The sequence below is a fragment of the Eumetopias jubatus genome, unplaced genomic scaffold (assembly GCF_037043125.1).
Source record: "Eumetopias jubatus isolate StellerSeaLion01/CBP00866 unplaced genomic scaffold, mEumJub1_p1.0 scaffold_1, whole genome shotgun sequence".
Classification (NCBI taxonomy): Eukaryota; Metazoa; Chordata; class Mammalia; order Carnivora; family Otariidae; genus Eumetopias; species Eumetopias jubatus.
In genome coordinates, this window is record NW_028274807.1 from 28044748 (window position 1) to 28188926 (window position 144179).

A 144179-nucleotide genomic window follows, 5' to 3' on the forward strand; every position below is an offset into this window, starting at 1 on the left:
CAAAGCTAACAGCCAGAGTCCCTTAAGACGAGGGATTAGATGTAAAATCTTGATAAATCCCATTCAGTTTGAGCTGTGTACCAATAACAGAAGGACATTTGTTGTCCATCTGTCTTTGGATGAAATGGGGGAGTTTTGGTGCTGGCACTGCAATGAAATAGAGGGTTGTGAATCTATCTTGCAGTGTATTTTGATTCCGGCTGCAATCAGATGACACAGATAGTTACCACTCTGTACTCCGAAATCACAAAAATAAAATTGCTTAAAGCCTCTGTATAATTCTGGGCTAACTAAACAATAACACCCACATCTAAATGATCTGTGTGATTATGCAGACAAACTGCAGGTTTTCTGTTAGGTTTACCACTCCCCTAGGAACTTTAAATCTCGCCGTAGCCAGTCTCTAATTTCTTCTACTTCTTGTTCCGTTTATAAGTGCAACTTGGGATTCAAAGCAGAAAAGCATTTGCAAGGCTTTGGGGTTTAGAGCTCTACCTTAGAGGACAAAACAAATTAACATGCAAATCCTTTGTATAGATCATTGCATCATCATCAAGATGGGAACAGAAAACATTTATTACATTTAACTATAGAAGGTGTGCATACAAGATAGGTAGACAAAGAGCTATTTAGACATGAAGCCTAAGTCAAGGATAACCGCACCAAAGGCAAATAGAACAGCAAGAATATGGCAGGTTCTGCCCAGTGTTTAAAGCCACTAGGATCTCCTAGGGCACAAAGTGTGCACGCACCATATGCTGTGGCCTTTGGCAGTGTATTCATTTTCTACTGCTGCATAACAAATTGCCACAAACATAACATCCTGCAACATTAATTTATTATCTCCCTGTTCCCGAGGGTCGGAATCTGGCATGTTTTAGTTGGGTTCCCTGCTCAGCGTCTCACATGGGTGAAATTAAGGTCTTGGCTGGCTGCACCCTTAACCGGGAGCTCACCTAGGGATATTGACTTCCAAGCTTCCTCTGGTTGTTGGCAGGATTCATCTTCTTGCAGCTGTATAACTCAGGTCCCCATTTTCTGGCAAGCTGTTGGCCGGGGATTACTCTCAGCTCCTAGAAGATGCTTTCCACAGGCCAGAGGGCTCCTTTCATAGGCCTTCCCACAACATGGCAACTTCCTGCTTGAAGGCCAGGCTTAAGGGTTCACTCGATTAGGTCAGGCCCACCCAGGATAATTTCCCTTTTAATCAACCCAAAGCCAACTGATTAAGAACCTTAATTATATCTGTAAAATCCTTTCACCTTTGTCATATAATGTAACCTCATCATAAGATTGATATCTCCTCATAATCACAGATTCGGTCTGTACTTCAGGAAGAGGAAATACACAAAACATATAAACCGGGGACTGGGATTTGGGGGAACCATCTGAGAGCGACACCACCCACAGGCACCCTAGGATTTAGAGCCTCTGTCTTAGTCCATATACCCTGACCTACTTTCCATTTCACCTCACAATCTATTTTTGATTTTTACAAACTCAAGGCCATTATTTTATTTATGATTTCACTGTACTACGAATCCTTGGCCTTGAGTTCTTGGATCACCACTTTGTGATCTCTCAAGGCCAGTTAGCCATTGTTGCTTTAGTTGAAGACATTACTTTCCCTTTTATTTTGATTTCCACCCTAGAACAGCCTCAAGTTAAGAGATTTACCTGGAATCAGGATGCTCCCTGATTACTGAACACTTACCTGATGACTATCTCTAATATATGCAGAGTCTGTGATCCCATGCAAGAAGAAGAGGAAAGAAGTGGAAATCATCCAGGATTAGATGTATGTCTATAAATTTCCACAGATATGTTTGGTGGGTAGCCAGAGCCTGTTAGATTGAGAAGAAAAGGAAGAAAGAAGGATCCCATCCACCTAATCAGGCTTACAACTCCAGATTGCTAGAGTCCCTTGAAGCTGCCTGGTGAGACAGGGAAGGTGAGCCTTATTGGTTGAGTGGCCCCAGGTGCTATGTGAGACCAGAAAAATGCATTTTTCTAGAACTCTGATTTTAACTTAGATTGCATTTCTCCATGGAAACAAGGTTTTAGGCAATATTTTGCTGATGAGGTCAGTCTACAAACCCTTTAATAAAGAAAACAGATAAGAAAATGTCCTAAGTGCAGAATCTTTCCAAATGACTGCTTGTCTGTATTACACACCTACCGTTTCTTCTCTTCGGAGACTCGACTTAGGTACTCAACCAAACTGAGCAGGGGTGTACTGTTTTGGAGTGTGGAATAGCATTATCCTACTTTCTAAAATTGTTTTCTTTTTTTTAAAATTTGTTTAAAGATTTTATTTATTTGAGAGAGAGAGAATGAGAGAGACAGAGTACATGAGAGGGGGGAGGGTCAGAGGGCAAAGCAGACTCCTTGCTGAGCAGGGAGCCAGATGTGGGACTCGATCCAGGGACTCCAGGATCATGACCTGAGCCGAAGGCAGTCGCTTAACCAACTGAGCCACCCAGGCACCCCTAAAATTGTTTTCTTGAGTAAGGGTTAATGCCTGTGCTACTGTAAAAATCAGTTTGGCTGTTCCTCAGATGACTCAGCAGTTCTACTCTTAGGCACATACCACTGAAAACAGGTGCTCACACAAAAACTTGTACACAAATGTTTATAGCAGCATTATTCACAATAGCCGAAAGGTAGAAACAACCCAAATGTCCATCAACTGATGAACTGGACACACAAAATATGTTATATTCATACATATTATTATAGGTTATATTTATACATATTATTCTGTCTTAAAAGGGAATGAATGAAATTCTGATATAAGCTGCAACATAGATCAGCCTTGAGAATATTGTATTTTTTGTAATTTCATAAGTGAAAGAAGCCAGAAACAGGACTGCTACAAGATTCCATTTATATGAAATATCCAGCATAGGCAAATCTATAAAAACAGAAAATAGATTAGTGAAATCAAAACCAGAAAATAGTTGCTTAGGATTAAGGGAATGGGGGTTTGGGGGGGTGATGGCTAAGTGGTATGGAATTTCTCTTTGTGGTGATAAAAATGTTCTAAAATTGCTACAGTGATGGTTTCACACATCTGTGAATAGGCTAAAACCCGTTGCATTGCCCACTTGAAATGGTTGAATTATACAATGTGTGAATTATACCCCAGTAAAGTTGTTCGTAAAGAGTTAACAACTCTTAATAAATAAAAAGGAAATCACGTTGGGTAAACAGAGGTAAAGCATTAAACTTCAGACACTTTTCTCAAAGCCTAAGTAAGAAATGCAGCCTCCTTTCTGGCAGAATGACGTTCTCCTGGCCAAATCTTTTTCATTCACCCCCAGCATGCATTTTTCTTTAGCTTTTGATCCAAAGAGCTTCGGGGAATCTGTGTTGTCTCTTCAATTAAGAGAACTCTTTGGGAAGTGCCCATGTGGGCTCTGATTTTGGACTCTAGAAAGAACAGTATCTCATGTTTGTTGTTTGAGGTTATTTACTTGCCTCTCTTATTTGAAAGTAGCTTTGTGCGGTGGGTTCAGGAGAGGGTGAAGGTGGACATTCACATTCCACTTCTGGGGGAGCATGAGTGGCTTTACAGATGCAGTGTTGGTTCAACACAATGCTACAAGGTCACACATCAGGGGTTTTTTGGCCATAAGAGAAAGAGCAGTGGTGTTCTGGAGTTTTCATGGAGCTAAACTGGACCAGATGCTGTGGGGGAGAAAGGGAAGTAAAGGAAGCCAATAGTAATGGGCATTTAAGAAGGGAGGCACGTCAAGTGTGTTCTCATGAATGAAGGGTCTTCCATAGTACATACTCCCTGCACACCTGCTTAGTGAATTAGAGGATATCGTTTCCATTTTACAGATGAACAAGTAAGGCCTGGTGGGGTTGTAATTTAATCACAGATCTTTTTGATACCCTGCGGTCTTGTTCTCCTCCCTCTTCTCTGTTCACTCTACGTTAGTGATGCTAACAAGGGCAATTTGGGGTAATGTCTGGAGACACTTCCGGTTGTGACAACTGGGTGGGAGAATTCTAGGGGTGTCTAGTTGGGTAGAGCCCATGCAGGAAGCTAAAGTTCCTGCAGTGGACAGCACAGCCTTCCACAATGAATTCACTGTCCCCAAATCTCAATAGTGCAGAGGGTGAGGAACTCTATACATCACTTAGTATTTCACCAGCTCCCATCCATGAAGCGAGAATCTCTAGATGATTCCAATTCCCACATTTATATCCCTAGTCCAGATGTGTCTCAAGAGCTTTGGACTTATGTATGCAACCGCTCCCTAGAAGTATCTCCTCATAAATTCCCCGCACTCAAAATATTTAGTGATCACATAGTCTGTCAGTGTTTGGATTTGCAGTGAGGGCATATCTATCACAATTGTGACTTACCCTTTACTTCCTTAAATCAGGATATAAATAAAGTCTACTCATTGCAATTGATAGATATGTCCCAGAATACTTTTCCAATCTACAGTCTTTTGTCCATTTCTTTCTAAATGTAGGTCAATTTGGTTGTTTGTAACTTGTGTTGTTTTAAATTTCCTATACATTAGTAATTGTTCTGGAGCTTTGATTAGATTCAAGTTCAACTTTTTTTTTTTTTTTTTTTTTAGCAGAATGAATTCACAGGTGGTTTTCTGTTCTATCAGGAAGCATTTAAAATCTAGTTGCTTTTCTTTTGTGGCTTTAGCAGCTATTGCTGATCAATGCCTACCTCCATTACCTCAAATGGTGATGCACTAATTAAATCATTCATTCCTCATTTGTCAGCTGGACTATTTCTATAAAGAGAAACTTTCCCTCATCTAGTATTTGTTATTCCTTGGTACAGTTCATATAGGAAAGGCAAAGGAAAAGTTTGATTCTTTATTAGCAGTTTTAAAAATAACTCACTGATACTCTTGACTGGTAACCAGTTAGTTTTATTACAATATCATTATAGGCTTACAGGCTGAAACTTATTTACAATAAGTTTCTATTATAGTTACTATTGTTATTGACACTTAAGTTGCCCCCTTTTTGGGAAGTGAGAGCCTTTGGAACTTGGCTCCTTATTTGCTCCAGGTGCTGGGGATTCGTGCACTTGACTGTAATTCCTTTGTCTATCTGATCCTGTTTGATTTGTTTTTTGCAGATCCTTCATATCTCTGTTTTATAGATGGAATTTCTTATTGTTTCCCAAGGCTGTTACTTATTTGGTCTTTAAAGCAGTATTCTTTTGCCCATGGGGGAAAAGAGGTATCTAAGGTAAAAAGTCAGAAACTGAAGGAGTCTGCTGTCTTGATCTAATTTCTCTCTTTTTTAAAAATTTCAGCTTGGGGCGCCTGTGTGGCTTAGTTGGTTAAGCAACTGCCTTCGGCTCAGGTCATGATCCTGGAGTCCCGGGATCGAGTCCCGCGTCAGGCTCCCTGCTCAGTGGGGAGTCTGCTTCTCCCTCTGACCCTCCCCCCTCTCATGTGCTCTCTCTCTCTCATTCTTTCTCTCAAATAAATAAATAAAAAAATATTTAAAAAAAATTTCAGCTTGATTAAGGTATCATTGACAAATAAAACAGTAAGATATTTACAGTGTACATCATGGTAATTTGATATACATGAACGTTATGAAAGGATTTCTCTCACTCAGTTACTTAACACATCCAACATGTACCATATTTATCTTTTTTGTGTGTGTGTGAGAACTCTTAAGTTCTACTTTCTTAGCAGATTTCAGTTGTATAAGACTGTGTTATCAGTTACAGCTACCATGTCTTGATCTAATTTCTGAGAGATCTTTCTAAAATATAAATCAGATTATGCCATGATTGAAACTTGTAATGGCCCACGCCTGCCTTCAAACCACGTGAAGACTCTTAAAGTGTCCCTTTACCCTGTGAATACTGCTTACTTTGCTTCTCATCTGGCTCCCTGCCCTTGCTAAACTTCGGCCCTGTGGAATCTCTGGTAGTTCCCCTAAAATACCACTGTGTGTCCAGCTTTTTGTTTTTTGCTTATTATGTTCTTTCTGCCTGAGCACTTAGAGTACACACCCTACCTGCTCGTCTTTGTCTCCTTGACTTCTACTCCTCTGTGGGTCCTGCCTTAGATGTTATTTCTACCACGAGGTCTTCTCTGAACAGAATGTCTATGGCTCCTGGTTTCCCAGGACAGTTCTGGAGTAATCCTGATGAAGATCAATCAGTGTCTGTTTATCTTTAGGGCACACTTCCATGTTCACAAGTGTCCCATTTTGGGTGATACATTATATAATCATCCTATCTCTGAACCCACAATCCCAGAACTGTGTTATATACCCATCATGTGGCTTTCCTTGGCATTCTAGAATTCCACCTAGCATTTTTCACATGGAATAACAATTTCCGGTGTAATTATTTCTTTGTTATGGACTGAATTGTGTTCCCCACAAATTCATCTGTTGAAGCCCTAGCCCCCAGTGTGACTGTATTTGGAACTAGGGCCTTTCAAGAGGTAATTAAGGTTAATGAGGTCATAACAGTGAGGGCCTAATCCAATAGGACTGGTGTCCTGTAAGAGGAGGAAGATACACCAGAGATGCACATGCACGAGGGAAAGGCCAGATGAAGACAGAGCAAGAAGACAACCATCTACAAGCCAAGAAGAAAGACCTCAGGAGAAACTAAGCCTGCTGACACCTTGATCTTGGACTTCTAGCCTCCAGAACTGTAATAAAATAAATTTCTGCTGTTTAAGCTGCTTAGCCTGTGGTATTTTGTTATGGAAACCCTAGAAAACTAATAGTCTTCTTTACTAGATAAACTTATTCATTTTTAAAATCCCCCCTATTACCAGTTGTAGTGGTATGTTCACAGTAAGCACTGTACCATCAGGGTTCAGAGAGGAACAGAACTATAGGAGTGATATAGAATAAGGACTTTATTATAGAGAGTTGACCTACGGAATTGTGGGAGCTAGTTAAATAGGCTATCAAGGTCTGTTGTCTTTGTGTTGGAATTAGAAAGGCAGGCACCTGGGAAGAAAAGATGGAGGTGAAGCGGTAAAGAGCAAGGACACACTGGAACCTAAGAGTTTGAGGCTGGCACTTGTAAGAATGGACTCGAACCCGTGTCAGACTCCAATTTTGATGTTGTGGGTGACCTATAATGGAAACTTGAGCCCTTTGTCACACAACTATACGTTCACCCGTCCCAGGAGTAGGGAAAGTGGAAAGGGATAGCTGATGGGAGCAGGAGGAGGGGCAGACTGGGATCTGCCCCATACCTTCAAGGTAAGCCAGTACCTGGACCGTGGGTGTGAGTTTCAGTAGTGCCTAGTAGAGAGAGAACCTGCACAGATCTTCCAAGTATTAAAAAAAAAAAAAAAAGCTGCTGTTTTACTTCCATCTCCCAGGTATTGTCCAAATGTCACCTGTGGCTCACACTAACTTGAAATTTATATACAGTGAGGAGAATTCTCGGAAATGCTGTTCCACCTCCACTAAGTTGACACAGTATGAATCGCTATGAGTGCTCAATATTGTTTGTTAAATAAATAAATGATACTGAAGCTTGTGACCTCCTCATAGTATCACCATCCTTCTCCTAGAATGGAGAAGACTCATAGAACCCATCTAGCATCTTGTTTGGGAACCTCATGTGTCAGTTTTCCCCTGTGGACTTTGAGGGTATTGAACATTTTATTATGAGGTGGATATTTTATGACTAAAATAATGGGGACAAAGCAAATGTATCAGATAAAAATGCTTCAAAAAGAAGGTTGAATCATCAGGGTGGGCTATAGGATTGATTTGGGTTTTATTTGCCTTTTTTTTTAAAGATTTTATTTATTTAATTTGTCAGAGAGAGTGAGGAAGCAGGAACAGTGGGGAGGGGCAGAAGGAGAGGGAGAAGCAGACTCCCTGCTGAGCAGGGAGCCCGATGCAGGGCTCGATCCCAGGACCCTGAGATCATGACCTGAGCTGAAGGCAGATGCCTAACCGACTGAGCCACCCAGGCGTCCCTGGGATTAATTTGTAATGTAGCTAAAATATAAAATTTGGACAAAGAATATCATGTAGTGGCCTTTGTAACTTCATAGCCACCCTCTTACTAATGTAATCATAGGTTACCTGGTTTGGAACTAAGCCAGTTTGCTTCTTTGTTTCTGCCTGCCTTTTATTCATTCAACATGAACTGAAGAGGGAGAAATGGGAACTTCTGAAACACATACTGTGACATTGACATATTTTGCTTTCTAAATTTCCCAGGGACCAGGAGTTTGCTGTGGAACAAAAAAAAACCAAAAACCAAAAACCAAAAAAACCCAGCATTGCTGTTGATTGCTTATATGGAAGGACAATATATGTTTCAACACATTAACTCACAAAGATGATTTATTGCCACAGCATCCAAACAATGCTCTGTAACCGATGACTGTAGTTTTTAGATAAGTGATAATTTGCATGAACAATGCTTAGTCTCTTTATCTGGGACTCTTGAGGCAGCTCCGCTGTTACACAAAGGTCCCACAGACGTGGGAGGTTTTTCTTTTCTGTTTGCCAGGGTCACTTCAGGAACCAGCAGATCAGAACTGTGGATCTGTCACTCATTCCTAAAATCTTCCCCTTGGCCACTGTGAAGGGGAGGTGTAGTTGCAGGAGACAGAAGTGCTTGCTCGGGCTAAACCAAGTGACTGTTTGAAGACTGAATGCCAAACATGGCAGCAACTTTGCCAAAATGTCTGCAGTGGAATAATTGGTTCAAATATTATTCAAAGATGAGCTGATTTTATTTATCCAATTAAATCTTAGGCATCATTTTTTTTTAATGTGCATCATTGCAGGTTGCTGGCGTTCCTCTTTTAATTGGTTTTGACTCTGCAGAATGATTTTTTTAATCTCTCCAGCTGTTTCATCAGAATTGAAGGGAGAGAAAATGACCCCATCACCCTCTTCTCTCATTCTAATGAACTAAAAACCACAAAACTGGAAATGAACATGGGTTTTCTTGACTATTTCTTTTAACACAAACATAGCAATGATAAACAATTCTTAGTCCTCAATGACTTCCAGGATGTGGCCTTGGCAATTATATGAGGATGCTGTATGCGGACTTGGCAATTATATGAGAGGAATTCCCATATTCCCCCAAACAGTGCAGATAGGAGAGAGGTGAGCTGAAATGGGATTGAGGAAGCAATAACAAATCATAAATGATATCAGAAAGATCCTGATAGATCAGTGGCAAGGATCTAACAGGGCTCTATAGGTCTATAAAATTCCTTGATTACTGCCTGCATAACAAAGAAAGGGATCCCATTAGGGCATGCTTCTTTGTGTCTGTTCTCCTTTGCTCACTGAAAAATCGAGACTCACTCGAACCACTAGAGGGATCTCTCTTCTTGGGAAAGGAAAAAAAATTAAAAAAAAAAAAAATCCAAATTGTATATTAGACTGTTCACTTGAAATGACACAGGGAAAAGCCAAGCAGGACCACAAATTAACTATTGCGACTTTCAAAGATGTTTCCATGCCTGCAGAGGGGCCCTGCCTCTGGAGAGTCTGACCTTTCCAAGGTCCTGAGAGAATGTGGCCAATGTGGACTTGCTGCACAAACACACTTTGAACTACTTGAGTGGGCTTCATGGTAGCTTGAAGGGAGAAGGCTACAGGTCTCAAAAAGTTCAGTGACAGGCTGGATCATTAAGTCCAGGTGAATTTGTAACTCCTATTTTTTTTTTTAAGAACTTTATATTTTGACTTCAAACCCTAACATGTTTGAAAAAAATGAGAATGAGGTAGTAAACACACACACATACACCCCCCATCATTTAATTTCACAGTTTATGAAGCAGATATTTGTATCATCATTTTATATACATGAAATCAGACTTGGGGGAAGTTAAGTCATTTCTTTAACCACTAAAGTGGAAAAGCCATGATTTTAACTCAGTTCAGGTACTTTCTTTTTTACTCAAGCTTCCTGTGGAAATAACCAGAATTTTGGAAGAATGTGACTGTTCTATTGCATGTATCTGATAGCTAAGAAATATAGAAGATAGTCATATAATATAAGCTTTTGAAAAACACTCCTAAGGAAGTTCAGAGAAAACATTTAATAATTTTATATAGAGACCTTTAAAAGAGGAAATGGCTGGAGGAAGAAGAACCACAAAAGTGAAAATTTGAGAGAACACTCTCAAAATTGTAAGGGAAAAAGATGTCCCTAAAGGCATCGGGGTAGTGATATAGAAGGGTTTCCGGTAAGCTCAGATGTTACAGGATGTGTGAGAAAGATGGCAGGAGCTGTAATCACTAAGGGCCATATAGGCAAAGGAGTGAAGCAGATCTAAGGAGAGCATGTGAGGTAGTTGAACCTTTAATATAAGAAGCCCATGCATGTGAAACATGCAAAGGACAGTACCGTGTTCAGGCTATGTGGAGAGGAAGGATAATGAAGGGTGATTTGGTATGTGGGGCAGATTGTTTAAGGATGACAGATGAAAGTTTATAGCAAGATGGCAGAGGAGTAAGAGACCTAAATTTCTTCTGGTCCCAGGAATTCAGCTAGATAGGGATCAAACCATTCTGAACACCTATGGACTCAACAGGAGATTGAAAAAAGCAAAGCAGCAACTCTCTGAACAAAAAAGCGAACACTTTCTGGAAGGTAGGACGTGCAGAGAAGTGAATCCGAGGTGATATTCAGGAAGATAGACGGGGGCGGGGGGTAGTAGTGAGGGAGTCTCCATTGGCTGCTACTGGTAAGTGATAGAGCCACAGAGCACAAAATCGGAAATTTTAGAAATCTGCTCTGCTGAGGGATGTTGCTCCAGTGGCTAAGCGGGGGATTGAACCCTCGCTGGGACAGTGTGGTCTCAGGACCCTCGGGGTCACAGAAAGATCGGGGGTGCCTGAGTGCGGTAGAGCTCCCAGGTATCGGAGCGGGGATGCTGGCTGCAGAGATGGAGCCGAGGAGCAGGCTCTCAGCTTGGGGTTTCCATAAACCATGATCCGTGGCACAGTCAGGCCCCTGCTCCTCCATCAGGGACCGAACAAGCAGCAGATCCGGGGAGATTCCCCTTCCTCCCTGGGGAGGAGCAGCATGGGAGCGCACCACAGGGATCTGCTGGGTTTGGAGACTCCACAACGGTCGTGAGCCAGAGAAAGAAGCACTCGGTCACAGGCCAGGTGAACACAGAGTGTGGCCAGAGACCGGGGAGAAGGGAGTGATTGACTGCTTTTCTCTGGGGATGTATTGAGGAGTGGGGCCCTGAGTTCTCGCCTCCTCCAGGCTGGAGACTGGGAGACCACCATTTTCACTCTCGTCTTCTAAAGCTGTACGGAAAGCTTGCAGGGAACAAAAGCTCCCGAGAGCAAACCTGAGCAGATTACTTAGCCCGGTCCCCAGCAAGGACGGGGCAATTCCGCCTCCAGGAAAGACATTTGGGAACAGCTGCGACAGGCCCCTCCGCCAGATGATCAGCAAGGACAGCCGGCCAAGACCAAGTTTACTGATAAATGAGAACGGCAGAACTCTAGCCCTAGAGGAATACTGCACATAGAATTCATGGCTTTTTTCCCATGATTCTTTAGTCTTTCGAAGTTAATTTTTTTTCATTTTCTTTTTCTTTCTTTTTTTTTTTTTGAATTTTTCTTTTTCCTTTTTTCAACCAACATCTTATCGATCCTTTTAAAAAAAATCTTTTTTATTTTTCATTTTTAGAATCATATTCTATCCCTTCATAGCAGTTAACCTTATTTTTGGTGTGTGTGTATATATATATATATTTCTCTCTTTAAAATTTTGGGATACAATTTCTTCTAAATATACCCTAAATCTCTAGTGTATGGCTTTGTTCTAGTCTCCTGCCTGATCACATTCTCTCCCTTTTTTTTTTTAAGTCCTCTTCTTTCTTTCTTCAACCAACTTCTTATCAATTCCTTTTATAAAATCTTTTATAATTTTCATCTTTACAGTCATATTCCATCCCTTCATCGTATTTACCCTTATTTTTATATATATATAAGCTTTTCTTTCTTTAAAATTTTGGGAGGCACTTTCTTCTAACAGACCAAAGTATTTTGGTCCAAAATACTAGTGTGTGGCACTGATCTATGCACCAGCCTGATCTAGTGTGTGGCACTGATCTATGCACCAGCCTGATCATATTTGATCATATTCTGTTTTTTTTGTTTGTTTGTTTGTTTTTATCTTTTTTAATCTTTTTTCTTTTTTCTTCCTTTCCCTTTCTTTTCTCCCGGTTTCAGGTCTCTTCTGATTTGTTTAGTGTATATTTTTCTGGGGTCATTGTTACCCTGTTAGCATTTTGTTCTCTCATTCATCTATTCTCCTCTGGACAAAATGACAAGACAGAAAAAATCACGTCAAAAAAAAAGAACAAGAGGCAGTACCAACTGCCAGGGACCTAATCAATACGGACATTAGTAAGATGTAGGAACTAGAGTTCAGAATGACGATTTTAAACATACTAGCTGGGCTTGAAAAAAGCATAGAAGATATTAGAGAAACTCTTTCTGGAGAAATAAAAGAACTAAAATCTAACAAGTCAAAATCAAAAAGGCTATTAAAGAGGTGCAATAAAAAATGGAGGCTCTAGCTGCTAGGATAAATGAGACAGAACAGAGAATTAGTGATATAGAAGACCAAATGATGGAAAATAAAGAAGCTGAGAAAAAGAGAGATAAACAACTACTGAATCATGAGGGCAGAATTTGAGAGATAAGTGATACCATAAGATGAAACAATATTAGAATAATTGGGATCCCAGAAGAAGAAGAAAGAGAGAGAGGGGCAGAAGGTATATTGGAGCAAATTACAGCAGAGAACTTCCCTAATTTGGGGAAGGAAGCAGGCATCAAAATCCAAGAGGCACAGAGAAGCCCCCTCAAAATCAATAAAAATAGGTCAACATCCCAATATCTAATAGTAAAACTTACGAGGCTCAGAGACAAAGAGAAAATCCTGAAAGCAGCTTGGGATAAGAGGTCTATAACCTACAATGGTAGAAATATTAGACTGGCAACAGACCTATCCACAGAGACCTGGCAGGCCAGAAAGGACTGGCATGATATATTCAGAGCACTAAATGAGAAAAATATGTAGCCAAGAATACTATATCCAGCTAGGCTGTCATTGAAAATGCAAGGAGAGATAAAAAGCTTCCAGGACAAACAAAAACTAAAGGAATTTGCAAACACGAAACCAGCTCTATAAGAAATACTGAAAGGGGTCCTCTAAGCAATGAGAGAGCCTAAAAGTAACATAGACCAGAAAGGAACACAGACAATATACAGTAAGAGTCACCTTATAGGCAATACAATGGCACTAAATTCATATCTTTCAATAGTTATCCTGAATGTAAATGGACTAAATGCCCCAATCAAAAGACACAGGGTATCAGATTGGATAAAAAAACAAGACCCATCAGGGTGTCTGGGTGGCTCAGTCGTTAAGCGTCTGCCTTCAGCTCAGGTCATGCTCCCAGGGTCCTGGGATCGAGCCCTGCATTGGGATCCCTGCTCAGTGGGAAGCCTGCTTCTCTCTCTCCCACTCCCCCTGCTTGTGTTCCCTCTCTCACTGTGTCTCTCTCTGTCAAATAAATAAATAAAATCTTTAAAAAACAAACAAAAAAAGAACAACAAAAAAAAACACCAAGACCCATCGATATGTTGTCTGCAAGAGACTCATTTTAGACCCAAACACATCCCCAGATTGAAAGTGAGGGGTTGGAAAAGCATTTACCATGCTAATGGACACCAAAAGAAAGCTGGGGTGGCAATCCTTATATCAGACAAATTAGATTTTAAGCCAAGGACTATAATAAGAGATGAGGAAGGACAGTAAATCCTACTTAAAGGGTCTATCCAACAAGAAGATCTAACAATTGTAAATATCTATGCCCCTAACATGGGAGCAGCCAATTATATAAGCCAATTAATAACAAAAGCAAAGAAACACATCGACAACAATGCAATAATAGTAGGGGACTTTAACACCCTCACTGAAATGGACAGATCGTCTAAGCAAAAGATCAACAAGGAAATAAAGACTTTAAATGACACACTGGACCAAATGGACTTCACAATATATATTCAGAATATTCCATCCCAAAGCAACAGAATACACATCATTCTCTATTGCCCATGGAACATTCTCCAGAATAGATCATATCCTAGGTCACAAATCAGGTCTCAACCGGTAGCAAAAGATTGGGATCATTCCCTGCATATTTTCAGACCACAATGCTTTGAAACTAGAAACTAGAAATTCAATCACAAGAGGAAAGTCAGAAAGAACTCAAATACATGGAGGATAAAGAGCATCCTACTAAAGAATGAATGGGTCAAACAGGAAATTGAAGAGGAATTAAACAAATTCAGGGAAACAAATGAAAATGAAAACACAACTGTTCAAAATCTTTGGGATGCAGCAAAGGCAGTCCTAAGAGGAAAGTATATAGCAATACAAGCCTTTCTGAAGAAACAAGAAAGGTCTCAAATACACAACCTAACCCTACACCTAAAGGAGCTGGAGAAAGAACAGCAAATAAAGCCTAAACCCAGCAGAAGAAGAGAAATAATAAAGATCAGAGCAGAAATCAATGAAATAGTAATCAAAAGAACAGTAGAACAGATCAACAAAACTAGGAGCTGGTTCTATGAAAGAATTAATAAGATTGATAAACCTCTAGCCAGACTTATCAAAAAGAAAAGAGAAATGACCCAAATAAATAAAATCATAAATGAAAGAGGAGAAATCACAACCAGCACCAAAGAAATAGTTATAAGAACATACTATGAGCAACTATATGCCAGCAAATTAGATAACCTGGAAGAAATGCATGCATTCCTAGAGATGTATCAACTACCAAAACTGAACCAGGATGAAATAGAAAACCTGAACAGACCTATAACCACTAAGGAAATTGAAGCAGTCATCAAAAATCTCCCAAAAAACAAAAGTCCAGGGCCAGATGGCTTCCCAGGGGAATTCTACCAAACATTTCAAGAAGAATTAATACCTATTCTTCTAAAACTGTTCCAAAAAACAGAAATGGAAGGAAAACTTCCAAAGTCATTTTATGAGGCCACCATTACTCTGATCCCAAAACCAAAGACCCCATCAAAAAGGAGAATTACACACCAATATCCTTGATGAACATGGATGCAAAAGTTCTCACCAAAATACTAGCCAATGGAATCCAACAGTACATTAAAAGGATTATTCACCACGACCAAGTGGGATTTATCCCTGGGCTGCAAGATTGGTTCAATATCTGCAAATCAATCAATGTGATACAATACATTAAAAAAAGAAAACAAGAACCATATGATCCTCTCAATAGATGCAGAAAAAAACATTTGACAAAGTACAGCATCCTTTCTTGATCAAAACTCATCAGAGTATAGGGATAGAGGGTACATACCTCAATATCATAAAAGCCATCTATGAAAAACTCACAGCAAATATCATTCTCAATGGGGAGAAACTGAGAGCTTTCCCCCTAAGTTCAGGAATGCAGCAGGAATGTCCACTATCACCACTGCTATTCAACATAGTATTAGAAGTCCTAACCACAGCAATCAGACAGCAAAAAGAAATAAAAGGCATCCGAATCGGCAAAGAAGTTAAACTCTTACTCTTTGCAGAGGATATAATACTTTATGTGGAAAACCCAAAAGACTCCACCCCAAAACTGCTAGAACTCATACAGGAATTCAGTAAAGTGGCAGGATATAAAATCAATGCACAGAAATCAGTGGCATTCCTATACCCCAACAACAAGACAGAAGAAAGAGAAATTAAGGAGTCAATCCCATTTACAATTGCACCCAAAATCATAAGATATCTAGGAATAAATCTAACCAAAGAGGCAAAGGATCTGTACTCAGAAAACTATAAAATACTCATGAAAGAAATTGAGGAAGACACAAAGAAATGGAAAAACGTCCCATGCTCATTGATTGGAAGAATAAATATTGTGAAGATGTCAATGCTACCTAGAGCAATCTACACATTTAATGCAATCCATATCAAAGTTCCATCCACTTTTTTCAAAGAAATGGAACAAATAATCCTAAAATTTGCATGGAACCAGAAAAGACCCTGAATAGCCAGAGAAATGTTGAAAAAGAAAAGCAAAGCTGGCAGCATCAGAATTCTGGACTTCCAGTTCTATTACAAAGCTGTCATCATCAAGACAGTATGGTACTGGCACAAAAACAGATACATAGGTCAATGGAACAGAATAGAGAGCCCAGAAATGGACCCTCAACTCTATGGTCAACTAATCTTTAAAAAAGCAGGAAAGAATGTCCAATGGAAAAAAGACAGTCTCTTCAACAAATTGTGTTGGGAAAATTGGAGAGCCACATGCAGAAGAATGCAACTGGACCATTTCCTTACACCACACACAAAAATAGACTCAAAATGGCTGAAAGACCTAAATGTGAGACAGGAGTCCATCAAAAACCTAAAGGAGAACACAGGCAGCAGCCTCTTCGACCTCAGCTGCAGCAACTTCTTCCTAGAAACATCGCCAAAGGCAAGGGAAGCAAGGGCAAAAATGAACTATTGGGACTTCATCAAGATAAAAAGCTTTTGCACGGCCAAAGAAACAGTCAATAAAACCAAAAGACAACCGACAGAATGGGAGAAGATACTTGCAAAGGACATATCAGATAAAGGGCTAGTATCCAAAATCTATAAAGAACTTCTTAAACTCAACACCCAAAGAACAAATGATCCAATCAAGAAATGGGCAGAAGACATGAACAGACATTTTTTTTAATTTTTTTATTGTTATGTTAATCACCATATATTACATCATTAGTTTTTGATGTAGTGTTCCATGAATGAACAGACATTTTTCCAAAGAAGACATTCAAATGGCCAACAGACACATCACTTGGCATCAGGGAAATCCAAATCAAAACCTCAATGAGATACTACCTCACACCAGTCAGAATGGCTAAAATTAACAAGACAGGAAAGGACAGATGGTGGCAAGGATGCAGAGGAATGCAAGCTGGCGCAGCCACTCTGGAAAACACTATGGAGGTTCCTCAAAAAGTTGAAAATAGAGCTACCATATGACCCAGCAATTGCACTACTGGGTATTTACCCCATAGATACAAATGTAGGGATCTGAAAGGGTATGTGCACCCCGATGTTTATAGCAGCAATGTCCACAATAGCCAAACTATGGAAAGAGCCAAGATGTCCATCGACAGATGAATGGATAAAGAAGATGTGGTATATATATATATATATATATGTATATATATATATATATATATATATATATATATATATATACACAATGGAATATTATGCAGCCATCAAAAGGAATGAAATCTTGCCATTTGCAACGACGTGGGTGGACCTGGAGGGTATTATGCTGAGCGAAACAAGTCAATCAGAGAAAGACATGTATCATATGGTCTCACTGATATGAGGAATTCTTAATCTCAGGAAACAAACTGAGGGTTGCTGGAGTGGTGGCGGGTAGGAGGGCTGGGGTGGCTGGGTGACAGACATTAGGGAAGGTATGTGCTATCATGAGCACTATGAATTGTGTAAGACTGTTGAATCACAGACCTGTATCTCTATGACAAATAATAGGATATATGTTAAAAAAAAAAAAAAAGAAGATAGCAGGAAGGGGAAAATGAAGGGGGGAAATCAGTGGGGGAGACAAATCATGAGAGACTATGGACTCTGAGAAACAAACTGAGGGTTCTAGAGGGGAGGGGGGTGGGGGGAGGGGTTAGCCTGGTGATGGGTATTAAAGAGGGCACGTACTGAATGGAGCACTGGGTGTTATACACAAACAATGAATCACGGAACACTACATCAAAAACTAATGATGTAATGTATGGTGATTAACATAGCATAATAATAAAAAAAAAGGATGGCAGATGAGAGCAAATCAACACTCATTTTTATGTATATAATCAAACTTTTAAAAAAATACATTGACTATGGGGCACCCACGTGGTTCAGTCAGTTAAGGGTCTGCCTGGGATGGAGCCTTGAGTGGGGCTGCCTGCTCAGAGGGGAGTCTGCTTCTCTCTCACTCTCTCTCTGCCCTTCCCCTCACTCATGCTCTCTCTCTCAATAAATAATAAATAAAATAAATAAATAAATAAATAAAATCTTAAAAAAATATATTGAATGTTCTATCAGGAAAATAAAGTCCAATTTGGAAAGTTAAAAAAAGAAAGCTTGAAAGTGGTAAAACAACTATAATTAAGGAGGGAAGATGGAGTGAGGACTATTATTGCCTGCTCAACAGCAATCCTCCAGCCCTCCTCAACCCCTGCTTTGCGGTGACAGAACCCTGATGTTTTTCAAGTATTGGGTGGTTTTTGGTTTCAAGAGTGAGTGGAACTTTCCTGTACCCCAAGAGTTGATTCCTGATTACTTTAAACTTATCCCAGCTATTCTATTCACTTTTAAAGGATTTGTTTAAGGATGGGCACATGACATCATTTTGGTCCCAGAGACACGAGGGGAAAGCCTTGTCTGGGGAATGGCTGAAAATGTTTCTCTGTTTTAAAAAGAGACACGTGGAAGGGAGGTGCCCTCTCCTCTCTTCTGGACTTTAGATATTGTTGTTAAGCGTGGGATGCCCGGAGCTGCAGCCATCATTCAGAGTCGTTACTAGAGGAGCCCATCCCGTCTTGGTGACATAGTTCAGAACCAGAAAGAACTAAGCATGGAGATGCCTCCTTGGGTCTTGTTATGCAGAGTGTGTCTTCCTAATTTGTACCAGCTGTTCTTTACGTCCTTTTACGTCTTTCACGTCTTCTCTTCCTTGCTGACAAAAGTATCTTGACTGAGACCCAGGTGATCAATTTATTTTAAAAAAGAAAAATCCTGTACAAAATGAGAAAAGATATGACTTAAGCAAAGTTGACATATAAGTACTTAGTGTTTTAATAAAGTGCAAAGCAAACTGGAGTAAATAAAATTCAACAAAATTGAACGCTGGGAAACTAATGCTATCAGTGTGTGTTCTCAGAGGCAGGAAGAGTGTTCAAAACAATGGCTAGATGCTTTGAAATGGCAATTACGCTTCTATTTACTGGTATTTCTGGAGTAATGTGGACGTGGGTCTTCAGCAGCTCATTTGTATCCATCTACAAATCAGCTGCCATCCTAACAAGGACCTTCTGCTACTTCCCAGATGCATCCTGAGGTATGATTAGTCTTATCTCCTTGCGTCCAAAAATAGTCATTCTGATCATTTTTGCCTCTCACTCTTCCTTATGTTGTCCTTCAATCTGGAGTGACTTCTTCCCTTGTTTTTTCCTCTCCCTTTTGTCTAAGCAATTTGTATTATTCCTCAATGTTTATCTCTTATCTGGCTTTGATACCTCTAGTCTCATTGCTTCCTCTTGTTTCTGATTGCCAAAATATTCACTGGAAGTATTATACCATGACGTGTATAATTTAAAAGTATATATATATATGTAGTATATAAAGTATATGTTAGCATTATCTCTCCAACATAATTATTTCTGTGACTACCATGTTGTTTTACATAGTATTCGCTCAACAAAGACTGTCAAGATTGGAAGAAGTAAGACCGATTGGGTAATTTGTAGCCAACCAAATATAAAGGGACTGGGAATGAGTGACGGCAGTAGGGATGGAGATAAAGACATTTGGAAGATAGTAGGTTCGGAAGATATGGTTGTGGACGAGTATTATATGATAAAGAGGAAGAAATTGGTGGATTATAAGATTTTTGGTTTTAGTGTCTGGAGATCCTCTTTGTGCTGTCAATAGAAATGTTTAATTGTAAAAGGAAGCTTGTTGGTGGAAAAGTAAGAGTTACCACTGGGACTTGGACCAGCCTTATGTGGTGGCCACATGGTCAAGTTATATATGTTACAATTTAAAGGTACTAAAGGAACTGCTTCCTCAAGACATTTCCTTCATCGGTCTTCCAGAATGCCTGCCCTGTCTGATTTCAATTCCACCTTTATATATTGCCTACCTTCCTGGGGCTAAGACCCAGCGAACTGTATTTTCTGGACTCATTTGCCAACTCACTTCCTATTAGGTCCTGCCAAAGAGCACCAGAGTGACATGAACACAAGAAGGAGGGAGGGGCTTCGTTATTCCTGTTTGCTATTCCTACTGGCATCACCTTGGCAATGGCATTTCACCCCTGTGGGAACAGTTTGTCTTAACAGTGACAGTTGATTTCAGCTGCCAGCTTCATTGAACAAAACTAGTTAATTGCTCCTCTGCATAAGGACCAACAGCAGCCAGGCACTGGGACTCCTTAGAGGTCTGAGTCCCAATTCTGCAAGGCCCGTACTCTGAGATCCTAAATCCTAGTAATCTAAACTCTTCCTTTTTATTCTTCCAGCTCTATGGGTGGTAGCCGCTTGTTATCTCTGGTTAATCTTTAATGTTTTCTATTGCCCTTTCAACCCTCAAATACCTGTATAGCCAGCCTCTACACTAATTCTATACTAAATTATTTTTGTGGAAATACTGTGGTTTCTGTTTTCTGATGCTATCTGACTGATACACTGGTAGGAGACTATAGCAGTTGAAGGGCTAAAGAAATAGAATGGGGTTTTCCAATAATTCAGTTGGGAAGATCTGAGAAGGATTTATGATTGAAATTAGCATTTGCAGATGACCTTGAATATGAGTAGGATTTAGAGGTGCAAAGATAGGGTAGAAAAAGACTTTCAAGGGAGTAAAGCACTATAAAAAATACTCATAATAGGAAAAATATTGTAAGTAGGCTGGAAATCATCAGTATGTAAAAGTTAATATCTGGTATGAATTTGCAAAGGTAGGATTGGATCAGATCTTTGTGGTAGTGGTGGTGGTCGGGAATCTTAATGCCAGTCTCAGAATTGCTGGAACATCGAAGGCTTTTGAGTAGCAGCGTTGTAATATTAGGAGATCAGAGGAGGACAGAAAGAAAACATACTTGTTGAGCACTTATACTTTGAAAAATTATATAGTGAGTAAGAATAAGTTCTGTGTTACCCCAGGGATAATGGGATTGTCATATTCTTTTGTTTTTATCTAAATCATATTTAACCTGTCTCTGAGTTCCCAATGATCTTACTGACAGGACATCTAGTATCAGTCATTATTGGGACTCAATCTTTACTTTCATCTAAGAAGCTAGGGTGTGAATAATTGCATGAAAATGGGGGAGGTCCCTAGTCCTTAGTTCATGACACCCACCATTGTTTTCTTGTTCATTTTCTTGCTGGGCAGGTCTGTTGAGAGCTGCAAAGCTTGTCTTGTTGAGGTCCAGAGACATGTTTCGCATGGATCGCTTTGCCACAAGAAACGCATAGCCGTTCTCAATGTCAGGATGTTTTGTTTTCAGGGTGTTCGGATCCCTATCTTCATCACCCTTTGGAAGTTCCACCGCCTCCTGAGCTTTGCTTGGAGCAGACTACAGGTCCTATATGTTCCTTGTAGTAGGCAGAATAATGGTCTCCCCAAGATGTTACATCCTAGTTCCAGAACTTGTGAATATGTTATGTTATATGGAAAAGGGGACCTAAAGTTGGGGGAACAATTAAGGTTGCTAATCAACTGACCTAACATAAGGATATTTTCCTGGATTATCTGGGTGGGACCAATGTAGTAATAATGGTCCTTGAATGTCTAAGAGTTTAGCAGAAGAAAAGGTCAAAGTGTAGCAATGTGAGAAGGACTCAACCTGCTGCTGCTGGTCTTGAAGATGGAGGAAGAGGACCAGGAACCCAGGAATGTGGGCAGCCTCTAGAAGCTAGTGAAGACCGGGAAAAAGACTTTCCTCTAGAGCCTCTAGAAAGAGCCCTGCTGACATCTTGATTTTTGGACTTTGGGTTTCTGGCCCCACTGAGACCTCTGTTGCACTACTAACCTACGAAACTAAAAGATAATACATTTGTGTTGTTTTAAACCATAAGTTTGTGGTAATTTGTTACAGTAGCAGTAGGAAACTGATCTACTCCTGGAGCTGCCACAGCTCTTTCCCTTAGACATGGATGCCTCACTCCATATCCGTGTTTCTGACACAGTTTGCCTTCCATCTATCTCAACTCTAGAATATCCAACCTTCCCTTCTCTGCAGTAACTACAGAAATATAGGGATGTTTCTGTAGTACAAACCCTGAAATACACAAATATTTTCATTTTCCCCAAGAAAAGCCTAAACCTTATCATAAGAGTCAGCAAACCTCAGTCTACAAGCCAAATCTGGCCCATTTCCTGCTTTTGAAAATAAAGTTTTATTGGAACACCATTCATTTATGTATTGCTTGTGGCTGCTTTCTCACTATAATGGCAGAGTTAAATAGTTCTGACAGAGACCATATTAAATATTTACCATCTGGCCCTTTGCAGAAAAAGCACGCTGACCTTAGAAACAAAGTTATGGCTAATCTTAGGGTGGGTATATGGATAAGTATGAGAGCAACTTAATTTCCTTTTCCAACTGTTCTTCTATAGCATCAATAAGTCAGACAGAAATTGGAATCTCAGTAGATTAACTCATGGTTGGTGTATCATGAGCTGAATGATAGCCTCAGACATAGGTTCTAATCCCTGGAATCTGGAAGAGTTACTTATTGGAAAACAAAGAGTCTTTGCAGATGTGAATAAGTTAAGGCTCTTGAGATGAAGCGACAACCCTGGGTTACCCTGGTGGGCCCTAAATGGCCTCACAGGCATCCTCATAAGAGAGAAGTAGAGGGAGATTCGAAGGCGGTGTGAAGACAAAGGTAGACATTGGAGCGATACAACCCACAGGCCAAGGAACACCAAAGGATTTCAGCAGCCACCAGAAGCTAGAAGAGGCAAGGAGTAGATTCTCCTCAAGAGCCTCAGGAAGAAGCACAGCGCTGCTGCCAGCTCGATTTTGAACTTCTGGCTTCCAGAACAGTGAGAACACAAATTTCTGTTGTTTGAAGCCATGAAGGTTGTAGTCATGTGTTACAACAGCAGTTGGAAGCTAATACAGATGGAAAGGCCATTTTGAGAAGATGGCAACCTTTTCGCCAGCCCACATGATTGAAGCCCGTAAAAATGTTAACTGCTTCTGAAATCCAGACTCATTACTTCACATAATATCTGACTTTGGTGGAGGAAAGGCAGGGAAATGCAAAGGAACATGTTTTTTGGGGACTTACAGATTTTTTGTGGGTATTCAAATCATTTAACAGTGTGTAAATGATTTCACAGTAATACAGTCAAAATTCTTAGAGTAAATCATTTTGATTCCCACTTCTGTCTGGCACACAGAAATAATCAGCATTTCAGAATGAGCACTTGGCTGTTCTATCACCGCCTCAGTAACTGCTTATGGAGCAAACGATATGCCAGCTTACTTTCCCTCTCTTTTTATTATCGAGCTTTCAAACCCAATATATATATACATGTTATATTTATTATATTGTATATTATATTATATATATTATATATAGTATATATTTAAGATACTTCTCCCACACCATTAGCATATTTCTTATGCTAAATATGCTAAATATTTCGGCCCGCTTCACTAAGAACCATTTACAACTGGCTTACAGTATACTTTTCTAGCTTTAATATGTACCGTGTTCTTCTTTCCTGAGGAGGCTGCGAATCTTGGTAAAGTGGGTAATAATAAAATGATCCCTTTGGTGTTTGTGCCGATTATTACTAAATTTCCTAAAAGTCATCGTATTATTCAATTCACTCAAAGGAAATCAAAGGAAAGTTCTAAAATTCACCCAGAAGGGTGAATAATCCCTTTTCAGGGTCGCAGACACCTCTGCTACACTGCCTTGAATTCTCTTTGTCGAACTGCACATTCGGGAACAAGTTCTGTGTAGGCTCGACTTCTCACAGGGGTCACCTCACAGGATGTGGACTCAGGTCCTACAGGGGTACTACTGCTCACCTCCTGCCTTGAGGTCTCACTGAGGCTGAGAATGTCTGCTTCTGAAGTTCATTAGGCTTCTCAGAAAATCCCTCCATTTGAGCAACCTCTTACAGTGGCCAAGTCAACAACGCAACTTTGTACTGACTCTCCCTTCTTCCTTCTCCATCATTCCTAAATCGTTCACTCATGCAATAGCTTTTATCTTAGGCTCTGTTTTGGGGGAAACCCAAGCTGAGGCATTAGAATACTACAGTCAAAAGAAAATATCAGTAGATACTAATTGTTAAAACCTTTTCATTATGGATATTTACAAATAATTACAAAAGTAGAGAGGAATAAAATGGAACCCCATGAACTCTTCACTCATATACCCTTCCCCCAGAGCATCTTTGAAGTAGATTTCTGGACAACATTTTTATTGGTAGGTGATCAAAAGATTAATACATATATAATGTTGCTGGTCATTCACAGTTCCCCTTCATAAGGACTGTATCCTTGTAGATTCCTCTCACCAAAAAAAGATCAGAGTCTGTTTCCCAATTGTCACCCCAACAGAGTATGTTGTCAAGCTTTTGGATTTCTGCCAATCTCATCCATGCAGTTTTAGTTGCATTCTCTTATTGTGAGCAAGACTGAACATGTTTTTGTGTTTATTTGTGAATTCTTTCTTCATCTTTTGTCTGTTTATCTATAGAAGTTAGATAAAAGGGAAGTTTTTTTTTCTTGTTTTTTCAAAAGGTCTTTTCTTTTTTTAAGTAGGCTCCACACCCAGTGTGGAGCCTAATGCAGGGCTTGAACTCACGACCCTGAGATCAGGGCCTGAGCGGAGATCAAGAGCTGGATGCTTAACTGGCCGAGTCACCCAGGTGCCCCAAAAGGTCTTCTATATTAGGGAAATTAATATTTTATCTGTGATATAATTTGAAAATACATTTTTTCAGGGTTTGTTAATTTACTTGGTTTTGGTGTTTTCTTGCATTTTTTGGGACCATATCTTAGAAGATGAGGAACTTCCAAAATAATTGTTGGAGAATTGTTATGAGACATCATACTAAACAAATATTAAGAGTGAATTAACCCTTCCTAAATACTTTGTGGAAAATTTACAGTAAAATTTCAAGTTTCAAATGATCTTATACCATGCTAACATCTGAGAGTTAACATTGTGTTTAATTGTCTAGGCTTTTTTTTTAATGCTTTCTTACACTTTTCTTTGTTCCTCTATCCCCGAGTTTTCCAATTCTATTCTCTCTCCCTTTCTTCTTTCTTTCTTTTTCTTTCTTTCTTTCTTTCTTTCTTTCTTTCTTTCTTTCTTTCTTTCTTTCTTTCTTTCTTTCTTTCTTTCTTTCTTTCTTTCTTTCTTTTCTTTCTTTTTGATTTTATTTATTTATTTGACAGAGAGAGAGATAGTGAGAGCAGGAACACAAGCAGGGGAAGTGGGAGAGGGAGAAGCAGGCTTCCCGCCAAGCAGGGAGCCTGACGCAGGGCTCGATCCCAGGACCCTGGGATCATGACCTGAGCCGAAGGCAGATGCTTAACGACTGAGCCACCCAGGCCCCCGTCTCCCTCTCTTTCATGTGTAAGGCACAGTGCCAGCCAGGCCCTAGACATATTATGATGAGCAAACAGCAGATTCTAACAGAACAAACATTAATTAATAAGTATCCAACACCAGTAGAACTGCAACTCGGACAGAGCTGGAAGGAGGGATACAAGACACCGTTTGAGGTTATAATTGTGTTTTCATCCAGCCACAGGGGACCAGGAGAAGCCTCTTCAAAGGAAGAGGTAACATTGAATAAAACTCTGAAGGATGAGTAAGAAGGCACTAGAAAAAAAGCAGGGGAGCTAGCCTTTTTAGCAAAGTGAACAACCACTGAAGAGGGAGAGGGAATGTGGAAGTAGAACAGACTTAGAGCTGAGCTGATGTGACTGGAGGAGAAAGAGAGCCCTGGGAGCCTGGGTGGAGACAGGGAAGGGTGGGGCTGCTGGGGGCCATGCCAATGAGATGCGTCTTTCCTCTAAGAACATTTCAAAGCCACAGATGGATTTAAAGAGAAGGGAGTGGGTATGATCAGATCTGTATTTTGAAAAGGTCACGCTGACTCCTATATGGGAGACAGATGATAAGGGTGCCTTCATGGAAGAGGAGCCCAAGCAGCAGGCAGGTGTTGTGGGAGAGGACAGGGAGGGAGCATTCCTAGTGCATTTAACACTGCAGTAACTCCGTGTTTTGAGTCCTCCTCTTGTGACAAAGCTATTTTCAGAAATAATCAAATGAAACCAACAGCTTATAATGATAATTCTGGAAAAGAAATACAGACAAGAAAAAAATGTCTTTCACTGAAAATTTGTCTCATGCCAATTAAAAAAAAAAATCTAAAGATAAAATGCACATGCAGCCCAAAATGGATAAACATACTGCTATTCATTCCATTGTTTTTACATCTCTTTAACAGTTTGAACTTCAATCATCAGTTATAGTTCTATTATAATATCTTATATAAATAATCTTCTGATAACTAGTAAGTGAATTTTATTAAAACCAACATTTAAGCAATAATTCAGTCATCATTCTAATGGAATGGTTTTTTTCTTGATTCAATTTTTAGTTTTAAAACTTTTACTGGGGTGCCTGTGTGGCTCAGTTGGTTAAGAGTCTAACTTTGACTCAGGTCATGATCTCTGGGCAGAGTCTGCTTCTGCTCCTCTCTCTGCCCCTGCCCATCTCCTGCTTATGTGTGCTCTCTCCATCTCCTGTTTTTCTCTCTCTCTGTCAGTCTTAAATAAATTAATAAATTCTTAAGAAAAATAAAACTATTATTAATTAAAGAATAATACATTTCAATTTTAAAGATACTATTCAATACATATGAATTAAAATTTGTACTTAGCAAATGAAATATTGTACCTCATGGTTCACACTCTGTTTCCTTTTGTAATGTTTTTAACACAAATAACTTGAATTACTTGAAGTAACTCAAGCTCTCCCTCTTCGTCTTTACAATCACTGTGCTGTCATTGTATATTTTGAATCTGCTGCTTAAATGAAAAAAATGAAAGCTACATGCAGCACCCAAAGGGAGTTCAAATGGTTTCTGAACCATTACAAAGTTATTTTAAAAGGAAAGCCTGTGCTGAGTCCACAAGTGTTAAAAGCTGACTATACAACTGGAAATTCTCCAAATTAACTTCCCTTTAAAAATATATTTATTGAAGAATAAGTGATAAAACTCTGCTAATTTGAAGCCTACATATATATTAGCAAAACTTAACATTAGCCAGAGCAATTATTTAGAATTTAGACCAACAAAAATTTCAACGAGTAGGAGTATTTTTATCACCGACATTGTTGAGAATTGCCAGCACATGGCAATAATAAAAAAGCATGTGTTTTCAAAGTCTCTAAGATAAGATACACCCCTTTATTGCCTCCACCCGAGGAAGACCTCACCCATCACTTGGTCCACCCCTGGGTGACAATGAATGTGGAGAAAAATGGATCCATTCACAGGAGGAATAGTTCAACAGGGAACCACACTTCATCCCTGCTCCTAGACAGTTGTAGGTAAGGAAAAGGGACCTAAGTCTCTGACTTAATGGCCTTCTCATGATTGTCTGATGGAGAGGATATCTGGTAAGAGTGAATCACTGAGAATGTACATTGGCTTGAGACTGATTCTCTCCCTGACCAATTCTAGCCGGGCTCCTCTGAGCCCTCCTCTAGATAAGGCCCAACCTTGGTCTATAAAGACCCACCCAAAACATTAACATAGAATCTAATAGCTAAAGACTACCTCCCTCCTCTCAAAGTGCCTGCCCAAGGAAACTCAAGGCTGCCAAAAGACTTTACTGTTTGTTCCAACCAACACCTGAAAATAGAGCCCCTGTCTCCCAGCCTTTGTGGGAAGGTAGGAACCTAACTTGTATATGCACCAGCTGACAAACCCAGACGAGTTTCACATGCACCAACCCCCATCTTCCTGCTTTTTTGTAAATTTTCACTTCCCTGATTCTACTGAGCCCCTGCTCACTGTCCTACCCCTCCCCCTTTCCTATTCCTTCATTCTCCCTTTAAAATAGTCACCTCAGTACAAATAGAAGTGGAGTTCAGTTCATACTGGGCTCTTTACCCTTTTGAATATAGTGATATAATACATCCCCAATATGGTATGTTACTGGTTAAATCTATCCTTTCCATTTTAACTAGTGTTCAGTTTTGTTTATCTTTCACAAGACTTACAAATCTTTCTAAATACATATTTGATGAAAGGCAGCCACATGAAGCAGAAGCACTACTGGGGTAAGATCCACAGGAAAATTCTACTACAGATAGTCGTCCAGTTGAAATATATTTGACTCTCTTGAAGGTGAATAGTCATAGAAGTTGGACCAGGCAGAGGACTGGTGGAAACAGAAGCAGTTTGCCCATTGGCTGGAACTAGCAATAAGAGATGAAGAATTTAACTAAAGGTTTTGGGGTTGCTGGAGGATGAGCCTATGCTAGATGGAGTGGGAAACTTGCAGGATGTACTAGGTTAATGATAATTGTGGAAACCCAGCTTTGTAAGTAATTTGGAGATTTTTAAACGACAACAGTCATGACATCAAACAAAAGCTTTCAGTTTTCCAGCAGGTTGTATGAGATGGACTCAAAGGACTGAGGCCCTAATGAGAATTTTAGGAAGTCAAGTAGTACAATAACTTTCTATGCTATTTTGCCAAGTTCTAGTGCCACCATGTCAATAAATGTGGTGATTTGACAGCAAGTCACATATATACACAAAGACACAGATATTCTGCTTATTAAATGCAGATATCACATTTACTAATAAATCATTCATTTATTCTGTAAAATAGGTGATGCTTATTGAACTCCAGACTCTGAGCTGTGAAGGGGTCCCTGTCCTCATAGACCAGTTATAAAGGAGATAGAAGTGCTCCAGGACTTTCTTACTCAAATGTTCTTGGATCCATTCTTTGTCCTTCTCACCTATGCTCTGTATCTGAGAAGATCTGAAGTTCTGGGCTGCATTTCCCAGGCTCAGCTGGATTTTGGCTGGGTTTGGCCAAAGAAGGGCACTGAAGAGAGAATGGAAGGTGGCAGAATTAGAGAAGCCAAGGTATTTGTCCCCTTACCCTACTCAGGCAGCATCTTTGGAAATAGCTGCTTCTCCTCCATTGCTTGAAATTCTGGGGGTGCTGGAGTGGCTCAGTGGGTTAGCATCTGACTCTTGATTTTGGCTCAGGTCATGATCTCAGGGTTAGGAGATGGAGCCCCCGCAGCTGGCTCCATGCTCAGTGGGGACTCTGCTTGAGATTCTCTCTCTCCCTCTCCCTCTGCCCCTCCCCCACCCTTGCTCTCACACTCTCAAATAAATAAATAAATCTTAAAAAAAAAAAAAAAGAAATTCTGTTTGACAGTCCCAGCTTCTGGTTTCTGGTATGTCAGTTCACAAGGGCTGAATATGTGTGTCTTTTCCCAACTCTGTATTTGGCAATGAGTCAGAATGGCTTGAAGTCAGCCATGGTGAGATATCTACACCACAGAAATTGGCAAACACTTTTCGTTATTCCCCAACAGAGCTGGATATTAAGCATTAACCAGTACACCACTGGTTCTAGTAACACCATCTCTTGAAGTTGTTCTTTCAATTCTAAGGGTGGTAGTTGGCTTTCCGTGGCTGTTATTGGTTCAGTTGCCTGAACTTCTCAACTCTTTCCTCCCCTGTGGAATGAATTCCTTGAATTAAATCACCTCTGCTGGACTATCTAGAATAGTTTCTGTTTTTCTGATGGGATCTTGACTGATAAGCAGGACACCTAACTTGGGCTTGGGTATTCAGGGAAAGATCCTCAGGAGTTAGGTCATTACTATTTTTTTTTTTTAAGATTTTATTTATTTATTTGACACAGAGAGAGAGAGAGAGAGATCACAAGCCAGGGGGCGGGGGGAGGCAGAGGGAGAGGGAGACAAGCAGAGTCTTCACTGAGTGGGGAGTCCAGTGCGGTACTTGATCCCAGGACCCTGAGATCATGATCTGAGTCGAAATCAACAGTTGGATGCTTAACCGACTGAGCCACCCAGATGCCCCATCATATACCTAGTTTTTAAATGGTTAAAATGGATAGAACTTGGCAATGGGTTGAGAGGATAAGGAAAAGGCATGATCCAGCATTGTGTCCAGATTTTTGGTTTGGGAAGGTAGGTGGATAATGGTGCCATTTGTTAAGAGAGGCAGCAAAAGCAGAAGAACAAGTTTGGGGATGGGGGTGGAAATGCTGAGGCGGAGCTGCTCCTGGGATACCCAAGGCCAGATGTCCAGTAGGGTTTGACAAGATCAGAACACAGAAGGGATGCCTTCTCCTGAATTCTTCCTCCTCTCTCTGATCCCTCAGTTGCCTTGCTCAGTAGATTATTTCATCTGTCTTCTGTACCTTCAAAGTGCTGTTCCAGGTTTCACTTAAATAAGCTCAGTTCTCCCCTGTCTTAAAAAACAAACTTCCTTTCTTACAGCCCACTTTCCAACCAGCTTCTGCGGTATCTCTCCTTTCCCCTTCATGAGAAATTTTGTGTTCATGGTAGTTGCTTCCACATCCTTCTCTCCCACTCCTGCTCAATCCACTGAAACCCGGCTTCCACTCCCACCGAAACTGATTCTGAAACTCAGTTTGGCAAACACAACCATGACTTGCTTACTGCTAATCCAATGGGCTCTGGGCTCTGAGCTGGCCAGAGGTGATAAATTCTGATGAGTGGCCAGAACGTAGCAAATATCCAGTAAATGGGAGTCGTTATTATTGTGGTTAGACTGAATTAATTTTTTAAAATGTTACTGCTATATTTGCTTTTTTCCCCAGAAGAGTTATCTTTACAAAGGATCGCTTGAATGACCATTTCATTTCTTAATGAATTTGTGTTTCTAATGACCTGCCATCAAAACAACAGGCAAATTCAGTGGGAAAAAAATTGTTCACATCCATTATTTAGCATCCTATGGAAGGAATAAAAATATAAACCCCATAAAAACTGTTTGACTAAAATTTTCACCTTTTTAAAAAAATTTTTTTTACATGTTTTATTTATTTATTCATGAGAGTCAGAGAGAGAGAGAGAGAGAGAGGCAGAGGCAGAGGGAGAGGGAGAAGCAGGCTCCCCGCAGAGCAGGGAGCCTGATGTGGGACTCAATCCCAGGACTCTGGGATCATGACCTGAGCTGAAGGCAGACGCTTAACCATCCGAGCCACCCAGGCACCCTAAAATTTTCACCTTTCAACCAGCTGTTTGTTTCATTACATTGAGAGCTTCAAATGATGCAAGTTGCCTGAGGGGAATGGTAGGTTAAAGCATTTTCCTCAAAACCTTCTATGTTTTCTTGTAGTACCCACAAACAGCTAGGGATCTTCAGTAAGAAACAGAAATGAAGAATAAGGGTCATTTACTAAGTGGCATGTTTGATTTACAGTCTAGTAGTTGCAAAGAATTAGTGAAGTATTCATGTTCCAATAGCTCACAGCATAAAAGGCATAGCTGTGGTGATGAGCACACTTAAATCATATCCTTGCCTCAGTGTAAGAGGGAATATGCTTTCATAGGACAGTGTGACCTAATCTTTCAGTCTCTTTCAGAGGAAGGAAAAAAATCTACAAATGAGATATGATACCTTGTTTTTTGTTGTTTTCAGTTTGCTCTAAAAAGAGCAGTTCTTTATATGTAGACGCTTTGAGTTGTGGAAGCCAACCTTTGCCGTGTGTGTGTTTGTAATCATTTATGCTCAGATTTAATCATGACTCACAAGCGATAAACCTCATGCTCTGAAGCAGAAAAACCACAAGGTAGTCTCAAAATTGTCAGTAAAGTGGAGTTCTCTGTAACATAACACCAGTGGTGGACTGAGTGAACGTGGTTAGGGTTCATTTATGGGTAAATGCGACACAAGGCTTTTAATTAAAAGATTATGATTGACTACAATTGTCAGTCTCACTCAGATCCCAAATGAAACCTTAAAGATGATAAAATCTTATGATAGGAGGATTACAAGAATGACTCAATATCAGTTTAATAGAAATAAGTGAACTATCATTTTAATAGATAAAGAGATAGGAGACAATACCAGAGCTCTCTGAAATGCTTACCCATGATTTCTCCTTCATCACATGGAGAAGCTCAAAAGAAAATAAAATGCAGTGCATAATGTAAGCTCTCATGATGCACTGAAGTGTTGAGTAAGAAAATTAGGAAGAAGCATTTTAACTTAACGTGAGGCATATCTATTTTTATAACATTTTCTCTCATATTGTTCTTTTTCTTTTGTGTTTTTCATATAATTTACCTTAAATGTACCCAGTTAAATTATACCACACTGCAGGATTAAAAACAAAAAATGGCCTACCAAATAAGCATAAGACAGACAGACAGAAAGATCAGCACCTAAGAATACACACACTCACACACACACAGATTATTTTGAAGGTCTCTTGGAAAATCTCTAAAATGTCCATGCTTTGCTGCCCAATATTGAGCTTCATTTGATTATTTCTCTTTCTTAAAAGACTAGGGGGTCATTTTCTGCCACATGGTCCTCTTTCTGTAGGTCAAGAACATATACATTCCTATGTGGAATGTATGTGACTTAGGCTAAGGACAGAGCTCTATTCGAGTCGTTGTGTACTGCAGAGCTTTTGTAAAAACACATGTGTAGAAATTCAGAAAAAGCTGAATAATCTGACTCAAGGAATCTTGGGAACTCAGGAATTGCTGAGCATCACAGGACAGGAGCTAAACATCTTCATTCTCTTTCCTTCTCTTCTGAATAACCTGCAGTTTTGCATAGCAGGTCTTGACAACCTCAACCATTTCTCTTTTGCCAGATTTCATCTTCCATCCATCAACTGATGAAGGAGTCCTTCCTTACACCCTTTCTCCCACTCTCCCTCTCTTCTTTCCTTCCTTCCCTCCTCATTTCCTTCCCCAGTTCTACCGCTTCAAGGCTGTAAAATCTTGAGTAAGTTACTTAATTCTTCTGTGCCTGAACTTTTTTCCTAATGGAAATAATAATAATAATGTAATAGATCCTCCAGGGTTGTTGTGATGATTAAATGAGCTGCTATATCTGTAGTGTCAGAATATTGTGTTATGAGACAAGAGCTGAAAAATGTTATTTCTTTTTATTGTTACTAATTATTTTTCCTTCCTTTTCTTTTTTGCTTCCTTTTATGAAAAGTCTGTGAATCTATTCTCATACAGATATTTAATTACTGTAGATACACAAAGAGTAAAATGTGAAAATTCTTTTTCCTTGCCTCCTATAGACCCTCTCTTTGTCAGATAAGGATTTGATGTGTATAATTTTAGCTCTTTGTCTAGACATCTATATGCATTTGTGTATCACATACACTCACAAACACATATATACAAATACATGTTCTTTACATAAATAGGGCCACAATCATTTGTATTTTTTCAGCAACATCAATATATCTTAGATATTTCTCTGTGTTAAAACATACAGTTCTACACATACCTTTTAAATAATTAATTAATCTAATATTGTTATTCATTGCAAGATATAATTCTAGGCATTGGGGATTCGGTAATAACCAATAGATAGGACAAATTCCTTGTCCACGATGATTTGGTTCTCATGAAGGAGATGGATAATTAAAAATATGTGATTCAAAATTTAATGTTGAGAGCTGGTCAATCCCATGAAGAAAAATGAGGAGGGATAAGATATAGAGGGGTTAAGGTGAAGATGGTGAGGAAAAAATTCTGAGATGATGTTTAAGCAGAGATCCTAGAGAGAATGAACCAGCCAAGAGAATGTCTGGAGAAGGAATAATACAAGTAAAGAAATAAGCAAGTGCAAATTCCCATGACCTTTGAAGCAGGTTAGGTGGTGGGGGGAGAGGGAAGAGATGAGGCAGAGGTCAGATTAGATAGGACTGTGGGTCATGCTAAAGATGTTGGATTCGATTTTATTAACTTTATTGAATCACTGCCTCTCTTTCTACAGTATGGATATAACATAATTTACTTAACCCCTCTTTCTTAATGATAGAAATATTTTAAATGTTTCTCTAATGAACGTCACAAAGACCATCCCTGCCTCGTGTCTGTGCACATGGGGATATTTCTGCAAGTTGTATTCCTGCAGCAGAATCATCATATCAAAAGACAAGCACAATGTAAATGGGGTTAATAGATGCTGGCAAATTGCTGTCCGAAAAAAGTTGTCATTTATATCCCCACCTGTGGTATATAGAAGTGACCATTTTTCTTTATTCCTTTCAATATGGGACATTATCACTTTCTTTTTTAAAAGAACCCAATGGGCAAAAAAGCATGTTTCTGTTTTTTTTTTAGCTTGCATTTTCATAATTATTAATGAAGCTGACAACCATTTCGTAGGTTTATAACCATTTTGATTTTTTTTCTCCTGCGAATAGCCTATTGATCAAATTTTCATTCCAGCTCATGTCTGTGGCCACACTTTGGACTGGTTGCCTTTAGGTCAAGTGTCCACCCTTAGTACAATCAGCTGTGTCTGGAGGATTAAAGTTATGTATTACAAAATATAGCTCTCTGAGACTCCTCCTTAGCATGGGCTATAAGTAGCGCATGATTACCTATAAACTATATGGGCAAAGCAGTTACTCTGATTAATGCCCAGTGCAATTTGATGGTGAGTGAAATTAGGAAGGCAACACAGTATTTACTGAGCATACACTAAAATCAAACCTCTATTTTAAATGTTCTAAGGGAGAGTTACATGAGATTGTGTCACTGTCCTCAAGATACTTGTAATCTTAGAAGGGGAGATGACAAGTCCAAAACTAATTATCACTTAGAACAAAATGTAAAGTTTCCAAGAATGACGCAAACCAAATGATAAAGTAATTCTGAGCAAAGGAGGAATCACATTCAACTGGGAACTCAACTAAAATGTAGTACCCTAGATTTTGAGTAAGTGTAGCATATTTTAAAGTGGCTATATTGTTTTTGTAAAAATAATTTCATACTAATGCCCTATGTACAAAAGTACAAATGCAGAAGTAGAAATCAGCTACAGCCTCATCCCTGAGAGACAAATCCATTTTTTTAGCCAACGACTTGTAATATTTTTGAAGAAATCCCACCAGACATTTGTATAGATGTATGTATATATATGTATATTCATATAAGTTTACATAAATAGTTTTGCATAAATGGGGGCTGTTTATGGGCAAGGACCTTGTCAGTGTTTGGTTCATTGGCCAATGCAGGTACTCGGGTTTGAATGAATGAATGAATGAATGAATGTTCTGTAACTTATTCTTTCTATGCTAATAAAGATCTGTCTAGCTAGTCATGTTTATAGATTGCATAGTATTTCATTACTTGTTTAATTTCCTTAACCAGGCTTCTATGGATAAACCTTCAGGTTTATTTTCAGCTCTCCTTTATTTTAAACAACACTGATAAGAATGATCTTGGGCCAGATCTATTTCATGGCCATGTGATTATCTCCTGAGAGTAAATTTTTAGAAGTGAGTTTTCTGTCTAAAGAACAAAGCATATTTTAGAGGCTTGTGATGCATATAGCCAAACTTCCATCCTGCACAGAAATGTAAAGGCAGAAGTAAAAAGTTCTAGCTGTTTAGTGCATGTTGGGCTGGGGGGAGAGAACTGAGAGTGAGTGCATTTTTAACAAACATCATTTGAGATTAGCTTTAGTTGGTCTGGTTTAGAGAACCAAAACTCCTTCATTTCTCTATGTCTGTGAAATAAATGTCAAATTTATTTTACTACTTTTTGCTCTTGCCTGGTTCAATATTCTTCAAACAAGACTCAGAAGTAGACATTGAGTTAAATGGCGTATCCTCTTGTGTTTTATAATGAGCAGAGATTAGAATTTGAATTATCATCTTTCTCTTCTGTTAAAACCATGAGGCTATGCTGAGTCATAAAGCTTCTTAGTAAGTTGAGCCATTTACCACAGTGTAACTGTAATCAGGAGTCCATTTTCAGTTCTTTCAGAAGAATCTTCTGTGGATGGTTGTGCCAGTGAGTAAGCGATCGTCTCTCGGCTCCAAATCACCCTTGCATAATTACCTTGGGATGCTGAAGCAGGGATTTTTCAAACCTTATTTGTATTGGCCAGCTGCCTCCTGGTTAGATTCTGCCAGCAGGGGGCAAAAAGGGAGACAGGAAAGCTGTAGAGAAGGGAACTTTCCCCTGTCTGCTCACTCCCTGCTGACTTCCTGTCTGTCTGGAGTTCCTGTGAGCATCACCTTGGCAATGCTCCTTCAACGTAGGCAGCGATGGTTCTTCCCTGTATAGCAGCGGCCAAGTTCAGTTAGCTGTTCTTCAATACTTATGGAACATGCCGCATTATGTCACCCGATAGTCACCAGCATCAGCCAACAGCGTCCCGTCCTCTGAGGTGTTGGTCCCAGCCCCTTGGGGTCTCCCCTCTAAGCTCAGAGATGCTAGTATTGGACCGCTACCCTCTCCTCAAAGGCCTGAGTTTGTGCTGCACAGGACCCTTCTTCTAAGTTACTAAATTTCAATATTTCCAACCTTTTCCCTTTGTTCTTTCAACCACAGGGATAGTAACTTCTCCCTGCAATTGCTGCCTCTGTGGTACATTAGTGTCCTCTTTTTGTTTCTCGATTACCTAGTTCACAACTTTATACTTAGTGGACAGTGCTTGTGAAATTTTCTCTGTTCTATAACTGGTATGTTTCCTACCTCTTTACAGACTCTGATGGAAACAGTGGTCACCGGAGAACAGTGAAGTTTTGTACTAAGTATTTGATGAAACCAAGTTTTATATTTTAAGAACAAATATTATTCATTTACAGTCACACGACATATATGTAACTCCCTAGAAGAGTTTCATGAGACAGAAGAGGATGAAACAAAGCAAGAGGTGAAGCCAATTCTTAATAACTGTGGCTCATAAGATGTGCCCATACAACATTGTTTTCACCACAGAGAAACACCGGATACCTCTTTGCATTTTCTCCTCCAATGTCATAAGGTCACATCGCCACAGCAGTAGCAAGATGGATTTTCATGATGGAAGCTGGCTAATAATAGGTTGTTTGCTGAACTGGGGTTATTCTGGAAGGTGGTTTCAGTGACCTGAGGTTATTCTGGAAGCTGCAATTACCTACAGAGAATAACTGTAGAGATGTCTATTTGGGGGAATTAAGGGAAATGTCATACAGATATAACTTAATATGAATATAAATATTTTAAAGCTAAATATCAAATTGTTAACAATGTAACTCAAAAAGAAAAAGAAACACTAAAAACATAAAATAGAGAAATAGTAATTGCAGGAAGCAGTGATCACTCCTAGGTCTAAGATGAACAAAGAAGAGGTTGGAATCACTAACATTTAAAAGCTTTAAGGAAGAGATTTGTGGAAGTGAAACTCAGACATCTGAAGAGATGGACCTAGTTGGCTGGTGCCTGGTTTCTCTGCAGAGGATGTAATGAGGCTATTTCTGCAAGTTTTGGGAAAAAAATCCAAACCAGATTCAACTGTACCTGAGGAAAGTAAATAGCTCAGCTGGGTGTAGAAATGGTGCCAGGCTGCCTGTGTAGGAAGGAGTTAATATAGCAGGTCTGGTGTTGCTCTTTGAAGAGCTTGTTTGTGAGGCTGGCACATGGAAACTTGACTTTGGAATTTTCCCTGTTACTAAATAATAAGACTGTTTTGCATGCCTTAGGCACTAAGCCCTTCTGTACCAGCTTACCTAAATTGTTTGTGCAAACAATGTGATTCATAGTAAATACCTGCTTTTCTTCTGGGAGTCTGGAACTTTGGAAATCATGGCTGGTTTTGTAGGAAGAAAGTGCCAGTGTGACCAGCCCTCAGTGAAATCCCTGGACTCAGAGTGACATCACCATCATGGTGGCAGAAGACATACCTTGTTTTTGTTCCCCACCTCAACAACAAAAATTCAGCATCCATCCATAATCAAAGCGCCTTGGTGGGAGCTATGGAATTCAGCACCATATGCCAAGGGACAAGGGCAGGAGTCATGCCCAACTGTGCATTGGGCAATAGGCAGACAGATATTGGTCCTAGCTGTGGACTGTGTAGTGATTTATGAACTAGTTCTTGCCCTTCAGCTGTGGTCCAGGAACCCCTGGAGAACACTGTCTTAGACAATCACCCATGGACAAGAGGGCCTTTGTGGAAGTCCAGGTTTCCAGAGAAGTTCCAGCACATTGTTGGAGCAAAAATTATATCTATATATCTATATATCTATATATTGATATAGCTATATATAGATTCATAGGAGTGGCTTAAGAGGAATAGTTCTGCTTTACCCACATCTCCCCTCCTCCAGGGTGACATGTCTCAGGGCCAAGAGAGATTTTCTTGGCCAATGATTTGTCCCACAGGGAAAAGGGAGAACATGTGAGAGAGCTTGCAGCTTCCCCAGCTGTGCTAGATTTTGCCAAAGGGGATGATTTCTCTCTTACCCCATCTAGATTCTGAATCATGAGCTACATGATGGGGGTTTGTTGTGGAAAAAGCCTGGAAGAGCAGTGGATAGGACTCTTGGAGGGCATAAGAAGGTATGGATCCTACTAATTGCATCATGGACTCCATCAAGAAGCCTGCTCATGAGCCACTGGGAACACCTCACCCACAGATCCCCTGAAATTAGTAACATGAAAAAATATGAAGATATACAACACACTGGTAATGGTAAGTAGAGAGTCAAATTCAGAATATTCTAATACTATAATATGGTGGAATGTTAAACACTTAACTCTAGTATAAAGGTTAAAGAACAAGAGTATTAAAAAGAACTATAGTTACAACAACTTGTTAATGAATACACAATATGATAAAAGGTAAATTGTGACATCAAAAACATAAAAGGGGAGAGTAAAAGTGTAAAGTTTTTGTGTGCAATACAAGTTGTTACCAGCATAAAACAGACTGCTATATTTATAAGGTGTTTTATGTAAACCTCATGGAAACCACAAAGTGCAAAAGCAATGATAGATTTACAAAAGATAAAGGGAAGGGAATCAAAGCATACACCTGCAGAAAATCCACAAAGGAAGGCAGCAAGAGAGGAAGAAAGGAACAGGGAACTATAAAACATCCAGAAAACAATAAGATGTCATTAGTAAGTCCTTACCTATCAATAATTTGCTAAATGTAAATGGATTGAATTAGTCAATCAAAAGACATAGAGTGGCTGGATGCACTTAAAAAAAGATCTGACCATATGTTACCTACAAGAAACTCACTTAAACTTTAAGGACACACATAAGCTCAAAGTGAAGAATGGCCAAGGATATTCCACGCAAATGGAAACTCAAGGAGAGCAGGGGCAGCTATACTCCTAGCAGACAAAATAGACTTTAAGCCAAAAATGATAACAAGTGACAAAGAGGGTCATCATAAAGGGATCAATTTATTAAGAGGATAATAATCATAAATCTGTATGAACACTGGAGTACCTACATATATTCAACAAATACCAGTAGCTATGAAGGGAGAAATATACAATGATAAAATAATAGTGAGGACTTCAATACCCTACTTTCAACAATGGGTAGATCATTCAGACAAGAAAAACAAGTAGATATTGCCCTTGAACTACATGTTAGACTAAATGGACCTAACAAACATATACAAAACATTCCAATAAGCAGCAGCAGAATACGTGTTCTTCTCAGGTGCACACAGAACATCCTTCAAGACAGATCATATCCTGAGGTACTGTTCATTTTTCTTTAATCTTTTTTCTTTCTACTCTTCAAAATGGGTAGTTTATACTGATTTATTTTCAGGTTCACTTATTCTTTCTTCTGCCATGTCCAATTTTGCTATCAAGCTCATCCAGGGAAGTTTTTATTTTAATAACTATAATTTTCTAGAATTTCTGTTTAGATTGTCTGTTTATTCATCGATATTTTCCTTCAATGCTTTAACCATATTCATTTATCCTGAACATACCTATAATAGCTACCTTTAAAACTTTGCCTGTTAATTCAATATCTGAGACCATTCAGAGTCTGTTTTATTGACTGACTCCTTTTCCTGAGTATAAATTCATATATTCCTGGGTTTTTTTTTGTATATAGATTAATTTGGGGTTAAAATGTGCATATTATAGATAACACATTGTAGCAACTCTAGTTTCATCATATGCTTCTAAAGATTGGAGTTTTCTTTTATTTATGGTGCTTAGTTGCCTGGAATCAATCTACAGATTTGTCCCACTCCCCCACCCCCAAGACATACAGCTGCTTATCTGTCTACTCTGTTCTTACATCTTCCCATTGCTGCTTTTTCAGCCTATCCCCTTGTTGCTCAGAGATTTGAATCACCTCTCTGTTGTCTTCTTATTTCTAGGGATTTTCCTAACTTTCACCTGTTTTGACAGGTGTGTCTTCACTTAATTTTGACACTCGAGGCTTTTTGCCACCCAGGCTGCCCATGGTTGGACGATGTATTCAGTAAAGGAAAGCATCAGACTCACAAATCCAGATCCACACCATCCTATCTTCAGAGATCTTCTTTTCTTTCTGTTTCTGCTGGCTTTGCCACAAACAGCCCTCTGGTTTTCAAACACATCGATAGTGTTGCCAAAGATTTGGCAGTTTGTGCTCTGAATTGGGTACTCCTCCTTCCTACATGTTCACATTACTCCCTTCCTCTACTTGCTTCCTTAATCATTAAGGTGAAGTACCATGGGATTTTATGCCTGGAAGGTATCTTAGAAAGAGTATAATTACCTCATTTTATGTGAGAAGCACCAGAAGCCTCAAAAGGTGAGATGAGTGACCCAGGGTTGCAGAGCCAGTTAATGGCTTGTTTTCCTGATTTAGTCATGATGACCACTGTGCTGCCTGCACCAGGAGCACTCACTGTATGGTTCTAATGCAGTTGGCTAGTGCCAAAGAAATGAACGATACCATTTCAGCTGAGGGACACCCATATATATATATTTTTTTTTTGAGAGATAAAGTGTACATAGTAAAGTGAATTGTGAACAATTACAAAAGAACTTAGCTTTTAGTTTAAAAAAATATAATACTAACTAAATGTAGACAGGAGATTTTTAGGGTGACAAGCTCAGGCAAACCTAATGTGCATTAATTGGCCTCAAAACTCTAGCAAAGGCGAAGATTTTAATATATCAGAAATCCATGTAGTATTACTATATTTCTTCAGACTACGAATGCACAGTTCCAGTAAATGCATCACTCCTATGGCACTGGTAAGTGTCAGAAGGGCTTTTGAAATTTTGGCAAGTTAATTTTTTTTTTTAAGTGCTTTGCTTTCTATGGTTTTCTCTATCATGAATCCTCTACAAATCTCTTGTGGTAGAACGTTGGATCACATTTCTCGGTATATAAGATATAAGAGCTAATTTTTAGGAAACTTTAATTTCCTCTTCATCCTTGCATCTTTGGACTTATTAATAGGAAAGGCATAATTTGTTTCTAGAAGATTCTAATGTATTATGATTATGTATTATGTATTATGTACATAGTATTATGATTACTTGTTTATGAAGAACAGAAATTTGTTCTACTTATTTGTTCCATGTAGCCTACTTTTCATCCTGAAATGACATAGGCACAGAGTTAAACTGTTGTACTAAAAAAAATCTGAATTGATAAATTAAATAAGGAAGAGAATAAGTAAAACAATATACTATGTAATTTTATGTAAATGTTTAATATTTGTTAAATTGAAGCATATAATTTATTTAAGACTAAATTTACATTCAAGGCCAGTTGCTACTTTTACAGATATAATCCATTTCGTTTTTGCTTAAAGCCTTTGAATGGCTTATAATATGAACCAGTTTGAAGTAATTACCGTATTATAAAAACAATGCTTTTCAAACTCTAGGAGCAATTAAATTTGCGTTATTGAATCAAGTAGTTATTTGAATAAGAATTTTTATAGATTAAGAATTTAATTTTCCAATACTTTTGTAAAATTCCTCAGATAGATGGTAAGCAGGCAGCATTGTTCCCTTTGTCAAGTGGTCCCCAAAAATCTTTTGACTAAGATAAATGAAACTACCCTACCATCTTCTCCATCCAAAAAGAAGGGAAGCATTTTAAAGCTAGAAGAACTAATGTTTGGGGTCTGAGAGGCTAACTGAACCAAAAGCCTCCTTTGAAGTGTCATTTTTAGACAGGCAGAGAATTTCTGGAGATCTTTACGTAGTGGGTCTTCAAATGGCCACAAAACTTATTTAGGCCACAAACTTACTGAGATTACTATTTATTGTCTGGGAAATAAAGTGACTACAAGATAGTCACATGGTTCTGAAGTAGAAAAGCTTTCCTGTAATCTGGTCCAGAGATAGAAAAGAGGAGTTTGTTGATAATGGTTATACTCAGGTGTTACTTGTTAAGAGCAAAAAACGAGTATTATGCTCAAAAGTAATGTAGGTGAAAATTTATTTTGGTTTTGACAGCTAATAGTTATAATGAAAACAAGATCAGGGAAAAGGAAATATTTTTGTCGGATCCAAGAACCTACATTTGATACAGTCTTCCCCCAAAGAGCCACAATTGATATGCCCATTGGCTTGGCTGTGGCTACCATGGGTTTGGGAATATGTTTCTTGAATATCTGCAATTCAAAGGAGATCTTACTTCCTGAAAATGCTGAAAGCTAATTATATTAGGGAATTCAAGAAGCCAAAAAATGGCTCATCAAGGTACTAAATACCAATATCTTATATGCTAGTCTGCCTGACTTTCTTACTATGACAGTGGATTTGTAGTTTTAACGATCTTCCCTGTATAACTTACATGGAATAATATGTAGATATATGCAAATATGAATGTAGGAAGTAGATTAGTTTATAATACTGACTGAGAACCTGAAGATCTGAGACACAAAATAGGTACATTTTGATGAAGCATGAAATGAGCCAAGGAAAGCTAAGTCTACAAGACATATGTGGCCTGGGAGGGAAGTATTCCTGGAAGAGAGAGGAGAAAGGGAAGATACTAAAGATGAATGGTCTTGAGTTTGTAGAAGTGGCTATTTGGATACAGGTAGGTCATTTTAAAAAGGCACGTTGATATCACTCAGTGAAAGTTAAGAAGCTGACTGAGATATCTATCTATCTATCTATCTATCTATCTATCTATCTATCTATCTATATCTGTGTGTGGGCATATATTATTTATTACATATATGTATACTTGCATAAGTAAAAATAATATATGTGCCTATATCATCTAAATAATAATAAATCATACATATGTACTTATATACGATATATTACATATATATGATATATTTTTATTTTTTCTCATTTCTTTAAAGTTGTATTTATTTATTTTGGGGGGACAGAGGGAAAGGGAGAGAGAATCCTCAGGCAGACTCCCCGCTGAGCATGGAGCCCGACATGGGGCTCCATCCCAGGACCCTGAGATTGTGACCTGAGCCAAAATCAAGAGTCAGATGCTTAACCGACTGAGCCACACAGGTACCCCTGTTTTCTATTTTGAATGGCTAAAAATGTCACTTGGAAATAAAGGGCATGTACAGAAATGGGTTGAGAACACAATGGTTGGAAAGGGAGGGGCTATAAATACGGCAAACTACACATCACATATCTCAGAGGCGTAGACTCCAGCACACACAGGCTTTGTAATACCAGCTAATCTATTTGTTCACAATATTAAAATACACCTAAAATTTGCTACAGGGATGTACATATATAATATACATATCAGATATACAGATTGGTAAATATAAAAAAGATATATATTATCTTTTAAAAAATTCTTACCCACTCTGTGCTACAGATACATTGATTTCATTCTTTTTGTAGAAATTTACATTTTATTTTGGTAGTATTATGTATTTCATTATACATATATTTGTTATTATATAGATAAGCTATATCTGTAGGAGTAAATACTTGTTATTTGAATATTTAACAACTCTTCTCTTTGCAAGTCAAACTGACAAAAATCCCTATTTCTGTATTTCTAAACCTGCAGACTTTTGTGGTAGATCTTTTTTCTTACATTAATTACACAGGTAATTTTTTAGTTGGAGTTCAAGTAACATACATCAACTTAGAGATCAATAGTTTGAAATTCTGATATGCAAGAGCTATAGAAATAATGAGTGCAACCTCAAGTTTCTAAAATGGCTTCTGTGCATCATACAGCTAGTCCCAAAGAAAGAGACAAAGAAAGCAAGGTCACTTTTAATCTCTACATACATCAACTTAGAGATCAATAGTTTGAAATTCTGATATGCAAGAGCTATAGAAATAATGAGTGCAACCTCAAGTTTCTAAAATGGCTTCTGTGCATCGCACAGCTAGTCCCAAAGAAAGAGACAAAGAAAGCAAGGTCATTTTTAATCTCTACATACATCTTGCTTTCCTGGTTTAACACTAATCATTCACTGTGTCCTGCATATTGGAAGGGAGAAGATGAAGGATATAGAAGAATTCACTTTGAAAACATGTACTCAATGTTGCATATCCAAAAGCTCCCAGGGGATTAAACAATCAGAAAGCCCTACATCATTTGCATTTTAATGGATAAAAATAAGAGTTGAAATATTTCTTTACACTTAAACACCATGAAAAATCTTGTGTAGTTAATAGGACTGAAGTGGTGGTAGGAGGAGAGGAAGAAACAGGGACTCTATGAAATTTAAGGAAAATTCATTTCTTTTACAGAATTGGAGCTGGGCTGATTAAGTCAAAGTGCCTGACTCTGAGAAAGACACATTTTCCTAATGAAAAGTACTGTAACTTCAGACCTTTCACATTTTCCATGAATAGATGTCATTACTCATTATCACATTTATCATCACTTGTAAAACAATGAGGTGGCAGCAGGGGGAAAGGACGAAAATAGAGTTGAAAAAAAGTCGGTACTGGCTTAGGGAATTTAAATGAAGGCCTTTTTGCAAAAGCAAAAACAACCTCCCTGATTACTGCATCATACCTTTGGAAGAGTGACATAAAGTAGTGGGCCACCTTTATGAAAAGAAGAGTGACCACAGTTTCTCTTCACTCTCTTCTAAATCTGAATTCAAAATGATAAAGAGCTTGATTTGTAATTCTGAAATAGATAATGAGTTGTTTAAGTGATAATTACTGAATCTCCTTATTTTTAGAAACCCATTAACAGGTATCTCTTCAGTCATAGAGAAAAACCTTTATAAATATTGAATTGTGCTATCACATGTACAAATTTCTTTCAAATTATGGAATCTGACTAATTTCACAAGGACTCTTTGGTATTAATTGGCTTTAAGATTTAATCAACTAAAGACATCATTTATTAATTCCAATTTGAAAAGCCAGGAAAAAAAAAGTATCACCTTATTATCTTTAGTCAAACCTCTTCAAATGTTCATATGGGTTAGATGCTGATAAGGAAAGGTGCCCCTGAGCCTTGTGGGTTTCTCCAATTTAAAGAACAGGATTTATCAATGGGAAGCTGCAGCAGGTCTTACAGTAAAATCTTATTGCCTAACTAGGGAATAATAAAGGTTTTACTAGTTTTGAAACAAAGACAGAATGCCATTTGCTGAATTCTTAGTCTGGTAGGTAGGAAGAGGGGAGTAAACACTAGATTAATGTCTAGTTCAAGCAGTTCCACATTATCAATAAATAAATCTTGATTGCGTTCTTCAAATACCAAGCTGTAGTGAAATGATGCAGAGGCCCTTAAGTATACCATCTTGAATGATGAAGAAGAGTAGGAGGCCTTATATGTTGTAAAACCCCATCGTTGGCTGGGTGCTAGAAATTCTATCAAGACCCCATTCAGAGGACAATAGAGATTTTCAGATGTAATTCTTTTTTTTTTTTTTAAGATTTTTTATTTATTTATTTGACAGAGAGAGACACAGTGAGAGAGGGAACACAAGCAGGGGGGTTGGGAGAGGGAGAAGTAGGCTTCCCGCTGAGCAGGGAGCCTGATGCGGGGCTCGATCCCAGGACCCCGGGATTATGACCTGAGCCAAAGGCAGACGCTAAACCAACTGAGCCACCCAGGCGTCCCTTCAGATGTGATTCTTATACTTTCCTTGCCACTAGCTGCTCAAGATTATGAATTATACTTGAAATATTACAGGAGTGGAGGTTGAATTGTACTCATAAACAGAAAACATATTATAAATCAGTAGATCAATTTTCCGCTTAGGAAATCGGATACCCTTACCTCAAGGAGTTCATATGTATAAAATAGGCAAATAAACATTGTGCAAATATTGTGGAAATGGTATTTCTGACTGCCATTGACAGATTTATTATAGAAGGAACCGTATTTGCCATGTAGGATATTTCCTATATCATGAAATCTGATTTCAGAAAGGAGTTCTTTCTGAATTTTTGAGGTCTTTGATGTCTGCAGTTCTCTTTCCTATCTACTCTAATTTATCTGTTGCTAACTAATTTTCAATAAAAAAACATGATAAATGAAATTTTCAGCTTGTATTTTCCAATTATTCAGAAGTATGAACGGAGATAGGAAATTAAAGTTTTTAGCAATCTTAATTATCAGGAAAAGGCTATGATTACATTCTTTTGTGGTGATCTTGAGCATTATTTCAGTTAAAGCTATATAAGTTAGGGGCAGTTGTTTTTCTTTGTACTCATGCTATCCACACAATCAAATTAGAAGACCTTGTGTCACACTTTTGGGGTTACTGGAAGGTAGGGTAAAAATGAAAGTCACCTTTCTCTTCCCAGTTCCCTACCACAAAGGCAGGTGACCATCAAAAAATGGCAAGACTGTTTATTGCTAATCACAACGCCAGCTCTTAGGAAACTTTAACCACTGAGACTAGGGATTCCATAAATTATGAAAAAGTAATATTCACTATAGTGGCATTGTCTTTCACGTCCCTTTCAAAAGATGGAAGTGTTGGCCCAGGAGCAAAAATTGCCTTACTCGATCTAAAGCCATTTCTGCATGTCAGTAAAAAGAAACCAGTCTTGCTTATGCACTAATTTTTTAGGGAAAGGTACTATAAAAATAAACTTCAATAACTTCCATGCTCATCAAAATTAACCCAAAACTACTAAAGGAGGGTGTCAAAAAGTAGTGGGACCTGCTTCTGTTTAGATGGCTTATTATTTTCTCTCAAACACCTGCCACAGTTCCTGGCAGAGTAGAGGGATTTACTTTATCATCCATTCACTTAACAAGTATTTTCTGAGTGTCTTCTAAGCCCCAGGACCTCTGTAGTTAGTGAAATACACTTTTATGTAAGAATAGTCGTGCTTTGTTCCTTCAGGGAGCTTATAGTTTAGTGGAGGAAACAGATGAGTAAAACAGACTAAGAAATTGATATAAAATTATATTTCTGTGTAAAATTATAATGTGTTAAAAGTACTATAGATGGGCTGGTTAATAATGCTTATAATGTTTATAGATAGCATAAAATAGAGAAGTTTCACCTAGTCAGAGGACATTGGAGAGGCTTTTTTTGAGGAAGCAGATGAAAATGGAACAACGGGGCCCCTTAATTATGGTTACATCCTAATGAAACTGGCGCAGGTTGAAGGACAAGTTTAAATATATGAGAAAAGAAAGGACAATTGTATTAAGATAAGATGTAAAAAAGACAGACTGGTAACTATTTGGATACTTTGAGGTGTCTGGAATACTCACATGGAGGAACTGGAGAGGCTGGTCTATTGCTTAGCTACCTTGCGTAGCTCTATACTGCTCAATAGCAGAAACTAATTTAGAGAATCTTTAGTATAGGAGTTAGAGTTAAAAGACTTTGGAATTAAACTCTCAGGAACAATGGATCGTATGATAGTCTGAATAATGTCCCCTCTCCAAATATATCTACCTCCTAATCCCTGAGATCTGTGACTATTAGCTTAAATGCAAAAGGGACGTTGCAGACGTGATTAAATTAGGATTTAAGGTTAAGATAAAACTAAGATTATCCTGGGATATCTGGCGGGCTTGACATAATGCTCCTTATAAAAGAGACTCAGGAGGAATCAAAGTCAGAGAAGGCAGTGTGATGATGGAAACAGAGATTGAAGTTTTGCTCTTTGAAGACGGAGGAAGGAGCCACAAGCTGAGAAACACAGGTAGCCATTAGGAACTGGAGAAGGAAAAGATACGGATTCTTCCCTCAGAAAATACAGAAGAAACCAGCCTTGCTAACACCTTGACTTTAGCCCAATGAAACTGGTTTTGGACTTCTGACCTCCATAGCTATAAAACAATAAATTTGTGTTTTAAGTTTGTAATCATTTTATTACAGCAACAAAAGCAAACTGATACATATGGAGAGGGAAGAAGCGGGCAGAGTGGAAATCCCAGGGAAGACTCACCTCTAGGAATAATGGTGGAAATATGTTCTAGTAGAGAAGACACCAGAGAGCAAAACCAAGAAAAGGTGGACTCACAGAAACCAAGAGAGACAATATTTCTAGGAGAATAGAGTTGGTGATTAGGGTCATAGTTCCCACAGGACCTGTACTGGATAGGGAAGGAAGTTAGAGCGAAGGGATGAATGGTTAGAGTAAGGCAGAGGCCGGAAATGGAAACCTACGAATAATGGGAACCCAGATGGGTAGGGTTGTTGCGATGTGACTAGAATATTGGGATTTAAGATTGTGGAGGTGGGTGCTGATTCAGCATAGAAATGTGGAGAGGACTGGAGATGAGCTGATCCGCAGGTGCACTGACCTCCTTCAGAATAATGGTGGGTCTTGGAGCTGAAAGAAACCCTTGTCTTTAAGTGCCCGATTTACTGAATTTGTGTTCTTAATGAGTCATTTTACAGAGCACAGCAACTGTGAGGAATTTTCTTCCACTTTTAAGCGATGTATTCATATTTTATTTTAAGATGGAATCTTATCTGTTCATCTTGCTTGCATGTGAATGGCTGGGTTCGGATAGCTAATTTCCCTTAAAAATTAAAGTGCTGAACACTACCCTGCATTTTCTGGACCCATCTTTTTGTTCCTCCAAGCCAGAGTCCAAAAGCTGAATATTTCATGTTCTGGTCAATATTCTGCAGCCAGATGGTTGGGAGGAGGGGAGGTGGTCATGCACAGGGGACAGCTCCGATGAAGTGGCATGTAATCTTTATTAGAACTCAGGGCTCTAACTCTCTCCTCTGCCCTCTGCCCCCAGCTCTATTCTAGTCATGCTACCTAGTGGAAGCTGCTATAGGGTAGGATCCATTCACCATGTAACCCTGGAGCCTTTACTTCTACCACAGGTCCCCTGTAGTTCATTTTTCCCAACTTCATCCACTTTTCCCCTGGAGCCCTTTCCACCAGTGTTCAATCAAAGGAAAAAATTGAATTTTCTTTACACTATTTATATGGTGTTAGGGAGTATTTACAAGCTCTTTCTGAGGATGAGGGCATGGTTGGGAGCTGATCTGTTTTTGTACATTTTTCCTTCCCCTCCGGAAACATTTCTTTATTTGTACTAGTTTATTAGATTGCATGATGTTATTCTCTTGTTCTTGTTTTGTGGCTGTGGGTGAACATTTTTGATTGGCTTTTGTTTTGTTTTGCTTTTCTCATTTTGTTAAATTCTATGGGAGGGAAATTAAATGATGCAGTTGTAATCTACCACCTTACCCTGGATGTTTCTAAACAATATTTCACCGGTTACTTATATTTATTATTTAGAAAAGCAAGTCAACCTACCAAAATTACATTTCAGATGCAGGATTAATTATTTTTATGAAGTTGAATTTATTACAGATACAGCTAGAACTAACTTGTGTTTTTAATTTCCTTAAAGTGCCTTGATTGTGTGCTGATAGAGGCAGTAAAAATCAAATATAAATAAGTACTTGCATCTGACAAGTAATTTATAAATATTTTACATGTACTGTGACCATATTTATTTATGTACAGATAATACATAGTCAGACTATCTCTACAAATAAAAATGCTGACCACACCAAGTTGTAATTCATAGGTATTACATGTCTCTTCTCTCTTGGTTTATATTCCCCTGCATCCTTCCCCATAATTATTTCCTTAACTCATCGCTGTCAGTTCTACTTTAAGACAAAAGCCGAGGAAATGTAGTTTTTTTAGTTTACACCAGTAAGTTTTTCTGCCTTGGAGAAAATAATATCTCTAACTGTATATTACAGCTTTTATCATTCTGATGTTCTAAGTTAGAAATAATTGTCTGTTCTTGCTAAACTTTACACAAGCATATGTGAAGTGAAAAACTAAGCAGAGAGGCCACAATCCCAATATTGCATAAAAAAAAAAAAATGCCCAAGGGAGTTAATTCAGATGCCAGCATTATATACAAGCCTTATCTTATTCAACTAAAGATTGCCATTTAATCCTCGTTTAGTTGATATACCCTTGAAATGTATGGATGTTTCAACATGTCAACATTTTGAGGAAGACTCAAAAGAAGATGCCTGATAGGGTCAGCATGAGACAAAAATCATGTTGTGTGTACATGCACACACAACACACACACACACACACACACACACACATACACACACACATAGTAAACTGAAATAAAATTGGTCAAGTGGCTGTGATTCTGTCAGTGACTGTGGCTCTGTGCCATCCTGCCCTGCTTGCTCTCTCTACACAAAACTGCTTCTGTGTACACTAACATCTCATCAGTTACAGAGAGGAATAATTAATACAAGTGTCTTTCATTTTTTTGTTGTTGTTATGAGAAGCAAAAGAACTGCAGGAAGGCCTGATTCATTTCACTAAAATTATTTCAAATCACACCAACACACCAAAATGACAGTATGTGTGAATCATAAAATAAGTTCATAATTTTACTCTGTCCTTTGATTGTTGGGATCTGTAATTATTAATAAAAAATTAAGGAAGCTCAATAAATTCTAGACATTACACTTCCATCTAGGAGAAATTCCTTATGAAATATCAATGAAGACGCAATAGATAATTCCAGATGCATGCTATCTTGAGATGAATTTTTTACTATCTACTCAAGAGGGCTAGAAGTCGTCTGAATTAAGTTGGTCTTTAGAATCCCAAGGTGGGCTCCTTCTTCCTTTATTCTCTTTGAGATAACCCATATTGTGCCTGAATATAGCACTAATACTCTTTATGTAATGCTATGCATAAAGAGAGGCAATTTATAAAGAGTTGTACTTTTTTGGAGTGGAAGATTGCTAACCCTGGTCAAAATATGTTAGTTCCAGTGCTAAAGTCCTACCAGATCTGTATGAGTGGCATTAGTAATGTATGAGGCATGTTTTTATGTGACTCTTCTGTATCTTAGGTGTGGTTGGAATATACTTGGACATGATAACCTATGTCAGCTGTAGCCAGTATCTCTGTAATCTCTCTGAAGTATGTCTGTGTGCTCAAGTTACTTATGTAATGTTTTGCAAAATAGAGCTGTAGCAAATATGTTAACGTGGGCATTAGAAAATGGATTTGAGTTTTCAATAACCTCTGCTTTACAAAGCCACAGAGAAGTAAATGTTGAAGTGTCTGTCAACCCTCTTCTCTCTACCCCCACTATCATAAATCTGCAGATGTCTCATTATACTGAGGCTAACATATTCTCCAAATTTCTCCAGGTTAATTCTAAAGAACTGAGTGGTAAATTCATGTAATTTAAGTAGGCAAAACAATTAAGTGTTGCTTCATGACCAACTTTGTGGTCCACTGGGGCAAGAATTAGAAAGGCCAAATCACAAGGAAAGAAAAGGAAAGACTAACTTGGTTCTATTTATTAATTGAGCAGCTACTTATATAATCAGGTATTTCATTAAAAAGTCAATGAAATCACTTTGTGCATCATCTTATTCCTAAAAAGGATGTGGACATTGACTATTAGAGTAGGAAATTATTTTGCATTTTGTTTAGTAAGAAAAATTTCTTACCACTTCAGAGAAAGTTTATTTATTTATCTAACTGAATAGCCATACTATTTCAGCAAGAAGCTTCTACTGACCATCTCCTTAATAGGACTTAAACGTCATTACATGGTATTTGAAAACCTCTCTAGTTCACCCAACTTGTCACTTTGAGCATATTGCTTTCTAATATTGTTTTTAATGTATAATTTGCATAAACTGTAAGTATATATAGCTTGATGGAACTTTACATATGTATACATTCCTATAACTGCAATTCTGATTAAGGTGTATAACATTTCCAGCAACCCAGAAAAATCACCTATTTTGTAATTCCTCTGAACATTGGAGAATAATGGGCAATAATGTTTTTTTTTTCTAACTCATAGGTAATTGTGAAATCAAACGAAGAAAGTTAAAATGTCATTAGAAAACTATAAAATCCTATGAAGAGAGAAAACCTTGAGTAGTAGTAATAGTTATGAAAGGTTTCCCTTAACCCAGAGATCGTTCCCTTACACTTTATCTTTCTTATTATATATAAACCTGCAAAGCCTGATGGCTTAGCCCTCAGCAGATTAAATCTTTCAAAGCTTTTTTAAAAAAACTGAAAATGATGTAAAAGCAGTCAAAATTATTACCATAGGCATAGTTTATTAATGTTTCATTTATACTTGAGTGTAAGCAGTTCAAAATATTTAATTACTGCCTCTCCTCTTCTCAAGCCAACTTGCATGTACATTTGTATGTGTAGATAAAACATCATTGCTAAAGTATGTAAAATGACTAGCATCCACTGGTCACAAACCAAGCAGTAGATTTCTGTGTTTAATGATACTGACATACTCAATGAAGGTAAAAACAAAACAAAGCAAGACAAACTAATTGTTGCTATTTTCTTTAGGGGCAACTTAAGCATTATAACAATGCTTATTTTTTAGCTTCTGTTTTTTTTAACCAGGGCTCATTATCAGCATTAACATTTTTAAAAAAGATTCTCCAAAGAGAATCTGAGTAACCAGAACAAATCAGTGGGTTTGAAGCATTAGGAAAAAGTACAAGTTTTTTGATGATTAAATATTTACTTGGATTATTGGCATCCATTTTCTTCTTACATGTACTCAGTCTTTCGTATATATCAATATACAAACTTGCTATTTTTTTAATAAATGAGTTTATTTCCTTTACTGCGATCTATTATTATATCTCTCTGTAAGAAAAATGGTCCTTCAGCCTCAACAGAGCTTTCACACCTATTTGGTGGCTTCAGCTGATATTCCTCGGGTAGTCATAAATATTCCTCCAGGGAGTTGCTGCTAACTCCAAAAGTGAAACTGCTGTGTCTATAGCTCATCCTGGGAAGCAGGTTGTCCACAATTAGATTTATTGACTTCAACTTTCCTTTTTTTTTTTTTTAAAGTTCCTGATCCTTCTCAAACTCTTTCAAAAATTTGAAGAAATACGAATACTTCCAAACTCATTTTATGAGGCCAGCACGATCCTAATATTAAAACCAGACAAGAACAATACAAAAAAATTATAGGCCAATGTCCCTGATGACCAGAGATGGGTAAATCCTCAAAAATATTAGAAAACCGAATTCAGTAATACATGAAAAGAATTATACACCATGATGAAACCCACCAAAAACATCACATTCAACGGTGAAAAATTGAAACCTTTTCCTTTAAGATCAGGAGAAATATAAGGATGCCGAGTCTCACCACTTTTACTCAATATAGTACTGGCAGTCCTAGCCATGGTAAATAGGCAAGAAAAAGAAATAAAAGGCATCCAGATAGGAAAGAAAGAAGTAAAACTGTCACTATTTGCAAATGGCATGATAATCTAGAAAACCCTAAAGACCCTACCAAAAAACTCTTAGAATTAATAAATGAATTCAGTAAAGTTGTAGGATACAAAATTAATAAACAGAAATTGATTGCATTTCTATATACTAATAATGAACCATCAGAAAGAGAAATTAAGAAAACAATCCCATTTACAATGGTAGGAACAAGAGTAAAATACCTAGGAATAAACTTAACCAAGGAGGTAAAATATCTGTACACTGAAAACTGTAAGACATTGGTGAAAGTAATTGAAGAAGACACAGATAAATGGAAAGATATTTTCTGCCCATGGATTCTAAGAATTAATTTTCTTAAAATGTCCATACTACCCAAAGCAATCTACAAATTCAGTGCAATCACCATCAAAATTCCAATGACATTTTACATAGAACTAGAGCAAATAATTCTAAAATTTGCATAGAACCACAAAAGACACCGAATAGCCAAAGCAATTTTGGGAGAGAAGAACAAAGTTGGAAGTATCACCCTCCCTGATTTCAAACTATACTACAAAGTTATAGTAACCAAACAGTATGGTATTGGCACACAACAGACATAGAGATCAATGGAACAAAATAGAGAGCCCAGAAATAAACCAATGCACGTATGGACAATAATTTACTACAAAGGAGTCAAGAATACACAATGGGGGAAAGGACAGTTTCTTCAGTAAAAGGTGCTGGGAAAACTGACAGCCACATGCAAAAGAATGAAACTGGACCACTATCTTACAGCATATATATACACAAATCAACCCCAAATGGATTAAAGACTTGACAGTAAAACCTGAAACCATAAAACTCCTAGAAGAAAACATAGGCAGTTAGCTCCTTGACATAGCTCTTGGCAAGATTTTTTTGGCTCTGACTCCAAAAGCAATGGCAACAAAAGCAAAAATAAACAAATGAGACTACATCAAACTAAAAACCTTCTGCACAGTGGATGGGGGTGGGAGGGATGGGGTGGCTGGGTGATAGACATTGGGGAGGGTATGTGCTACGGTGAGCGCTGTGAATTGTGCAAGACTGTTGAATCACAGAGCTGTACTTCTGAAACAAATAACGCAACATTTTTTAAGAAAAAAGAAAAAGAAGAAGATAGCAGGAGAGGAAGAATGAAGGGGAGTAAGTCAGAGGGGGAGACGAACCAGGAGAGATGATGACTCTGAAAAACAAACTGAGGGTTCTAGAGGGGAGGAGGGTAGGGGGATGGGTTAGCCTGGTGATGGGTATTAAGGAGGGCACATTCTGCATGGAGCACTGGGTGTTATGAACAAACAATGAATCATGGAACAGTACACCAAAACAAATGATGTAATATATGGTGATTAACATAACAATAAAAAATTAAAAAAAAAGGCAATCTTCAAAATGTGAGAAGATTTTTTTCAAATCATATATTCAATAAGGGGCTAATATTCAAAATATATGAAGAACTGATGTATATCAATAGCAAATGGGCAAACAATCCAATTTAGAAATGGGCAGAGGATCTGAAGACATATTTTTCTAAAGAAGATATACAAATGGCCAACAGGCACATGAAAAGATGCTCAGCATCACTAATTATCAGGGAAATGCAAATCAAAACCCCAATGAGATACCACCTCACACCTGTCATAATGGCTAAAATCAACAACACAAGAAACAATAGGTGTTCACGGTGAGGATGTGGAGAAAGGGGAACCCTCTTGCACGGTTGGTGGGAATGCAAACTGGTGCAGCCACTGTGCAAAACAGTATGGAGGTTCCTCAAAAAAATTAAAAATAGAACTACCCTACAATCCAGCAATCCCACCTCTGGATCTTTATCTGAAGAAAATGAAAACACTGTTTATGCACGCCTATGTTTACTGCAGGATTACTTACGAAAGCCAAGACGTGGAAACCACCTGAGTGCTCATCGATAGATGAATAGATAAAGGAGATGTGGCATAGATACACAATGGAACAATAAACCATAAAAAAGAAGAAAATCTTGCCATTTGTGACAACATAGGTAAACCTTGAGGGTATTACGCTAAGTGAAATAAGCCAGACCAAGAAAGACAAATACTGTATGATTTCACATATGTGTGGAAACTAAAAAACAAAACAGAACAAAATTCCCAAGTACAAAGAACAGAATGGTGGATATGAGAGAGGAAGGCAGTTGACGGGAGGCCAAAAAAAGATGAAAGGTGTCAATTGTATGGTAAGGGATGGTAACTAGACTTACTGTGGCCAGCACTTTGCAGGGTATGCAAATATCGAGTTATTATATTGTACACCTGAAACTGATACAATGTTATATACCGATTTTACCTAAATTTTTTAAAAAAGTTCCTGAATTGAACTAAATTGGCTCTGAGTGTCCTAAGCCATTTAAAATGACTTACATATTTAGAAAAGATCATTGTTGTGGCAATCACAGTAAGCATGATAGTTTTGAAACAGAACAGTTTTTATTGCTCTGGGGTTATCTTTGATAATTCAAGTAAAAAGACTATTAGTTCCCTCCCCCCCAAAAAAATGTATATAGGAATTTAGTGGATATGAGATTGGGGGAATTAGAAGCATTAGTTTGAGTGGCGTAGCTAGGATGTTTGAAAGTTTGTCCTTTGAGTTGTTTCAATACCCTTCAGGCCCGACCTGAACACCCAGTCCTTGGTTCTCTGCAAGAATGTAGACTAACTTTCACCACATCCTGGCCAGTTACTATCAAGAGAAATGTCCACAAAGCAGAATGGTGTCCCAGTTATTTAAACATATCCAAAATGATTTTTGAATGTAGATTTTCTCACATAATTATTAAAAATGCTGATAGATTATAATGCCACGAGTAAATGCCAATCATTGTGATGGATGTTATGTTAAAAAGTCTGAATGTGTTGGAGAAGCATGTTAAAGTGTTTATAGGGAAAACATTACAGTAATTGAAATTTGCCTTCAACATGTGTGATAGGGAGGAGAGATGAAATAAAATTGTTAAGGTATTGACGCCTGGGATTCAGTGAATTATTCTCCCTACTTTGGATTATGTTTTAAAGTTTCCATAATAAAAATGTGAGGCAACCGACGATTATGGTATTATGGTATGGAACCTGTACGTTTTAGGTACAATATAAACATTCCCTAATGGAAAATCTCAGGAGAGATAAATTCTTTAGGTATATTATGCTCTTACATTGAATAAGTAGAGAGGTAGCAGGTAAAAATGCCTTTCTTAGGATCATAGAGTTAGGTTGAGGGTGCTTTTCTTTTTTTTTTTTTAAGATTTTATTTATTTGAGAGAGAGAAAGAGAGCATAAGAAGGGTGAGGGGCAGAGGGAGAAGCAGACTCCCCGCTGAGCAGGGAGCCCGATACGGGGCTCGAGCCTAGGACTCTGGGATCATGACCTGAGCCAAAGGCAGACGCTTAACTGACTGAGCCACCCAGGTGCCCCTCCCAACACACCTTTTTTTTTTTTTTTTTTTTTTAAGATGAGGGTGCTCTCCTTCTCAGTGTTAGTCAGTATGTAGTGAACATCTTCAACACACCAGGTCAAAGAATGGGCCCTGATCACACTAGTATGAATAAGGCATAGTGCAGCCCAGGGAGGAAACCAGTCACATAAACAGATAATCATAAAACAATGTCATAAGTAGGAGGGAAGGCCATAGCATTTTCTTTTATGTGCTGTGAACAACATGAGAAATAGCATGATGAATAAAAATAGCATATACTGCTGAAGGAAAAACAAATGGCTGAGTGTTGCCAGAGTTGTGAATTCAAGGTAGGAAATGAGAGAGAGTCAGAGGCAGGCAGTGAACTTCATCTGGGAGGTGGTAGAGAGCCCCTGAAGAGTTTTGAGGTGAGACAAGCTGGGTGGAGGGTAGGTTTGAGCAGACAACATTGGAATCAGGGAAGACAGAAGGCATCTGTGGTCGTCCACCAGGTGAGAGACCAGGAAAACCTGAATTGGATCCAGACTTTGCGGGGGAAGGAGAGGAAGAAGGGGAGTTTCAGCCCAGTATTGTAGCAATAGGACAGCATGAATGCTTTGCTTTCCCTACGTCCCTTCTCTCATCTTCCTTCTCAACTCTTCCACCCCCTTCTTTTCTTGTCCTTCTTTCACCTTCTTTCTGTCTTTCCATTGTCATGGCTTGCACAAAGTTTTAATCTTTAAAAATTTGTTTTGTATAGGGTTAATGCATGCTCCTGGAACAGAACTCAAAATACAAAATGTATGTAACTAAAAAAAAAAAAAGTCTTCTTTCTGCATCCCTTGTTCTCTAGCTGCTTTTCAACTTCTCTTTCCTCCAAGGAGCCAGCCATTGTTCCTTCCAAGGCTCTTGTGTAATTGCTTCGGCGATAATGTCATGCGCTTATGACCATACACACATACTTGCAAAGACTTTTAAAAATAACTTGTGTGAAGACTCTGTGTACATACCTGACAAGTTAATTAGCATGCTCTCTGCACTGTATTAAAATCTTATTAATTAACTCGATGGGCCATTTGATTACATAGCTCCAAAAGAAAATGTTGATGTCCTTTTGCAGACAACAATGGGCTCACCAAAGATATTTGCATGAATCATCTTCTTTTGGGGGATGAAAAGGGTTAAATTAAACTATCGGAAACTTTCCCTTTCTAGTGGATAGGACTGCTACTGTAATGTCTATCTGGAGTCTTGATTAACCTTCAGAAAACCTCAGCAAACAGTCTCCAACCTACTAAGAAATTTGTTATGGAACAACATATTACTCTGCTAAAAGGCCTCTATCTTAACTGTCAGAGTAGTGAGATCATAATTAATTGGCTTTCATTTTTCCTTTTTAAATCAAAGAAAAAACCTTTAGGCTTTCTTCAGGGCAGGTTGTGGCATTTCCATGTAGTAAACATTCCAGCTTCTACTTTCACCGTGGGTACACTGCAGTGAATCCCTGACTGCAGTAATTCCTGGAGGAGCAGAATATATGATGCTTTCATAAATACATATTAATACATTTGTCTTCTTCCAGTCCAAGCCAGATTTTCCTGGCTGCTTATTTCCCCAGGTGGCCAGAAGAATACAATCCCTGATAGAAAAGTTTGGCGGCTTCACACGCATAACTGATCAGCAGGAACACTCTCCCTCCGATAATGTTCTTGTGCTTCTGTGGGTGAAAGATGGTACAGTGGTCATCTGATAGGCATAATATAATAACTTCATACACAATTAAGACCATTATATTTGAATCTGTGGTAGCATTTTCCTTACAAGGAAGTCATTGTGGTGTCTCTCCTGATTGGATGGCGGCCCCCAAATGTGGGGGTGTTGATAGGGTGGAAGACAGTAGCAGGAGAGGTGAAAGAATTCAGCAGAGGCAGAACAAAGGAGATAGAAGTTTCCTGAAGACACCACAAGGGAATGGCGGGCAGATCAATAGAAGAGAGGCTGTCTGCCACGAGGCAGCACGTGGGGGCTGTTTTTAAAGAGGGAAGGCGAGGAGGTGTGGCCACATATGGAATTTTCCCTTTTTTCTGGTAACTGTGCCTGGATGTAAGTAGCCCATTGGTCAGTTAGGGTCTATGGATACTTTGAGGTGGGTCCCCAGATGGGGGTCCCTGTGGGCCCTCTCTATATTCCATTCCTCAAGCCTGTTTGTCTAAAAGTGGTCCCTACAGTCTTTAATAAATCCTTACTCAAGGAATAAGTCCTGTAAATACATAAACATTTAGACTAGAAATAATTATTATGATCATGCCGTGTTCAAATTCTGGCTTTTTTAAAAATATAATTTGCAGTCCTAAATGCTCTGAAGCACATTGAGAGAATTAAAGAGAATATAAATTCCTAAAAATGTTAAGCACAAAATTGTCAGATTATACTTTCTCTCTAATAAGAAGCTAGCTAGCATACTCCAGAATGTCATAATTTTCTTATATTTCAAGCAAAAGCACTCCAATTAACTGGTATCCAACTAAGGTTAATGTTATTTTACAAAATCAATTTGCTTTTAGATGTTGTGACTGAAATTATATTATTACCCAATGCATATTTTGCTGAATTATTTAATAATACCTTCTGCACCAGTTTTCTAGAATATGTTTATCTGTTTTATTCCCTGCTGTATTCCCAGCTTAGAACATAGTAAGTGTTCAATGAATATTTTTAAACCAACAAATACATTTATCTATGACCCATGTTTCTATTAGAATATTTTCTTCATCGCACATTGTGCATCTTTTTTTTTCTTTGTTGTTGGAGAATAAAAGCTATGCAGCATAGGATAAAAAGCATAAGACTGAAAAAAATTTTTGCTTGATTAACTCATTTTGTCCCAGTTGCATGAAGCCTAGTATAGAAAAATACTAACAATTTAATGGCTTCATTATTTTCTGTACCTCATTTCCCTAGTTCAGGTTGACTACAAATATGGAAAAGCCAAGAACTGCAGCCAATCCCCAGCCACTCCCCAGCCCCATGTAAGAATGGACCCTGAATAGAAGAAAGGGAGAAAGAATAGAACAGAGAGAGAGAGGAACAGAAGATACAGGCTGAGAGTGGGGAGAGAGTCTTGCTTATGTTAATAGGATTACCATTAATGTGCCTTTTAATACAAAGCGCTCTACATTATGCTACATAGTTCATCATAAGCTAATGAAAGAGCTGCTTTAATTAGGAAGATAATAAGTGATTCCGAGACAAAAGGGAAGGATTCTAAACCATCACATCTATACACATGGAGGGACAGCTGCCCAAGAGAGAGGCTTTGGGGACCGGAAAGAGAGCGAGTAAGCTGCATGACTGCGGTAACTAGGAGTGAAGGAGGTGACAGTGTCCTCAGCAAAGAGGCACTCCATCCTAAGGTATTAAAATCTCATGGGTTTCTGCTGTGAGACAAAACATTAAGCCAATTCAGCCTCTATTAATTGCCAGAAGAAAATTAGATTATCTCAAATTTTGGAATAAGTCACTAAAATATTCTTACATTTGTTGTCCACATTATTGGTTTAGTCTTAAAATCTGTAATAGTTTTTGATGTTCCTTAGAGAATCAATGGTCTGTCATTTGAAATAGTAGAAAAAGAACACTCCTGCTCCACAGAAAATCATGCCGACCATTTGACTACCAGCACGCTGATTACTAGTAAGAATTGTGCTCGCTTAGATTACATGGGTAGAAAATGAGATATAAATATTACACATGACTATAAATCAATGACACGGCGTAACTCTAGGATACCTTTCTTTTTCATTCTGTCATTACTCGTGCTTTCTTTTCCTAGACACCCAGAAAAATTATTGCCTTATAAAAGATAATACAATACAAAGGTAAGATTAACATATAAACAGATTTCTACTTTAAAAGGGAGGCATTGATTTTCATCAGCATCTTAGTTTTATTTTCCTTCTGCCAAACAAAAGTCTCTATAGGAGTTAGGAGCAAACTTCAAAAATATGTCAGATGAAGACCATGAAGCCAGTGCTGCTCCAAGTTTTCTTTACAACCCGTGCCTGTCCCTGACCTATTACTGAATCACAATAACATAAGTACAGGCATTGAGAGTAAACATTTAGATTTTTTTTGCAGCAATCTGACAGAGTAAATATTTTGTCTTTTGAATTTAATAGTAAAGAATTGAGCATTTTTTCAAGTGATTTTTTTTTTTTTTGCATAATACTGGTCTCTTATGGGTAAGAAATTAGAAGTAAATCTTTCGTTATGGATAATTTCGTAGTTACCCAACTGAACTACTTTGAAAACAGGTGCTTATGTCATCCTTCCAAACTTCTTTGGAATACTCCTGCATATCTAGGACTTTGAGTGTCATAAATTGCTGGTTCTTCAGAAAGTAGAATGGTGGTTACCAGGGCCTGAGCGGTGGGGAAAATGGGGCAATGTTGGTCAAATTGTGCAAACTTTCAGTTATGGGATGAAGGAGTTTCGAGGAAACTAATGTATAGCATGGTGATTATAGTAAATACTGTATTATATACATTTTATTCATTTATACTGTATTTTATACATTTTATTTGTATTATATACATATCTCACCACAAAGAAGAAATGGTAAACGTGTGGTGATGGATGTGGTAATTAACTCTAGGGTGGTAATCATTTCATAATATAGAAGTGTATCAAATGAACACATTGTATACCTTGAGCCTATATAATTTTGTATGAAATTATATCTCAATAAACCTGGAAAGAAAATAAAATCAGCATCTCTGAAAAAATCTGTTTATGTTTTCTCTGCTATTTAAAATTGTATTCTTTTTTTATTAACATATAATGTATTATTTGTTTCGGGGTACAACAAAAAATAAATATATCTTATGTCTGGAATGCCTTCATATATTTTGGAAGAATTTTTAAAAATTCAGCCTTACAAAGTTCAGAATTGAAACCAAGCCTGTGGGGAACATTTTACTTCTGTAACATCAAACATTTACAAGCTATTGTTGATGGAGATGGTAATAAAAAAAACAGAGGCCTTTTGTACTTACTCTTCATGAAGTAGTTAGTTATACATTAGGTTACTGACAAACTTATCACCTGAGTATGGCAGGAACACGCTCAGTATGCTAAGTCATGAGAGTAAATATCATGTCAAAAGAAGAGAACACAACTGCAAATAATTGGGAACTAAGGCCATTTTATCAAGTTGAATTTGGACATATGGGCATTTGAACTGAAAGAACATTTCAATAGTCTGTAGTCATGTGATAGGAGTTGGGGGAATGGATACATTTTATCATCAAATCTGAGATACCTTCACTATCCACAGATCCACTCCCAAGCCCCGCACTTCTGTCCCAGCCACAACCTCAGTCTCCAGAGACCAGGCAGCAGACCACCAGGAACTGCTGGGATATGTTTTTGGGAACCTTGCATCCTTCCTGCCATCTTGGTTAGTTAGCCTTTGTCATTTCCCTTCCAGTCTAATTTCCCCTCTTGGTATTGTTGGCTCTTTTTTCCCCCTAACCCAAACTACTCAGGCATATGCTCATTTTTATAGTGCCTGTCTAAGGCAAACAAACAAAAAAAATCCCTCTTTTTACCCTCAAACTTTTCATTAAACCTCTTTCCCTTTCTTTGGCAGAAACCCAACTTTTTCATAAGAAAGGACATGACCTTGCATTCAGGGGCAGTTTTTCCTACATTCCACATATATGGAATGTCAATCATCCTCTATCCTCAGTGCTGCTTCCAGAGCATTATCACATTAGCCTTTGGTAAAGATCTCTACCACTTTGAGATTATTCCATCAGGTTGTATCATCCCCTGGCCTTGATTGCTATTGTCACGTGCTTATTTTCTGGGATTTGGAAATCCCTCTTCCTTCAAGATGTCTCTTGGAGATACAATGGGCCCATCAAGAGGCCACAGTTACAAAACTGAGCTCATCTTTTCTACCAACCTGCTCCATCTTGCCTTCCACCCACTATTAAGTTTCATGCTTATGCCTTCAACGGTTTAGCATCTAAATTTTTTATACTCTACTTCACATGATGCTTCACTATTAGCTGCTCTATTCCTTGATGATTTCATCTCCAGCCGTGTTCATCTACACCTCTCTTTCATAATTCAAGACTGTGGCCACACCCAGATCTTATCATCACTTGGAACTGTCCCACTTCCAACACATTAAATCTGAATGCCCCATTCTTACCACAGCTCCCCTCCCACAAGTCTCCCCACTCAGTACTCTTACCAACCCTGTCCCTGACTACATATGGCCTGGTAGCCTGGGATCCCTCTACCTTCCTCTGTTTGTTCTATTTTGTCTTCTTTACCTTCTCTGTCTTGCTTTGATGTCATGGGCCCTCCCTTCAAGCATTCTTTTGCCAGTTTTTTAAAACTCTAGTCGTATTGCCTTTCTACCCATCCTCATGGCAAATACTCAGTCTAGGTGCCCTATTTCTGTAGATCTAACCCAGACAGCTGAGTTATTGAAGATGATCACATAACTGTACATGTTCATGACACTATAAATTCCTGGTGCCCAAACTCAACTAGGTTTTCAATACTTTGTGTATTTCCCTACTGAATTTTCTCCACTCTGTTTAAATCTTTCATTTGTTTTCTTCACTATCGACCAATAAATTTGCCTCCTTGTTCAGAGGAAAAATATAGCTCCAACTTCCTGCCACCAAACCTACAAACAGAAGTTCCAAGAAAGAAAAGTTATTTCCCTGGTTGAAGATTAATCCCTGCATCTGGATTCATGATCCTATCTCCTGCCTTTCTAGGATACCTGTGATGGGCTGAGTATTTGTGTCTCCTCAGATTCATACGTTGAAATCCTGACCCCCAACGTGATGGAATTAGGAGGTGGGGGGTCTTCAGAAGGCAATTAAGTTTAGATGATGTCAGGAGAAGAGAGCCCCCCTGGTGGGATTAGTGCCCTTAGCAGAAGAGGATGAGACACTAGAGCTTCTTCATCACCACCATGTGAGGAGACAGAGAGAAGGTAGCTGTCTGTGAGCTAGGAAGTAGGTCCACACCCAGAACCAAATATGCTGGCACCTAGATCTTGACTTCCCAGCCTCCAAAACTGTAAGAATTAAATGTCTGTTGTTTAAGCCATCCAATCAATGGCATTTTCTTACAGCCTGAGCTGACTATGTTGATAACCCTCTTCTTTATCTTTAAGTCTTACTTTTCTTCTTTTATTCATCAGTCCATAAACATATCCCATGTTCTCACATACTAAAAATTTGTCCCTCAGCCTCCCACCTCCCACCAGGCACTGTCCTTTATCACCTCTGCTTCACATCTAAATCTTTTGAAAGAGTTGTCTACATTCATTGCCTCTAGTTTTCAGCTCCACACATTCTTCACACCTTTTCAATCTGGCTTCCGCTCTTGTGACCTGTAGAAACTGTTCTTGGCAAAGCCAGCAGTGACTGACTTTCTTGCTGCTAAATCACTGAAATCTTTCCTTGTTTGACCTCTCTACTCCTCTTCCCACTACTGACCATCCCTTTTGATCGTTAAATCACGCTCTTTCCGTTCCATCTCACTGACATTGACATCTCAGATTCCTTTGTGGTATCCTGAAATGCTTGTATTTCTCAGGGTTCTGTCTTAGGTTGTCTTCTCTTTTCAATTTGCACACTTTCAATTTTTCAGTATCTCCCTCATTTCCTGTTGTGGCTTTAACAACCCTCTTTCTATATGCAGGTGCCTCCGAAGTTCATCTTTCCAGGGGCAATCTCTCTCCTAACTTTTAGATGTGGAAATCCCTCTTCCTACAAGATGTCTCTTGGAGATACAGTGGGCCCATCAGAGCCCACGGTTGCAAAACTGAGCTCATCTTTTCTATTAACCTGCTCTACATCACCTTCCACCCCCTACTTAAAACTAGAAATCTGAGTATCATCCTTGACTGTTCCCTTTCCTTTACTTTAGAATTCCTAGCTTTGGATCAATTCATCGCTTTTTTCTTTATTTCCTCTATTACTTACCTAATTCAGTCCATCATCTTATTTTCATTCACCTTAACAGGAGTCTCCATTTCTCTAGTCAGATCTCCCTTCAACTTATGCTCCACACCACAGACCAGGATTTTTCTAAAATGCAAATCTTACGCACATGCTACTACCGTGTTTAAAAGTGTTCAATGGTTCTTCATTACATGGAAAGTCCAAATTTATTAACATGCCTCATATGATCCTTCTTCTGAGCTCTTACCATTCTTCTGTTTGCCTTTTAATGCTTCAATCATTTGGATTTTTAACTGTCTCGTCTCTCTCCCTCCCCACACCCCACTCCTCACACCTTTCTCTCTCTTGCTCTCCTGACTCCAGGTCTTTGCACAGCCTCTTCTGTCTTGAGTTTTCCACCCCCTACCACCCCCCACCCTGCCCCACCTCACTGCCTGCTTCCTCTGGCTAAATTATACATACAATTCAAGTCTCACTTAGACATAACTTCCTTTGGGAAGCTTTTTTTTCCTCCCAGAACTGGTGTGGGGATTCTCCTTTTTGCTTCCACTGCAATTCATTTTACTTTTCATAATACTTGTCACATTCTATTGTAGTTTTTTAAATTGTACTTTTCTATTTTTGACTTTTTATTCCCCATTAGCCTGTCAGCTCCATTAGGGCAAGAATTGTTTGTTTTGACTCTAATGCTCTGGTACATTGGAAGCTCTAATAATTATTCAATGTATGAATGCAGGAAGAAAAGAATAGGAAGATGCAGGCAGAATAAAGCCAATGGAGGCAAGGAACTTAGGAGATCAAAACTAAATATATAAATCAAGTTCAGGAACTTAAGAAATTAGAGTAAAAAAAGTTAGAAGAGCTGCCTCTTCAGGCCCTCAGATTTAACAAGTTCAAGACAAAAAGGCAGATTCCTTGGTATCTTTATATGTCTTGTTGGTTGTCTTGGCAACCCAATCAATGGCATTTTCTTACAGCAGCCTGTAAGAACAGGCCTTGTCTTGGCCATGTTGTTTCCACTTGGTTTAGCCCCTCTATGGTCTGTCTGCCTGCTTTTCCAAGGAGTTTCCTCTCAGTGTCCAGGTGCATAGTTCTTTGAAATTTTACCTTTGTCGTTATCACTAAGCATTCCTTATGAACCACTGGTTTGCTTTGGCTGGTTACTTAGGCATGGCCCCTATCCTCTAGAAGTCCATACTCAATCAAATGCAAAGCACAAATATTTCATTGAGAAAATATAAAATGAAGACTAAATAACATTTATTTAATAAATGTATACAGGGCAATTGGATTGTGTCAAGTGGCAAGAGTGAAGGGGTGACAGATGTTGCATGATTTAACCCACCACCCCTCAGAGTGATACATACATGGCTATCCTCAAAAGTGTCACATGACTATATGAATCCACTAGATGTCTCATAAATGTTTCCCATATGCTACCTTCCTCCCCCCCACCACCACTTATAATACCCTACACAGGATAAAGCAAGTCAAAATCTCTGATATAAACCAACTTGTGGGAACCCTGTCACCCAGGTCATCAAAATTTACACAGGGATTTTTAAAAACCATTTAGATTCAAACTTATATGCTACTACACCACTAAGTTCTAAGTTGTAGCTTTGTAATTGTAGAATAAAAATATTTCCAAAACATCAAAATTAAGAATTTCTGTTCATCAAAGGACACATGCAACAAGGGTGAAAAGACAATCTATGGGATGGGAAAAAATATTTGCAAACCATATATCCAATATAGGATTATCTAGAACATATAAATAACTGCTATAATTCAACACTATCAATACAACCTGATTTCTAAATGGGAAAAGACTTGAATAGACATTTCTCTAAATAAGACATACAAATGGCCAACAAGTATTTGAAAGGATGCACAACATTATTAATCATTAGGGAAATGTGAGTTAAAACCACAAAAATTAAAACTTCTATGTACCTATTAAAAGTGATAGAAAATATTGTGATACTATTCTATTAGAATATTCAGAAAATAAATGTATATTATTTGAGATGCATTGTGTATAATATTTCTCAGAATTATAACCATATTTACTTCAACTTTTTGTTCTAGGAATTATGTAATTTTGTTATAATCAAACTTTAGCAATGAATGGATGAGTGCACTCAGAACAATGAATGGGAACTGATTAGTCAGCCATACAAGTAAAGTGAAATTTAAGATTCACTTAGTTGTCACAGAACACCAATTATCTAAGATTTGCATTAGTCTACTGTAACTACTTAGGAGCCTGTCGTCTTACTTCTTGCGCAATAGAATGCCCTGTGGTCAGCAACCTCCAAGATGGCCACAGTGTTCTTGGCCTCCTGATACTCATGTCCATGTATAAGTGTGAGCTTCTAATGAGCAGAATACAGCAGATGTAATGGGATATCGCTTGTTAGATTTGGTTACAAGAAGACTGTTGTTTCCATTTTGGGTGCTTTCTTTTTCTGTCTCTTTGTCTGTTTCTCTTTCCTTCTCTCTGACTCTCTCTGCCCTTTCTCAGGGGAAACAAGCTATAGTGTTTTGAGTAGCCCTATGGTAAATACCACACAAAAAGGAAGAGATATCTGAAGATAAGAACAAATGAAGATCGAGGCTGCCAAAAGCCACATGAATGAGTTCAAAAGTAGATCTTCCCAGAGCTGAGATGACTATAGCTTTAGCCAATACCTTGACTGCAACCTTGTGAGACACCAGACTCAGAGACACCCAGCTAAGCTGTGCTTGGATTCCTGATTCACATAAGCTATAATAAATGTCTCTTGTTTAAAGCTGGTAAGTTTTGCTATAATTTGTTACACAGTGATAGATAATATATAACCAAATGTACCAAATATAATAAACTTTTAAAGGTAATATTTTACATATAATTTTCATTCATTTGTACATAAAGCTACATACTAGGATTTTCTTTGCCCTGGTTTCTGTTCTCTCTTGTCCCAATTCCTATACTATTAGGTTGATCTAACTTCTAATGTTTGGATCACACATGTCCAGCCTGATCTGACTGACACATTATTCTAGCATTACCTACTGTCTTTTCAATGTTCTTTTTTTCTTCTCAATCTGAATTAGAACATACTTTTTTTTCCCAATCTTCCTCCAAATTTTTAGGAATATCAGAAGAAAATGTACATATTTATGAGCTATGAGTGTGCTTGAGTACATGGTGTTGTTAATAGGAACAGTTCCATTTGGTGGCTGGGTTTTCAAATGCATCAATCAGGGCAAGATTAAACCTTTGGTTCCTGTTCAGAATCTGACTATTTCTCATCACCAACCAGAATCACTATCATTGCTCACTAGGATTAGACCAATAGCCTCCAAATTGGTCTTCGTCCTTCTACCCTTACTTTGCTTCAGTCTGTTCTCAACACAGAAGGCAGAATGATCTTGTTAAACCACAGGTCAGCTCATGTCTCTCTTCTGTTCAAAATGCTTAAATCGTTCCTTATTTCACTCAGAGTAGAAGACATTAGAATGTCCCAAAGTGTGCCCGAGCTCCAACCTTTAACCTGGTAATCCATGAACTCCTCATCTATACCACTAGCCTCTCCACCTCACTCTAGCCGCACCATGTTTGCTTTGTTCCCATTTTCTAGGAACACTCCTACCTTGGGGCTATTGCTCTAGTTCTTTCCTCTGCTTTAAATCTTCTTTGCCCGGATATGCTCTTGGCTAACATATTACATCCTTGAAGTCTTTGCTCACAATTTCGCCTTCTGAAAGAGACCTACTTTGACCTCTACCATATATTGTAACTGTCTACCCCTGCCCCAGTCTTCAGAATTCACCATTGTTTATCATCTTCTAATCTATTCAATAACTGACTTGTTATTTGTTTCATTTATGGTTAATCTGTCTCCACTAGACAATAAACTCCATGAGGAAAGAGGTCTCTGCTTTGTTCACTTTTGAAAACTCAATCACCTAGATTTTATCAGGCACATAGTAGGCGCTCAATATTTATTGAATCAAATCATGAACTCACTGGAATTGAGTTGCCCTTCTAGCTCTTGAAATATGAAAAGTGGTAACAAAGCGTTAATGATAAATAAGGAGAAATGCTAAAAATTTATAGCTATTGAATAAATGAAAACACTTATCTAGCAGAGAGTCCTTATGTTCCCTCAGAACAAGTAACCTGATGGCGCATAATAACAAATAGGGACATGATTTATTCATTACCATTTACAGCATCTTGACTGAGAAAATTAAATTGTTTTGTGGATGCTTGATACACTCTGAGCCCTTTTCAATTTCTTTACTGTTCTTCCCTTGTTAATTTTTCTCGTTTTCTTTAAAGGATTGTAGGCAAGTAAGCAATATTCTGCTTCTTTGGCAAATGATCATCTGGCCTCTTGAACTCCTTCATGGAGTGTGTCTCTACAGGTTTACTTAGCATCCTGAGTGGGATGATGGAATTAGAGAATGATTTCTTACTGGAAACCATAAAAAATAAATAAAATAAGAGTAAATGCTTCTTATTTTTGCTACAGTGCAAGATGAAACAGATGACCAGCAAAAGGCATTTTCCAACATCAATTTTTAAAAATATATTTCACTGATCTTCATTGTCTTAGGGGAAAAATGCTTTTCAACTCATCCTTTCTGTTGCTGTTCACATCGTCACTAATATCAAATCTCAGATTTGAAATAGAAAAGGCACACTAGGTATCTCATTTTTAATTGAGGGCCTGGATTAGGAAAATCAAAATTAAATTTCTTTTCCCTTAGTATTAGGTAAAACATTATGAAAACATAGATCAGGTCCTTTGTAAAATATCTTTATGATGAAAATTTGCATGTAATAAAAATATTTCCCAAACCTAGCTTAGGATTTAATAACTATGAGCAACAACATCTACTACAACCAAATTCTAGACTAGGAGCTAGTCAATTACTTGCCTCTTCTTATAAATAAAAATTTTTTGGAACCTACCCATGTCCATTCTTTTGTGAACTGTCCATAGCTGCCTTTGTGCTACAACAGCAGAGTTGAATAACTGTGATAGAAACTGCATGGCCTGCAAACTTAAAATATGTGCTCTTGGACCCTTTACCAAAAAAAAATTTGCTGACCCCCAGTTCTAGACAAATAAGAAATTGGGGCAGCTCCTTATATTTCATGACACTGAAGTTAACTTCCACGTTCACTTCTATTATTTAAGAGGGAGAGAGAACATGGAGAAATTTCAGAGTTTTGTGGGTGGGAGTAATTAGTGTGAATTGACCCACATGAGTTGGAAAAAAACAGAAGGAAATGTTGGCCCCCATGAACTGCCCAGGTTGACCATACTCCCGTTCCTCGGTCCCCCTCCCCCACCCCCATCCTCTTGGACATCCTCTTCACTAAGTGCCTGAGACACCTAAGTTTTTCTAGAGGTGTTACCATTAACAGAAATGTCTACCTGTCCATCATGACCTCTGACTTTACTTTCTTTCCTAAATTAATCTTTCTTTAGATTATGGTTGGGTATCCTAGTTCACTGCTTTGGCCTAGATGCATTCTATGATGCTCTTAGCTACTTTGCCCTCTGTTTCTGGGTGCCAAGATTCTGGCCATTGGACTTGATTCTCAGTCCTTAAACTTCAGGAGGGTTTCCAACTTCTCATTCTTAGATTCTCGTCTCAGGCTGCCCTTCCTGTTCTGTGGCCTGATCAAACAAGAGACAGTGAGTAAGAAAGGACTTAGCTAGCATTCTGATATATTTAACAGGACATTGGAGGACATTACTGGAGCTGGAATGACTTAGTCTGAAGGGGAGAGGGGGCATAGAAAATTAAGGCTGCTAAATTTTGAAATCCCGTTAGTTTTCTCCATCTGGAGAAGGGCAATCAGTTTTGCATATCCACAAAGAGATAGATGTGGAAAAAAAACTTGGTAAATATGAGGATTGGGATAAAACAGTAAGCAAAAAATTACTAAGAATCACAAAATTTCAAGGTGGAAAAATTCTATAAACAAGATAGATCTCAATATCTTGGGGGTACCTGGGGAGATATTGGAGCTTAAAATCCAGGGATGATATTGATGACCTATAGAGATTTCCTTGAATTGTATGATTGAAACAATAGGTCTAGTATCATTTTTACTGAGAAAAGCTCTCTAGAGGCAAAGCAGAAAAACCGTATTTCACAAAATTTAAAAGAAACAACTACCATGGAAAAATAGTTTTACAAACAAATTAGTCTTTTCCTTTAAGGAATGTAATCTTCAGGTTATACTAAGATGGGATATTTTTTTTTTTTACTCTATAATAATAAGTATAATTTCCTATATTTTTTCAAGTACTTTTATGGACTTGTTTTTGCTTTCTAGTGTTTAATCCATATGAGATTTATTTTGTTTCAGTTGAGGTAGGAACCTCTTCTTTTTCAAGTATTTAGCTAGTTTTTTTTATCCCTTTATTAAATACCTCATTCTTTTTTTAAACATTTTTAAAGATTCTATTTATTTTTGTGAGAGAGAGAGAGAGCGAGAGAGAGAGTGAGTGTGTACAAGCAGGGGGAGGGGCAGAGGGAGAAGCAGACTTCCCGCTGAGCAGGGAGCCCAATGTGGGGCTCAATCCCAGGACCCTGGGATCATGACCTGAGCTGAAGGCAGATGCTTAATTGACTGAGCCACCCAGACTCCCTGAATACCTCATTCTTATCCATTGATTTTAAGTACTGAGCTCAGAGTATGTCTAACTCCCTGTATCCTTCATGGACTCTACACAGCTTTGCTGGCCCGCATGAAACTTCATATATGTCCACAAGATTCAGTTTACATTTTGAGATAGTGTATTTCACTATTTGTTATAGCAGGTCTTCATATTTTTGCTCAAAAGAATCCCAATTGTCCTATTTATATTCTTGATTAATTTTATAACACATACAATCCAATTTTATAAAATATACATATGTATTTCAGGTACACATTGCATGTGGTGCTTATAAATGCTCTGAAAAAAAGATCTTGGAGGCAAACATCAATCTGGTAATGTTGGCTGTCTCAAGGAGAAGGAAGGGATGATGGGTTATATAGAATGCATGGGTCATGATTACAGAGATGATGGGGCAATTATCTGACTCAGATTCAGATGCCAGGAAAGGCATTTTAGGAGCAGCCATTTGTACCAAATTCGGAGACATAGATGAACTAGTGATGTGAAGAAGGAAAGGAGATCATCTTAAGTAGAAGAAACAAATCACATGCAAGGTGATACCTTCAGGGGACTGCTAGCTATTCAGGAAGGTTTTAGCACTGGGGAATGTCTGAAGCTTTGGTTGAATGTTTGGGCCAAAGTCACAGTGTAAGGGACAATCATGCCTAAATTAGTAGCTTGGACTTTTGTGACCATTTGGATAAATCATTGAATATTTTCCCTTTTTTTTTAGTAGGGGGGAAGGGGAGAGGGAGAAGGATGGAGAGAATCTTAAGCAGGCTCCAAGACTAGCACAGACCCCAACACGGGGCTCGATCTCACAGCCCTGAGATCATGACCTGAGCTGAAATCAAGAGTAGGAAGCTTGGCCAGGTGCCCCCAAATCACTGAAAATTTTTAAACAAGGCATTGTCATAATCAAGTTTTCATCTTTAAAATGTCACTCCTGCATCCAGATGGAGGTTTGAAGGGAACATCCAGGACATTATATAGAGCTACTACAATAATCTACGTGTAGATCATTTAAACCTTGGTATTCATGTGGCCCAGTCCCTTTGTGATGTCACAAATAAACACACATTTTAGAGCCAAGAATATTTAAATGCAATATAAGACTTTATTAGAATTTCAGGAATAGTGTTATAAAAATCTCCCCTCCCCCCATCCATCTTTCTATCTCCTTCAAACCCTAGAGCTCTACCTAAAAATTTCATCCATTCTCATTTCAGATGTGGGCTCCAGGATTTTTTTCCCACTCCTCTCCCTGCTTTCCTGAATGTGTTCTTTCTCCCCACTAGCTGTCTTTCCCTTTGTCCTATTTCTGGTTATTTTCAATTTTCACTTCTTTTGACCCATTATCACTATGGACATAGCAAATGATTCTTAAGTGTTTCTTGCAAAGGGGAGGAAGATACACTGCAAATACTCATATATAAATCATGTTTATCTTTGTTAAACAAGAGAACTGTATTTAGAGACACTATGTGTTTATTTTCACACGGTGCTCACAGGGATAGAGAAGAAAGAATGGATGTGAAAATAATACTGGAAATAGAACGAAAGCAATTGGCTGCTGAAAGGGAGAGAGTGGAGGTTGTCTAGAAATACTCTACATGTTTCTGGCTGGGAAGGCTGGATAATCGGGGGGTACTTTTGACTAAGTAAGAGGATGCCACAGGAGGAGAAGAGTTGAAGGATACCTAATAAATCCAGCTTTCTGAAGGTTGATTTTGAAGTGTTTTAGGCTACCCAAGAGGAGCTCTCCAGAGACAGATGGATAAATGAGACTGTGCCTTTAGAAGAAGAATGCATTTGAGAGTCATCACTGCAAAGGTGATAGTTTAACCAGAGAATAAGACTGAGAGGCCAGAGTGCAAAATGCTAGATAAAGAATAAGACAGAAGACAAAGAACCTTTAAAACACTGAAAAAGTTAGAACAGAGAGGTAGGAGGAAAAGCAGCAGGTGTAACAAGTGTCATATATTATACAGAGGTTGAAAAACATATGAACTGAGAATTGAAGTAGCCAGAAATAGGCTTAAGAATTGTCCATGACAAAATACGACTTTATTAAGAGCCATTTCAGTGAAGATGGGGACTGGAGGGGGTATTGACTACTCTTTCAATAATTTTGTTTATGAGGATAGTTAGTGAGTTGGAATGGGAATTTCGGAGTAGGCCGACCTTAGGGCCTAGGTAAAAGAGCCTGTGTGGATGAGTAGCCTCTTTTCAAGAGGACAAAGAGAGAAATCGCACTTTAAAGGAGAACCAGGTTTAAGGTAGAGTAAGTAAATTGAGGGAGAGCTGAGTAAAGAGCTTGAGTGAAAGGGGAATTTATTTACAGTAGAAGAAGGCTTCCAGATGGCACTGTGGAAAGAATTTAACATGATTATCTAGCCATATGTGCTAGGAACTGTGAGGCGGTAGAAAAAGAAGACATTGTTTCTGCCTCCGAGAAGCTAATGGTCCAGCAGAGATACTCATTTAGTTAGATATTTAGTCAGAGCCTACTATGTGCTGGGAGACACTGTTCTGGGCATTAAGGTACACTAGGAGGTACAAAACAAGGTCAAGGCCCTCAGAAAGATTATATCCAGTGCAGGCGGACATGCAAACAAAGAAATTCTTTAACCACTTAAAGGGTTATGGTAACTGCCTTGCCCCATAGGACTGACAATTTCTTCCATTTTTGCTTCTGTTAAGCCCTATAAGGGAAGAAAAACAGGAAGTTGTTATTCTAGGGGCCAAAGCAGCTAAGAGCAGGCAGGTGGTGATTCTCCTTTGCAGCGAAGGGGATGATGATTGAGATTAGCCTGGAAAGGAGAGGGGGTGTTCCCTAGGTAGAATATGTAGGGGAAGGCAGGACAGGCATAGGGAACGGTGCGAGCAGAGGCCAGGAAATTGACAGGAAAATGAAGTGAGAATGGCAGATGACTCAGAGGGGAGGAAACAGAGAGAAGGGTGAGGATTAGGGTGTGCAGGACAGGCCACTGCTGGAGCCTGCGTTTTGGGTGGAGGCCAAGGTTGGCAAGAATGCAAAGCACTGTGGGATGAAGTGGTCCCGACATTCTGAAAGATTCTGGCTTACATGCTATCCACCCTGGCACAAAGAAAGGCACTGACGGGTGCTACGGTCTGTGGCCTGGCCCAGTCAGCAGGTTTGGTCAGGGTTCCAAAGCCAATGCCTGGGGAGAGTACGTTGTACCTCTGTTGAGGTTGGCTCAGCTCGGCTGGAAGGACAGTGTGGAAGTGAGATCTCAGGCACGACGAATGCGTATGGGAAGTGAAAGATTCCACTGGGTCTCATAGATGCACAGTTGCGTGGAGGCATCTGGGTAGACACATCCACAGGTCCTCAACCAGGCCACATACACCGCATCTACACGTTCCCTTCATCCAGTCTGAGGTCCCTGTGAGGCCCAGTTCTTGCTCCAAATGAAGGGAATCAGAACCAATGAACATTTAGGTTCTTTTCAGCACTGAAATTCTAAGGCTCTACTTAGGAGTAAAACTTCTTCAGATAAAGAAATGAGCTCTCCTTGTTTTTCTAATTTTACTTTGGAATAACTCTTTTCTTATAAAAACAAAAACCTTTTAGTAAAGGACTGAAAGCATAATAGAAGTTCAATCAATGGGTAATCAATTAATTTATTTCTTATTGGCAGGAAATTGTATTCTTCACATTAAAAGGTAAACCAATTGTTACAAGCTCCAGGCGCAAATAATACAAGCTGCATTTGCATTATCATTTTTTTTCTTTCTGTTTCATTTTGGTTGTCTGACTACAAATGCTTTCAAGTTTTTACTCTTTCTGACTTTTCAGAGGATCAGTCAGCATGCAAATGAACCTACACCCAAAGATCCAGGTTCTGAAAGCAGTAGGGCTGGAGATAAGTGTTTTATAAAGCTTTCTAAATTGGAGAATATTTGTTGCCCTGAAATCTATCATTACTTTGCTCAAATAAGTACTAAGGCATCCACAGCAAGCTTGAGAGGTGATAAAATACCAGGTAAACTAGATCGTTTGAATTTATCTACATGTATGCTCCAAATTTTGGGGTTTGGAAAGAATGTCTCCCTGTCATTTTTTCATATCTGTGGTGATTTTTTTCGTTGATCTTTCTCTTCTATGGTTCCAGCATTCCTTTGACCCAGGGTGATTCTCCTTTTATTAATGTTTACCCTCCTTCCTGTTGAGAGTCAGCCACGATTTCCTTCAGACGCTCTTCCTTTCTTTGCAGATAATATCTGCCAGGACCAAAAATAAACCCTCCTCCTGACTCCCAGAGGCCCCCTGGACACCCTCCTCTTCTGGAAAACTCGCCTCCTGCTCCTTGATTGCAATGCCATTTGTCATTATCCTTTGTTTACAGTCTTTGAGCCAGTTTTCAATCCATTCGACAACACTTATGTCCAAATCAATTAGTATTCATTTTTCAAGTCAGATTTTGCAAGGCACCGCATCAAATGGATTACAATGGTCCAGGCATATTACATCTACACGTTCCCTTCATCCAGTCATTTTGTAATTAGATTTTTTAAAAGTGGGGGAGGGGTGGAGGAGTAGGGGTGGGGGTGAGGGGAGGAGATCAAGTTTCTCCCCAGGCTTGGAGAGGTCCCTGAGCTGCCTGCCAGCGCAGGGTTGGGGAGGGGGCGAGGAATTCATGCCGGCGAGTACTGACGCGGGAGCAAGTTTAATACCCACAGTAAGCTGGAGGATTTTTTAATGGACCTGAAATACCAGCGGCTGCTCACATGCCTCACACCATGTTGTCTAATGAAGCGGCCCCTCTTTCAGCAGCTCCAGCCAGGAGTCTTTGAGTCATTTCTGATCCTCTTTTATCCTTTGATCAACATTTGATCGAGGGAACGAAGCCAAATTGCGATCGTCCACCCGACTCTCTCCCCTTCCTGGCCTCCGTGGTTAAGGCCCCCGCAGCCCCGAACTCCTTCCTCACCAGCTGCACCTCCTTTATTCTTTGGGATGAGGGAGTCGCTGGGCTGTTCCAGATTGTTTTAACCTCCACTGGTCAGGCCGCCCCTGGGGCGGTGGACACGGGCCTCATTACTCAGGCATGTCACGTCCTTAAATGAAGTTGTTTGAAGGGTTGGCTCTTGTTGTCCCCTCATCTGCTCCAGCGCGCGGAGAGCAAACAAGAGCCCTCTGGAAGTCACTGCTCTATTTTAAGCCTTAAGACTCGTAATCGCAATAAAGATGCAGCAGATTGTGTGTGTGTGTGTGTGTGTGTGTGTGTGTGTGTGTGTGTGTGTGTGGTCGAGGGAGAGGGGTGGGCAGCAGGAGAAACCGCGCAGCTCTGGCCGGGGCTAGGAGCCTTTCCTTTCAACAGTTCTTCAGCCTTGTGCTATTTTAAAACAAAGACGGTTCTAGCCTCACTCTCTAAATCTGCCTTTATTTATTTTTTATTTTAGTCTTTTTTTTTTTTTTTTTGCCAATCACCCTAATGCAAAACTCATCAAAAGCTAAAAATTAGTACTGACGGAAAAGGAGTGTGACTATTATGTGCAACCCTTTGTATATATTTGAATGTGTCTCCTTGAATGAAAATAGCCTTTGAGTGGCTTTCACTTTGCCTCATCTCCTCAGTGCCTTGCTCTCTCCTCTGACTATAAGGAACTTTGCACTGGGCAGGCCTCTCAAATCTCCATCCCCCAAAATGAATTTTACAATACTAGACCTTTTAATCTAGCAAATCGGCCCCTTTTATAATTAAATTAAACTTTTCATGGGATGAACCCAACTATCAAATGTCATCTTATCTTTAGCAGCAGAAGTTGAAACAGAAACATCAGACTGTAGACAAGAAAGAGTCAAAACAGATCATTAACACCAGACTAAATGCCTTTAGACTGTTTTACAATGACTTCATGCTTAACTGTTGAAAATAAGCTGTCAAAAACTATGTTGCTGTCTGTTCAAGGAATACAAAGTAATAAACCAAATACATTTGCTTTGAAAAATGTCTGGAGCAGCTCTGAAAAAGAGTTAACAATTTCCCATGGACATGTGAGTGCTGGAGTGAATGGAATTGCTGTTTGGGAGACAGGAAGCACTAAATGTAGACATGCTACATTATGTTGTCCTCTGCTAATAAGAGCTAATGGGAAATGAGAAAGGACCAATTAGAATACAGAGAATGAAAATAAACATTAGAAGATACGGCCCAAACTGCCATTGCATTGTAAGATATATTTTAACTTCCTATTAAACACTTTAAAATGCATTTCACTTTGTAATTAAAAATTCTTTCAAAGGGTATAATAAACAAAGTTCAATGCTAATTTTCAAACTTTGAAAATAAGTGCTGTCTTATTGTAGTCTCCAAAAGAAATGCAAACAGATCTGAGAAAACCAGAAAGAAATCTGAATGAAACTTTGCTACATTGAATCACCTTTAATGTTTTGTGAGGATCTAGTTCCTGATTAATAAAGCTACTGGGACTCTGTGGCAGGAAGATACCTGATACGTGAGATCAGGAAAGAGACAGCAATGCCTTGTTACAATGGACACTAAAGGAAAGAGATGGATACAAAGCACCCAACACGGTGCCTGGTGCTTAGGAGGTGCTCAGTACATGCCTTCCTATTAAATAAACCTATCCAGTCAAAGTGTGATTAGGTACCACTTTTCACATAGGATGATTGGTCTGACCTCTACAACTTCAAATGTCTGCCTAACTGGGTTAGTGTCTTCCTCTTCAAAGTTCAAGGGAGCATAGATGTGTTCTAGGTGCAGCTAATACAGATTGTTGTCACTAGTTCTCCACAATGAAAGGAGTATGATGGATTGGAGAGGTCTTTACAGTTGAGACCTGTTTTCTCATTCTGTCCAGAGTAAATATTCAACTTCGCATCTCTTTGAGCTTTAATTTTTTTCAACTGAAAAAATAGGAAGACTACCACCTACTTTGCAAGGCTGTCATCAGAATTAAAGGAAGTCAAGTCTCTGAAATATCTATCAAAGTTCATAGCAATTGTTCATTAAATGTAATTTTCCTTTCCTTTGAAGGAGAGAGTTGACAAGAGCTAGACAGAGTGTCAAGATATTTGCTGAAGAGGCAGGAGCAACAATTACATGGACTGAACAACACAACTGGGGGTAGGGGGTTGTGGGGGAGCCTGGAGCATACTCCATACCTGGCATGAGTTCAGGTTCATAGTAGCAAAATTAACTTCAAATTCCTAGTCAGGCTGCCTTTCCCCTCTGGCGTTCATAGAGAGTACCATAACTGGGACTCAAATATTGGTGTAAATATCAGATTCACCCAGAAACTTAGTAAGAAAAAGGCCCACAGTCCATCTCTCTTCTATGAATCTAGGCCTCTCTGCTCTTTATTAGCTTTCCAGGTGATTCAGAAAATCTTCAACATTTGTGAACCACCCGTATAGGTCAAAAAGTTACAGCAGACATGACTGGAGTTTACTTTCTGGCTCCAGGCCCTTCTGAGGTAGACTAGCGTTCCAGTGTGCACTCCATTTGTCTAACAGCAATGACTTTCACTTCCATCCCAGGTCCCCTCCAACACCAAAGACTGTGGTTAGAGTGAGTTTCAACAGAGGCTAATGCTTGACTGATGGGGTGATATAGGCCAATGGATCAATATTCCCTGCCCATCTCCGGGAGACAATTCTGAGAGGCATTCTGTGGACTTCCCAGGAGGTCCCAGCGGAATAATGTGCCATTTTGCCCAGCAGCCATTTTGGAATTATACACTCATATTGGATTTTCTCCCTTCTCTGTCCTTCACTCCCATTTTCCTGGAATCATCTACCAAGTGAACACCTGCATATGTAAGTCCTTAGCTCAAGTGCTACTTTTGGAACAGCTCAAGTCACGGCAATAATGTAATGGCTAAAAACATGCCCAGGAAAGAGACCCACAGCCAGCTTCCAAGTGGGAACTTTATAGTCATGCAGCCAGAGAGTGAATTAAAAATGGCTGATGTCAAGAAGGGCTGGGGTTTTTTGTTCAAAAGTGTGCCCGATGCCATACCATGGAAAAGAAAGGCAAGCATAAAATGGAGCCAAGTCTTCATGGTCTGTTGGAGTGGAAAACAGGTCAGGCCCTGGATTTTCTTACACAGATGCCTACAAGAACAAATACATCACATGGTAATAGGAGACACTGAAGAGTTTTTGGAGAATTCCAAGAAGTATATTCCTGGAACAAAAATGATCTGTATTTTTAAGAATTGACCTTGCCCATAGAGAGGCTTGACTTTTACCCTCACTTCTGGGAAGTAATCTTCAAGCCCTTGGAATGTCTGCCTCATCTGAGTGTCTTTGCTTACCTGGAAGTTTGAGCCATGCCAGGCAGTCAATGCTAAAAATGTGATTTATGGTGAAGGCCTTAGGCAACATGGTGTCACATTACCTGTGACCGGGCTGAAGACTAAGGTTAGCCATGTGGAAGATCAATCATGTCTATGTCACCGAGCTGCAATAAAAGTCAGGACACTAAAGCTTGGGTGAGCTTCCCCAGTTGGCAATTCTCCATGTATATTGTCCCACACCACTGCTAGAAGAAATAGGCACCACCTACACCACTCCACCTGTCAGGGACAACTGGATCTCTGCACCTGGCGTCTGCTAGCCCTGCTTTATGTGACTCTTCCCTCTGCTGACTTTAACCTGTGTCCTTTTGCTGTAATAATCCAGAATCATATATCATGGCTTTTTTAAAATCCGGGAATCCTAGCAAATGACCAAACCTGAGGGTGGTCATGGAGACTCCCAAACTTGCAGTTGGTACTAGAAGTGAGGATGGTCATGAAGATGCCTGAACCTTTCAGCTGGCATGAATAAGAAGAGAGAAGGGCAGACTTGATAGCTAATTTCAAAAATACTACTAACAAGTAATAGCCACTACTTATTTATTACAAAGGAGACATAGTACTTATCACATTTTATAGATGATCTATAAGGATAGATGCTTTTGAAGTCATAAGACATAGTAGCAAATTAAAATTACACACAGGGCGCCTGGGTGGCTCAGTCATTAAGCATCTGCCTTCAGCTCAGGTCCTGGTCCCAGGGTCCTGGGATCGAGCCCCATATTGGGCTCTCTGCTCGGCAGGAAGCCTGCTTCTCCCTCTCCCACTCCCCCGCTTGTGTTCCCTCTCTCGCTGTCTCTCTCTCTTTTAAATAAATAAAAATACAATCTTAAAAAAAAAATTACACACTAAGTTGTAATTTAGAGTTGTTTTTTATAAATTATTCAAAAATACATAAAATATTTGGAACGCTGTATATACATGATTGGTAAAGGTGGTTTTACAATCTGTTAGAAGGATTAAGGTAGAGGCGATGTAGATTTATAAATTAGATCATCAAAAGGCTTAAGATAAAGTTTCAAAAATAATTTTTAAAAGGCATACCTGGTATATTTGACAGTTCCTAAGATGGTTCCCAATGATCTCTGCTTCCTCGTATTCATACCTTGTTCCATTTCCTTTCCCTGAGTGTATACTAGACCTAATGACTGGCTTCTAAGGGATGTCACTTCCAAGATCAGGTTGTAAAAGACAGTGACTTCCATTTTGCTCAAATTCTTTCTGGGGTTTTCTTGTTTGCTTACTCGGGAAGCCAGCCGCCATGTTTGGAGCTGCCCTGTAGAGAAGCCCACAAGGGCAGCCTCCAGGCAACAACCTGCAAAGATCTGAGGCCTTCAGACCAATAGCCAGTGAGGAACAGAATCCTACAAACCACCATATGAGCATGACAATAGATCCATCTTCAGCTGAGTGCTGAGATGACAGTCATTTCCTCCTTATGAGAAACACAGAGCCAGAGGACCCAGCTAAGCCACAAGGAAGGCTGACTCACAGAAACTGAAATAAATTGTAAGCCACTACGTTTTAGGATAATATCTTATGCAGCAATAGATAATTAATACATCTGGGCTTAAATGTCAGCTTCACTCCTTTGTAGCAGTGCGATTGTCAGTTTGTAGGTTACGCCAGATTTCTGTGCCTTGTGTTAGATATTTGTGAACTCTGGGATAATAGTAGTGGTTCCCTTACAAGGTTATTGTGAGAACCAATACAGTGAATGGATCCATAGTAGGACTACATAGCAAGAGCTCAATGCAGGTTAACTTTCATTGACACTGGTCTAGGACCTGTGTAGAAATATAAGTGACAGCTACTGGCAATGGGGTTTTCTAAGCTGAGAATGAATCACTCAGGTGATGGCATCTGATGTAACTACCAGTTAAATCTGATAGTATCTGGATGATCAATTCAGAAAACTTGAAAAAAAAAAGAGAACATGCTGCAATTGAGGGCTCGGGTTCCGATTTAGCACCAGAATGCTTAAAGTATCACTGTAAAACCCGACAGATGCATTAAGCTCTTAAGGTATAGGCATCCCATTCTGAAGGTAGGCAGAAGTTGGGGGTCAGTAGTGTTGATGATTAGAAAATGTATAAAAGAAACTCAATATTTTCCCCTATTGCTAGCTTTGTCCTCTGGACTCTTTGGGTATCTAAGAGCTGTGAATTAGGATTGTTTGTCACAAAAACAAATAAAATAAATTTATTGTACTTACCAGAGTATCATCTTCCTCTAATGCATTAATTCAATTATTACCTATTAAAAATGTGTACATGTAATTAGTATTCAGTAAGCATTAAATCAAGTCTGTGGTGTTCTTGTTAGTCAAGCTATATAATCCAAATACACTTCTACCCTGAAATCCTTTTTCTGGCTATTTTTCTTTTCCTCATGCATTTTTCTCATGGAATATTTTAAAAAGCTAAGTCATGCATTTGGAGAGAAGTTTAGAGGGCCAAGATTAAGAGGACAGTTAGGCTAGGGTCCTTCCAACATAATTTAATTTGGGGGTTCTAGAGTTCCAGAAACCTCTCTACTGGGGTAGAAAGGCATTTTAAGAGGACATGATTGACTGGCGGCCCTTGCCTGAGTAATTCATATTCTCATACCAGCCACCTGCAATAACATCAACTTGAAGTGATAAGGATACTGCTAAATTTGCTTTAATTAATGTCAGGTCCCTGAGTAATAAATCACCATTAATTCGTGAGTTAGTTTTTTGGAAATGGCCTAGTCTTTTTGGCTGTCACTGAAATTTGGCTGGGAAAGTCTCCCACTTGTGGGGAGGCCTGTCTGCTCAATCATTTTCTTCACTGTTCTTAGTTTTTCAAGGTGAGACGTCATCTGGGTTGAAGGTATGTAAAATCACTCTTGTTTTCTTCACCAGAATTCTATCAAAGCCTTCTTAACACTGCTACCTTACACCTTAACCTCTGTCAGACTTAACATCTATCAGAAGAATTATGAACTAATTTATTTGAGACATTTTAGCAATTTTCATATACTTCCTTATGGCTTAGGTGGATCCTCTGGCTCTGGGTTTCTCCTAAGTTTCATGACATAGTATAGATTTTGAGAAAGGAATATATCTACATAATAGAAAATACCTGGACTTCTCAACTTCATTTCTCAACATTTTCTTAAAATGACAAAAGGATACACAAAACCGGTTATCTCCTTCCTCTCCTGTCCCTATAATTGAGAGATGCATATTTTTAGAAGAGATTATGTGTGTATATGTGTGTGTGTATGTGCCCATGCATGCGTGTATTTGAAATTCTCTTAGCTAATTGGTATGTCCTTCTTTAACTCAGTTTTTTTTTGTGCTGGTTGGCCTTGCAGAGAATTCCCTTCTCAAATTTGGGTTATTCTCATAGAACAGGTTCTTAACTTCCGAAGGCTCTGTTTCCTGAGATTCCTTTTCGGTTTGATTTTGGCTTGCAGCTCATGCTTCCACTGGTTGATTTTATCTGCTTTGTGGCTACACTATCATGTGCATGCAGGTAACACACAGGTAAAAGCCTGATTTGATGGCTGGTCCTGTGGAATCTGATATTTTGTAATTATGTTTCCTTGATATTTAACTGTGGGGCATTGCAAATTTTGTTAAATTTGAAAGATACCCAATAACATTATCGAACAGTTAATTTGTGAATGTCATGAATTCTGGAGGCTTTTTAATAGTTTTAATTTGTATTGGTTCTTCAGATTCTCAGGGAAATATTGTTTAACCCGGGGTAACAAGGAAACTGTGCTTTCTTAATGCAGTACACTGTCATTAGATGAATATGCTAAGCTACCACATTAGGAATCCGGCCAAGCTATTGAGTCAATTTTCAATTAATTTGGTGGAATGTGGGGGCTGAACAAGAACTGGCTGAGGGTAGAAAGCCTAACACTGACACCTGACACTCATGACAGACATTTCAGCATTTTCACATCCATTAATTCAGTGAAAGGTGGATGGTTGGACTAGGGAATTTCTTAAATCCTTTCCATTGCTGACATATGAAATCATACTTCATGTCCATCTATATGCATTTGTTTATTAATTTCTGGAGGGAGGAGGTACAAGTCAGGGTATAAAGAGTAAGTTTAGGTTAGAAAGAAGGATTAAACCATTCGTGAAAATAGAGAAGAAAATTATCTGTGAATTTGGGAACTTACACAGCATCTCCTAATATCATAAGAAATTTAGGATTAGGTATTCCTTTTCATAGAATCATTGCTAAACAAATGCATATTTTCCATTCAACTCTTGTTCAGCTTCAGTAATTTCTTTTTTTTAAAAAAAGATTCTATTTATTTATTTGAGAGAGAGAGAGCACATGCACGTGTGAATGCAGTAGGAGTAGAGGGAGAGAATCTCAAGCAGACTCTGCGCTGAGCATGGAGCCTAATGAGGGGCTTGATCTTATGACCTGGAGATCGTGACCTGAGCCAAAAGCAAGAGATGACGCTTAACTGACTGAACCACTCAGGTGCCCCTGGCTTCAGTAATTTCTGAGTATTCTCTGTCTAGTCATCCGTCCTTTTAGTTCTCATGAAGCAACTGGCTTCCTAAAGCTCTGAGTTCATTTATGCTTCAACTGGGATCATGAGGTCCTCATTTGCACCCAATCAAAAAGCACATCTCCAATGTCTCTTTATACTTGAATGACTTTCTAGCGTCACACAAGCAGTGATTTTTGTGGGATGAAGGTGGAAATTGCTGGAAAAGAGAAGATCCAGACGAGTTCTGTAGCTTTGTATAAGAATTCCTAGGTGTGGATTGTTTGAATCGCCTCCTCTTCACTTAATTGGCGAATGAGGGATTCCCACCCTAGGGTTATGGTTATGTCCAGACACACAACACTCAACCCTGGACAGATGAGGTAGCCAGCCGTTTATTAGTCACATATACTCCCAATCTGGGGGAGGAGGGCGCCGCATGCCATGGCCATGTGGAGGTTGCACCTGGGAGTGAGTAAATGACCAGGAGCGGTAGGAGGCTGGCCTTGTAGGATCAAGTATCTGCTTCCCACAAAGGAATATAATTGTCTTGTTTGAACAATTCACTGTCTGGCAGGGAACTGAAACCTGCTACTCAGGGATAAGCAGGGACTGTACCTGGTCTCCCCAGTAAGGAGGGTTGTTTTTCTAGGGGACCTTCTTTGCAGGAGCCGAGTGAGGAGGGGAACTTGCAGTTAGGCCATTCGAGGCCCTCCCAACTTTAGCAGATGTCAAGCAGCAAGTAACACTGAACTTTCTTTTCAGGCCAGACAGTACGAGGATGTGTAAAGATTTTTGTTAATTCTAAAGCGAAATGATGAGTATTAAGAGGACCATATTTAAATAAAATATGCATAACTTTTATCAGTGAGAAATACAGACTAATTTTTTTGGAATAACATGTCAGGAGACACATGATATCAAAATCCAGTAGAAACTCTTTTGTTTGGATAGAAAGAGCTGGATGAAGTTTAGATCCTTTCCGTTTTAAGGTTTTATGACTTTTTTTTATCACCTGACTGATAGATATTATTTATCTTTCTCATAGATTTCATTTATATTTTTTTCTGGTTTTAACTTCCACTTTTGTTTTAAGCTCAGCAGATCAGAAATAGATATAAGGTTACTGGCATATAACTTCACAAAAATATTTTATTGATTGCTGTATTCCTATCACCTAAAAGATTTCTGGTTATATAGTAGATTTTCAATAAATATTTGATTACAGAATAGCTGAGAATATAGCTTACCAGGGTTTACATAACTCAGAAGGAGAGGCTGCATCCCACTGGCAGATGATGCTAAACTATTAGGGACTGTTTCTTTCAATTCATGGGAGGTTCAACAGTTCTCTGACTTGAGGATACCTCAGCAAGATGCGCTGAATCAAGCGACACACAAGGGTGTTCCACAGTGTGAACGTGAGGCAGTTTGTAAATGAGTATGGTTGAAACCTCCTCCCGGGTTAAAAAGTCAGGTGCTTGTTTATGGTGTTACTCAACACATCTTTCTGACACACCCAAACTTCTGTAATTACCCATATCACTAAACCCCTAATGAGGACTGTACACGACCACTCAGAGCTGATGACATTGGAGAGAGGCTGCAAGAATCCCACGCTTGAGAAGGAAGTCGGAGGCTATGTGCTCCAGTCTGTCCAGCAGAGGGCGATGGTGCACCTCTGCAAAGACCAGGGCTCCCCCGCCCCCGGACGCATGGGGATGGTCAGCACGATGCGCCGGGCCTGTGTGGACCTGACGAAAAAGAACGCTGCAAAAATATTTCACGCAGAAAGGTACTGAGACCACCTGATACAAATGCAATGCCATCTTGCAGAAGTTATGGGTACCGAGTGAACAGTCTAAGTCACTCACAAATGTAAAATACACTTCCATGTAAAATAAAACAAAAACACTTCGGTAAACTATCATCCCTGAGGGCCAATACCCTACAAAGCTCAATTAGAAGAACACTGAGTACTCCAAATCAAGACAAAGAATGAATGTACAAAGTCTAAAGATGCACCTAAAGATAATCTTAATTATTTTTCTAGCTTCTAACAATGATTGATAAGAATATTAATAACAAACATGTCTAGTGCCTTCAAGTTTCCCAAACATAGACTCACATTATTTTAAACATATCAACCTGTAAGGTAGTTAAAACTTCCTACTTCTGTTTTACATATAAGACACCTATGGTATAGAACACTGAAGTGATTTATTTCAGGACACTGAGCTAGATGGATTAGAGCCAGTTATTCTGAATACAAATCTGTTTCTGTTCATCTTCTGTACTTACCTATGGCACTCCCCAAGTGCATACCACTTACTAAACACGTTATATTTATCCTTCCTTGGCTTACTTTTAACCAAGGACATGTTTTTCTTATAAGTATTAAGATCATTTCACCAATCCTAACTTTGATACATACTCTGCTTGGGTCCTGAAATGTTAAATGGCCCTGCAAATGTAAATTCAGAATAAAAGGAGTGAAGTTTTCCAAAGGGCAAGAAATATTCTTTGTGCAAGAACAAAACACTATTTCTAGATATAGCTAGACATTTTTTAGTACTTTAAGAGACACAAAGCATCGTTGGAAATGAGAAGATAATGGTGACATTAGGGAAGTTTCATGCTCCCCAGTGATACTTCATTTCCTTTTCTGAGGATGAAGAGGAAGATGAGTTCTCGGGGCAGCTTCTAACAAGCCCACGGCAGTATGACATTGCTGAATGCTTCTCCTGACTTCCATTTTTTCAGGGTAGTGACATCTGTTTGGCTTCTCCCACCGGACCGTGCAGTCGTCTGCTACCCTACGGCAAAATCTGGTTTATCACAGTGAGGGAAAAATGTGTTCTGTGACTTAGCATTTACATTCTGCCCTAGTGTTGCTGGGCTCCACCATCAAAAAAAGTCTCTCCTGGAGACTCCTTTCCCCAACAACGGAAACTACGCAGCATTTGAGTGTCTATTTCCTTGTGAGTACCATGTGTCCCTCTCCTTCCATCAGGACTAGATCTTGATCAAGCATGACCATCTAGCAGGTGAGTTGCTCTCTAGGCTATCAAAAGCTCAATTGCATAGGTGGTTTGGATTTGTGTCCAAATATATGTTTATTAGTAACTGAATTTTTTAATTGAGATTTTACAACAACAAAGAAGATGACTTGAGAATGACTGAACTCATAATGTAGAAGGAATCATATTTTATTTATTATAGTATCTGTATAAAATGTATACATATAAATACCTAGAAAGAGTGCTCAGCTGTAATTAAAAGGAGATCCTTGGGGTTCCTACCATTCTTTTCTAGCTATGAACAACTAAAGGAAAAAATATAGCCCAGCTTTGATCCTGATTCTCTTATTTTGTCATTACTTGGATTTTTGCCATTAGTTGACTTGCTCTGTGCACCCTTTTTAAAAGTTAATCAGCCTTAGTGTGGTCATTTCCTTGAATAAAGACAGATGTGCTAATGGAAAGAATTTTTAGTCTCTCTGCAATCATTTGAAGTTCAGACTTTAAAATATAGCCTTTTTCAGCTAAATTGCCACAGCTTGTATTTCTGTCCTTATTCACTGCTGTACATAGATCTGCAAGGGCTAGAAACATGTTACTGCTCCATTTGTATAATATGCATATTATAGCTCTTGATTATAGAATTCTTCTATAATCTTCCAACCTTCTAATCTCTAGTAGCCCCTCAAAATTGGAATTAGGCACCAGCTTATGCTTGCTCATAGCACACTGTACTTGTCACGTATCAAACTGTACTCCCAGCACTTATCAGACTGTATTCTAATGGTCTATCTACTTATTTCTATTCTCCATTGGATTGCAAGCTATCTTTATTTGTTCATTAATGCAACCTGTGAGTTCATCATTTACTCATGGCTTCATACATCCCTATTGTTGAGTATCTACTGCGTGCTAGATACATTTCTCTCTCTCTCTTTCTCACAATCAAAGCAGACATTTTTCTTCATTGAGCTTATAGTCTAATAAAACAGGCAGATGTTAATCAAATAATCAAATAAAATGTATAATCATCAAATGTGATGAAAGAAAGAAAAGTATACAGTGCCATGAAATTAATTAAACTGGTCTGGGAGTGAGAAAGGTGGTCAGAGAAAATTTCTCTGAGAAAGTGACTGAGAGTAAATCAGAGGGACAGCTGGTAAGAAGCGTTCTAGGCTACAAAGCAACATGCTCCAAGTTGCAAGGCAGAAAAAAAATGGGAACATTTGAGAAATGAAAGAAAAGCCTTGTGGTTTGATCACAGAGTGAAGGGAGGGGCAGCAGTAGATGAAGCTGGATAAGTAGGGATGGGATGCAGTGTGCAGGACCTTGGAAGCCATTTTCAAGGTGTTGGCTTCCATCTTCAGAACAAGGACAATCCAGGGGTGAATTTTAAGCAGGGGAATCACATGATCTGGTGTGAAATTGGTCTGGCTCTAGTGTGGAGAATGAATTGGATGGGATAGGAGCAAATATAGAGAATTACTTAGGTGGCTCCTGCAACAACCCGGGCAAGAGATAACAGAGTTTAGACTGGGCTAGTAGCAGTAGAGACGAATTAGGGATTATCAGAATGGTGAGGTGAAACTATGTCCATGTAGCTTCCAGCAAAGTGGAGAAAATCTTTCCAGAAGGGAATGGTTATGAGTGATAAACATTACTTAGTTTCCCCACTGTGTCCTGGTCACCACGGCATCCTCAGCACCTGGCACAAATGTATGGCATATGGTGAGTGCTTGATACATGTTTGTTCAGAGAAAGACAAAAGAAAGGAAGAAAAAGAAAGAATGAATAAACTTTCCAAGTCTTTAGTGGAAAGAAAAAAAATCTCTGATTCTTCTCTACCACTCAAAATGCAGAAATCCTTTGCTGAGCTTTGATAGAAAATAGCTTTAAAACTGAATGTAGTTTGATGATTAATTGACTGATTTGTGTAATGACTACTTCCAGTATCGGGCTGAAAAGGATACTGAGGCCTGCTCTGGGATCTGTGAAAGAAAAAACCATGTTCCTTTAATGCTGTCTGCTATTGATATGCAGAATAGAGAAGGGGATGGAATGAGCATCACATACAGCATCTTTTATAAATTGTTATAATCACCTATGCTGCATTGTGACAGAGAGTCTGTCTACCATCTCTGAAAGTTTTTGTTTACTTTTTAAAAATCTGTTTACTTATTTTTTGCCTAACTATACTTGTATTATATGTGCTCAGATATTTTGAGCTACACACACATTTTGTTATTGTTGTTTTTGTCCCAACTAGAATTATCACTATTAAGAACATGATAGTTCAGTCTACATCAATGACTTTCTTTTTGACCACATTATCTGTTGCACTATCTTATAACAGATTTAAAAAAATGGTTAACTCATTTTTTCCAAGTGAAAATAGTAAATTGGGACATATTCAAGGATCTCTGAACTTTTATTTCTTTCCAAAAGTACTATTTTTGGATTGAGATCAACACCTATTTGTTCTACAATCCTACCCCACTACTGAACCCCCTTTCCCAACCCTTTTCCTACCTCCATAAAAACTTCTACTTCACCAATGATCTAAACTTAACTCCTCTCCCTATAGTATAGAGATTCTTAATCCTATTCCATAGAGACAGAAAACCCCTATGAGTGCTGAAAAAGGTGTTTTTTTTTTTTTCTTTCATTTTGTGTCTTCAGGGATCTCTAAAGAACTGAGTGTGTATTTGGCCCTTAAAAGTTCAGAAGTTCAGACAGCCATCTGAACCTTTGACTACATTCTATCAACATAGCTAACATCCAGTGTTAATTCCCTCTGTCATTAAAAGATGACATTAATTGCTCCCAAATTTCCAGATGCAAGAAGACTAAGAGAAGCATGCAAAACTAATTCCCATCAGCCCCCGAATACCAAAACTCAACAGAAAATCCCAGGAGAAAATCATTAAGTCCTTGGCAGCCTTCATTTGCCCCAGTGCAACAATGTTGAGAGTAAAATGATGAAATTCAGGGCAAGAATATGCCACCATACTGCTCCTGCTTGGGGCTATACTGGTAATTCAACAGTTCAGAAGAATAACAGTGAATGAAAATTTATTTGAATAAGAAATAGAGAAAATACATGTGAAGTAAAATGTAAAGAAACCATGCTAAAACCTTCTGGTGCTTACCCTTATCTGGTTATCCTCCTCTTCCTGCCACAAAGGGGGAAATCACATTTCTCTGCCCTTACCATCAGGCTGGACCATGTGACCAGTTCCTGGAAAAATATTATAAGAAGATGGGATATGTGTTTTCACTTCCAGGCCAGAGCATTTAATTGCTGCTGTGAGCATTCTTTTTCTGTGCTGCTCTGACCAAGAGATTTCAGGCTCCAGATGACACGGCTACAGAATGGTGGCGACTAGATCACTGGAGACCACTGAGTGGCTGCTATGGACAACAGTTGCTCTAGAGAGTCATCAGAAAATCATAGCAGGGTTTACATGCGCAAGAAATAAATGTCTGCTGTGTTAAGCCACTGAGATTTGAGGCTTGCTCTCCTAGCATAACCTGGTCTATCCTGATTAATGTAGTAACCTTAGGGAAATTGTTAATTTCTTATCAAGTCCAACAGTTCTACCAGGTTTTGGATGGTTGCATCCAATACTAAAAAGTTATGAGAAGCCAAAATAAATAATAATAATGTACATCTATTCCCCTGAGCATGGCTTGGTTCTGCCTAGGTGAGTTTGGAATGAACTACCCTACGTGTGGGGGTGATTTCAAATACCCTGCCTCATTTTTTTAAGTCAAGTTTATTGAAGTATAATTCACATATGGTAGAATTTACCCTTTTAAAACATGTAGTTTTATAAATCTTGATGAATCTACACAGATATGGAAATACTATTTCCATGCAGATATGGATGGACTATCTCTATGACTCCAAATTTTTCCTTGTATTCCTTTGCAGTTAATCCTCTTCCTCCCCACCCCCAACCCCCAGCAATCACTATTTTGCTTTATGTCCCTTTAATTTTGTTCTTTCCAAATAGTCATATAAATGGAATCACACAGTTTAAGTCTTTTGTATCTGGCTTCTTTCAGTTAGCTTAATGTTTCTGAGGTCCGTCCACATTGCTACATTAAATAATTCATTTCTTTTTACTACTTAGTGGCACTTCGGTGTATGGAGTTATCACAATTTGTTTATCAGTCCCCTGTTGATGGACATTTGGGTTGTTTTTACTTTGGGGCAGTTATGAACAAAAAAGTCTATGAACATTCACATTCAGGTTTTTTTGTGGACATGTATTTTCATTACTCTTAGGTAAATACTTAGAAGAGGTGTTGCTTGGTCATATGGTAGGTGTTTCTTTTTCAAACCTATGCTTCAAATTGGTTATACCATTTTGCATTGCCACTAGCAAAACGTGTAAGAGTTCCAGCTGCCCCACATCCTTATCAGCACCTTGTGTTATCAGTTTAAAACATTTTATCAACTCTGGAATGTGTGTGGTAGTATTTTACTTTAAATTTTTTTTTAAGATTTTATTTATTTGAGAGAGAGAATGAGATAGAGAGAGAGAGCATGAGAGGAGGGAGTCAGAGGGAGGAGCAGACTCCCTGCTGAGCAGGGAGCCCGATGTGGGACTCGATCCCGGGACTCCAGGATCATGACCTGAGCTGAAGGCAGTCGCTTAATGAACTGAGCCACTCAGGCTCCCTTTACTTTAATTTTTAATTGGTATATCCCTAATGACTAATAGTGTTGAAAACCTTTCTATGTACCTACTTACCATTTGAATCTCTTCCTTGGTGAGTTGCTTATTGAAATTTTTTGCTCATTTTTAAAAATTTGGTTTTGTTGGGGATAAGCCTGGGTGGCTTAGTCAGTTAAGCATCTGCCTTTGGCTCAGGTGATGATCCTAGAGTCCTGGGATCGAGTCCCACATTGGGCTCTTGGCTCAGCGGGGAGCCTGCTTCTCCCTCTCCCTCTGCTGATCCCCCTGCTTGTGTGCTCTCTCACTCTCTCTCTGACAAATAAATAAATAAAATATTTTTTAAAAATCTGGTTATATTTATTATTCAGTTACAGTATTCTAGATATCCTAGATAATGTATTCTAGACATAAATTCCTCATCAGGTATGTGTTTACTGCAACATTTTTCTAGTCAGATAAACTCAGGTTGAAAGGATGTTCTGAAGAGTAAGAATATGAAAGGGCAGGGGTAGAGTGCAGGTCTGAGAAAGAATTGAGGTGAATTTTATCCCTTTGCCTTGGGAAGAAGAACAATGCACAGAGGAAATATATATAACCTCATGCTTTCTTATGTACAAATGGTATAACTTCTCTATCATCTTTCTTTCTTCTCTACTTTTATAAACAACTTGAGGCGGACTCCAGCTACATGCTCCAAATCCCTCAAGACTTTGTCCCAGTTCAGGGGGTCTTAAAGACTGCTTTGGTAGGTACTCTTTTGTACAAACATATGATTAAAGGATTTCAGCATTTTCTCTCCCTATTATGTTATTCTTGCTTGAAGAGCTTAATAAAATTATATTTGATTATGATGGATCTTTGAAAAAACTAGCTTAGTAAATAGAAAAAAACTGCTTATCTTCTGGAAATTTTGCCTGCAGCACTAAATTTAAATTGGTGGTTTTGGGGGTGCCTGGGTTGTACAGTTGGTTGAGTGTTTGACTCTTGGTTTGGGCTCAGGTCGTGATCTCTGGGTTGTGAGATGTAGCCTCACATCAGGCTCCATGCTTAGCATGGAGTCTGCATAAGATTCTCCATCCCTCTCCTTTAGCCCTGTACTCACTCCCTCTCTCTCTAAAATAAATAAATAAAAATTTAAAAAAATTGGTAGTTTTCCTTAGAATCAAAGGGGCTCATCACAAAAACAGCTTTGAAACAAGAATGAAGATCATTCAGGTTTGTTTTTCTTTTTCAAGGATATTTTGTAATTTGATTCTGAAAATTTTGGTAGCCTTATTTTCTACCTTACTTTATTTATTTATTTATTTATTTTTTTACAGATCCTTTCTAGGTTGAAACATTATTACCCTTCTGAGGTAAATAACAGACTAGTAAAGGAGTTCTAATACATTGTAATTTTCCATGTAATGTACGCATTTTTGCTCAGTATCTTTTTAGTTAAGAAAAGCTGCACTCAAAAAGTTCATTTTAGTATGTCATTGATAATATTTACAATAATACTGTTACACTGCATTTATCATTTATGAATATTGAGATAGAGAGTTTTTTCCCCACTCCAGTGGGGAGTTGATAAACATGTTAAGATTAAGACATTAATCATTGAAATGCCACCCTAAAAACTGCATTCAAAAACATTTTTTAAATATGTATATATATACTGTACATATTATATATATATATATATATATAGTGTGGTCAAACAGTATTAAAGGAAAATTATTCATTTCATAAAATTTAAATATCATCAACTCTTCAACGGAGCTCTATTTCCATGAGGGAGCACTGCATTCTCTTTACCCTGTTTGATTCTTACACACAAAATAACCCCCCTTCCCTTTCTTTAATTCATATAATGGTTTTTAGGGTCTCTATTCTGTGGCAACAAAATTCATCTCTGTGTAATGTCAATATGACTTAATATATAATGAAAGTAGTGATTAAAATAGAGCTTGTAAAATGCAGAAGATATGATCCCCAAAGCCAATAAAAACAAGCCAAGAAATGAAAAGTAAGACCTGCAGAGAATCTCTGTTGTTCAAGTTTTTTATTTCTTTTATTTCTTAACAGAGTAGAAGAAATTATATGCAGCCTCTTTGGTTCAGGACATTGAAGTCTTTAGGGACCTGGGTCAAGTCAAATAAAAATGGACATGAGAAAAGTAAATCAATAGCAGCTTTACAGTGTTACTGCTTTAGTAACACTGTAATTTATTCTTTAGTAAGTACCTACTATATGCCAGGCCCTATACTTTATGCTTTATACGTATTGACTAATTTAATCCTTACAACAACACAATGAAATTGATACCATTAGGCCCATTTTATAGATTAGGAGACCAAGATCACACAGTAAGTATCAGAGTTAGAGTTACACCCCAGCAGTTGAGCTACCAAACTCATGATTTTATCCAGTATGCTATGCTACCTCTCAAGTTAATTAGTAGCTCAAAATAGTCTTCCATGATAATTTATTATTTATTATTATTATTTAGTATGGTTAGCTGGAACTTTATAAGAAACTGGATTTCTGTTTTCAGAGAATTTTTAGCTAATGGGTCACCTATAAATTGGATCTATAAAATAATTTAAATGATTTTTTAAAAAAAGACAAACATAGCAAAATTTATAAATCCAAATGTATATTGTCCTTTTCAGAGTGGTCACCTTGGGAGGTCTTTTATTTATTTATTTATTTATTTTAAGATTTTATTTATTTATTCATGAGAGAGAGAGAGAGAGAGAGGCAGAGAGAGAAGCAGGCTCCCAAGGAGCAGGGAGCCCGATGTGGGACTCGATCCCAGGACCCTGGGATCATGACCTGAGCCAAAGGCAGACGCTTAACCATCTGAGCCACCCAGGTGCCCGAAGAGGTCTTATATTTATTGCGGAGATGTTATCATTGCTCAAATTATTTTTACATTCTTTTTTTAGAGAGAGAGTGCATGCAAGCTGAGGGTGGGGAGGGGCAGAAGGAGAGGGAGAGAGAGAATCTGAAGCAGGCTCTACACCCAGTTGAGAACTCACAGGGCTCGATCTCATGACCCTGAGATCATGACCTGAGCCCAAGCCCAGGGTGGGTCATTTAACTGACTGAGCCACCCAGACACCCCTTTTGCATTCTCTTTTTGAATTGTCTTAGAAAACTGGGTATTTTTTGAATATTCATAATGGTATAAAGTTAAGTCTTTTAAATGTGGATTTGAATGCTGGAAATACAAATAAAAACCTATTTAGTCAAAATAATATATAATTCCAAACAAGAATGAATTCTTTTTGTAGCCTAAGCTGGTACTTAACTCCAGGTCGACAATGTCTAGAGAAGGGGGCAATGAGAGTTCTGTGGTTTCCTAAGTGGTGTAGCTTTACTAAGATGACTACAACCTTGAAGGAGCAGCTTTTGGTAATGTACTTTCATACATTTTATTAAAACAGACAATAACAACAGCTTGTAGATCTGTTCCTAATACCTTGCTTTAACTCATAAGGGGCTTGGATGTTTCTAAATTAATAACAGAACCACTGCTCGGATGCTCCATATTGAACCTAACAGTAGAAAGGATTGATTAACCACTGTTGCTTATACTTTTCAGTATAAAACAGGTTTTTCTGCAATTTAACTTCATTTATGGATATCATATATATTTCTCTGTCAAACTCTGTTACAAAGGAATTCAATTTCTCCTTTCTGATTGAAATGTCCAGACAGCTGCCTATTCTTGAATAACATATAAGTAAACTGGAAAGCACACTCTGAGCTGTATTCTTTCTTGTCACTTGGTATGGTTGTGCAGACTGCACCATCTAAAATTATGTACGCACTAGGAAAATGTTCCATTTATTCATTATTCTAGGCTGAAATGAAATAAAACATTTTTTATAATATTTTCGGGGCAACAGTGTTAGCCAAAGAAAGCAAAGGTTTGATTTAGATGAATTTTAATGTTTCACTGTAATTTCTAATAATCCCATCTAGCAATGTTTGATGTAGAGCAGGGTTTCTCAACCAAGAATAATTCTTGACCCTGGGGACATTTGGAAATGTCAAGAAACCTGTTTTATTGTCATAACTGAGGGGAATGCTTCTGGCATCTAGAGGGCAGAGGCCGGGGATGCTGCTAAACATTCTACAATGAACGGGATAGCTCTTCGCAAGAAGGAACTATCCAGACCACATGTCAATAGTGTCACGGCTACTAATGAAGATGATCACAATATTAGATTAAAATGATTACTTGAGGATATAGACCCAAAATTAAGGTAGGCAGGTAATTTTTAAAATAAGTTTTTAGACTACCAAATATAATACCCCTTCAGCTTTCAAGATTCATTTGGGATGCAGCAAAACTGAGTAGTTCTAAATCACCTGCTGTAGAGAGTTGAACGGTGACTCCGCAACAGGTATGTTTACCTGGAATCTATGGATGTGACCTTTTTTGGAAAAAGGATCTTTGCAGATGTAATTAAATCAAGGCCCTTGGCATGAGATCATCCTGAATTATCTGGGTTGGCCCTACATTCAATGACAAATGTCCTAATAATGCACAGAACAGGTGAAAGCACAGGGAAGAAGTCCCCGTGAAGATGGAGGCCGAAACTGGAGCTATGTGGTCATGAGCCAAGGCACCTTAGAGCCACCAGAAGCTGGGAGGGGTAAGGATTCTCTTCTACAGCCTCTAAAGGAGCACGGCCCTACTGACACTTTGATTTCAGATTTTGGCCTCCAGAACTATAAAAACAAATTTTTATTGTTTTAAGCCACCAGTTTGCAGTCATACGAGAACCCTAGGCAACTAATACACCAGTTTTCCCTGATCAAAAATACTCATTTTTTTAAAAGATTTTATTTATTTATTTGAGAGAGAGAAAGAGAGAGAGAGCAAGCACATGAGAGGGGGTAGGGTCAGAGGGAGAAGCAGACTCCCTGCTGAGCGGGGAGCCCGATGCAGGACTCGATCCCAGGACTCCAGGATCATGACCCGAGCCGAAGGCAGTCGCCTAACCAACTGAGCCACCCAGGCGCCCCTCAAAAATACTCATTAAAAACAATAACAATGGGAACACCTGGCCAGCTCAGTCAGCATGTAATGCTTCATCTCAGGGTTGTGAGTTCAAGCCCCACCTTGGGCGTGAAGACTATACTTGAGAACAACAACAACAACAGCAACAACAATACGTCTTCATGGATGTAGGAGGCCTGGAATAGTTGGAAAGATCAGAGTGGACCTATCCAGAAATCTTTAGCCCTGCCAACTGAATGGGCCAAAAGGACTTGTAGGCCAAATCGGTCTCTCTGGGAGCCCTCTACTGGACATTATGTTCAGCCAGACTGAACTGGCCACGAGGGATGAACTCTATATAGACACTTGTCCAAATGCCAAGACCAGAACCAAAATACACTTAAAGGTCAAGGCCAGAGAGATGAAGTTTATTAGGACTTTACTCTGCGGCCTTGATTTCATCCTGAATATGAAGAGCATAGTGCAGTATGTAGCACACCCAGGAAAAAATATGCACTAATGCAAGAGAATTCTTTAAAGATTATATTTTACCTGTTTCCTCCCTTTAGAACACAAGAATCACCAGTCTAGCATGGTGAGCCAGAATTCATTCATCCAGCAAATAGTCATTGAGACTATTGTTTTAGAGATCTGTCCATGGAACCTCAGTAACGGTTTCTTTAACTCAAGACTATGAAGTGGGCAAATGGACCTGTTGATAGTGACTGACCCAAAGATCAATAATGAGAGCTATACAGACTTTACCAGGCCTTCTTGGACACGATCAACTCTATGGAAATATGGGACTGGAGTCTGGCACTCCATTTCTTCTGTGGTAATAAGCTGGTCATAATCTTTAACCAGCATGGCTGAAAGAATAGGTTGTTTTCCTATTATTCCTTGCCTTACAAAGTCAGCCTTGGGATATGTGTTTTTTTTAAAGACCTTACTAATCTAACTTACACTTCATATGCTATTGTTCCAAATGCAGTTTTTAAGTACTTATAGCTGTACTTGATTTTTATAGAGCATTTGTTTTTCTTCACTATTTCTTAGAAGTTTCTATGTAGGACTGTGAGGTACTCAGTGATACACATACTTCATTTGGTGGCTGTGGCATCAGCCTTCTCATGTCTAGAATGGTGTGGAAGGGTGCTTTCAATCTTTGGCAGGAAAAGTTACTCCCTCCCCAGGAAGGGATTTGCACATAGATTCACTGTTTCATGCTCACAGATTCATGGTTTTGGTCAAAAACCTGGGTGCCGTGATGCTTTCTGCATAACAACATTTACCATCTCCTGAGTACCAAACCAGCCTTCACATTTCGGTGGTGATTCAGGCAAGGGCAGAACAGTTTGGTCACTTCACAGCTAACTATTTTCATATGGGATACCAAAGGATTATTAGGTCTTTGGGAGTGACACCAAGGAGTGTGTTTTCGGAAGTCTTCATGAACTTGCTCAAAAATGTGAGGAATACATCCTATAATTTCTGCTTTTCAAAAACGCATTAGTTGGGGCACCTGGATGGCTCAGTGTGTTAAGCGTCTGCCTTTGGCTCAGGTCATGATCCCAGGGTCCTGGGATCCAGCCCCACATTGGGCTCCCTGTTGATTGAGCAGGGAGTCTGCTTGTCCTTCTCCCTCTGCTGCTCCCCCTGCTTGTGCTCTCGCTCTCTCTCAGTCAAATAAATAAATAAAATCTTCAATAAAAAACTCACGAAAACACATTAGTCTACATATTTTCAAAACCAAAACAGTATTCTAAGCCTTTTGCAAAGTATGCTTGTAGCCTCAACAGTTCTTATTAGAGTACCTCAGGTTTGCTGCCTATGGGGTAGGCAGTTATTTTTTCATCGTTATTATTAGCAGAAAGTCGTCTTGATTCATGGTCCAAACCAAATTATCCAGGGATGAATCATTCATACATCAATTTGTCCCTCTTCCTCCTCTTACCTGCTTTGGACTTACTTTTCTGTTTTTTGTTTTTTGTGTTTTTTTTCCAGCATCACCTTCCAGGAGTGGAAAAGAAAAGAAGAAAAGCCGAAAGACAAATCTGGTAACTTTACCACTGAATTCACTTTAAGGATATGGGAATGGAATCAGATTAAATGGCTAAATTAGAAAGTTCTCTCTGGATTGATTTACCCCTGCTAGCCCTGTTGCTCATTAGCACCGATACTCCAGTTGATTGTAGTAAAAAATGTCCTAATGTGCAGTTTAATTCTGAAGAGCTGCCTCTTGGGGCTAAGGGATTCTGCTGGCAAAGCCCTGGGTACATTTGTGGGCAAAATGGGAAATCTGCTTCCCGAAAACATGATGGCGGGAAGGCAACCCGCTGCCTCACTTTGAGAGTCCCTTCCAAGTGACTAAAATGTGCTTCAAAATCATTTGCAAAACAAAAATAACACATGCTGAATCATACTATTCTTGTCAGATATCGCTGCTGTGAAATCCACTGTGCAGTACAACTCATAAATTTCTTTCTGGTTAAATAGCCATAGTTTCAACACAAACAAAGATGAATCCGACTCATTAGGAAGAGAGAGAAATGATTAGACTCCTTTTACAAATGCTAATTAGAAAAGGATAGAGTTTTAAGATCTGATTCAGTCCTCAGCTTCACTGAGGAGGGGTTTTTAAAGGAATAGTTTACAGAGAAAGCTGAGCTTCAGCATGGGTCACGTTTTTATTAATTTGCAAACATGTACATGCTACACAGCTTGCACATAAACTATCGCGTGTATCAGTCTGTCATTTCTTCCCATAAACATGGTACGTGATCACCGACCACGCCAACAGACCACAGAGGGTGCTTTGCTCGATTGCAACTCTGAGAAGCTCTGTCCCATTTCTATAGCCCTTTACCCTTAAACTAACAATTACAGCCAGGCCTCAGAGTACCTGACGGGTTCTAGATAAGAGAACTTTCAAAATTACTGATATTTATTCCTTTAAGCTTTAAAAGATGTTAACCATTTCAATAGTAACTCTGCAGGAATGAATTATACTCCTCTGAGCTTTCTGAAACAAACACCGCCCAGACCTCATTCTCAATTGCATCATGGACTCCTTAGAAACCTGATAATAGTCCAGATGGAAGCAGCCTGTAGTACTGCCTGCCCCAGGGAGGCCGAGGGGTGGAGAACTGAAGGGCTAGGTACCCACAGAAGCACTGTGCATTTGGGCTTTAGCCATTTACTCAACAAATGCTTATTAAGCATTCGTTATGCTAGACATTATGCTAATTATAGGACTACAAGGCTGCAAACACACTGCCCTCTGGAAAGCTTACAATCTGGGGGAAGAGAGTGGAAAAATAAACATTTGGCTTATAATTACCATTTAGTAAACACTCCTAACACATATAAGGATAGAACTTTCCTGGGAGGACCAAGAAATAATTCTTTAAATTTTATTGTATTAAAAGTATTTGTGTTGTGGGGCACCTGGATGGCTCAGTGGGTTAAGCGTTTCGTTTGGTTTAGCTCAGGTCATGATCTCAGGGTCCTGAGATCCGTCCCAGATTAGGTTCCCTGCTTAGCGGGGAGTCTGCTTCTCCCTCTCCTCCCTCTGTCCTTCCCCATTGCTTGTGCTTGCACTCTCTCTCTCAAATAAATAAAATCTTAAAAAGAAGAATATCTGTGTTGCTTTTTCTGATCATAAATATACATGTAAAAAGTTTATAAAGTGTGAAAAAGTGCAGGAAAGAAAATTAAAAGCCACTTGTAAGCTGATTATTGAGTCATAACTGCTAATGACAGCTTGGTATATTTTCTTCTGAGTTTTTAATGGAGATCGTTTATATAGTAGCGGGGATTTTTCCCTCCTGGTTGTCTTCTATGCTACTGACCCCTTGGCTACCCAGCTGTCCTGCCCATCTCATAATTTCCTGCTTTTTATCCCTACTGGTTGGGAAATCAGACAACTACACTTGTTCAGATGGTGCCTAAAAGAAGAGTAAATTATACTGAGTGCAGGACTGAGGGGGCCCCCTTCTCAGAGAAAAGAACATGAGCTTTAAGCATATGGTTTCTATTTTGGATCCTCAGAGGTCTTCTTTTCTTTTTCCTTTCCTTGCTTCCTGGGTTTCAGCTGTGTTCCTGGTACTTGAGGTTTTTGGATAGATGACCTTTTCATAAGGGAGCTGCTTTTTTCTAAATGTAGTTCCTGACTTAGAAACTAATGAAAATTTGGCAATGCTGGGCTATCAGTAGCTTGTCATTATTAAACAGGGAGCAAAAGCAGCCTCAATTTTAAGGCTCTACTTTAGTCCAGGAGGAGCCTGACGCTCTGGGCATTGAAGACACGGGGCCAGTGGGACCCAACGCCAACTACATTCGCCTTCATCTTGGGTTGCAATATCGGATCCCAGTAAAATTTGAAGTTAAGTAAATGATGGGTATTTCTTTAGTGTAAGTGTGTCTCATGCAATAATTGGGGCATGCTATACTAATGTATATCCATTATTTATCCGAAATTCAAATTTAGTTGTGTAGCCTCTATTTTTATTTGCTACATCTGGTGGTGTTACCTCCATTCTCTCTGGGCACCCAATCCCATCATTAGACCTTTCTCCCCCTTTTCCTTTTCGCCTTACCCACAAAGCTGGGCAAAAAAGGCTCAGTTGAGTTGACTTTACTTTCTAAGTGGTTATGTTTCAAGCAGTTTAAACATAAGACATGCTCGATCATGGGACAATGTCTTCTAAATTAATGCTTTAACAAAAATACAGAGCCCCGGGCGCCTGGGTGGCTCAGTTGGTTAAGCGACTGCCTTCGGCTCAGGTCATGATCCAGGAGTTCCTGGATCGAGTCCCGCATCGGGCTCCCTGCTCAGCGGAGAGTCTGCTTCTCCCTCTGACCCTCCCCCCTCTCGTGTGCTCTCTCTCTCTGTCTCAAATAAATAAATAAATAAATAAATCTTAAAAAAAACAAAAAACAAAACAAAAAAATACAGAGCCCCATTCTAAAGCAATTATATTGAGCTCAAAACGTGCACACGTGCGTGCATGAGTATGTGTGTGTGTTTGCAGTCATTAAGATTTCAAAAGAGAAACTCCTTTTCACTTTCAGCTCATAATTGATATCATAAGGAATTGAACAGAAAGTTTTGGAAGTTTTCATTAAGGGTTGAGTTTCAAAATATTGGGGGAAACACCTAAAAAATACACTGGTTTTTCAATGTCTTTTTAATGAGCGTAAAACCATAGTCAAGGGAATGAAAATGAATCTATTAATTCCTTTAAAGCTAATGCTAGCACCAAGCCAGGTGCATTGAAATGATTGATCTACTTTTCTTCCTGATGGTAACTATTATGATAATACTTTAGATAATGCCTTTCTATAACTTGGAAATTTAGGGATGTTTTCCTATTAAATGTCTAAAATTCTGAGTTATTTTCTTATATTAAGTCCCCCCACCAAAAGTATGGATTCTAGAGTTTGTCCTGGATTGGAATTCTCCCTCTGACCCTTACCTTCTGAGACAGTGGAGAAATCACATAAATGCTTTGAGCTCCAAGTCCAGTATCTGAACAAGGGGGTAGCATACCTGAGGACTTATGAAGATGAAATGAGGTAATGTATGTGAAAGTATCTGGCCTTACACTATGGGTACACAGTAAATGCCATTCAATTCTTTGGGGGACGTAATTGCTGTGAGTCAATAAAATATTTGGCAATAAGGGGAGCATAAGTATTAGTAGCTGATTCCTGCTTCTTAGTGATAAATCCTGCGCTGCATTATTCAAACCTTCTTCCTTTCCTTTCTCTTTCTTCTACATATCATAAGACATCTGAGGTTACTTTGTAGTTCTTATGATGTCCCTTTCATTTCCTGCCAATTGCCTATATCCATATATAGAGGATGGTTTTCTCTTCTGCTTCTAATCTATTAAATTACCTGACAGCTAATAGGACAGAAGTCTTGTATCCAGGGCACTGATATTTTGCATACCTTCATTTTTTTCTTTGAAAAATACACATCTCCTAACTTTTTTCCCCATTTTTTTAAATAGATTTTATTTATCTGAGAGAGACACAGCGAGAGAGGGAACACAAGCAGGGGGAGTGGGAGAGGGAGAAGCAGGCTTCCCGCCGAGCAGGGAGCCCGATGCGGGGTTCGATCCCAGGACCCCGGGATCATGACCTGAGCTGAAGCCAGACGCTTCATGACTGAGCCACCCAGGCGCCCCATTTTTTCCCCATTCTTGATGAAAGAAAAGTACTACAGCCTCTTATCATCCCCCCAAAATTCAGCCAACTCTACAGAGATTTCATATGAGGTTTGACTTCAAGATAAAGTGAGTAGATCTACATCATTCCTGGCTCCTCTGATATCTACCTCATCCCTGCAATGCAGGGACCACCTGGGATATGTTTTACAGTAAACAGCAGTATGATCACCCCAGTTCTCACCAGCGTGTTTCTTCTAGCTTAGTAGTCTCAAACCATGGACCTGTTCCACTGCAAGGTGTTTTGTGCATTTTGTTTCATATTTACTTTTGTAAAAAATATTTTATTTATTTATGAGAGAGAGAGCAAGAGGAGAGGGAGAAGCAGACTCCCTGCTGAGCAGGGAGAGCCAGACACGCGGGGCTCGATCTCAGGACCCTGAGACCATGACCCAAGCTGAAGGCAGATGCTCAACTGACTGAGCCACCCAGGCGTCCCTCATATTTACTTTTAAAATAGTGGAACTCTGGCATTTTATAGTAGGTGTCATTTTACTTACAGTAATGTCCACTCCTTTGCATAGGAACTGGGAGAATGAAAGACTTAAATGCATCCACCAGGAGGATTCAGCCATATAGGTGGGCTGGAGGTGGGAGGGAATGAGCTCAGAAAGCAAAGGAAGGACAGGTGTGGCCTAATCCAATGCTCTAGAGCCAGCAATAGGGCCTGGGCAGGGAGGGTGCTGGTGGATGTGGGTTTAGTTTGCCAGCTGATTAGCTGAGTAGACCAAACAACCCTAATTCACATGTTAATCAGATTAGCCATCAAACACTTTAGAGCTCCAACCCCCTAGTTCTAGGATCCCTGGAGGACTAGACCAGAGAAGAAACACTTCGCCTCTCACTTTGCATGGGTGCCGGTGAGGGTTTTGTTTTTGAATCATATTCTAAGCATGGAAGATTTTCCAGGTGGAGAGAAGAAATATCTGGCATTTCAGGCAGTGGTGGTTCTGATTTGACTGACGTTGGGAATGCAAGATTGCCCATGTAGTTCAGGTGGGGAAATGGTGATGGGAGCAGAGTCTCAGCTTCTAGGTAGTCTTGCTGTTAGGGCTGCACCTTTGGGATCCTGGCTCCCTAGCCATATGGGGGTGAATAAGAGTGCTGGGGTGCTGAGTGCCCTAACCATTGGGCTCAAGCAAATTGGCCATAGGAGCCCTAACTAAGCCTAACATAGAATGGGCATCCTTTTTACTGCCCCAGGACCCCTCATCTTTAGTCATAGAGGCTTAGACCCAGTTTCACTGACACATTGCATAGGAGATTTTCCTAGTGGTCATGGAAACGGTATTTTAACCTTAAAGCATTTCTTCCATGGATCCAAGGGCCAAAGACCAGAAAAGTCCTGACTTTCTAGCCATGGCAGCAAGCAACAAATACTAACAAGTGCCCCTGGAGATGTCAGAAGTATTTGAGGAGGGAAACCCTACAAAGCACTTGCCTTCGTAAAGTTAAACAGGATGATGGTTCAGGAAAATAAAGGTAGAATATTAATATCAACAAGAAGATCTCTGTCCACACTAGTGGGAGGAGTCCACGATAATTGAGTTACATTTAAATTTATATTCCCATCGATATCTCCCAGAAACATTTATTGAGCATCCATTAGGTGCTAGACTCTGCGCTGTGTGCTGGGGATACCATAGAAATAAGATAGATATAGTCTCTAACTTCCCTTGATGAAATTTGCAATCTACCTCTTGCATATCTCCAAGGAAACTTTACTGCTTTAACAAAAACATCTTTTCATTAATTTAAGGCATTGAAATCCAAGGACTAAAATAAAACTTTGCCAGTCTGTGTAATAGCTAGGAATAGATACTACTTTTAGTATGCACAAAGATGGTTGAAATACCTTCTCCTCCAAGTGAGATGCTCATCCTCTGGATTCTAGCTCACAAATTTAGCATCCAGAAATAAGAGGAACACCTGGCCAGCCAGCCAGATGAACTAAATCCACCCCAGTAATCAAATGGTAGCAGGTCAGGGCAGCCAAATTATTCTCACATCCAAAAGGTCGACGTTAGATACTTCCAATTCCAGAAAGATATGTCAAATACTTTTCCAAATCTGGACTCTCATAAATAAAAATCACAAGTCCATTTCATGGTAAATATGTTTGCATAGATTACTACACACAATGGAAATATAGCTTGGTCATTTGGATCCTCTTTAATGGTATTATGTGCATGTCCACACCTGCTATGACAGGCATTAAAAATGAGTCAAGTAAAATAAATGTTTATCACCGCTTATGCTGTGTTAGATTCTACTGGGCAGCAAGAATTTATTCACTCCCTTAAAAGGGAGAAATAGAACTAACATGGTGTGGGTTCAGACTCTCAAAAAGTTTATAATCTTATTAGGAAGGTAAAATTAAAACACATGGAACAAGAGTAAGAAGCAAAGGGGCACCTGGGTGGCTCAGTCGGTGAAGCATCTGCCTTCGGCTCAGGTCATGATTTCGGGGTCCTGGATCGAGCCCCATGTCAGGCTCCCTGCTCAGCAGGGAATCTGCTTCTCCCTCTCCCTCTATCTCTCCCCCCAACTCGTGCTCACTCTCAAATAAATAAATAAAATCTTTTTAAAAAGTAAGAAGCAAAAATAAAGAGTAAAAACAACAACAAAAAAGCATATAATAAAATGCTGAAGTATGGCAGGTTTTAAGGGGAAGTAGGGAAAATCCCTGAAGGTAGATTTTCACTGCGAAGAACACTTCACAGCCTAGACTGCATTTGTGCTGAGTCTTGAAAGAGGGGCAAGTACTTCCTATATACAAGAAAACTTAGGAAATTGCAGGTGGGGTAAACAAAGGTGTAGATAGTGATATGAACACGGTATGCTATGCTGCTGAGGTACTAATGGACTGATCTAACCAGAATGGAAGATGAAATAAGATCACTGGGAAGAGTGGATGTTGAAAGCTAAGCCGAGTTGTTTCAACATGGGTATTGGATAATAAGCCATAGCAGATTGCAGTGCCGAGGAAGCGCATGCTATATTATCACTGGTTGTGGAAGGATGAATCTGAAAACTGTGAGGGTTTGAGGTGAGAAGGACAAGTCAAAGAGAACAGTTATCATACACAGCCACTGGTCAATCATGAGTCATTACTCCATACATAAAACTTCAGCATTATCCATAAGTGATTTGTTAGCACGAATGGATTAAGGGTGCAAGTTAGAGAAGGTAATTAAATGGAGAGTCCAGGGATTAAGGAAGACTAGGGAGAGTGACGGGTTTGGGAAATGTGAGTTAGAATGAAAAGACAAAAGAAGGAATGTCTGCTATTTGAAAGGTCCTGGGGAACACAACACTTTGTGTTGAGGAAATTCTCTTGGAAATCCTGTTAATAAGCAATAATTGGAAGGCCTTAAAGGAAATTATCAGCAGGTCTCTGACTCTGCATGACCTATATCACCCTGGTGAAGCATACGCACTATAGAGCAATGTTTAGAGAAAAAAAAAAAAAGTATTGAAGTCAATGTAAACCTCTATATCCACAAGCAGGTCATTATCCGAGATCATTTTAGATCAAAATGTGAAAAATGCACCATGTTCAAATTAGTATGCAAAATAAAGCATCAACGTGGATTGAATTTATGTGATTATGCCATGAATAATTCATTAGCACAAGCAATACAATTAGCTTCTTATAATGATATAACTATTGCATTCATGTACAGTAAACCTGACCTAAACTGTAGTATTAGCAAGAAGTTTGAAAGCAAAAGAAAGCCTCAGATATCAAAAACTAATGAAGTAATGTATGGTGATTAACATAACAATAAAAAAGAAAGCCTCAAATATCTCAAACCCAAAGGCAAACAATGGCATTGGTGCTAATGGGACAAAAAAGTATTATAACAAAAAAAATAGTGTGATTGTGTATATGAGCATTTTACCAGACATCAAATAAAAATTACTTTTATCAGCATTAAGATGTAATTGATGTGTTTGGTAAATATATCTCCCAACGTATTGTAAAAATTATTACATATAAAGCATGTAGATGAACAATTGAAGAGCTAACTATTCTGAATGAAAAGCATTTTAACTGTAGTAAAATTTTTCTTAAAATTCTAGAAGGTAGAGATTGGGAGTGATGGGGGAGTGAATAGACACAAGACAATCACTGCTTGGGTTGGATCAATAAGTAACTGGCATTTGCAGTTTGCTTTAACAGAAGCTTTACTTTGAAGAATAGAGGTTCAATTCACTTTAAAGTTCTACTTTGGTCATTTTTACGATGAAATTATATCTCTCCTGGACTGTCATTGTGTTGGCTTAGGCTGAGCTTGCCTATTATAGATATTCTGTAGGAGTTACCTTGGAAGTTAATTCTTCTGTTCTTCTTTGAGAGTTCTCATGCTTTTGTGCATAGAAATTTGCAGAGTAAAATATTTGAACATAGCTTCAGGTTACTTCTAGTTGGTTTTGCTTCAACACTAATTAATGCACAACAACGAAATATGTTAATTAATAGTGGTAAACCAGAATGCTCATTTCTACAAGGCACACCAAAAATAATCCAATGTTCTTAACACCACTGTTGTCATCTATATCAGTGAACCTTTTTATAGGGGGGCCCTGGAAGGGAGCAGTGAGTTTTGAGGGACTGACTACTTCAAGTAAAATCATACATCTCAAGCAAGATTCAAGTTCACCCTGAATTTCCCCAATAGTTGTTTCAAGTTACTCATTATATTTCAAAGCTGAAGTAACCAATAATACATCATTTTACATCTCTTGCACATTCTGTATATATGTATATAGTGAAATTATATCACCCACACTCACTCATTTTGCCGAGCTGGCAAGAAAAGTCAAACCAAGCTGAAGTAGCAATCCAGAGAAAAGAGTGCTGGCTGACCTACAAGTGATTTCCAGAAACATCTAAGCAGGAACCTTGCTCTTAATATACTACATGTAATTGTAAGGCAAAACCTAGGGCTCCCAAAGATGGAAAATTGGATCAGAATTTCTCATAGAGCTAGAGCTCTCACGCTCTCATAGAGCTAGAGCTGGAGTTCTCAGTGAAATGATTATTTAGAAATAAAGCAAAACAAAATAACTCTAACTTGTAAAAGTTGTCATCCAGGAAAATTGACTCTGTACTTTGTCTTGGTGAAGGGGGGGAACCCCAAAAAGTTAAAAAAATATATAAATTAATAGCAAACTCATCAAAGTTGCAGGATATAAGATTAATAGGCAAAACAATAAATAATTTCAAAATAAAATTTAAAAAAAATTTATAATAGCATCAAAGAGAACAAAACACTTAGGAATAAATTTAACCAAAAGGTATTAGATTTCCGTATTAAAAACTACAAAATACTGCTAAAATAAATAAGATGTTAATAAATGGAAAGATATCTAATGTTCATGGATGGGAACACAATATTGTTAAGATGGCAATACTACCTAAAATGATCTCTAGATTCATTGCAATCCCTATCACAATCCCAATGGCATTTTTTTGTAGATACAGAAAAGCTGATCCTCAAATGCCAATGGAATTGCAAAGAGCCTTGAATAACCAAAACAATACTAAAAAAGAATAGTATTAGAGAACATACACTTGATTTCCAAAACTTACTACAAAACTACTGTGATTGAAAGAGTGTGGTAGTGGCACACGGATAGACATAACAAACCAATTGATAAGACTGAGTCAGAAATAAACCCATACATCTATGGACAATTAATTTTCAACAAGGGTACCAGGACCATTCAACAGGGAAAGAGTAGCCTCTTCAACAAACAGTGTTGGGACAACTAGATATCCACATATAGAAGAATGAAGGCAGACTGCTACCTCACACCATATACAAAAACTAACTTGAAATGGATCAACAACCTAAATACAAGAACCAAAACTACAAAGCTCTTAAAAGAAAACATGCAGGTGAATCTGGATCTTAAATTTAGCAATGAATTAATTCTCAGGTATGACACCAAAAGCACTAGCAACAAAGAAAAAAACAGATAAATTGGACTTCATCAAAATTCAAGTCTTTTGTGAATCAAAGCACACTATCAAGAAAGTGAAAATACAAACTACAGAATGGAAAAAAAATATTTACAAATCACATATCTGGTAAGGGCCTAGGATCCAGAATATATAAAAAACTCTCACAACTCAACAACAAAATGACAAAAAATCAAGCTAAAAAATGGGCAAATGATTTGAATGGACATTTCTTCAAAGATATACGATGGCCAACAAGGATATGAAAAGATGCTTCAAAATTTTCCTTAATGACTAATTAAGGAAATGCAAATTGAAACCATAGTGAGAGACCACTTCACACCTCCTAGAATAATATAAACAAAAAAAGAAAATAACAAGAGTTGGCAAGAATATGGAGAAATTGGAACTCTCATACTTTGTTACTGGTGTCAGAAAATGGTACAGTCACAGTAGAAAACAGTTTTGTGGTTTCTTGAAAAATTAAATATAGATTTACTATATGACCCACAGTTCCACTCCTGGTATATACCCAAAAGAACTGAAAACAGATATTCAAACAATAGCCTATACATGAATGTTCATAGCAGCACTATTCACAGTAGTCAAAAGGAAAAATGGCCACAATGCCCATCAAGGGATGAATGGATAAACAAGTTGTGGTATGTAGATACAATGGAATTCAGACATAAAAAAGCAAGAAGTATTGATACACACCAGAACATGGGTGAACCTGGAAAATATGAAAGAAGTCAGACACCAAATATCACATACTGATATCCAGAATAGGTAAATCTATACAGACAGAAAGCAAGCTAGTAGTTTTTATAGAGTGGAGAGAGGGAATAATGAGAGGTGATTGCTTAGTGGGCATAGGATTTCTTTCTGAGTGTCTGACTCTTGATTTCAGCTTAGGTCATGATCTCAGGGTTGTAAGAACAAGCCCCACGTCAGGCTCTGTGCTAGTCATGGAGCCTTCTTAAGATTCTCTCTCTCTTTCTTTCTCCCCCCTTCTCAAATAAGATAAAATAGAATAAAATAAAATAAAAGTTATTTTTATATTATGTGAATTTTACTTCAATTAAAAAAAAATTAATCCCCCCCCAAAAATACCTCCCCTGAGAATTCATAATCACAAGGCCTGACCCAATGTGGGCTGGTGTTCTAAATTTACATCACTCTTTTATTGGTAGCACCAGCTGAAGGATGGCATAAGAAAATGCAAATACCTTCTGGAGGAATACACCCTGAATCTAGAATTCAGAATAGTCTCATAGAAAAAGTTGCATCAAGCCTGAACTCACAACAACAAAAATAGCAAAATGCAGCAGGAAATAAAGCACCAGGGCTAGGGAATAGTATAAGCAGAGAGCAGAATCAGAGCCATAAGACTTCAGAAATTAGAATTATGCAATTTAGAATATAAAAACATGCTCCATATGTTTAAATTGTAAAAAGGAAGGCATCAAACATGTAAATAAAGAACAAAAGATTATGAAATTGATCAGGCAGATTTAATTAAAAAAAGAACTTCTAGAAATGAAAAATATAGTGACTAAATTTAAAAACTCAATGAAAATTTTAAACAGCATATCAGACAGAGCTAAAGGAGAAATTTACAACTGGAAAATAGAGCAGAATGAATGTCTCAGAATACAACATGTGTAAAGATTTGGAAAATAGGGGTGCCTGGGTGGCTCACTCGGTTAAGCGACCAACTCTTGATTTCAGCTCCGGTTATGATCTCAGGGTCATGAGTTCAAGCCCAGTGTTGAGCTATGCACTGGGCATGGAACTTACTTAAGATTCTCCGTCTCCCTCTCCCTCTGCCCTTTCTTTCTCCAATCTCTCCCCCTCCTTAAAAACAGTATTTGGAAAACATAAAATGGAGGTTAAGGGACATTAAAGTTAGAAGGTCTAGATCATGCCTGGTCAGAATTCTACAAAAGAATATAGAAAATAGAGACATCAGTATAGAAAGAAATAACAGTTGCTAATAGTAATTTCATGGTATCTTCCAATACTGATAACAGACTCAAACGCAGATTTAGGAAAAGTCATGGAAACTTTGTAGACAGCTACAACCACCACCACACACTTGCACACACCCTTAGTGAAACTGCAGCTTGCCAAAGACAAAGGAGCGCACAGACAAAACACCTGCCAAGGACTGATAACAGTTTTAATGAGAGCCAGAAGATGATGGAACGGATCTTCCAAGAATCAAGAAAATGACCATCAAAGGATTACCTGTTCAGTGAAACTAGTTGAAATAAAGTTTTTATCAGACATACAAACACTGAATTTTTAGCAATAATCCCTTACTAAAGGATATTCTAAAGGATGCATTTCAGGAAAAAGGAAAATATACTAGAGGGAAAATATATAGGAAGAAATGGAGTTTTTTAAAAGTCCAGTGGTGTAGAAACTAGTATCCTCATTGCTCAAACCAGAAAATAGGTTCAGAGATTTCCCAAGATCTACATGTAGTGGGAGAATCACTCTTAATCTCTTAATGTCCTGGTCTGTTTGTCTCAAAGCTTCCATGGTATATCTTTTTTTTTTTTTTTTTAGTAGACATGAAGAGAATGTAATCTAGCATAATGATATCAAGTATTCAAAATGATATCTAATATGTTACCCAGCTGTATTAGTCTGCTAGGGTTGCCATAACAAAATACCATAGACTAGGTGTCATAAACAATAAAAATTTATGTTCTCACAGTTCTGGAATCTGAGAAGTCCAAGATCAGGGTGCTGGTTGATTCATTTCCTGGTGAGGACTGTCTTCTTGCCTTGCAGTCCACTACTTTCTCTCTGTGTCCTCACGTGGAGAAGAGAAAGAAAAATCTCTTTCTCTCTCCCTCTTCTTATAAGGCCACAATCCTGTCAGATTAGGACCCCATCCTTGTGACCTCATTTAATTATCTTAATGATCTCCTAAAGACCCTATCTCCAGATCCAGTCTCATTGGGGCTTAAGACTTTAACATACGAATTTGGGGGGATGGAGGAAGGGGCACAATTCAGTCTATAGCACCAGACGTCCATAGTTCTCTCTAAATTCCTGAAAGTCAGTTACAGACCCTATGATGAATTCATTCTAGTCCCTAAATTTGTATTTTTTTAAACATTTTATTTATTTATTCTTGCACATGTGCTTGCGAGCAAGAGAGAAAATGAGTGGGGGGGGGCAGAGGGAGAAGCAGATTCCCCGCTGAGCAGGGAGCCCAATGCAGGACTCAATCCCAGGACCCTGGGATCATGACCTGAGCTGAAGGCAGACGCCTAACTAACTGAGCCACCCAAGCACCCACTAGTCCCTAAATATTTAAGGGGAAGTTTGGTACTGTTTATTCCTTACTCCATACTACACAGTCATTCTCCACTCATCTCTTCTCTGCTTTGTGCCTCAGGGGCTAACCCCTGCATTAGCTCTATTTGCTGGCAGATTACTGATTATATTCAGCCCAGAGAGTGTACTTGCAGGAGATGGATATATTGGAGAAGAAAAAAGCCAGGGTATTTCTTCCCTGCTCCCCCCATGCTTTAGGACCTCACCTTGGGCAGCTGCTGTGTTCTTCCAAAACTATAGCTCTAACTGGACAGTCCTTTTCCCATGATCCTGTTCTTACTGGGTTCTAGTAGCATTATTTTTTCTCCTTGTCCCTTCAGCCCAAGAGATGGAAATGTTACTAATCCCTGGATGACCCACTAGCCTTTAAGTTGTTCCTAAAATGCTGTCTACATTAGGGTTTGGACTGTAAGGACTTCAGTCATTAACATCTCTTCATTTAAATCCTGTGAAAGGTGAATTCCATATCTTGCTAGGATCCAGGACCAGACCAGCCTTGCTTAAAGATTGTTTTCAATTAAAGCTCAGGTAATATGGGACTTACGTGCCATCCCACGTTTGTATTTGGAAAACATATATACATAGACATCCCTCTCATTTAGAAGGGAAAGAGGAAAACGGATGGGGGAGATGTTAGAAGGAATGAAAGGGATCTCACAGACTTGCATAAAGAAATTGTCCCTTATATTGTTAGAAAATCCTAACTTGCCGAAGGGCCTCTCACAAGGGAACCATACAGAAAAAAATGCCCTTTCGTCTTCTTATGAATTAATTGAACATCATTACCCAACTATTGTTCGTTCCTCTAATGGAAGGGTTACAAGAGGAGATCGTTCATTTTCTTTCTGACTCATTTTTTTTTTCACTTTTTCACCTTTGAAATGAGAATAAGCAGACATTCTCAGTACTTGAGTTTAAAACAGGTCATTTCCCTCTCTCTGTCAGAGAAGTCTTACTTCCCTAAATTGGGTGATCCGGTGTATTCAGGAGTTTCTCTAAGCTGTGTAGCTGCATTTGAAAATCAATGTCACTCTCAGTGTTGGAAACGTGTGGTGGAAACCTGTAGGGATTGCTTTGTAAATGCATAGGTGGGTCATGAAAGTCAAAGGCAGTAGGTTGGAGAAAGGACTAGAAATAGCCTCCAGCCAAAGCCATACAAGTGGACAGTGGGCACGTGCAGGAAGATTCAGATGCTGTGATAGAAAGGTCAAGAAAGGAGATCTAAAGAAAGGAGCCAAAGAACAGGGCAGGAAATTCTCCTTGCTGCCAAGCCTTGTTGCCAAGACCCAGTGGTTTGAGAGAAAGTCCTTCTTCATAAGACTGAGGAAATGTGCCTAAGGGAGAATAGCTCAGCCACTTACGTTAAGTTCATTGGGAACCTGAAAAGAAACTTCTGCTATTCGTTTATTATAGAGAGATTATATCCTCCAATTTCCCAGTGCTACCTTAGTTGTGTCCCAAATCATCAGTGTTGACACTATGTGAGCTCAAGGCAGGAAAGAGCAATGAGTCAGGGAGGGAGGAAATCGCTTTTCACCGAGATAAATGCCTTGTCCCCTTGGTCCCCACGATGACGGTGACCCAAGAGCGAAGCCAAAGCTAATAATAGGCATCATCTCCAGGACCTCCAGGATAGAGAGTTCCAACCCTGGTTGATTCTCTGTTAAACACCTTGAACGTTGGAAACATGACTTTATGACTTTGTATTCCCAAAGCCCAGAACTGGTTTTGCCTTCCAGTAGGTAAACAGTAAAGGTTGACTGAGTGCAAAAACATTCCCGTGACTCCTAGTCTTTCATTCCCTAGACTCATCTTAGAAATCATGGCTGCAAGGAGCCTGGGCCTTGCCTGGAAGTCCTCCCTTGCCCGGAAGTCCTCCCTTGCCCGTGGTACACCAGCCTCTCCGCTACAGTGTGCGGTTGCTAAAATTTAGCTAAAAGGCTAGGTAAGGGTTGTTCCAGGAGGAGGATAGGGTGAACTTTTCAGCCAGAGTTTGGCCTGAGGAAGGACTTCAGAAGTCGCTCCTGCAATGCTTTAACAGCATTTAAGTCAACTGGTAGCTTTTCATAAAGTGGAATTTGCAGCGGCTTTCTGGGGTATGTAGGGCTAGCAGCCAGATATACCTGACAGCAAGCGTTTGCCTTGCTCTCTCTGCACAGAATGATGACACGGGGATAACAACGGGAAATACCCAGGAATGGCAAGGCAAACGAATTGTAGCTCTCTCTGCGACGTTGTTCTCTGACCTTGTTCTGAGGCTAGTCACACCCGCAGGAGGGACATTCAGAATAAGCGTGTTTGTCATTTGAGGCTTCTGTCTGCTCTAAAACGAACTCTAAATCTTCCTTATGGAGGCACTGACATTTAGTTTGGCACATTTTCAGATACTAGAAAAAGAACCATGACTTGACAAAAAAAAAAAAAAATATATATATATATATGTCAAGTTAATATAAAGCAGAAGAGGCAATTATTTCAAGGTATTTAGAGAATAATTTGCACATGAGTGTGCAAATACATGCATCTTTAGATGCTGGGATTTCTTTTCTTTTCTCCCCCCCCCCCCCCCCCGTCATCGGGTCCTTTTTTCTCCTTTTTCTTTCTTTTCTTTCCATGTACTTTAAGTAAGATAATTGTGGCATTTTCAAATCTCCTAAAATGAAGTGAGATTTTTTTTCTTTGCGGTATTCGGGGTTTTGTTTTTGTGTGTGTGTGAAGTGTAGTTTCTGTTTCAAAGTCCAAGAGCATCCTATAAAGCTAAATTTTATTGCATCTGAAGATGAAGGAGGTAGTTTTTCAGAGAAGCTATAGCATCCATTTTAGAGTAAATATTAATCTTCAATTTGGCACGTGTTTATCTGATGAACCCTGCTGAGCGTGTTCCAAGTTTCAATTAAATCCCATATGAGGCAGCAAACCCATTTGTTGATTTGATGGGGATGTTACACTTTCTTATGTGACAAAATAACCCAGGAATGCTTACAACTTAAATGTAAAGGATCCAGAAAGACTGAGGGGATACAAAAGCATTTTCCAAACTAGCCGTGCAGTCTGGTGTTTGTTGATATACTTGCTGATTATTTTGCCTTTTTTTCTTTTTTTAATGTTCCCAAATGGGCACCTAATTCTAAATACCCACCCTCTTATTGCTCCTCACCAGCTTCTACACCCTGTCACTTGTATGGGCCTGACAAATTTAAGCATGATTTGATCCCTCCAGACTAGCCCCTCTATCATTCTACCTTTAAAGAGAAAAGGCCGGGCCATGAATGGGATTAGAAAGAGAAAGTTCATTTTCGTAATTCCAGCAACGGAGCACCTTCTACATTTATTACTGCCCAAGTATCAGTTATTTGAAGGCAGATTAAAAAAAAAAAAAAAAACTTTGTGTCAGAAACATTAATATGTCATGCCCAAAGCATATGGAGCCTCTTGAACTCTAAGGGGAAAAGAAGACAGCCAGCTTTTAGACCTTCTGCTTTCCTTATTAACTTTGACCTTAGCCGTTTCTCAATCAGCTGCTTACACATCCATTTCATACACTAGAGGTGTAGAAAATTTCATAAGAAAAGCAACCAGCATAAAAATGACTTTTTAAAGAAAGTTCAGCAACCTCTGTATAGATCGAATATGACATGTTCGAGTCACTGACTTCATTTATTAAATGCACTTCCCTGATGTGTTAAATAACTCCTTCTCCTAAGTGCAAAAGGTTTGTGTGGCTCTCCCCGCCCCCTCCCTTCCCATCTCCACGATTTATGAGGTTCTCCTGACAGGCTTCATATGTCTAGGGTCCATTAGGTAGGAAGGTAGTTTTACCTCTGGGTGAGTCCCGAAGTAATCCTGGGGCAAACATTATTGTTTGACAGTCTCCCTGGGACTTTATGAAGAACAAACAAGACAAAGAATCCGGAATAGAGATATTGATGGAAAGTTTTCTCTTGCTTTTGAAACAGGCTCTACAGTTTTCTTTCTCTGTGAACTTTCATTATCATTCTTAAAATTGTATATAAATGCACCACGTTCTCCTGTGGAAGAACAGGTAGAATTGAAACAAAGGGGAAAGTAAGAAGGTGGCACAACTGTTTCAAAATCATTTGGGAACAACAACAACAAAAAAAGTGGAGCTGCCCAAGTCCTAAATTGAGGCCACTTGTTGGAACCCTGAGGATGGAAAAGTAAGTCCATCTTACATTTAAAACATAGCCCTGTGCCTGCGAATCAGGAAAGGATGTTTATAGATGTGGAATATTCTAACGTGGTCTGGAAACAGCTGCTGGTGCTGGATCAGCAGGAGGTGTGTGTGAGCATCAACTAGACCCACAGGCCCACGGAAAACTGAAGCCGCTCGTAGGGATCAACCATCAGTTAAGTAGCTGAATCATTCAAGGGGCCTGTTTTTTTCTGAACTTCTTTCGTGTTGAGTGTGATGTCCGAGAGTACTACCCCCATTTCTGAACATTGTTACTCCCAGAGCTGGCATTTCAAACGGAAATTATTGGTTTGAGAAAGGGATTAATGCTCAGATAAGGGTTTAACCTGCAAATGTTTTGCACAAATTCCTTTAAAATGGAACTGCACATGTGTCAGTCTTTTTTCTTTCCTTTGAATGGAGTTTATTACGAGATTAACAACTGCCAACTGCCAAGCTCAGTAAAATGTGAAATCATTCATAGCTTCCTGTCCTGTAACAGGCTGAGGCTGCTGAGGACCTTTCAGTTAAAAGAATAATCATAGTTCTTAAAAATATGAAAATACTGGTTACTGATTGCTACCTGTCCTCGGGCTTGGTTCTAACATGTTGTCATGATGAAAGAGCTCAGATGAAATCTAAATTTGGTGTTAGAAGTCCATTGCTGTATTAATCATTTGAAATAAAAATGTCATGGTTCTGACTCTTTGGAAACTGCTGCACTTAACTTCCAAACTGTTGCTTTTAAAAAGGCTAATTCGGGGTTGGGTACATTAATGTCAATGTCCTATAAAACTGCCAGCTAAAAAAAAAAAATGTCAGCAGAGACATTTTTTCTAGCCGATGTCAGCACAAAAGGGTGCCTTGGTTGTTTTATCTCCAAACAGCTGCGTGCTTTCATTGACATTTGGTGACCTTTCTTTGTGCACCCGGCCTGACCTCTTAGGTTATTTCCTGGCCTCCCTTCTGTGACCTTTGACCAAGGCTGACCTTTAGCTGGAGAATGTGACATTTTGTTCTCCTCTAGCTGACATGTGATGCTCTCATTATTCAAAGGTATGTGAAAATAATGACCCCGAGTGACCTTTGAGTTTCCTTTCATTTACTGGTTGTTTTTGGTGCTTGTTTGGCATGTGCTAGCCTAGGTGAAGGGGGTGGTGAGTAGGGATGGGGCTGGGATAAAATGGCCAGTATCTCTTTTTATGCCATTTCTAATCCCTTTCCTGTCGAGCGAGCCACTGTAACTGTTGATGACTAAGCCTTAGTATTCTCTGTTTATTGATTTGGCGACAATTTTGGCCTTTGAACAATGGGTCTTTCTGAAATTTAAGAATTTTGGTCCAGTGAGTTGAAGGCACTAGTGTTTCCATCCTGTTCCTACGAATGGTCCTTGCACATTTCTGAAGACCATTTTTCCATGCAATAGGGCTACCCCTTATATTTAGAAAATGAAATAACACATATAGAGAGGTAATATGTGACAAAATAAAGAACTGAAAACTTTGTCATTTATTCTTTGTAGATAAATGGTCCGGTCTTTGAAAGAGTTCCATTCTAAATAAAAGTTTTATATATTTTGTCATATATTTTTAAGAAACCTTGGTTATTCTTATAGATTTAATGCCATATTAATTTAAATATGCATATTTCTTAACATATGGCTGTGAACAGTAGGTACTGAGTAGAAGAAGGAAAATTACATTTGAGCACTGACAACACAATGGTCATACATTCACTAAGTTTGATTTGGAATTTCAGATTAGAGGCCATTTATCTGTAAGAATTTAGATATACTGATGATACTTTTTATCTCAAACATTCTACTAAATAATTTATTATATCTGATATCCAGTTTTTCAACAAGACAAAATGTATTTCCACTTAAGAAAAAAAAAAAGGTAAGGAATCTACATCTCTTTCCATAACATGTATCTGCTGGTATTTTGCTCAGAGTCAAGTCTCAGTTCATAAAATTAATTGCCTCTAGAACTGATCTAGCACTGTATAAGATTGGATTGTTTGGCCAAAATTTAGCATGGTTATTAACTCTGAAATGTCATAACTTTCCAGATGCTGCTGATGAGTGACTTATAGGTTATGATAAGTACAGGAATGACTATGTAGTCTTCCGCAAAAACACATATCTGACTATGCACATTCAGATAAAGAAAAGCCCATCATACCTAAACTATCCCATTCTCCTAATTTCATCTCCAAACACTTGAAGAAAAAAATAATAATGACACCATTATTTATTTACTTTTGGGTATACTAGAAAATAAGACTTTAAGCCCATAAGACTTTTTCCACTAATAATTCAATCCATTGTTTGAACCTGAATTTAAGGAACATTGGCATAAGGTACTACTTCCCTTCGAATGACCTGTAGTTAAACCATCCTTTCTCATTCCTGAATTAATGGGACTAATTTCAGAAAGAATACAAAAGAGGTAGATGCTTCAAGGAACATGGTTGTTTTAAGACTAAATAATACTTGCCCATCATTCCCGCTGATATATCAGTGGGTGGCATCCTCCTAAAGGAGGCAGGCTTTAATTCCTAATTTACAAAAGGGTGCCATATGGGCTCTGCACCCAACAAATGTTTGAATGGTTACCTTAAATAGAGAGTTCTAGATGCATGGAGATAAAATATAAATCGGACATGGATCTGGCCCTCAAGAAGGATACAACCTGGTAGGAGAGAAAAATCAGTATAGCACATTGAAATGTCAAGGTGTTATAAGAAATAAAGCTTTAGAGGGGTTCCATGAAAAATAAAGAACTTCAACTTAAATCAATGCATTTTGCCAATTCTAATAGCACTATTCAAAGAATTTCAAAATTCTATTCACAGACATAATTTTGGTTTATCGGTAAAATTCATTTCTCATGCCACTGTCCTTATGTCTAATTAGTATATATTGCTTTATCATCCACCAACCATCGAAGCAAGCTTTACAAATAATTAGATTTAGGTCCATTACCTCCTCTGGGATGCAAGCCGAAGCTAATGGCAAAGCCAGAACTCCTACTTCTCAAACAGCAGAAGCAGCAGCAACAACAACACATGTTTAAACTCCTAGGTCAGGGTTTTCTGGCTGCAAAGCAAACTAGAAAGGTAGCAATTAAAGTGTAAGATTAAGCTCACTTAATTAATGTGACCAAGAATTGCAAAGGGAGAGAAATGTAGGGTATGTCCAGCATGGCTACATGCTTACTCATGAGTTTCAACCCTATCCAGGTTCAACATGAGTATTTGCTTTATGAATTCTTTTCTCATTTCCTCTTCCAAATACTGACAACTTAGAAAATCTTTTATCTTCTTTTTTTTGTAACTAATGATAAGTTTCACAGTCTTAGAAGATGACCTCAAAAGTTACTCTGAACAATGAATCTTGTGATTTGTGCAAATATGATCTCATAGAGGTTTAATCGCTACTTCATTTTCATTCAAATAGATTTGATACAAAGAAGAACCAAGTTAAAAATATTTCATGGGTCCTATACTGCAACCTATAAAGGTTGCACTGATTAATAAACAGAGTATATATAGAGTAGATATGCTGCCAGGGTAAAAATGTTCAGTGAAAGCAAGCTACAACCAGAGAAAAACAAAAGCAAAGCAATGATCAATATAGTGGTAGTTACATATAGTACATTGGAGGGATACCTTTGTTCTGTTATTTTGTAGGGCTTCATAAAGAAGTGATTGAACTTACGTTAAAGAACTTTTGGGTTCCCTGAGTGAGAAATACTTGGTGCATTAATCTCCTTCATTCATTTGTTATTTATTTTTGGAAGCAGCGTTAGAAGCCTGTTTTTACACTTAGCTCATTTCATTCTCTGTAAAGATATTAACTTGTCAGGCCTTTAATCACCATTAAAGACAAATGTTTTCACTTGTTCAAAAAAGTTTTCGCCTAATAATAAAATATGACTTGCCACACAAGTGTCACCCTTCAGGGACAAAGTGGTTTAAAGTGATAACGGGTAACCAAGTTATAAATGTTCAAAAAGTGTGTCTGGCAGGAGGCATAAGTTTCCCTCTCCAAACCCCAATAACCCAAAATTGAAGAGAGCCAAGGTCTGTTTCCTGCTTTGTGATACCACCTTATTGTTATATAAAATGTCTTTAACCACAAAGGCCCCATGGTCCCATGCGGTAGATTCCTGAGAAACCATAAATCTACCTCATTGGCCAAGTAATGGTTTTTCAGCATCTGTTTTGTTAAGCACCAGAAATGTGCACACAGGTAGTAGAATTACTCCTGCCTGGGTAACCCTCAACAAATTTCAAGGTCTTTTGGTACCTAAGCTCTCAAACTTGGGCCATGGTTTCCAGATTATTGCAATCAGTATAAATTCCAAAAGTAAAATGGGGAAACAAAAACTGTAATAGCAAAAAGAAGTAGCAAATTTTCAGTTTTATATAGTTAAAAACAAACAGATTAATAATGGTCCATGGGTTGTCTGATTATATATGATAAAACAATTTTCCCTATGGTTCCTTTGTAATCACAACGTTGTGTCTTTCTCACCTTGCAAGAGAGATATATTGTAATTCTTGCTAATTTCACTGAAATTCCCTGCTGTTTCTTGAAAAGCAGTCTAGGTATCATGGATATTTCTGCATCATTATTGATTTAAAGGTAGAAACTTCTTTTCTTCCTTTGAATAAGGATTTCTTTTAACTTCTTAAATATGAAAATACTCAATAGTAATGAGTCTTTAATTTTGAATCCACTAATTATAAGAGAGATGATTATTTAACTTTGGGATGGGAGAATTGATTTTATAATGGAAGCTGGAGAGGAACACATAGATTGAATATCTAAACCAGTCTAGTCAAAATAACAGTCTCAAGAACTACCAAAACTCACTGTTATTTTGCCAAAGTATCTCTTTACTTTTATTTTAAAAATTAACAACATATTTTGAATATCAGATTTTTGTTCTCTCAGATACAACTGATTTTTATTTAGTGACCATATGTTTCCTTAAGTGAAGGAAGCACTTGGAAATATTATTTCTAAAATTAACAACAAAATCCTTTGGATACTGTACCATCAGCTTTTATTCTCAAAGATCATTAATTACACTACGGGACATAATAATATTTATTCTTGAATGAGATTGAAATACCACCTATATACATAAAATCTGCAAAGGAATTTATTTAAGCAGGATGATGGTTAATTTATAGTGTTAAGTTCAAAAGGGCAGAAAAAGATAACAACCCAATTTAGGTAAAGATGTAGCACATATATGCTGGAGGAAAATAAATGTCAAATAGAAAACCATATCTGAAATTCAGATCACATTTAGATGCACACAAAAAAATGTTAAAAGCAGTAGGGGGGCGATTGTATTCCAATTAGATTTCTTTCACTCACATCAACCAGCCTTGGTTTGAAAGTTAATCATATGATTTACAGGGCTTTTGGAGGAATAAAAAGGGAGAAGTAAATGAAAGGGAGAAAGAACTGATAATATAACATTTCTAAGAAGGCCATCAATTACAAAGTTTGGTCTTGGGGTGAAGTTGGGGTAGGTTAAAGGAAAGTCATTAAAAAATAATTTTTTTTTACATTTTGATCTTTTTGGTGTGTGATACACTTTACTGGAGATTGTTTTTGAAACATAGGAAAAGCCACATAAAGAATTCCAAGTTTAATATAATCCTTAAAGATACTGTAACCCCAAATCAGAGATTTCTGAAGGTTTAGAGTTGCTCGTCAAGGGTTCCCTGTGGGTAGGTGGGGTGGGCAGAGCAGAGAGCACATTTATTACAGCCTGGGAGAAATATCAACACATATGTTTTGGTTATGGGAAACTCAAAGAGGCTAACTGTATCAAGTTGCCCTTAGGTTTGTTTTGTGGGAAAAAGAGTAATAATTAGGTGAAAAACTCAGACACGTAAGAATACATCTCAAAGATGGACCTGGAAAAGAAGTAGGTTTTGATATTTGCTTCTTTCAACACCCAAAGAACAACACATAATCTGAAGAGGAACATAAATTGGAGATTTGGGCACAGATCTAATCAGTTCTTGTGTGTGTAGTCTTTGTTTTTTTTATTCAAGTATAGTTGACATACAGTGTTATATTAGTTTCAAATGTACAACATAGTAATACTACAGTTCTATATATTATGCCATGCTCACCACAGTTAAGTGTAATTATCATCTGTCAGCATACAACATTATTATGATATTATTGACTATATTCCCTATGCAGTGCTTTTCAGCTCTGTGACTTACCTATTTTATAACTGGAAGTTTGTATCTCTTAATCCCCTTCCCCTATGTTTCCTACCCCCCACCTCCCCTGGGGCCAGTTTGTTCTCTGTATTTATGGGTCTGTTTCTGTTTTGTTTGTTTCTTTGTTTTGTTTTTAAGAGTCCACATATAAGTGAATACATATTTTGAAAGGCCCTTGATGTATGTGCAGTATTGAACTGGTACCAGTTTTATAAAACTGTGATAGGTGAGAGTTGACTCTATAAATATTGAAAAACACACAGCAGACTCATCTTTACAGATTCTAAAAAAAATTTGGGTTGCCATGGTAGCTTTTATTTCCTCTTATCTGTATAATGACTAACAGAGGCCAGAAGGGTTGTTTTGACAGACACCTAAGACACTACAGATATTTTATTGTGAACTCTTTTACAATTTTCTTTGGATTTTCTTGTTCTCTTCACACAATGGTTGATCCATTATAGTTCATAATTAGGAAAATTGTAAGAAAGGAGACTCAACCAAATATTTTTATATTAGTGGCATTGTCACAGCCATAGATGACTTCCAGTGTATTTGTTTATGCAATAAAATCTTTGGATATTCTAGCAGTGTTGGTCTTAAAAAATATTTCCATCATAGTGGTGCATAAGATGACAGTGGGGACACAAATAGTATGAAGAAATCACTAAGAGTTATGATGTAGATATGTATAAAAGATCTTTTCATAATGCAAATTACATAAATTTGAATTAAGTGACTTTTAAGAACGTTGATTATTGATCTGATAAACTATTAAATCCATTAGGACCTTTTGTGTAAATAATAATGTTTAAAATGGATGCCGCTTTATAATAAAAATTCTTATGAGAAGTACTTATGGTCTCTTGCATGCTGAGGAGCCACTTTTTAACATTAAATGTCTTGGTGAACAATGTATTTTAAAATTAAGAACTATTTAAATTATGCAACTACAAAAAGAGAAAAACAAACCCAAAAAAGAAAAACCCAGGATTTGCTCAGCATGTACTTTAGCACTTATGTTACTTAAAAATGACCAAGACATTTTGCTTTAAGTCCCTGTCAACGGGACTTACATATTTTTTAAATGACAAGCCATTCTATGCTCTACTGATTGTAGTATATACTCTGCCAAAAAAGAAAATTATACTTTTTATTGTGGTGCTGATCCCTATTTTTGAACATTTATAGGTGTCAAGGAACCTTATGTAGTGATAAGCTACATTCATAAAAACAAATGCATCATGGAAATATGTCATCACTCTGAAAAGAAATGTGTTTAGTTTGTGCTGGGGATGAAGACTGAGCTTGATTCTTCATAGGTCTTTGGGACATCTCATCTTGGTATAACAATAAAAGTAGAGAATGTACTTCTATTTGTTAAACTTTTAGTAAGTCATATTGATGAATTAATTAATGACCCATCCTTGCCTACTTTGTAAGTTCCTTGAGGACAGGAAACAGTTAAACTTACTTATTTTCACATACCAGCAATGTCCTGCTTGATAATGTCTAATGAGGGCAGGAATGATAGATGAATGCATGTATCTAAAAGGAAGAAAACTTCTTTTCTACCTAAAGGAAAGTTCTACAGAAATCAGAGAGAAACTGTATCTTTATTTCCTTTTTTTAATGATTTTTTTAAGATTATTTATTAATTTGACAGAGAGAGAGAGCACAAGTAGGTAGAGCGGCAGGCAGAGTGAGAGGGAGAAGCAGGCTCCCCACTGAGTAGACAGCCTGACGCGGAACTCGATCCCAGGACCCTGGGATCATGACCTCAGCCTAAGGCAGATGCTTAACCAACTGAGCCACCCAGGTGCCCTGAAAATATATCTTTCTAAGGAAAGATAATGCATAGAATGTGTTTTACACTCATAAAATTTTAGAATCGGAAGACTTCATTGATTGTCAAAACAATTACATCTACACATTCAATACCATGTTCACTCAATTTTTATAAATTTCAGAAGTTTGCGAATTACTTATTTTAAACTTGATTGCCTCTCTTCCCACAATTTGAGACTTTTCATCTCTCAGTAGTGAGGAACCAGCTCTGTATTTTGTATTGTTTATCTAATTCGGCATAAAGTCCATAGGTAACTTTCACAAGTCAACCTAACTTGGGAATGGAAAAGGGAATTATTTCTCTAACCTGTTTGTCTCATTTGGTTTGGGCACTGTGTTAGTGAGGCCAGAGTAATACACTTTCTCTCTGTGGCCACACCCTGGCCCCTAAGTTCTTTCATGGCTCTTATTGAGAGGTCAGGAGAGAGTAGAAGAATCCAACACCCCTGAATAAGCAAGTCACCACTTAGGCCCTATTCCCAGCAGGTCATTAGCATCACTTTTTTTTTTACAAGAAGGATAGCATGATAATCATTCCCTGTGGGTCAGCCCTTGGCACTACAGTGCTGTGATTAAAGGTTGCATAAAACCAGACTTGGACTTCGAGTCCTCCCTCCTCCCTACCCTACTTCCTATTTAATAAATGTAGAAGAACGAATGATCTGTTCAGGGTGGGGAATCACTATTACCAAAAACAAAAACAAAACCAAAAAAATCCTGAATTGCCATAAATACATCAACAGGCCAATACTTCAAGTCTGAACATATCTTTAAAGTCCTGTGAACTTTGAAAGTTGTTTACATTTCTTTGGATCCAAGATAAATACCCGGTATTATATAAATATTTGCATTGGTATGAGATTCTTGCTAGAATTTAAACCAGCCCTGGGCTCCCAGCTAGCATGAGCAGGGGGGTAGGAAGCATGGCTGAGGTAAGCTTGCTCACTGCCAATTCTTTCTCAGGTCACTGATCTCCATAATTACTGAAGGATCAACATCTAGGGCCAATAATCAGGGCCTCTCTTGAGATGCCTGGGCCATGAGTTATTTTGGTGCCAGTTCTCTTTGTCACCTGCTTTCCATATAACCTGCTGTTTTGTTGCCATTGTTGTGATTTTTGCCTTCATCGTTGCCTTTATTAGAGCATCGTTTCTGTTCTAAATGTTTATGTGCTAAAAATCATTTTAAACCTATAAGTATCTGAAGTATATCAAATGCTCAACAGAAAATGGGGTCAACAACCCTGGAAGGAACATCATTTATTAAGAGCCCAATAGATAGGAATTGCCCTTAATAAAATAAATCTCATAGGCAAACACAAAGCATAGCTGCACAATAGTCCAAAGTAATTTCTAAGTCCAGCAGACTTCAATAAGACAAACATATTCCAGCAAATGTCTTATCAATGAAGTTATAGGTGGGGTCGGGGGGTGGCGGAAGGGAAGGGGATTTGGGAAGTGACCTTAACCCTGAAAGTAAGTGTGGTTTTCACCCAGTAGATACTGATGGTACAGCTAGATCAGAATTTAGAGCTGGACTTTATTCAGATTGCTTAGAACAGAGGCCTTTCTGATTCTTTAAGATTTTAATTATTACTGGGTTTAAAAAGAATTTCTAAAATAAAGTGCCTTCCTGTTGTTAAAGAAGAATATACTGTATACTCACTAGCTCTTCTTAAAATTTCACAGCCATACTGGGAAATAAGCAAGCAGGATTCATTATCCCCACCTGAGCAATGAAGAAAGAAGATTTAGAGAGGTTGGAGAGTGCTGGTTTTGTGTTTTTCCCATACTAGTAAACCATTATTCCTCATAGTCTATGCATGCATAGCAATGAGTTCACTCCCCTGGCACCATAGCTCTAGTCTGTTTACAAGCGAAGCCCCAAAAGATGATTCTTTCAAGGTGTAGGTACTGTTTTGAACATTAAAGAGAAACACTCTGTTTCATTGGCAAACTTTCTTAAAAGCCTCAATGTGCTCGGGTGAAGGGAGGTAAGAGGAGGAGCTTGGAGGAGGAGGCTCCGTTCTGGCCTCACCAGTTGGAAGGCCCCACCGAGGACACCTCACTTGTTGGGGCCTTGGTCTCCCCATCTGTGAAACAAGGAGCTGGCCCAACACAAAATCACTGCATTGGTTTATGCCTCTCTGCCCTACACTGCACTGTGCTCTTTGGTTCTGTGCTGAATTTTTGGTCCTTTTGAAATCTTCTCCTGGGAAGGGAAGGAGTTGGTTCACCAAGAAATCAATAGAGGCTATGAGTTTAAAAAGTTACTTCTCAGGAGCCCTTGTGTTAAAATTAATAACTGGAAGGTGAAATTTCAGTAGGCATCAATTTGTGCGTGTTAAGGAAGAGCACATTTTGTGGGGTGGCATGGCAAGTATGGCGGTCACCCAGATGCACCGTCTATTCCCTTTCAGGAAAGGACATGTTGCCCAGCTGTGGGGCAGGTGGTCAGCATGGAGCCTCTGGTTGGCAGCTCCTTCAGAGTTGGCCTCAGCTAAAGAGTGTGGCTCTCTTCGCCCAAAGTCCCACCTTCCCCAGTTACCCGTATTTAGTAATGAGCAAAACGTGTGTGTGTGTGTGTGTGTGTGTGTGTGTGTGTGTAAGTGTGAAGGCTCAGCACATGTGTCACACAGGGGTAGGGGAGCACTGACAGATAATCTTTGGAGATTTCAGGAATGCCGAGATTTTGGTTGGCTTTTGTCCTCAAAGATTAATTTCTTTCCACTGACCAATAGCAGGGTTCTGGACTGTGCTGTGGGAGGGTGGAGCTGAGGAAAGGAGGTGCTACAGAGGAAGACAAGGTACTGGATGATCTGGTTTCAGAACCTCGTGTGATGCTGGCTGAAGCAGGAGGAAACACACCTTACAAGGACCACAGCAAGAAACAGATAAAGGAGGAAAACAAGGGCATGTTGGTGTTTTCTAAGGAATGTACCTAAATGTGGGTGTCCCAAGAGACAGTGAGGTAATGGCTGGGATTCATCTGGGAGGGCTTTTAGGAAACATCAAACTCAGAATAATCTCTGGCTGGCCTCTGGGCAACCCAAGTTTCTGTTTAGGACTCTTCTGGGGAAGGTGCTCAGTTCCCATTAAGTGACATCCTGCGTTTACGGCCACAAACTTGGCTTCCAAATTACTCCCAGATTTCAGTGTTTCTACAGATTCTTATGGAAAACTTTGCAAACTATGTTTGGCTTCTTGTCATCATACACAAAACCATGTAAATTCTTTTAGGACAAAGTTAATATGATAATCTGATTTCTTAGGCTTTTACAAAGGACACACACTATCTTTTTTGTTTAAGAGCCCTAGAAAACATGGAATAATATAGTAAAAATGCTTGTCAGTGGGTCCTCCCTGAACAGTCCACAGAAAGGTCACAGCTGGTGTCAGAGGTCACAAGAGATGTCACACGACTTCTTAATAAATGCAGGGTGGAATATTATCCCAAAGAAACACGGACAATCAGAACAAGAGTGTTTTGCTATTGTGGCAATTACTACTGTTCAAGGAGAGCCCACATTTGATTATGACGCTTTTCAGTCCATTCCAGTTCTTGACAAATTGATTCTTACTGAAGAGGACTGAAATCTCCAAAGAAGCATTCAGTGTCTTAACACATTACATTCTTATCCACAGGCAGCTTGAACCAGGGTTTTAAGTGAAGGGCTGGAGGCCAGAAATTTTGAGACTGGAAGTAGTCTAGTAGAAAAAGCGTGGGTGATGGGGTATGATTTACACGTGGATCTTGCTTTGAAACTGGAACCACTTAAATGACTTCTCTGGGCCTTGGCTACTTAATCTGTAAAAGATGGGTTGCAGCCCTTGCCCTGCAGACTTATGAACTTTACATAAAAGATGGTGTATGCTCCGCACCAGGACATATTAAACCTGCAAAAACTATTGGCTTTTCTTACTGCCTGTTGATGATCTTGGACAAGTTCATACTCCATGAGAGTCACTTTTCTAAATCTGGCAGATGCTTCTTGTGAGAAATTAATAATTAAATGGTTATAGTTTTCTCGTCATTATCACACGCCAAAAGAGTATTTCACAACTGAAATAACATGGCATTCATAGTCTCATCTTGAGTGGGCAGACTCATAAATATAGCATCCTGCTTTCTTCTTATGACACTGATACAATCATATTCATATTCTTTTTTTTTTTCATTGAGTTATAATTGGCAAATAGCACTATATTGGTTTCAGGCATACAATATAATGATTTGATACTTGTATAATTGCAAAATGATCACCACAAAAAGTCTAGTTAAGATCTGTTACCATACTTAGTTATGAATTTTTTTCTTGTGATAACTCTTAAGACTCACTTTTATCAACTTTCAGTTATGCAGTATAGTATTATTAGCTACAATCACCATGCTCTACATTACATCTTCAGGACTTACTTATTTTATAACTGGAAGTTGGTATCTTTTGATCCCCTTCACCCAATTTGCCTGCCCCCCAACCGGTGGTGCCCGTGGCACCACCAAACTGTTCTCCATGTCTGTGAGCGTGGTTTGTTTGTTTTAGATTCCACATAAAAGTGAGATCATATGGTATTTGCCTTTCTCTGCCTGACTTATTCCATTTAGAAGAATGCCCACACAGTTCATCCATGTTGTCTCAAATGGCAAAATTAAAATTTTTGTAGATGAATAATATTCGGTTTTATATATATATATACATATATAAATATAAATATAAATAAATAAATAAATAAATAAATATATATATATATATATATTCTTTATCCACTCATCCAACAATGGACATGTAGGTTGTTCTGATCACTATCTAAGCTATTGTAAAAAAAAAAAAATACTGCAATGAACGTAGGATTACATATATTTTTTAGAGTTAGTGTTTTTGCTTTCTTTGGGTAAATATCCAGAAGTGGAATTGCTGGATCATATAGTAGCTTCATTTTTAATTTTTTGAGGAATTTCCCTACTGTTTTCATAATGGCTGCACCAATTTACATTCCCACCAACAATGCTCAAGGGTTCCCTTTTCTCTATATCTTTACCAACACTTGTGATTTCTTGTATTTTTGATAATAGCTAATCTAACATGTGAGGTAATATTTCATTGTAGTTTTTGATTTGCATTGCCCTGATGATGAGGGATGTTGGGCATCTTTTCACGTACCTGTTGGTCATCGATATATCTTCTTTGGAAAAATGTCTATTCAGATCTTTTGCCCATTTTTAAACTGGATTGTTTTTTGTTTGTTTTGCTATTGAGATGTATAAATTCTTTGTATCTTTTGGATATAACCCCTTATCAGATAGATGATTTATAAATATTTTCTTCCATCCAGTGGGTTGCCGTTTCATTTCAATAATGGTTTCCTTTGCTGTGCAGAGCTTTCTAGTTTGATGTAGTCCCACCTGTTTATTTTTGCTTTTGATGTCAGATCCAAAGACTCATTGTTAAGACCAATGTCAAGGACTCACTGATTATGTTTTCTTCTAGGAGTTTTATGGTTTCAGATCTTATATTCAAGTCTTCAATCCACTTTGAGCCAATTTTTGTTCAAGGTGTAAGATAGTAGTCTAGTTTCATTCTTTTACATATAGCCCTTCAGTTTTCCTAACACAATTTACTGAAGAGAATGTTCTTTCTCCGTTGTATTTTTTTGGCTTTTTTGCTGTAAATTAATTAATCATATATGTGTAGTTTTATTTCTGAGCTCTCTATTCTGTTCCATTGATATATGTGTCTGTTTTTATGCCAGATTTCATTTCTAGATTCATATTGTTTAATATGTTTTATGTTTTTATGTATTGCTTTATGCATTATGTTTTCAAATATAAATGTAAGTTAAATATAAAATCTTTTTTGACCCTTTAATTCCAAATCCGGAGAGATGTTCCTTCTTCCTAATGTTTGCCTCTTATTTATAATAAAAGTCACTATCTTCTTAAATATGTGTTAGGCCAATGTGCAACCTCTGTATACTTAATTCTCAAAGGTGAATCCTCTGAGAAAAGTTGGTAAGAGTTGAATGGTAAAGCCCTCTAATTTGGGATCCAGCCCACAGAATGGGATAAAGTATTTGCAAATCATATATCTGACAAGAGACAGGTTTTTGGAATGTATAAAGAACTCCTACATCTAAATTAGAAAAAGACAAATAAACCAAATCAAAAATAGGTTTTCAAAATTCTATTTAAAAAGGATTTCAATAGGACATTTCTCCAAAGAAATATACAAGTGGCTAATAAGCACATGAAAAATGCTCAACGTTGTAATTCATTAAGGAAATCCAAATGAAAACCACAATGAGACACCACTCCATACCCACTAGACTGGTGGAAAAAAGAAGAAAGAAAGGAAGAAAGGAAGAAAGGAAGAAAGGAAGAAAGGAAGAAAGGAAGAAAGAAGAAAAAGAAAGAAAGAAAGAAAGAAAGAAAGAAAGAAAGAAAGAAAGAAAGAAAGAAAGAAAGAAAGAAAGAAAGAAAGAAAGAAAGAAGAAAAGAAAAAAATGAGAAAAGTAATTAATGCTGGGAAGGATATGGAAAAACTGGAACCCTCACATGTTGTTAGTGGAAATGTAAAATGATGCAAGCCACTTTGGAAAATAGTTTGGAAGGTCCTCAAAAGTTAAATATAGAGATAATATGTTTCAGTTTACCATGTCCCAGCAATTTCACTTCTAGGTATATACCCAAGAGAAAAGAAAACATCACATGCACACACAAAAAAAATGTACATGAATGTTCATAGCAGCATTATTCATAATGGTTAAAAAGTGGAAATAGCATAAATGTCCATCTTCTGATAAAAATATGGTATGTCCATACAACAGGATATTATTCAGTGGTTAAAAGGAATGAAGTACTGCTACACGCTACAACAGGGCTAAACCTTGAAGACATTATGCTAAATGAAAGAAAGCTATCACCAGAGATCATATAGTGTGTGATTCCATTTCTGTGGAAGCCCAGAGCATGTAACTCCATGGTGCCCCAGTGTAGACTGGAGTGCTTCCAGCTGGCAGGGTGGGGGTGGGAAATGGACAGGGGCTGCTAGGGATGAAGGATTTGTGGGGAGGAGTGATGACAAAGTTTTAAATTTAGACTGTGGTGGTGGTAACACAACTCTCTGAATATATTAAAACCATTTGGCGAATTTTATAGTATGTGAATTTTATAGTATGTATCTCAATAAAGATGTTTTTAAAAAACCAGAACCATACAAATTCTCATGCAGCCTTGTCAGAAGATGGGGGAAATTCCAAAACTCACTGTACTTCTGAGATATTTTTGAAATGTTACATATATTTTAAGAAATTTGTGTAGGCATGTATTCAAAACATCCTGATGTACAAATCAAACTTTTTTTGATTTAAGTAAAATGAGATGGAGTACACTCAAAATGAAGTTAATTCTATCAATGTGATGTGATACCATTGCAGAGTTATTTGATTTTCTCCACTTACCATGTTAAATTTTATAGCCTCTTCTTAATTGCTCTTTAGATGAGTAAAATTGTGGTATTATTATGTAGGGCAATATTTAAGTATTAAGGCTTAATATCCAGCAGTTACAGTAATTGATGGATATCCCATTCTTCTATTGTTCTTTTAGGTGATGGGGATAGATAAGCCTCCATTGACACAGTAAGATCATTTTATACCAATTTTAATGCACCAGCTGGACACAGAAAACAACTTTGATTTCTTGTCCTGTGTCCTTTTAGTCCTGGTCTGGAAACTCATTTTTTCCCACCCCTTGGATGAAATTTTGAGTATTCACATAATAATAAAAACTCATCTAGTCACTTTTAGTTACAAACATAATCTCATTTTATCCACTAAAATATCTAGTTCAAAATTCTCAACTCATGGCTAGTTAGTCCTCATTCCCTCTCACAGATCAACAATGCATTGTGCCTGGGAGCTTATAGCAAGGAGAGGGAGGGCAGACACATTGTCCTCTTCAGCCTCCTCACTCACTAGCTATGGTTTCTGATTCCTGCCCCTCACCCCTCCACCCCTGTCCCTGCCCCCACCCTCGGGCTAAGGAATGTACCTCAGAAACCTGGAAGGGGGGATTTGGAATCACTCAGCCAAGGGGGCCTATGGGGATTGAAATTCCACTCAGTCTGCTCACCAATCCAAGTGCTCTGTGTTCACTGGGGAAAGAGGCACCCTTCGAATTGGCGGAGGGTTACCATCTGTTCACAGGCCTTTTGCCCATGAGGTGGGGCACCATCTACTTTAAAAGAATACCATCTACTATTCTTGTTAAACTAGGAAGTTTTCACCATCACAGAGATGTAACCAAACTAACATGAGTTAGCTCCTTGGTGGGTTCCAGGTAGAGACTACACCAGGCGAGTTGTCACACAAAGGAGACTTTATTTGCAGCAAATAAGGAGGTCACAGGGAATAACTTCCAAAGCTGTGATGACGCAAGTGGCAGTGAGTGCCACCCTTTTATTTAGGGTGAGGATGAACATTCAGAAAGGGGTTTTGTCATTGCATGTAGAGGCAGATATATAAGGTTGCGCAGGCCTACTTAGAAAACTTGCCTAAACGTGTATCCTAGTTATGTTAATATTAAGGAGCTTGTGCTCGTCCTTGGGTGAAGCTTTTAACATTACAATGAGGTAGCAGTAACTGTTGGGACACTCCATGGTCCGTCTGCATAGGTGTGAGTTGATGCTTGAGCTCAAATTGGTCTAGGCCACACCAGAGCTCTTTCTGTGGTCTGCCTTTAAAAGATTAGGTTAATATTCCTGTGCAGCAGGGTGCGGTCAGTGGGGGTCTTGCTGGTGACAGTTTGAACCTCATTAACCCTATGTGGCATGGTTCCAAATCTGGAACTCCCCTGTACCACCACTCCAATACTTCCCAAATCTTGGGGGATGTGTTTTCATTTCATTATTCTATGGGCTACCAGAAGCCTTGAACACAACTGCATCTTGCTTCAGTGACTGCCTCACCCTGGGCCTCACCCTCCCTCCACAATCCTCACTGTTTGTCTAAATCATATCTTTACTTTCAGTTCCCCCTTCTTTGTCAGATCTCCTGATTGCCTTGGTGTCTCATCCCCCCAGCCTTTGAAAATCCAAAGCGCTCAGCACCCATTTACTGAGTACCTTTCTAACAACAGTTCCTTCCCATCCTTCCTCTTCCTTCTCTGTCTTCTCCCCTTCCTCCCTAATTTTCCCCTGCCTCACTTTCCCCCTTGTCCTTTGTTTCTCTCTCTCTCCTTTTAATCTAACTTTTACTTCCATCTAAATATACGTACTTAGTTTAAAAAGAAAATTGTTATAACTCTCTTAACTATAAAGAAGACTTTCATACTTCCAACCTTCAAGTTCTACACTTCAGAATGATGACTTCCTATTGCTTTTCTTGTCTCTTTGGGCATTTACCTCCATGTTTCTATGCCTTTGGCTTATATTGCCTACACTGCTGCCTCTAGACTTTCTTTTTCAAATTTATAAATTATCTCTTTCATTCCCTCTAAAAAAGAGTAGGATTTAGTACTTTTATGTCAATGCCAATGTATATACTTCTCTTCCCCCCATCGTTCCATCATCGTTCCATGATACTTTTTAAAATCACTATTTAGTGTTTGTTTTATTATGTTTAAGATGAATTTTTGTTCACATTGAGTCTTGTGAACAACATGGTTACATTTCCTTTCTTGTATAATGTTTAGTTTTTTCTTGGATTTAATCATTGCTTCATTTATTTGCTTGTATCTATCATTAATGTATCCATTATCTGTCTGATTGAACTCTAAACCCCTATAAATGCAGTTAGGCATACTAGTTTTATGGGTTTCTTGATGAAACCTTTCCTGGAACCCTGTTTTCCTATTTTGAACTTAATTGATTGCTCTATTAGCTTTGGCACACTTATTCTCCTGGGACTTTCCTTCATCTTCATCTTGGGAATTCCCTTAGCTTCTCTCCTACATGGAACTGTAGTTTCTGATTCATTTCTCTTTCTTTTTTTTTAATTTTTTAAAAAGATTTTATTTATTTATTTGAGAGAGAGAGAGAAACAGCATGAGAGGGGAGAGGGTCAGAGGGAGAAGCAGGCTCCCCGCCGAGCCAGGAACCCGATGTGGGACTCGATCCAGGGACTCCGGGATCATGACCTGAGCCGAAGGCAGTCGCTTAACCAACTGAGCCACCCAGGCGCCCCATTTCTCTTTCTTGATTTTTGTCCTTGATTTGGAATACATATGCCAGTATCCTCCCCCAAAAGCGAGTGTCTCTGGTGTGTGTATGTGTGTATGTGGAGAGTGGGGGATATGGATAATTATTTAGAAATTTTGTTTCATGCCTGAAAATGTCTATTCTATCCTCATACTTGATTGATAAATTGGTTTGGTATAGAATTCCATGTTGTAGGGGTGCCTGGGTGGCTCAGTCATTAAGCGTCTGCCTTCGGCTCAGGTCATGATCCCAGGGTCCTGGGATCGAGTCCCATATTGGGCTCCCTGCTCGGCAGGAAGCCTGCTTCTCCCTCTTCCACTCCCCCTGCTTATGTTCCTGCTCTCGTGCTCTCTCTCTCTCTCTCTCTGTCAAATAAATAAATAAAATCTTAAAAAAAAAAGAATTCCATGTTGTAAATCATTTTCCCTTAAAATTGTGAAGGTTTGGCTCCATTGAATTCTAGCTTCCGGCGTGGCTATGGGAAAGCTCAAAACTGTTTTGATGCTGATTGTTTTCTGCAAGTTTTTAAGATATTCTCTTATCTCAGGCTTTTCTGATGAAGGTCCTTTTCATTCATTGCATTGTATGTAAATAGATTCTTTAGAATTTGTGCTCCAAACATTTATGAAGTTCTCACTCTATGCAGGAACTATTTTAGAATTCATGTCTGGAGTTCTGTGAAGTTTTCCTTTATAACAGTAAGGAGATCTTACTACATCCTACCTTCCATTTTCTATTTTCTCAAATTCTGGAGCTCCTATTATCTGTCTATTGGATAGTTTGACTTGATTTTCTAATTCCTTACCTTTTCTCTCCTGTTTCCAATTTCTTTTTCTGTTTATTCTCCTAGTCAGGAGATGTCCTAAATTATTTTCATTCTTGTTTTCAAAATGCAATTTATTTTCCTAACTGTCTGATTATATTGATTAAAATCTTTAAGGTTTTTTTTTTTTTTCCATTTTTCTTGTCTCCTCTAAGTTCTTTTTTTTTTTCTTCCTGTTTTGGATTCCATATTTAATAATAGCAGCTTCTCTTATCACTGGCTATCACTCCATTTCAGAGTGAGGTTCTAAAGCATTGAGAACAAACTATGGGGACCAGGCGCATAGATTAAAAGTGTTTTCTCTCAGACTAGTAAATTCTTCTAAAGCTCTTTTCCATTCTCCTGCCAAGGAATACAGTTCTGGCAGCCTGCAATCCAGGACCTCCAGGGGAAGGGGTGGCCCAGGTACCTCACCATTTAGGATGCAAATGGTCACCTAATGCCTTCTTTCAGTGCTGGCCCCTCTTCCATGGTCAGTGTGTCTGGTGTCCACCACTCCCAAGCTTCATTTTGATGGGACTCTTCATGACAACCTTCTCAGTTTCTTCCAGAGCAAGGGAGAAGCCGACCAGTCGTGTGAATGAGAAAATCCCCATCTGGGGACTCGATCCCCTACAATGTTTCAGTTAATGCATCTGGGGTCAGCTGCCTTCCCATCTTCTCCTCCTTCTGCGCTGTCTGGTGCCTCCAGTCCTCGAATCTTTTCAGGGTCCTGTGGTCGCTGTTGGCTTCTCTCCATCAGGCGTTCCCAGAAATTCTCAGAATTCTCAAATCTAAATTCCCAGAAAGCTCAAATCTATGTGAGTTACCACTTACCCATGACTCATCTGCTTTTTTGTCTACGCCTCTTCTCTTTGTTCTTGTCATGTGGGGGCTTTGGGAAGATAAGATATGTGTTCAATCTGACACATTTAATTTAAAGTCTGCTGTATTGTTTCTTTCTAACCATTGGCCCTTTGGTCTAAGTATTTTCTCTTCCCCTCACTTTACTCTTCCCAGTATCCATTTACCCCACGGCAGTGGCTGTGGCCTGCTACTAGTCTGTGTAGTGGAAAGGAAAGTCATGGCAGGATTGGCTGTCAAAATGGCAAGGAATGAGGGAGAAGCTGAGAAGGGTGGCCTGAGCTCAGGGACATCATTCCGTGCTCAGAGAGGCTGTGGGTGTGGATCACATTTGGAGGACAATGGACTGGGCGCGGGATGGGAGGTAGCTGGTCAACAACAGTGACCCCAGGCTGGGGATTGCTCCAGACTTCCTACAGAGGAACAGGCTAGAGATTATCTGGACCTGGTCAGGGAAACTCCTCAAAAACTCTAAGCAAATCCAGAGGTGGTCCAGAGCCCTCGGTTCACCACCAGTGGACATGCTGTCGTGACACGTACAACAACAAAAAGCAAGAATGATCTTCAGAGTCTGTCTGCTGCATTCATGTCAGAACTCCATGGTCTGCTAGTTGCAGAGACCCTGGAAAACTTGCTTAACTCTCTGCGCCTCATGTTTTACAACGGTGAGACGCTATCATTAGCCATACCTTCCTCCCAGGGTTGCTGTGAAGATTGAATCTGTTAATATACATAAAGGGCTTAAAATAGTTTCAGATACTTCACCATAATTCAATAAAAAAAATGAGGGGGTGGGGCTAATCCAGTCATGTTTCATGTCCGACACATTTTAACACATGCTCAACAAGTGTTTTTTGATGAAATAAATGAAATATATTTAGAGATATATTTCATATGGGGCCATTTTTGGCTTTGAATTTTATTGTCAGTTTCTATGCTTGGCAACAGAACTTTCAAACAACCATTTTCATGGGTGCTTTTAGTTGGAATAATTAGCCACATAGCACTGCAATTGAAGAGACATACACTTTCAAGTCTCTTCTAATAACACTGCCAGATAGACAAATCATGACTGATTAACCAAGAGCTATGCTTTGTTTGGTCCAGTAACAACTCTGCCCCAGACACGTCGGCATAGTCTTCCAGGACTCTGACTGATCAGCAAGGAACCAAATGGCTGGTAATTTCTAATTTATAAACACTGCTTGACGTAGGCAGTTGGGCACTCTGCCACACTGCTATGGCCTGAAATGGCCTGACCACTTTTCAATGCACTAAAAGCAATTTCAAGTGGCTTAATAACTCCTTACCCACCCCTCCGCTGGGGTCCACAAACGCCATTGCATGGAGACGCCTTTGAGTGGCCCTAGGACAACGGGTTCAGGTTACAGCTTCATGGGGTTTCCAGCTGAACAATGAGTATATTGTGAAGGCCCCATCTGTCAGAGTAATCAAAGTATAAAGAGGGAAATAATACAATTAAACCTTTAATATGTGTACATTTATCTTTGGTTTTTCAAAACTGATCTCCATTTGGCAAGATTTCCTTTGGCAAAGAAGTCAGAAATTGGCATTCTTTAATAGAAATTGAGATCTTGCCTAAAATGAGTCTCTGGGTACAAAGATGAAAATAAGGAGAAGCAACTAGTACTATCGTGGGGGGTGGAATCCTGTTTATAAACCAAGTATACCAATAAGACAGATAACTAACTAGCTTAAATTAAACACAACTTTTATCATTAAAAACAATAAGACATTTCCTTTTGTGGATAGCATGAGAAGGCTATACATGGGGAAAGGAGAGAATAGAGATCATTCCTGATGGTAAAGGAAAGCTGTCCTCTCTGGTTGCTGAGACCCCAGCAGCATCACCACTGGAATCTATGTTCCCCCAGTATTTCCCATCTGTTTTCACTTTCAGCCGACTTGGCAGCTAGAGTCACCTCCTGGACCCCTGCTGTCTGAGTCTGGTGAGATGCTCCTCTACCTGGTCAGATGTCTTCTCTCTGGTCACCCCAAAGTCATTTCTCACTTTGTGTCATTATCCGTCTATGCAGCAGCTACACACAAGTCCCACTTCAGGGAAGCCATCCTCCCTCTGTGACCTGAGCCCATGTGGCCACACCCAAATGAGCCATCCTTGGACTCTGCCAGGGTCTCAGGCTGTGGCCACATGGTATGGGTTGTGATTTCCCCACAACTGGTTTTCAGTGCATTGACAGCAATCATTACCCATCAGGCAGGAGAACTCAACATCCTCTTCTATCTTCTCCATTCCCTTAGGCCAAGCCACAGAAGATACACCATCCAGGTGCTATGACCTCTTCTTGTTTTTCTGGTAAATGATTTATTGGGTATTCGGGGCACCTACAACCTTGTCTGGGTCCGGAAGGGCACTGAATGAAAGGCAGACACCCAGACATCCCTTAGCAACTCTGAATGCCATTAGACTGGTGTCCTTCCTCCAGCAAGGTACGTTAGATCAAGGGCTCATGCTCATTTGTCTAGACAAGATCCTGATCTATTTAATGAATCTAGTCTTACAAAAATCTCAGGTCCAAGCAAGGCACAACCCCAAGACCAACCCTAAAAAAATATGTGTTCAAGAGTTCAAACGGGGTTTCTGGGCCATGTTTTGTCTGGCCAATATGGTTGCATGATGTTAACATGATATTGGTAGAATGACCCTGAAGATGATTAGAGATATGCAGTAATCTGTGCAGTACACTCTTGATTACCACTGACTTGTTTTCTATTTTTCTATATTTATAGTAGAAACAACCTCCTTGGGAAAGCAAAGGGTTTGCCCAGTCCTAGTCACATCTGTAATGTTTCTGGCATTTAAAATCTGGGTTAACCCTTACTGTGGTCTTAGTCTATTTGACCCTACCTAGAGAGACACCAAGGCTTCTGACTTTGAAGGAGGTAGGAAATTCCTTCCCAGCATTAATGTCTTGAGGAAACAACATGGCCAAAGTCAATCACCTAACGCTGGAGCAAAACTTTCAATGATCAAGTCCTCCTTTGGCCACCTAGACTGCCACCTCTTAGAAGAGTTAAAGCAGACCTAGAAACTCAGGTTTCAAGGGATCAGGTCAACACTTTAAGGAATTTCATTTCTCCATCAGGTAAATTAGAAGCAGCCAACCAGGAAAACAGCATATCTATCAAGATGGACTATCTGTACAATAGGTTACTCCAATTGCAGAAATATTCCGTCCTTACAACTTTAAGCTATAGAGGAATAAAATGAGTCAGTAAAAGCAACTGATCATTATGCTATGTCCCCATCAGTCCCAGCCTTTTAAGTAAAACATCCACTCACTCTTGGTTCAGAGATCGTAGAATGCACCTGTGAGCATCAGACTCATCTCAGATATTTTCCCATCACCCTCAGGCTTTCCTACTGGACCCACTATTCTCAGCTCTTCAATCTTCTGGTACTTTGGATTCCTAAAACCTGACTTTAAGGCCTTTTGCTATTTTATTTATTTATTTATTTATTTAAGATTTTATTTATTTATTCATGAGAGACAGAGGGAGAGAGAGAGGGGGAGAGAGAGAGAGAGAAGCAGAGGGAGAAGCAGGCTCCCAAGGAGCAGGGAGCCCGATGCGGGACTCGATCCCAGGACCCTGGGATCATGACCTGAGCCGAAGGCAGACGCTTAACCATCTGAGCCACCCAGGCGCCCGGCCTTTTGCTATTTTAGTACTCCATTGGAACCTCTTTAATTTTTTTTAACCTCAAGCTCCTACTAAAATCTTGGGACATCAGCAAGAATATTTCTTTACAAGTTTTGGCTTCATGGGGGGCCAACTTTCACTCTTGTCCTGCCGTTATGGACAGGTCAGCTCTCTTAAACTCCTTTTTTCTTACTAGAGAATGACTATACATTAACTAAAACATAGTAACATAAAATATCTTAATTTAATTTTTTTTACTTTTTGCTCTAACTGTATTCCTCTTCTCCCTACCCAAGCACACAGTGTTGTAAACCAACCTTACTTCATTTTTGGAGACTTCATTTAGATGTGCTCTTATGGTCTCTCATCTGTACACCCATGGCCATGTCCCCATGTTCTTGGCCCTGAATTAAGCAATCCATCAATACACGCAAACACAATCATAATAAAAAATATCACAATGTCTTTCATCCTTAATTCCCTCTTGCAACTGTATTGTTTTTGCCATATCTTGAAGATACGATTTTTGGCCACCATTTTTTCCCCAGGGTTGGTTAGTTAAGTGACTTCTTCCCATTTCTACCATCTTCTCCCAAATAATTCCCCGGCCACCTTTACACAGCACTGAATTCTGCAACAATCCTAGGAACCAACACTGAAAATTCAGTGTTTGTTCTACAGGACAGAACTCAGGACAGATAAGGCAAAATTATAGCAAAAGCAATGGCATGTTAACATAAGGAAAATCTAGCCATGTAGGGTATCCCACAATGATATTGGATGTTGCAGAAGTGAACTCAACACCAATGAATAAATTAAATTCAATTTTTTTCTGACGTACAAAAGGCTGAGAGTAAGCATACCAAAGCCGGGTGAGAGGACAGACCACTTGCAAAGGACATGCTAAGGGAGTGAAACTGGTTCTGTCCACAGAGAGAATCACCATAGCCAGCCAGGAAAAGAGAAATGCTGAAGGAGAGATAATCAGAGTGGACTGCTCCCACCTTCTCAAGCCAAGTCTGAGCCTTGAATATAGAGCTTGATTTATATCCCTGGAGGTAGAGGGAAGCTGGGGAATAAGGAAAGGGATCAGACACAAACTTGAGAAATTTAAACAGGAGTGACTAAGGCTGCACACTGTGTGCACTTTCCCCAGTAGGCTCAGTTTCCCCATGGGGCAAATGAAGCTGGCCTTGAGCCATTCTGAAAGAGTCTCCATCCAAGAGGACTGCCCAAATAAAGAGCAATTGGACCTTAATAAAGAGAATCTGTATGTGAAGAAGTACTAGAGATCCAGGGACTAAGAGAGGGAATAGGAAACTGACAACAGGACAAAGCATTCAAGTATCCAATAATATTCAGTTGATAAACACACATCCCCATATGTGGAGGTCCTTTGTGTGTTTTGAAGGTGAGTGGAATAGAGGGCCTGGAATGATGGTGAGTTTGGCGAAATATCATTGGAGGGTTATATATTAGGACCACCCTTTTAAGGGTCCTGACTGTGAACCTAAATTCCACAGAACAAACCAGTAAGTGAAGTTCAGTAGTTATTGGACTAGAAAAGGTCATGATTATAGATCATATTCTTCCTTTTTCTTTTAAAGATTTATTTATTTATTTATTTATTTATTTGTCAGAGAGAGAGAGAGACAGAACACAAGCAGGGGGAGAGGCAGGCAGAGGGAGAAGCAGGATCCCCGCCGAGCAAGGAGCCCGATGTGGGACTCGATCCCAGGACCCTGGGATCATGACCTCAGCCGAAGGCAGACGCTTAACCGACTGAGCCACCCAGGCGTCCCAGATCATATTCTTTAACAACCACTTATTTCCCTATTATGGACCAAATTTTCCCAAACCTGAACTGATGTCTATTGAGGTCTACTCTTTCATATTCTTTCCTGTATTCTTGTCCTTAGCTTTCTCCCTTCCAAATTTTTTGTTTGTTCATATGCAATGAAGTCATAGTCAATCTTGTCTTCAGTGTCCTATGCTTGTGTTATTTTGCCTGCTGAAATCCTACCTACTTTCTGTGACTATTAACAGTTTTATCAGAGATTCCTTGTTCCACCTCTTATCCACCAAACCCAAACTTCCTGTCTGATATCCTCACTTTCTTAAAATTGCATCTTGTTCTATCATCAAATCATATTACTTGAGCCTTTGCAAACTCAACTCAAAACTTGGTTCTCCTATGATGCTTGTAAGACTTCTGCATAAATATGGACATTTTCCCAAAGGAAAAATTCCAAATTAAAGTTGTTGAAAATTACAACCATTCTAAAAAAATTCACTGTGATCCACCTCACTCCCAAATGCTATTTTTTTCCTTAGCTCAGCCTGGGCTCTTTGATATAGGGCTATGTTTTGAAGATGTACAGTATACCTGAACAAATGTCTTACTGTTAAAATTGCTAATGATAAAGATGCCTTTGTGGCTCAGTTGGTTAAGTGTCTGCCTTCGGTTTAGGTCATGATCCCAGTGTCTTGGGATTGAGTCCTGTGTCAGGCTCCCTGCTCAGCAGGGACTCTGCACCTCCCCCCGTTCATGCTCTCTCTTTCTCTCTCAAATAAATAAATAAAATCTTTTAAAAAATTGCTAATGTTAACAGTAAGTAGTTAGATAAATGCTTTTGGCCACTTTTTAGCTCTGAGAGTTTCTAAATAATAACAATTGATGATATTAATAGATAATCATGGAAAGAATGAGCAACTTCTATATCTGTAAAACTTTATTTTTCAGTACCCATTACCATGGTCTCTTGATACTTCTTTGCGTATTTTCATTTGTTTACTTGATGCTACAGTCCTGGAATTGCTCTTGTGGGACACATACAAGGAAAATGTCTCTGGTCTCTGAGTCTTTCCTGATTCATCAAAATTTATTAGAGAAGTGATTATATTGGCAAGGATTCATAGTATTTTGCTGCATTTGTTTGGGTTTTTTTGTTATTGTTAAAATAACTCACATTTGGAATAAAGACTCATATTTTATACAGTACTGTTTGTTACCTTTATTTTACCTAAGGATGCCATTAAGTATATTTTAAAAATAAGTCTATAGAGAAGGATTTTATTTTTGCTTTTTAGTTTTAATGTTTGAGGGTATATATATGTATACATATATATGTTTGAATGTGTGTGTCTGTGTGTATTTTAATGATTCCTTTAGATTTGTTCAACATATCCCTTTTTGTCTGTTTGTGTAGCTTTAAAAGCCAATCATCATTATTCTGGCTTCATGTTAAAAAGTTCAGATAAAATGCAAAAACAAGAAATTGCACCTGATACTTGAAAGCTGCTATTCCTGACAGCACTTCATCTTCTCTCATGCCCATATTGGCTTTTCTCCCAGCCCATCCATTTCTTAATGTAAGTGTTATAAATTGCTCTAAAGTGCCATAAAGCATAATAAACATAAATCAATATTTCTTGGTTAAAAACTTAGAAATGCTGATCCAGCCCAGGTTGGTTATAGATGTCCTGAACCCATCATGTCCCCTGGTTATTTTATCTTACCAGAAGCCATTTCTGGGAGCAAGAAGGCCTCTCTTTTTGTTTTTCTCTCTGCCTTAGTCACCCGGACAC